Source organism: Symphodus melops (assembly GCF_947650265.1).
Source record: "Symphodus melops genome assembly, chromosome: 15".
NCBI classification, from domain to species: Eukaryota; Metazoa; Chordata; class Actinopteri; order Labriformes; family Labridae; genus Symphodus; species Symphodus melops.
Window position 1 is genome coordinate 13,884,281 of NC_136705.1, and position 122,994 is coordinate 14,007,274.

General features: G+C 39.6%; 2 protein-coding genes across 3 annotated transcripts; one reads left to right on the forward strand and one right to left on the reverse strand.

Annotated features, from left to right (window-relative positions):
• Positions 1-8,173: 8,173 nt before the first annotated feature.
• Positions 8,174-103,752, forward strand: mrps5 (mitochondrial ribosomal protein S5). Its single transcript, XM_079362376.1, has 14 exons — positions 8,174-8,202; positions 10,907-11,031; positions 85,064-85,163; positions 85,770-85,922; positions 86,091-86,216; positions 86,832-86,945; positions 87,622-87,741; positions 89,115-89,149; positions 97,445-97,535; positions 97,868-97,914; positions 98,451-98,508; positions 102,019-102,081; positions 102,799-102,935; positions 103,120-103,752. The coding sequence occupies exons 3-14, from the start codon at positions 85,115-85,117 to the stop codon at positions 103,342-103,344; spliced, it is 1,218 nt and encodes a 405-aa protein (XP_079218502.1). The 5' UTR covers positions 8,174-8,202; positions 10,907-11,031; positions 85,064-85,114; the 3' UTR covers positions 103,345-103,752.
• A 2,310-nt stretch (positions 103,753-106,062) lies between these two features.
• LOC306836298 (myelin and lymphocyte protein-like) lies at positions 106,063-117,532 on the reverse strand (the record flags this gene model as incomplete). 2 transcript variants are annotated; one of them, XM_079363298.1, is made up of 5 exons in its annotated part: positions 106,063-106,597; positions 107,395-107,520; positions 107,621-107,788; positions 113,383-113,547; positions 117,446-117,532. In XM_079363298.1, 5 exons carry the CDS (start codon positions 117,530-117,532, stop codon positions 106,523-106,525), a joined length of 621 nt encoding a protein of 206 aa, XP_079219424.1. In that variant the 3' UTR covers positions 106,063-106,522. The 2 variants fall into 2 exon arrangements, with proteins under 2 accessions (XP_079219424.1, XP_079219423.1); XM_079363297.1 differs by lacking the exons at positions 106,063-106,597; positions 107,395-107,520; positions 107,621-107,788 and adding exons at positions 111,309-111,760; positions 111,890-112,051.
• Between the last annotated feature and the right edge of the window lie 5,462 nt (positions 117,533-122,994).

A 122,994-nucleotide genomic window follows, 5' to 3' on the forward strand; every position in this document is an offset into this window, starting at 1 on the left:
AAGTTAAATGTAGCAGCATCAGGACATGAAGGCTCTGATAATGAGGGAGAAACACACATTTACGAGGCTTCAGATGAAAAAGTGCCGTATGAAAGCAAACTGAACCAAAATGCTAAAATGTTACAACGTAATCGCTGAACTGCACCAAATCCACAAAACTTGTGTATGTAAAAGCAACAATTCTTTTACTTTTTTCTTGTAGTTTCTGTTCTTGTCATTGTTTTTTTTTTATGTCTGATCTTCCAATTCTATATGATTATTTTAACCTGGTCTCTTTTGAGAAGTCATACAGAAGAAACGTTTGACCTTATGAAAGAAACATTATTGTGATTAGACATTATTGAGATGCAAGGAGTAGCAGGAGTACATCTAATACCACAGAGTTCAGCATGTTATAATTGATGCTATTGCTCTCGTGATTGAGTGTCATGTTCTGTCCAAGGACAAGACCACACAACACGGGAGATGTTGGACTGTTTTTATATGGGAAGGTTTAAGAATAGATATGGAAGGCATGACTACCCAAACATTACAAAAACATCCCTTGCGACCTTGACTACACACAAATATTGTACACACACAAACCCAAAGATAGTAGCAGCCGGTAAAGAAATTTGCCCATGAGTCCAACAAACCATGCATTCAGTTGGGAAACTGTATTGTAGTTTGCTTTTTGCCCAACTGTCTTGTTGCTGTGAGGACACACCCAAATCTTCATGTTGTGTGCTGAGCGTGATGAGTTCATGCAAATGAGCAACACTGAGGCCAGATGGTTATTTGAACCACAGTCTATTTGTTAAAGAGCTTCTGCTGACTTAAACTAAGCAAAAGCTTACTGTTTCCAGGCAACTAGGACAGATTATCTATGTGCAGAATCGAGTAAGTGCCTTGGATGAAACAGTCAGTTCAACACACCGGGGGACATGAAATGTAGTAGACTGTTAAAATATGTGTTGAATTTTTGCCGTGAGTCACTACCCTGAAGAGGTACAAATGGGGAAAAAATGAGTGAAAGTACACTTTATACCTTTGTTTGTGGCAGGGAAATCTCTGAAAAAGTTCATATCAAAAATGCTTTCTATAAGATTGATGCCAATGCTTACCCATCTGGCAGAAGGATACCTTGCAGCTCCTACCTGATCACTATACAGCAGGAGACAATTAGCGGCCAGTTATCCTGCAACAATTCAAACATATCAACATACTAGTTTTCTAAGTTTCTGTGGTGTTATTGAAATGGTAATTTATAGTCTTAGGCGTAATAGTTTTACCAACTTAAGTCTGAAGCACTTCCAGTTAATAATAACACTTAAGTTTAAACATTAAGTGTCACAGTCAAAGTCAGACTTCACCTTAGGTTGACATATTAAAACAGACATAACTCAAGAACCCAGACCGAAACACAAGCTTCAAGTTTTACTTGGCCAAGGGAAGAGCAGCTTAGGAGATCTTTCTTTGCTCTCGGTCAGACTCTCTCCAACGAACTTCCTCTTGAGCACAGCTTTTATTGTAGAGTGTTTTACAACAGAGAAATAGGCGTGTACATCATCAGCAAATGATTGAGTATATCTATGCGTGAGAACATCTGTGTGTGTGTGTGTGCGTGTGTCGAATCACTTGTGGCGTCTCTTAGTTCTTACAAGACAAGTCTTCCATGGGACATGATGTACCGATGTGCGATAAGGTGAAATTACACAGCAAGATAATGAGGACATGCTCACAGTGGAAAATTACTGAGACCTGTATATGAGTGAATGCTTGTAAGTGAAGAATACATGAAATTACGATTATATACATAATAGCTCCAACATTAAGGATGTGCATTTTCTTTTGGCTTCCTTAAAGGATCTAGCTTTTTTTTTTTTAATTTGTGATTGAAGGTCAGCCAATCATGTAACCAATCACCAACAACAGTATATATAGAAACTGTGGAAGAAAAACGGTATCGCACTGACAACTGCACAATGTACCCAAAAATTGATTTTTCAAAGCTTTATTTACATGGCACGGTTATTGATTAAAGGATTAGCTGGCCTGTTGCTTACTCTGCATATCCTGCTGGTAGAGTTTCTTACAGTTTTAATATTGGCCTAATTAGTTGAATTTAATAAACTGCTGGCTTGTGTTGTGTTGAGTATGTTACTGACTCAATCTCATTGGCAAACTAAACCTTTTTGTTCTTTGGTTTTAGTTCAATAGCTAAATCTCTCAATTTTCCAGTATTCAAATGCGCAAATGGAAATGCTGAAGATGCAGGAGAAGATGGGCAGTCTTGATATTGAGGCATGAACCTTGAAAGAAGAAAGGGTCCATGATGCAAATCAGGAAAGAACACATGCATCTTCTTGTATATTCTGAAACAATTCTTCTGCTAGTAAGAGTATTTTATGACCTCACATCATTTCATATCAAAGTAAGCATCTATAAAGCTGTGTTGACACATGATTCCTGCTACTTTTAAAGCTCCTTTGGGATAAAGGAGATTTGATGGCAGGTTCAAAGGAGATGTATTTATAGGGAAGGCAGGTGTGTTCTTGTTTTAGAATATAATGTTGCAGAAAGAACCAAGACATACAGTAGAGCAAGACCTAGAGCAGTAGCGCAAGACAGTAGAGCAAACAATAGAGGTACCACCTTCTAATATGTATTCCCCCTACTAATAATTATTCCCCCTACGAATTATATATATATATATATATATATATATATATATATACATATATATACATATACATATATATATATCATCATCATCATTATCATTATTATATATCTATCAGTGAGAACTATACTTTGTCCTCCCTGTGTTGCAATATATATATATATATATATATATATATATATATATATATATATATATATATATATATACCAACATATATGTATGTATGTATGTATGTATGTATGTGTGTGTATATATATATATTGCAAGGAAATAGCGACAGATATTGCAACACAGGGAGGACAAAGTATAGTTCTCAATGATAGACATTATGTATTATGTCCAGCTCATAACAGGAGCTGCCTGTTAAGATTATGGGTGGGCTCACAATTGCTGCCCTGTCGTCATAATACACCATCAATACTATGACCTGACACCCACACTGCCCTTTCTAAATTGTATTGCCTATTTAATGATGAGATGGAATGTGCAAGCCAGTACTATCATCCTCTTAAGCTCTTTTAGAGAGAGTTTATTTTTGCTCAGGACTTTTTGGAAGTACATATAAAAACATGCTTAGATTGTTTTGAGTAAATAGATTTTCTATATTAGTCTACAGTCTAAAATATCTTAATCAGTAGAAACCGAAGAATCCATTCATTTTTTTATTTAAAGCGATGTTTTAAAAACTCTATCCTTCTTCAGACATTTAAGTTCGACAATTTCAAATACAAATGGATCAATTTTATAATTATTCCAAATAATAAGTAAAGGTAACAATTACAGGTTACAATCTAAAGCATACATCTACCGTTTTTTTCTTGAGATTGACATCAAAGTCATGGGAGAAAGGCTTTTAATTCAAAGACTCATTTTTAATATCTGCCTGGCACTTTTATTGTAGAGCTTTGCTACACTAGAAAGGCTGCAAACTGTGGATATAATCTCTTTTGCCTTGTGGAGTATGACACTGTGTTATTGATCCATACATCTGAATGCTCATGTTTCAAAATTTCTCAACTTCACATGAAGAAGTAGCCTTAAAATATCAACTTCTCCCTGGCCATCTCTCATTTTATTCATGTGAGGTGTTTGCATTTACATTCAAAGAAATGTGTGCTTTAGTAGCTTATTTTCTTTGTATTATAATATCAACCCCCTTTCAAGTATGTTCATGTGTGTCCACCTTTCGATATATGTGTAATGGTAGGATGCCATTCCTCTAAATAGGACATAAAACGGTAAACTGTTACTGTATGTCTTCACTGTAAAACTAAAAAACCTTTGTTATCCTGAAAACAACACCAACCAAAATGTGTTAAACCACCCAGTTAAATCACAATTACTACATGTCTAAGAGCTTTGAGTATTTTCTTTATCGACCTAATGTCTAACATTCTGGATTTTATAAAGTAACACAATTGATCAATATCTGTGAAATTATTCATACAACCTATCCTGTATTCTGTCCACAACAGCACAGTGTAGAGGGGGTACATGATACCATTATGCATCTTATTAGCATTCCCTTTCAAATCAAGAATCTGCTGCATCATCAAATCCTGCTATCGTAGGGTTGGGTGAGCAAATTCCATTCGTGAACATAGGAAAACATAATGATATTATCCATTCTAATCCATTCTATTTTACCTGGCAGTAGCTCAGTCCATAGGGACCTGGGTTTGGAAACAGAGGGTCGTCGGTTCAAGTCCTAATATGGATGAAATGGCAACGCTCAGAATCCCCCACAAAAATAAGAAAAGCAAAAGGGGTCCTCACGTGTTTCAATCCCCCACATGTTTGATCTGATTGGTCGGCCTATCTGCTCTCTCGTAATCAGTCAGGTCAGTCATTCGGCTTTGTTCTTGTACATGTCCAACCCTTCTTACTATATTGGGAATGCTACAGTCAGTCTGAGGGAGGCTTGTGTGCGCTTGGATCAGTGACATCTTTGTCTTGTGATTTCACCGAGCGTTTGCCACTGCTAACAGGAGGGGGTAGGAGAAGCCGCGTTTCAGGAGACTTTGAATTTTTTCAAATAGATGCCTAAACATGCATAAGACACCTCGAAAACACGCTAAAGAGCATGTAAAAGCAGAAAAAAGAAGAATATGGGACCTTTAAAAAAAATTAAATCTCATGTTTTAAAGTTTTATTCTTTAATGTGGGTAAAAGGGCGGTTTTATGTGGTTTTTCTGTCCCATGTGCAGAGAGCAGGTGCTATCAGCTGTAGAGAAAGAAGTATGCAAGTAAGAAGTAGGAAGTATGAAAGTCATGTTATTATTTGTCTATCCGATCTGTCTATTGTCCATTTCTTGAGGCACACAATGTATGTCAGTTTAATTTGAAAAAACTCTAAATGCTGAACAAACAAAGTTCAAGAGGGTTAAACTCTGTAAGTGGGTCACAACGAAAACCTTCAGACAATGAAGAATGCGAGACAAGAAGAACAAAAGAGAGGCTAACATATTGGAAGAGATCCAGATTGAAACATCTGGAATGTGGCACTGGCAAGGAGGGAAAAGTCTGAAGACAGATAAGTCTGGGTGAAAACAGGGGACAAGGAGAGAAAAAACTTGGGAGAGACTAAGGAGAAAAGGGAGGAGAGAGACAAAGTTTGAGCCACAGAGAGAGGCTTACCATTTATGTACTTGATGTACAAAGAAATTTCTATAGACCCATTAATTTACAGTTATCGAAGTGTACAGTATTATGCCCAGTAGGATAAACCTGGACAATAAGTACTGGGCTTAAAAGATTAATTGAGACTGACACTGACCTGGCAAAGGGATGATGGTCTAAATAACAAATTTGTCACAGTCCTGATAAAAGTCCCTAAACCCTTCTAGCCTATAGTAATCTGCAACCTAAATCCCAAAGTGCTAACATTTTGGCTAAGCTTTTGGCATTTTTGACTACTTCATGCTTACATTGCATGGATCTAATCTTACTAACTAAATAAACGAGACACTATCGGCTCACAGCAAACCCCTGGCCGTAAATGTCACTTCATACATTAAACTGACCTTAATAATAGCAGCTTTCCTCAAATGAGAGGTACATCTGTTCCACTGGTATACATTTTCTGGCACCCTGTAAACTGTTGCAACATTTATGTTGTTGAGTAGCACTTTTATTACCTTAAATTTAGTGATAATTTCTTTTTGACCACCATGCTATGCATGTCCTGTCACTTAATGCCAGCCTTAAAACCTGAGACCAAAGCAGTGTTTGATAGTGTTCTGACTTCTATGGGATGGCTGTTTTTTTCAGTGGTAGAGTCTGTCGTCATTCAACCGGAAGGCCGGGGATTCAATAGATTTGTTGATGTTCCCTTAGGCAAGACGCTTAACTGCTGTTATGGGACAGCTGGGGTTCAGTGGTAGAGTCAGTTGTGTTTCAACTGGAAGGTCAGGGTTGGGTCATTTTGTTGATGTGCCCTGAGGTATGATGCTTAACTGCTGCTTGTACCAAAATTGTGTGAATACAGTATATTTGAATAAGTTAAGTAATACTGATGGACACTTCACAAAGTTGCCTGTGTCATCAGTGTGTGAACTGGTACCTGTGGTGTTTTCCCTGGGTGTTTGCCCCTTTTCCCATTTCTGTTTTTTTTTAAATATTGGGTCAATGCGAATCTGATGAGTCACTATGATCACCTGATCTCAGGGCACTGCTTAAGTCCATGTCATGAAATCAAAGAGAGTGAGGCTTTTGAAATGGGGACTGCTGTGTGTTCAGCATTGCAGCTAGAAATCAATGTTCTATGCTCATATTAAACATTTAGGAGTACTTTGGCCCAGCACTGACTTTGAATTTTTGCATTTTCCAGTTTGTGCCATTAACATCCTTTCATGACTTTGCAATTTTGCTTTTGAAGTCAACAAAGACACATTTAATCTCAAAAGAGCTGCTCAAAAAGATAGAGTGAAATAAATAACAAACAAAAATAAAGACATGGACCTATATTTTGAGTTTTGTAATTAAATGAGACAGTTAGACACAGCAGGAAAAACAAAGATGGTTCAAACCAATGAAACAGAAAAAAATGTTAAAATAATCTGACTATGGTCATTTACTTGTTCTCATTGTCTTCTGTAAGAATACAACAACTCCATTTAGACTTACCTTCTTTGGTTCGTCAAGTAGCTTTCCAAATGCTGTGTCCAAACACATCCAACGTCCTATTACGATGTAGATGGTGCATTCAATTGCGGAGTGCCTTTATGTGTGTGATTGAATGACACCTTGCAGTGTGTGTGAGGGTTTGTGAGCAGTGTCACCAACCAGGGGACCAAGGCATAACCTCCACCACCTTGCAAAAGACATTACATGAAAAGATGCCCACAATATATAGAGTGTATAATTTATTGAATGTGCCTATAGTACCAATGAGCCATGAGTTTGTCGCAGCTCTTTCATCAAGGGGCATTCCAACTGAGCTGCTTTGTGAATTAAAAGATTCATGTGCAGCTCCTCTGGAAATATACAATATTAAGAGGTAGTTCTAAGAGTCGAATATGAGCTCACGAAAAGGTTTAATGCCTCTTTGGATAATTTGTAACAACAAAATCATAAAATCCTCTCTTCACTGGAACTTGTTCTTCAGCTTTTTATGGAAATGTTATGTATTGTGAAGCCAATTAATTGATTTCATCCAGGACTCATGGGAAAGCATGGCTAATGGATGCTTGGGATATTCTTGCCGAGTCTCCCACACCCATTTGGATGCCTTGGGGGCTTAAAAGCCCAAGGTGGAGAATCCCCTCAACTGTGAAGGTACAGGATTGGACCTTGTAATATGGCTCTATAAAGCATGCTCCAAACGAGCACACCAACAATACGTCTCTGTAGCCCAAATAATCCCAGGAGGTATGTGTTGCTAACAAGTGCATGGTCCCTGACTACTTATTCTCTTTACAACGCACAATTACTAACTTCTTAAAGCAGCACTCAATAAGCCACTGTCCAAATAGATCATGCCATTTAAAAAGACAGTAAGACCTGAGTGTCATGGTTTGATTTTATATTTTTACTTAAAAGTTTTGAGTTCTGTCTTATTCCCTATCGTTGCCTGTTTTCTGTTTTCTTAGTTTAGTCTTTTGTATTTCCTGTTTTATTTTGTAAAGTCTTCTCCCTGTTTCTCTCTGTGCTTCTTCAGTGTTCCATGTTTTACTTTGTAGTTCACAGTGTCGTCTGATTTCCTGCCTCTCTTTGTTTCCCTCCTGTCTTGATCACCCTGATTAGTCTCACCTGTCTCATTAGTCTCACCTGTGTCTGATTACCCCATGTCTATTAAGTCTCTGTTTCGTACCCTCTCTGTCAGTTCATTGTGTGTCTTTTGTAGCCTGTTGGTGTAGTTTTTTTTTTAGTATATATATGTATGTTGCTGTGTTTCCAGTGATTCCTCCTGGCTTCCTGTTTTTCTTCTTTTTGATTTGTTGGATAAAGTTCGAGTAAGTTTTTGTTAAAATAAACCTTTTTTTTTTTCTGCACTTGGGTCCTCCTCTGTGTTTGTCAACACCCAAGCGTAATACTGCGTAAGTATCAAGGGGACTACATTTGGTTGGTTTTGTTCCTTTTTTAAACAGAACCTTTGTGGTAACCAGAGGTAACCGCTAATCCTTTACCGTTTTATGTTACTTGTGGTAATCCGTTATTTTCTCTCTTGGTACCATTATTTAAGGTCATAGTCTTACTTCCTATAGGTAGGCAAAGGACACAGTTAGTTTTGATGTTTTTCATTCACTTATCTAACTACTGCAACCCCTTTCTTTTCGGAATCACTCATGAATCTATCTCCCTCATTCAACTGGAATTATCAAAACTCAGTCATATTTTGCCTCTAATTACCACTGCAAATCCAAAAAGGACTCAATGTGTACAACAAGTCATTTGAATTTTCCAGACGTACAGTATATTCACCCACAAAGTGATGCAGAAATGTACAGAGGTAAAGGCTAATGGTAATCAAATTGCATTATCTACCATATTGCACCCTTGCAGATTTATTGACTGTGAACATATTCAAAAACAATTTAAGTTTAAATCGGCTCAGCTACAAGACTGCAGGATGAATATTGATTCAATCGTTGGTAGACGGCAGCACAGGAAACTGACAGTGAGGGACAAACTGTATTGCAGATCAGTGTTTTAACTCTCTTCCTCTCTTGTGGACACATAACATGAAAATAATTATGTGCTGTGTTGATATGGGATAAATGCAAATAAACTATGCAGTCACAACAATTGCATAATACATTTCATTATTCTTGATGACATTAAATTGTTGAATGAATTTTTCAATATCTGCACTAAAACTCCCTAATTGATACCTTTTGGCAGTGTGAGCACAAACGTTGTTTTTTTTTTTCTACCATTTGAAGGCTTTCTGTTGATGAAGCATTAACAGTGGGAAACATTTTAGATAATGAGGTATGAGAAATACTATTAGCAGTAAGGCACGTTTTAAAATAGAACAAAAACAACAAAATAAGATCTAGCCTGAAGTGATAATTAAAGCTTAAAAAGATGACTACTGGAAAAAATGCCATCCTATAAGATAACTTTTGGCCTAAAGAGAAACTCCATTTATTAGTTCAAAATATGCTGTCGACTTGAATATTATATAAAAAGACAATGACACTATTGTATTATCAAATCTTCAACTGATGTAGATACAAGCAGCATAAGCAGGACATTTAGGATCAGCATATATAACGGCATCTCACTGGTGCTTACCGTTGTTTGAATAGTGTCAAGAAAACAAAAAAAGTATGAAATCCTGTACTTCGATAAGCATCCGTTTTAGACCTGGATATTGTATCTCTAAAAATCGTTAGATTCATTTCTCCTTCCCTGTTGTTGTTGACTACACTGATATCAGAGGTCCTGCAGCTTCTTGATTTTGAGTGGGCACTGAAGGAGCAGTGTTCCAAAATATTAACTATTTTCGACTGAAAGCGCACTGACAACAAACAGGCGAGCTATGCCGAAACCTAGAAAACATGGAAATTCAACTGGGACTTTCCTGCAAAAAACAGTGTAAGTGGACATGTCCATAATTAGACGGGGGGGGGGGGGGGGGGAATTACTAAAAGGTACAGAAAATGTGTTAGACAGATGTCATTAGCTCAGAATGTATTTGGTCTTGAAACACATGATTTTGAATCATTTTTAGGTCTTTATCAAAGACGGTGTGAAAACTATGTTTGTACTAGATAATAACTTCTAAAGTTATGTCTAGAAAACAAACATCCATCCTTCCATATCCATACCGTAGAGCCGGGCTCCACAGTTAAGGGGAGGTTAAACATGTTAAAAGGGTTAAAGGTGATTATTCTCTTGATATGTAGGTCTCTAGAAAGCAACACTTACTGCTTCAAAATGAGGGTCACATTATGATGTGAAACCTTTCATCTTTTACCCTCCATTAACCATCTCCCATGGATGTATTGATTCTTGCCTGTGGCCATGATGATAATTATCATGATGATTAATGAATTACATGAAAAATACTGAGACAGCAACATGCAGCCGTGTCAAGTCATAACCGTTGTTCACGGGGCTTAAAGAGGCATACAACCTGATTTTGAAATGTCTCTTTGCATTTATCTATTGTTCTATAAGGTCCACCCAGCCTCTCCATAAACCTGTTTCACCAAAAAAATGGGCACAATACTGTGGAAGTATCATTGGTATTCCTTCAATTAACGTAACCATTTTTTTTTCTCATTTTATATCCTACTGCTCTCTCCATTACTCCTGTTCAAATCGCCCTCTTTTCAATCCCTTCTTAATCAATTCAATAAGTTTAAAATGATCAGCTCATGCAAAGGGAAGTCATGACCAGCAGTCTTACTCACTAACTGATGTCTACAAAAAAAAAGCAGATGAAAGTCGCCTGTGGCTCCCAGAGGCCAAATCATTGATCATTATGATCAGAACACTATGATACCTTGTAGTTGATAGTTGAGGATGAAGCAGGTCTTCCAAAAAGTGTCATTTACTTGTGAATATATTACTCTTGAAGACCCAATCGTTTAATACCTTGTTCTGAATCATCCAGCTGATATGACAGGTTAAAAGCTGATCACATTTAGTTCTGCAGGGGTTCTGTGTGCTTAAGATGCTATCTGCAATGCAGTGAGGAGAGGACTATCTTATCAACAGTCATTTGTGTTTTTTAACAAGAGCATGATACTTTCTGCTTCCCAAATGATTCCTTCTTCACTTCCCCTACAGTCTATCTTTCATCGCCTATCTCTCCATCAGCATGCTTAACCCTCAGGGGACGTGGTTTGCAAAAAGAGTGGAGCTGACTGGAGAGAAGACAGAGGGCAGGAGGGAGGAAAGAGAAGACTAAAGAGGTGAGAGTTCTTAACAACCCTCCAGGAACCATTGTTTTCCTTTATGAAGGTGAGTGTGTGCCTGTGTTGCTGGCAGTATAGGGTTTCCTATAGCAATAGTGTCCCACACAAAGGGTTAAGTCAAAGAATTAAATCTCTCAGGAAAGCATAACAAGAACACATTCTGTTTATTTGATGGATAGCCCCTTGAGATGATCCATCTCGTTTTCAAGGGGGTCCAATACTAGAAAACAAGGTTAAAGTAAAGGGAGTTTATTGTTCTATTTTTATATTATATTGTTATATGTTATATTTATAGGTAGATTGTTCCAGTCCAAAGGAGCTTTATACTTAAATGCCCATCTGCCGATTTCTTTGTTGGTTTTGGGTAAAAGAAAAAAAGGCTGCAGGGTATGTCTTAAAGAGTATAAGGAATTGCATGGTCTTAAATATTGTTTTGAATAAAAGGGAACATTGAAGTGGAAACATCTGAAGATAAATTGGAGCCAATGGCAATGTCTCCTTGAATTCAGGGGTAACTAGTTCAAGGTTTCGTAGATGGAGCAGTGATGAGTTGGATAGAGGCAACTTAAAATAAATCTGCGGAGGCTATTGTCACTAACATTGAGAGGTTGAAGATTTGTTTCAAATGTATTCTGATGTTGCCATAATCCAGTATTGGTAATAACATCTGCATAACAATTATTTTCCTCATCTGTAAGGTAAAGCAATTTATAGATTAATAGAATATGTAAGTTCTGACTTAATTTGTTTGTTATGAATTCAATGAGTTGGTAAAAAGAGAGTTGAATCAATCCAAAAGCCAATGTATTTAAAAGAGGAGACATGTTCAAGGGACGATCCATCATTAAAAGAAATAGTCACATCTGGAGTTTCTCTTTGGCCTGGTATGGTACAGAGCAACATATACCGTGATTTATTTTTGTTTAGCAATAGTTTGTTGTTATAAAGCCAGTTCTGAACAAGGTCAAACTCATTTTGTAGTGATCTTTCAATTAAGAATTTTTCAGTATTGGATGTATAGATTAATGTCGTCAGCATATAAATTAACTTGACTGTCCGAACTAATTTTAGGAAGGTCATTAATACAGATGGAGAAAGGGAGTGGTCCCAGGGATGAGCCTTGAGGCACACTCTTCTCAACAGTCAGTAATTAGATAAGTGTCCATTAAAGCTGACACGCTGGTGAATAGAATTTATTATTGGTATTGGGCGATAGTTGTTAATGTCATCTGGGTATTTTTATTTGATTTTTTTCCAAAAATGTTTTGGATTGTGCATGTTTTCTGCAAGATGTTTTTGGTAAAAGTCTGATTTTAGAATTACGTGTTTGTGTTTTAAATAAGTTCCTTAAAGATCTGTAGTTGTCCCAGTCTGCAGGGTCCTTGTTTTGTCTGTATGTCTTCAAAGTTTTTTCCCGTTGTTTGATGAGAGGGAGAGTAATCGAGAGGCTTGTACAGTAATTGAAGTCTAAACTATTCCACAGAGTAGCACATGTGTAGCTGTTACTATAGGACATCAGAGAATAATTTCAGAATGCAGTGCTTGATTTACCCTATTTGTGTTTTTGTAATCATTGCTCCTGTCGAGGGTAACTTTGCATCAGTAACAAAATCTGGTTTGCTGTTCAGCTTAGTATCTTTTATCACATGATTTAAATGAGTCAAAGACTAACTTGGCTACAGTAGAGACAATAATTCAAGGTTTCCACTCACATTGGCAGGATTTCCATTTGGTAGTGAGATGCCAGTTGCTACTACACATAAAACATATTTTGACTTTTTTCCCCAAGTGATTGTAAAAATTCCATTCTATAGAAAAAAAGCTAGAAGAGAAAAGGAGCCTATATGAAAGCACTGCAGGCATCACGCATAGTCCCTCAAAGGCATTAGGACTTAAGTATAAAAGGAGCAGTAGAAAAGGTGTGTGTATATGTGTGTGTGTTCTTAAACATCCAATTTCATTAAGTGCTATTAGCTGGACACTGCTTTCTCATCTGAAGTACAGGAAGGAGAAGAACATAGATTATTGGCCGAAGAGCCCCTGCAGACAGTCATACACTTTATATAACTGGTAGTTAATAGGTGGGTGCTTATTATGATTCAGGGATGGGAGTATGGTTACACTGTTATGGGGAAACCCATGAGGCAAACAGAAGCAGTTGGTGACACGTGCCTTGACAATTGTCTAGAGCAATTAAGAAAAAAGTAAAAACACAAGGTAGCATTGGCTGAATTTTTTTATTTTTAAAATATATTGATAAAACGGTTCAGCATCATTTATATAAATATTTAGATTTTTGAGTCTTGAGTATTCTCACCTGACATGGCACGATCAATTTCAAATGCGCACTGGTCTCAAACCATTCAATTCATTTTTCATTTACAAAGAGCAATATCCACAAGTTTAGTCCAGAATGACTCAACCTACAAAACATGAGACATACCTGTAACAGTACGCTGATAAGTCAACAACAGAATTATATCTGGATGAATTATAAACGCCTATAAATATTGCATCTGCTCACAGATTTGCCTGGTTCCCAGGATTCCAGCATTGTTTCTTTAAAACAAGGAAAGGAAAGAAACATCACATCAGTCACTTTCATGTGTGGACTCATGTTCAAAATAGTTATTAGAAAAACAAGACCTTTGTTGTTGCTCATTTAACTGACTTAGTCTCATTATGATGCTATTCGTTCCTCCTTGTTAAAACTATCATATCCATCAGTTGAGCATCTGCTGACTCCTAATCACCACTTAGAGAAAATATGCTGGCAATCCTCTTTTTTCTACACAAGAACTCTGATGTAGGCCATAATAGCATATGTCATTTTAAAATTGCATTAATAAGGAGTAGAATTCAATCTTTGACCTAGTATGCAGGAAATTCTAAATGTTTCCTAACTATTTTAATTATTAATTAATTAATTTCTAATTTATTTAAGCGTTCTGGTCTTTTATTTTGCATCTGTCTGGTACACACACATCCTGGATACTTGGTAACTGTGTTAACAGCCGAGTTAAATATATACTCCAGTCTTGGGAGTTTCCAGGGGGCAATTTGTACACAATAATTACGTTTATTGGAAACGACCATCAATCTGTGTTTACAGATCTCTCTCCACCTCTGTCCTTGATAATTAAGTTGATATCACAGTTTTAGCTGCTTTCATGGTATCTCCGTTAGTGAGAAAAGTCCATGGCAGCCATGAGCACTATCTGAAGTGGCACTCATGGAGGGCTGGTTAGTTAGTTGGGACCAGTTTGGGAGGGGCAATGGAGTTTGAGTTCTAATTGTTAGTAAGAAAAGAACTAACATAAACTTTTCAGAGAATATGGGACCAGTAGAAGAAAGAGAAAGCATGCAGGTTTAACTGAGTTATAATTTGTCCCTACTGGAGCAAGATTTGTTGACGGATCGGGTCAATGGACATATTGATGGAAAGTACATGATGTGTGATGTGATCCACATTTTTGTTTCAAACTATTTAGCAGACGTAGCCCTTTGAGAGAAATCTACCTGATTTTTAATAATAAATGTGGCCCAACACAATTAAATTATATAAACATAATCAACCACGTTTGTTGTGTGATGACACTGCAAAGCCCTTAGAGTTACAAAAGTGTTGTAACTGTTGTAGAATTCTCTTCTCAGTAGAAATGCAGCGTTCAATGTGTTCAATAATGAATTTCCCTAGTTCTGAAGTTACAAGAAGATGCGCAGTGCTTGTCACTTTCATGCTGAATAATAAAGTAAAGTGAAATGCCACGTCAGGATCATTGCCAATCAGAATGACATCAACACTGACATTTTAAAATGCCACAAATGTGTCCCACTTTGACACATTAGCTGTGTAATTATTGTCAAACTTCTGGTTTGAACACCCATTTCCAAATGTGCCTGCGTAGAATGCCGCTCCCTTTGTGTTTCCATTTCAGTGTCGGTGCCTTTTTTTAAGTCTCAATCCTTCCCTCTGAATGTTGCCTAATTGCAACCTCAGCTCATTACACCATCTTTTTCTTTTTTTACTCTTTGTTTTCCTCATCAAAATTAACGACATGAAGGAAAATGGAAAGACCTTAAAAGGAATTGCTGCATTTTTTATTTATTTTTTGCTTTGCAGTGTCAGCTGTTTACTTTTCCTATCAACACACACAGGCACACACACACACTCAAATTGTCATCCAATTATGTATTACAACTGCTATTCTAATTATGCAATAGTTCTTTGTGATTTAAAAAAAAAAGCTTCTAATAAATTACACTGAGCTTTGACATTTTTTGGTCTTATTGAAAATCTGCTGGAGACTAGCTCAGAGAAAGAAGTCCCCAATTTTGATTAAGATCTATCAGGCAACTCACAATTATTTTAGCATGGAAAGATTTGAAAAAGGTTTTTCTGACAATGTGCTGCTACTCTCCTTGTTTGGCATCTGCCTTGCAGAAGAAGTGGCAGGCATATAAAAGAACTATACTTCAATAATCAATCTTCTTTATAATGTTCTTGTTAGCTTTGATGTTCTCGTTCTCCCCAAGAGACATCAGTATTAATTTCAGTCAGTTTATAACTAGCTTCTCAGCCTAGCTTTAATTCATTTGTCAAAGTTGACGTTTGGTTCAACAGGAAATGAAAAGCAGTCATCAATGTAATGTAATCCCATTTACTTTCTCTCCTAGCCCGGCCCATCTCATTATCTGAAGGTACCCAACATTTTCTGACATGCTGGCTTTTATAAATAAAGTTTTAAGTTGTTCGAAGCTCCAAGTCGAACAGCACAAAGATGAGGAAAAAATATAGATTAAAACACAGAAAAACAAACCATTTTTACAAACTGTCGGCTCGTCTCCTGGGATGTTTGACATTTTAAAGTGCAATCCATAAGTGTGAGTGTAGCCTATCTGTTACTTAGTTATGGATGCTTCTGTTACTCTGCCTGTATTGTTGCACCTGCTCCCAAGTGTATCTGCCCACCGGCTAGCTTTATGACCCTCTGCCCGACACGTCTTCTGCCTTACCCCATTGGATTTGTTTGCTAATACGGACAGCTCCCCAGTGCAGAAAGGCTTCAAATCTCCTGCGTTCTACTCTGTGGTTCACCTGAACAAAGTGAAAGAAACTGCCAGTGAATCACAGAGCTGGAAACTGCAGCTGATCTTTGCGTTACACGCTTTCTAAACGTGGTTTACAAAAGACAAATGCTACCATATCAGTTTTCAGTGGGCTTGTCATGAAGTAACGTTCACAAGTTTATGTTCACTGCAATATGAACTTTATTGACTTTGTTTCCAAACATTTCCTATATATCATTGGTATGTCAGGCTTTGAGTCTGTGCTTTATATGATCATTGTGGTGGTCATACCTTCTTTGCTTTTAGGTCTTGCAGGTTCATTTGGAGTTTACACTTGGCAGGTAGCACCGGGCTCCAATACTCTCTTTCATTATGACACCAACTGCCTTATTCCAGTTCAAGGGGTTCTGCTTTTTCTGCCTTTACTGAACACCCCACATGCTCATACACTTATACGACGGAATTTAGGGACATCCACACCTCATCTCATTTGCTATTTAGAGCACCCTTTGTCACTTGCTGCAGTACAACCATAAAGCGTGCTCCCTTCATAATGGGTTAAACCTTTTTAAATACATTTTCTTTAAATGCAAAGCATGTAAAACCCTCCGCCAGGGGTCTCTCACTCAAAATAATAACAAAAGATGACATTGAGGCTGGCATGGAGTCATTGAAGTGATTCTCTCTGCTACTTCTGCTAATCTCGGTGTCTCTAGTAAGGCTGCAGACTGTCTTGAAAACTGATGTGGACTCTCGAAAAGAAAAACATCATTCTCAATAGAAAATTGCATTTGCTCTAACGGTATCAGGGTGACAGACGACTCAAACACTGCCTATATCCAACTGGGAACACAAGGAGTAGATGGAGAAAAGGAGAAAGGCAGAGTTCATTACAATGAAGTACATGTATTCACAAGTTGCTTGTTATTCAAAGAGATTACATGTGTTCTTTGTATTTCTAGTTCTATCAAGCATGTATTGATGTCAATTTATTTTTCCACATTTGGATTTACTGTATGTAAGACATTTATCAGAGGTATTACTTTGAGTGCAGATCAGGGGCAAAAGTAATCTATTCGCAATTTCAAATATCTACTATACAAATGTAGCCTCCAAATGATTTGACCTACAGGGTATGTCAGTATTTCTTGTACACTTTCAGAATGTTCATAAAGTTTTTGTAAAACAAGCGTCACGAAAAAAGAAATGTTGAGGAGAGGTGTACTGATCGAACTTTTAAAGTCCCAATCTGCAGATACCAAGTAGTACCAACCAATGCAAGTATTAAATAAGTAAAGTGTTTTCCTCACTGTGGTGATGAGACTAATTGCAAAGTACTGTATGGCATACAACTCGAGCAACAAGAGGAAAATGTCAACTCTTTATTTTGTTGAACCTCGTCATTTTCCATGGCATTCTTCGTGAGATGCTTGATTACATTGTTACATTTTGCAATACTAGCACCATCCATTGATCCATTACATGTGCTATTATAAGCAAAACGTTGGAGAAATTTATGTTGAATTCACGAAGGGTGATATACCTCAAGCTTCTGTTGTTAGCTTACTCCATGCTATGATGGCTCGTCCTGGCAAAATGCAAAGTCCTGCTGGTGCAATGATTACACATGATGTAGCTTACACATGTGATAAGAGAGTAGTCTAGAACTGACTTTTATATGGATTGGCTCTTTAGCAAAGAAACCTGCTCTAGCTACTTAAGTCAGCATCAGACTGATATAAACTCCAGTGTAAGACAAGTACAGTGTGGACAATCTTTAGCTCTTATTTTAGGCACCAATAGCCTTTATTGTATTTTACATACAAATTGTTCTACAACTGAGAACAAATCACTCTGATTAGTGGCTGCTGTGTTCAATATGACAAAAGCAGAATTCAATACATGAATTTCCCACAGCAAAACGAAAAATTAAATCTTAAATTGTTGTCTCAAAAGAAAAGAACCATAACACAATAAATAATTGAATATTCTATTATTCTGTTGGCCCTATACATCTTCATGAACTGTTGACGTTCTGTATTGGTCAGCATCTGCAAATAATGTATTCGGAAAGCTAGCAGAGTTAATTAAACAAAAAGACATCCAATTACATGGACCATCAACTTTAGTGAATCAGGAATGTACTCTTATTTATTTATTTTTAGTGTGTGTGTGCGTGTGTTCATGTCAAAGACAAACAGTTAATGTACTTGTGTTTTGGCCTATGTCCATGTCTGCTAACAGTAGTGAACATAATGAACACAGTGAGGACTAGAAAAAGGATCGAGAGTCGAGTGTGTGTGGCCCATTATCTTTCAATTGAATTCTGTTTTAATTTCAGATTTTATAATTACCATTACTCCGTTTACTGGAGATTCCTTCCTAGTTATTCCTTGAATGTGTTATTTTCATCAAGTCACTTTGCTTGATTTTCTGCCAGCATGGATAAAACACAAGATATTAATTAAAAATGTGTGGAGGTATTCTTCCTTGTGTGTGTGTGTGCGTCTTCTCGTGTGCATGTGTGTGATAACAGTAGTGTTTATATTAGTGTTCTAGATTTCCAATGTCTGATGATGATTGAAATATGTCATGTTGTTTAAAGGTGTGATATTAAATTGTAAATTATCGAACAATATACAGTTTCACGACAAGTGTTACATTTTTCTGAGAAAATACCTTGCACAATTAATTGTGCAATATGCGAAAACATAAAAGCATTCCATTCTACACTCCACAAAAATATATACGCAACACTTTTGTTTTTGCTCCCATTTGTCATGAGATGGACTCAAAGATCTAAAATTCATTCCAGATACACAATATTACCATTTCTCTCAAACATTGTTCATAAATCTGTCTAAATGTGTGATAGTGAGCACTTTTGCTTTGCTGAGACAATCCATCCCACCTCACAGGTGTGCCACATCAAGATGCTCATCAGACACCATGATTAGTGCATAGGTGTACCTTAGACTGTCCACAATAAAAGGCCACCCTGAAATGTGCAGTTTTTGCTTTATTGAGGGTCTGGGGACTCAGAACCAGTCAGTATCTGGTGTGACCACCATTTGCCTCATGCAGTGCAACACATCTTCTTCGCATAGAGTTTATCAGATTGTCAATTGTGGCCTGTGGAATGTTGGTCCACTCCTCTTCAATGGCTGTGCGAAGTTGCTGGATATTAGTGGGAACTGGTACGCGCTGTCGTATACGCCGGTCAAGCACATCCCAAACATGCTCAATGGGTGACATGTCCGGTGAGTATGCTGGCCATGCAAGAACTGGGACATTTTCAGCTTCCAAGAATTGTGTACAGATCCTTGCAACATGGGGCCGTGCATTATCTTGCTGAAACATGAGGTGATGTTCATGGATGTATGGCACAACAATGGGCCTCAGGATCTCATCACGGTATCTCTGTGCATTCAAAATGCCATCAATAAAATGCACCTGTGTTCTTCGTCCATAACAGATGCCTGCCCATACCATAACCCCACCACCACCATGGGCCACTCGATCCACAACATTGACATCAGCAAAGCGCTCACCCACACGACGCCACACACGCTGTCTGCCATCTGCCCTGAACAATGTAAACCGAGATTCATCCGTGAAGAGAACACCTCTCCAACGTGCCAGACGCCATCGAATGTGAGCATTTGCCCACTCAAGTCTGTTACGGCGACGATCTGGAGTCAGGTTAAGACCCCGATGAGGACGACGAGCATGCAGTTGAGCTTCCCTGAGACGGTTTCTGACAGTTTGTGCAGAAATTCTTTGGTTATGCAAACCAATTGTTTCAGCAGCTGTCTGAGTAGCTGGTCTCAGACGATCTTGGAGGTGAACCTGCTGGATGTGGAGGTCCTGGGCTGGTGTGGTTACACGTGGTCTGCGGTTGTGAGGCCGGTTGGATGTACTGCCATATTCTCTGAAACGCCTTTGGAGACGGCTTATGGTGGAGAAATGAACATTCAATGCCCGAGCAACAGATCTGGTTGACATTCCTGCTGTCAGCATGCCAATTGCACGCTCCCTCAATGCTTGCGCCATCTGTGGCATTTTGCTGTGAGACAAAACTGCACATTTCAGAGTGGCCTTTTATTGTGGGCAGTATAAGGTACACCTGTGCACTAATCATGGTGTCTGATGAGCATCTTGATGTGGCACACCTGTGAGGTGGGATGGATTATCTCAGCAAAGCAAAAGTGCTCACTATCACACATTTAGACAGATTTGTGAACAATGTTTGAGAGAAATGGTAATATTGTGTATCTGGAATGAATTTTAGATCTTTGAGTCCATCTCATGACAAATGGGAGCAAAAACAAAAGTGTTGCGTTTATATTTTTGTTGAGTGTATATTGTTTTTGATATCTTCCCAATATTGGAAATAGTACTTGCAACATAAAATGTTATTGTTTAAAAGCCCATAAAAAATCCTTTTAAAGACCCATGAAAAAAATGAGTAGTTAAAAAAGCTAACTGACAACAGTACCCTCTTGAGGAGTATATGCAGCCTGCTAAATGCACATTTGTGATTGTTTCATTCATCCTTCCATTGATTCTTCTCAAGCAATCTCTCTCTCTCTCTCTCTCTCTCTCTCTCTCTCTCTCTCTGTCACTCTGATTCGTTGCCCTGTTACCTCTCCCTCCCTTGTCTTTCAACAAACCAACAACCCCCCCCCCCCAATCCCTCGTCCTCCCTACCCTTTCCTCCTCTCCCTCTCTCTCATTCATCATGGTAAGCTCCAGTGACAGGGGAGCACTGCTCGTTGGCAGTCCGCTTAGTAGAGCCTGACGCATACAGCCTTGAAGACAGCCTTGCAAAATATAAGTGAGAGAGGATGGGAAAGAGGTATTGGACATTATGTAAATGAGGGAGGTGAAACAAAAGAGAATGAGAGCAGAAAGAAAGACAAAGAGGTCACATGTTCTCCCAGAGGAGCTGTCATTGGCCAATACATATCAGCGTGTATGTACAATACGTGTGTGTTTCCAGGGTGACCTTGGGAACTATGGCTTTCTGTCTTGGTGTGTGGTTTTGTAAAGCTGGATATGTCAGCAACTGTAGAGCAAGGAAACCTAGAGATTGTATTGTAGTTTATAGAGCAGGTCACCTTATGTCACATGTATATTTCTGCTGACATTAGAGTTGTACTTTTCATGCATGCTCAGTTTGCCCACTTTGAGAGACAACCTATGAGCATCTCATGATTTGCTTCTTTCCAACTCATGATAAATCATCAAAAAAACAACGTATCTCCTGACGTTTATTCGGTATGACTGTGATGTCCTTTCTGTTCCAGTGTACTTCACGTTTTGTGTTTTGGAAACTTAAATTTGAACTTTTATAGATTTTTTTATATAATGGATGATGCTGTGAGGATTTTTTTTTATTTTCGTGACGTGAAAGCTGAATATTGTATTGGATTCTTAAAGAAACTTAGAAAATGTTTACGCGCCTTCTTTTTCATTGTGAGTGGCAGGTCATACTGTTCATCGAATTAGAACGACAACAACACAAAGCTTTTAGCTTTAATCCTTGAAAAGAAAAACCGTTCAAGTTACTGAGAGTTAATATTCCTCATAATGTATATATGTATCCTGAATTTCTTCATGAGTGGTTTTCCTACACACATACTCCACAAGTTCAAAGCTCTTTCATGCATCTCTAAAATATGATTACTCTTGGGAAATTTAATAATCATCCTTTTTTGGAATTACATTTATGTAATCCTCCTCTGTTTAATGAATTACTTTCAGATCATGTACAGTAGTTGCATTCAGTGGGAAATTGATGTCAGTGTATACAAAAAAAGGCTAGTTATCTCTTCATTTGCCAGCTTTGGTAGTAAAATCAAGAAGGAATATTAATCATTTTCAGCTAGCAAACAGAGAGCGAGAAAACAGAAAACACGTGTGTCAGCCTTGTGTCGTACTGCTGTGACACTGTACATACACATGCAAGAAAAACACCCTGAACCTCTTTTTTTCCAAATAGTTTTAAATATGGCTTGTGATTCTTGAAGAAGTCATCGTGTCATTTTTTGAATGTTCATAGTAAGAAACAGGCCTTCTGTGATTATTGTTGTTGTTATTTGCAATTATTCAAATGTCATCAGTGGACCAAGTAACAGTAACGTGAACACAGTCTTTTTTTTTTTAGAAGTACGATGTGGTGTTGAGCAAGATTAGCTGTCAATGATCACAGAGAGAGGGAGAGTAGCGGGAGAGAGGTAGAAAAAGATGAATGGAAATAAGGGATACTAGCAAGATAAAAGTGGAGAAAGGAGGATCGAAAAAGAGGACAGAGCAAATGATGAAGAGAACAGGGATCATTTGTCATGGAAGAAAGGAACGGGTGGAGACTATAACGACCAAAGGCTTGGTGGAGAGGGAATTGGGGATTCTTGCAAGCGAAGGATTGATTGACAAAAAGCATGAGTGCGGGTGACAGAATTAGAAGGAAGGAAGGAGCAGAGATCATGTAAGATGTATAAAAAAACCACACTAATCAAAAGTGAGGGATGGAAGTAAAAAAAAAATGAATTCACGCTAGGCTGCAGAGGGGGATGGGCAGATGTTGCGAGATAGCCCCAAGCAAAATGAAATTGCAGTTTCTGTTTGTGAAGGTAGAGAATATTGGAAAGGTGTGGGCTGAAGAGTAATAAAAGGTCGAGAAAGACAGATGAAGTGTTGGAGAAGTTGGTGAAATTCTGATCAACTATTCAAATCCAGAAAAAACAAACGTAAAAAAATTTGCACACATACAGTATAAATAAAAATATCAATGTTGTTTTATATGCATTCTTGATCAATGCAAATATTAATCTCTATTGGCCCCCTTCCCTTCATAGGGATGATTGAATTATTGACATTTTGGATTTGTGTGTATGTAGGTGAGTGAGTTACATTTAACCAACTTTGCAGAGACCATTGACATGCAGATATTGAAAAATTAAGCGAACACAGAAGTCCAAAGTCATGCAGTTCATCAAGTATCTACTTGAGGCTGGCTGTAGAGCGCTGGAAGACAGCAGAAATTAAAGGTTTACAGCCTGGTAGAAAAAAAAAAAAACATAAATTGATCTGATTAGTTCATGTCTTGATTGACACACACTTTACAGGGTGTGGATGGGGGTGAGTTTTTTGAATAACTCATCTGTTTTGATTTTACAAAGGATAAGGGTTATTCACAAAAAGGCGCATATCTGCCCTGATTGACAGGAAACACAAACTAATGGTTTGTCAGTTGAAACATAATTTCCAGCGTGGTGAACCCCATCAATGGGACTCCAAAGCCCCAGTAACGAGGCTTTGTCCGTTAATATGAGGACCAGCCTTTCTTCAAAAGTATTGCGCATATCCCTATTATGTAAGTCGTGACACATATTTGGTGAAGACTTGAATTGAGGTGAAGGTAGGTCTTCAGGAAATGAATACAACAGAATGTCCTTTTAATGGGAAAAAGATGGAACTTTTGCTTGCTTCTTCTTCCTTGCTTTGTGGGAGTTTAGGATCAATAATCCATCTTCCCATCCACTGGCCTACAACCTGAACAACACACGCGTACACACACAACACTTTGATCTGAAGAGTTGCTGAGACCGTTGACAAAAGAACTGTGTCAATGGTTCACTGAATCCATCTGTCCCCCTCTCCTCTCAATTCCCCCACATTTTCATTTTCTATAATTTGTAGCTCAGTAGAGCAAAATAACAAATGACCAACTACAAATGCAGCCAGGGGTAGTGCTTCCAAGCCCATACTTTGCAGGCAACATATCTGCAGGGAAGTAAAGTCTTCTAAAGTCTTCGCCTCTAGTTTTCTTGCTATACAGCCAATTCTTCAGGAGTCCCATGCAGAGAACAGCTTATGTGTACATACAGTAGAGAGCCAAACAGGCCACGTAATTGCTTTTAGACAACATGGTAGGTAAATAAATACGTCAAGTGAGATCGCATCTTTGGAAAAAGTGTTGTTGATGTAACTGTGATACTTTGTTAGACTACTGTAGACTGTAAGCAAGCAAACGTGCAACATTCATTACACATATTCAAGGCATGTTAAAATGCTAACACACTTTTCCAAATTGTGGTAGAATAGCTCTAATACAGTATATCAGAAAAGGCAGTTCATCAGAAAAAAATGAATCTGATGGTTTGAATGATGAGCCTCATTCTCTGATTTGAAGGAGTGTTTGTCAGGAAAGATTACTATGACCTGAAGTACCACCTCTTTTTTTTTTTTCTCGACACTGTGGTCAAAATCAAATTATTTGCATATTATCTGCAAATTGAAATTGAATGTCAGTTCCTTAAATAACAAAAACAACAAAAAGCAGCTGAGTAAGGATCTATACAAGTGGCTGCTACAAAAACAGCCTCACCTTATTTGTTGCTAATGCAAAACACAACACAAGAATATTGTTATGCACAGTTCACATACTTTGCAACTCAAACACAGTACATATAGCACATATTACCATACACAAATAAGATTTTGATTCACGAAGAAGATAAAAAAGACATCAAAGCCTAAAGAGTTACAAGATGTTTAATATTTATTAATAAAATTTAAAAGAGCAGTTCTACATCCAGTAGCGCAGTTCAGTATAAAATCATTACTTCACTATAAAGTCTTCTAACTGCTATCAAGACATGCCTGGCTTTTTATGGGGGGGAAATGCTATTTGACTAACTAGGAATGCTGATTTTATTAACTCAGTAGTGTGTTTTTGTTTTGTTATAGCTTGCTGTCTGTGTTTATATCTAATTATCCTGTTGTTTCCTCTTAAAAGTACTGTGCTCTGCACTTTTTTGTCTTTTTTTCCCACCAAATTAACAACATTAAACAACAATTATCCTTGACTGAATTATCTCAGAGAGAAATGCTAACATGAAGCAGCAATTGTTCTGTATCCAGACAAATATATCTTCGTGATTTTTGTGCAGAAAGGGATTGTAAAGGGAACAGAAGCTTCCAAACTCTGCCTCAAAAAAGCAGTTGATGTTAATAGAACACACTTCAGTGCACAACATTACAGCATTGACCACACAAGCAATAAACACACACACAAACCACCTGTCTTAGTATATTTGCACACATGCAAGAAAAACAAACAAATATACCTTTTAGGCCCAGTGCACTCCTACCTGTAAAATTGTAAAGTTTATATGACAACAGACCACACATACACACACAAACTTCTGGTTTATATGGTGACTTGATAAACTCAAGTCACAGAAGAGGAATTGCCTTGTTGCACCTGTCCAGTGCATTTTCACTTCACGCACACTGACCCATTTACACACTAAACATCCTACTTTAACCCACACATTACAACTATTTAACATAAATGTACATACCGACAAGCACATAACAAATTTCCAACATATGAGATCTCAGCCACATTATTCTAAACACACCATGTGGCAGCCAATTTCTCCGTCAGCTGACGTGTGCTGTTGTGTACCGAATAACAATGACTGGACAAATGAACAGATTTATAATAAGAGAGAGATGAAAGGGTGTAGAGTGTTAAAACATTTAAACAGCTGAGGCTAGATAGAAAATAAAATGACAAAAAATCTCGCAACATGGTCAAAGTGCCCTCTGAAGACTGAATCCAAGATCAGAAAGAAGGGAAATGGAAAGAACCCAGGATGTGACATGGATTTTTATTTAATTTTTACGCAGACCCTCTTTCTATTTCATGCACCTGTTTTATTAATTGATAAAATCACACTTTATTTTCCGTTTGCACTCACAATATGGTTTTTATCAGGAGCCCAAAAATCCTCACATCACAATGAAATCACATCTCACGTAAAAGACAGATCATAAAAAACGCATAAGTGAGATTTTTTTAAGAAAATGAGAACACATCTCTGTGTTCTAGCAACTTGCACGTCTTTATTAATGTGTCCACAATTTAGTAATTTACACATATTTTGCCCACCCATTTTATAAATGGAACACATCTTGAGTTTAATTTTTTTTAAGACGTATATTAAAATATTGGACGCTTCAATAACAATAACATTTTTGAATACTGTACCATCATAATTGATGGCTTGGAGTATTATACTCCTAAACAAAGTGTCTGCAGAGCAGCTGAAGGAGACATCATCAGGAGACAGAGATGTTTACCGGCGCAAATTAATTTGAATTTCCCCCCGGGGACAAAAAGTTTTTTTTAATTTGAATTGAAGTAATCCTCTCCCCAAGTTGACTAATGGGAAAAGCTTTTTAATCAAGTTTAAAAACCAAGATGTAAAACAACCAATCATAATTCCACAATGGATTTAGCAAATCAATTATATTTAACTTCATATGTGAATGCAAATCTGTAAATCTACGCATAATTAAACAAGGCAGTATTGTCTTCTGGCATATTGCAACACCAGCCCTTTAATACTCAAGGGAAGAAAAAGGACACATTGCTGTTCAGCTGTTTGATGTAGGTTGTAGATGTGGCAAAGCCTCAAGACATATCATCTAATAATTCATCCATGAATAAAGCAGAAGTGGCCAAGGCAGGTGGAGAGAAATAAAATATAAATGCCAAAGAAAAAGGATGACATAAAAGGCTTGAGTGTTCTGAAACACCTGAAATACTACAAGGTCTATTTTAAAAAAAAATATTATACATATCTAACTGAAACTTTTCTTTGCGCTTTAAGGCCTTCCAATCTGGAGACTTGTTTTTTTTTTTTTCATCCAATTGAAAAATGTGTTTTCTTTCTATAGTCCTTTATGAACAGAGCTATGTTTATCTTTAGGTCTCATCTTTGCCTTATATCTCTCAGGTCTGTCGGTTTCGGATTACCAGTTCAAATTAGCTCTCAAATCATGGATGAACGGAGGACAATAAATGTAGAGAATAGCCTTTTATTTCTATTTTTAATGTTAAATGGTGTTGTGTACTTATCTACAGTCAAGTTAATGATGTCTCTGTGTTTGTTAATGTCTAAGTTATAAAGAATGCATGATTTTTAGTCAGAAAACTTAACAAGAGCAGACGTGTTGCTCAGTCCCCGATGTAAATGACTGGTCATTGACATGATGAATTATTCAACTCTTTGCCGCCTTTTCATCAGAGTCTCCCCAGACACCAGTCAAACTAACAGGCACATACCTCATCATGCAGTATTCATAAGCATGAAGATTAGTGACATCTCATAATTCACAGTGACACAAAACTGTTTTGAGTAAGATGTGAATTTTCTACGATATCAACCAGGAAATTGATTATTTGTAAGAAGAGAATATTGAGAAAAATACAGGAGGAAACAGAACATTTTTGGGAAATGTATACCATATTTCAATAAACAGCAGAGGGGTAATTGGTTTCTGGTCTGCAGTGGCAGTGCTGAGGTTTCTTGTGTAGTTTCTTAAGTTCTCCTCCTTAGACGATGATGTGTAGATGATGAAGAAATATCCGCTGACACTGACTTGCTTGTAATGTAAGACATTTATTTACAAAGTCAAGAAACAGAATCAGTCCAGGTTAGTCATGTTACCTGGGAGAGTCACCAGCCAAATGTGATCCCCTCGAACAATGAGAAGACCTTCTTATTTATACAGTTTTGGTCGACAACATCAGTACATTTACGACTTCATTTAAGCTTTGATCATTCAGGCTCCTACAGTCCTGCACCCCCTGTGGTTCCTCAGGACATATGGCCTCAAAGGTTACCATAGGTCACCATAAGGTGACTTCTTATCTCCCCCAATGTAGCCTAAGAGTCTGTTCTCACTTCTAAATTGTTTATCTTCTTCAGTCTTAAGGAATACCCTCATAAATAAACCCCTACATTGTCTTTGATGTTAAACCAACCTCTAACTTTAAGAACACCATTTGTCCCCCAAAAGGCTCACATGCTTCAGCAGCACATTTACACTTACATTTACTTATTTATATTACATTGTCGCATGTAAAATACACTTCACTTGCAGAGGCAGTATATTCATCTGAGAAGTTTATTTCTGATGGTAACACTGAGCAAGATACAGCAAGAGTGAAAAACCAGTAGACGAGGAGGGGTTATATGGTCATGATGAGGTGGTGCCTGCCCTGGTGGCTTTGGGTCTACTAGTTAGGAAGTTAATTGATCATCTGGTAGTGCTGAGTTTTGTTAAGAATTAAAGTAATGATAAAAACCAACGTTGCCAGGCAAGAGACAACAGCATTATCTGCTCCTTTTTTTTTTAGCTTTAGATAAAGTCTGCTGTGGGTCAGTGTGTGGGCTGACAAAAATGATGTTAGTCTCCTTCTTATGAAAGAATAGAGCTGCCCGTCTGTAATGGTTTGGCTTAGAAGAGCTAGGTTTTTGGGGGGCAGCTATTATGTTGGATGTTTGCCATGCAGAGTATTTGGTTTTCATGTTTTCTTGACGCTGTTTATCATGCTTCTCTTAGATTTATTATTCTGTTCTCGAGTGGGATGGCCTTCTTTGTCCACCAGGAGGCTGGGACACTGGTGCACTTTTATTTACAAGGCCATCTACATCTGAAATCTAATCACATGGAGAAGTTTTGATTCATAGTCTGCGTTCAAATGATCAGTTGTTGCTTTCTGTTCCTTTTGCTCGCACAGAACTGTGAAAAAGGGTCTTCGCCCACTCGGCATCTTTCACATAGAACCCGCAGCAAAAAGACTTCAAAAATAACTGAGCTGATTTCTGAATGCCTTTAAATCCAGGCTGAGAACACATGAGACGACCTCCTCTACTTGTAACTTTTTTTTTATAACTTTTATTGCTTTTAACCCCTTGACACCTGTTGTGGCGAATTTGCATCAAACAAGGTTAAATAAAGAAAATAAATAAGTCCTTATATCTAAATTCAACTTTCCTATTGTCATATTTCACAGAGCAGTGTTTGGCTTTTAAGGTATCAATGTTTCAACAGATGGAGTCCTGTTTTCCGAATGTAATATGTGATTAATATGGAGAATGATCCCTAGTTTTAAATTGGGAAAGCTTTCTTCACTGATGGTAGTTGCTAATACTTGAAGTATTGTTTGATGCTGTAAACCCTGCCATTGAGACAGCCCTCTTAAATTGTTCACTCAGTAAATGCAGACCCATGAAACTGTGCACCTTGAACTTCCTTTTTATTAAGTTTATTTTCATTTTGTTTTCATCTTACTCTTATTTTTCTCTGTTGAGAGCTTTGAGCCTGTAAAAGCGCTATATGAATGTAAAGTATTATTATTATTATTAGTCTATTAATAATAATCTGCCGACATGTTTTTCAACCAAAAGCTGTCGAGAGCAAAAGAGAAAGAGCACAGCAGCGATCCAATGACAGAGAGTAAGAGAGGAGAACATTCACCGCCAAAGCAGAGAAACAAAGAAATTAGATATCTAGACTTTATAGAGCTTATAAACTGATCCATAGCTCTGCAAACATGTCCAGGAAGCAGCTGGACATTGTGCCTATTGTGGCAACAATATAGGCTTACTTGTTAGAGATTGAGTTTGTAATGCATAAACATGTTAGTTCTATCCTCCATATCTTTGTATTATCATAAATGTTCGATACAACTACCGATATCTATACTTAAAGCTGATATGGCTGTTAACAAGTTGGCTGCAAATGTTTTAAATCACGTACCAAGTTAATAAGTGAAAATGTTATCATTTAAGTTTTGGTGTGTTTTAAAAGTTTTGATTGAATATTAAGTATTTATTTTGTCACCGGTTTATAACTATCTTTCTTTGGTAAGATTTGGTTTCAATGTTGCTGTATATGTGTGTGTAATAGTGTGAGGTGTGTGTGTATGAGTGTTATCTGTACCTGTGGAAGTGCTTTACAGGGTGCTTATGTGTCTGTGAAGGCCTGGTGATGCGTGTTATTTTGACAGCCGACAGATGGCAGGTTTCCTGCTGATAATTGGCCAGATGTGTAAGAAAACACAGAGATAAGGCAGTGTGTGTGTTTACTTTCTCCCACTCCATTTTCTCAATATCAAACAATGGAGACCCCTCACTGAGAGACAGCATGGCTCAAAAACACACCATACACACCGATACATAAAACACACAATCACACCCCAGAGATAAATTAAAGTAAGCATGCAGACATGAATGTTCTGTACTCACAGCGGGATACATTCAAAGACATCAACATGCACACACGCACACACACACACACACACACACACACACACACACACACACACACACATGCCAATCACAAACAGCAGAGGAGGAATTCTCCCTGCTGTGTTCACACTTGACATATCAAGCCTGTGATTTTTCCCTAGAAGAACATACAATTAAAAACATCCTCCTTGTCTTTAAATCATCTCTCCTGCCTTCGATACTACATTTAAATGTCACAAAGCTGGAGAGGCTCTTATTTGTTTTCAACTCACATGGAATTTAAATGCATAATAGATTGATCAAAATAATACATATGATGATTTTTCTGTTTAACATCCTGGCCTTCTTGTCTGCACAACAGCCTGCCTCTTATCTCTGAAGTGCACATCAGCATGTTCACTAGCTGTCAGCTTCCTTCCAGCCTGCTAGCCATATACCTGTAATTAATCAAATAAGACTCAAGTTTAAGTGCCCAAAAGTCTCTGTTTTTTCTCTACTGTCTAGTGTTAAGCTCTGTTAGTCCAACCTGTCTTGAGCTATCCAACAAGCTTAATCCGCTGACCTATTTGAGCCTTCTCTGGACAGCAATTATCTTGAGACGGTAATCCCAGTATTGGTATGGCTCATGACCTTGTCAGCAAAGTCACACAAAAGTCATCTGCCTAACGTTTCAGAGACTGCTGCCCAATGGGGCTCTTGCTCAGAGTTATTGTTGGATGTTCATTCTAACCTCCTGCTAAACAGCCAACGTTTCCTGTTGTGCTTGAGGGTCCTTGATGCCTTTGCTGTCAACTGTCCACAAGCTAGTCTGCTGGCGTCTCAGCCACTTTTCCTCTGGCTTACCCTCCTGCTGGAGGCCGCCAACCAGTCCCTCCAGGAAGTCGCGATGTTGCGATCGCAACAATTCACGCAAATTCAACCAATCCCTGCGATTTCTGGGCGACCTTGCAATTTTGTCCAATCACTGCAACTTTTCTGCAAATTTGAACAATCAAAATAATTTTGCCCGCAACTTTCACCAATCAGAGTAGCCCCCCGCGAAAACGGCGAGCTATACGTCACCAAAGTTTAGTGACCACGGACCAAACTCACTTCCTTGTTTTTATGAGAGTGTGCATGAAGCGTTTGTGCGCTGTAAAGAAAAGCTCTGTATGTCCGTCCTGTCTCCATGACAACCGTTTGTTGACAAAGCGCTGCTGTGTAGCTGACACTGCTCCGTCACTTTTTACTGCATGTTTAATATTAGACATTGTTTTTAAACCCAGCAGACACGGAGCGCGTATGTGAGAGGGAGACGTCACTGAGTGAGGCAGATAAATATGCTTTACAAACTAAATCGCTCTGCTCAGGTTAAAATATCACTCAATCACATTGAAGTGTGTGCAAGAAAGTAGGCTAATTGACGTGAAAAAAGAATCGCAACTATTTTTGCAATTTTTGCTTCCTGCTGCAATTTAATTGCAAAAAATCTGCTAAAAATCTGGCATTTTAGGCTGCAACAACCCCCCAAAAAGTCTGCGAAATCCTGGAGGGACTGCTCAACAGTGGTCTCCTGCTCAACCCATCTGACATAAAACATTGTCCTGTTGCCAGATTTCCATTTGAGATGTCTCCCATCTTTAAAAACAAAAATACAGATTTTCAAAGGCTTTGGAACTGTAGTGTACGGAAAAAAAAAAAGGGTCAAAAAGTGAGTTCTTTTGGGACATTGAATAATTATGGAGGCAGGTGATGGAGTCATAGTAATAATGTAAGCTGTAATGCAGCGATGTGTCAATGCTCAGTGAAGTGTCTTGGTGAGTGTGCCAGACTTACGGCTGGTTCACACGGCATTAGGCCGATTTTGGCCCTGATTCTCCCCTTCCGATAATCTTAAGGACGCCCGATCATTGTAAAATAATCGTACAAAATAATTCTGCCATGTGTGGTGTGTTAAGACTGCTCTCGTCTGCTCGGAAGGACGTCGGGACCGCTCCGATCTCAGAGAGGTTTTGCATGATTTCCCGTCTGATCGGGGGATGTTTGCGTGAAATCTGTTCGTCTGTGGTGTGTTGGCGTGTGGCTGCACACCACACACTATACGACCAAATCTGTGAAAGCTCTGATTATTTATTGCCGTGTGTGGTCTCTAAGGTTTGGGACATCAGCTGACAATTCTAAAGTCCTGCTGTGTTAACCAGCCTTGACCTGATGATGCTTTTACACATTGGCTTCTTGGAGATTTATTTTTGAAAGGGATCTTGCAGGAAAAATTCCACATAAAGTCGGGTGAACATATTCTGCTGTTTACATCGACACTGGACTATATTGGCAAAGGGTTGTGCATGTGTGAAACAGTTAAATCCCCATACCTGACCCACATCACAATGGCAAACAAAGATAAACCCTTCATACGCTCTGAAAAAACACAAACATTGTACAACTGCACTACATCATGCAAAGATCTATTCTGACTGCCAAATCTATATATCTCCACTAAAATGCTTATTTTATTAAAATATAGAAATGTATTATCAATTTTGGTACCACCACTTCCACATATTAACCCTAACTAGGGGTGAGAAAACAAATGCCAAATACTAGACTGTAGAAGGACAAGGTTTCAAACCGATGAGGGTCTTTGGCAATCATTCTACGTCTGCATGTTGTTTGCTTCAGGATCTTTCATAATCTTTTGGAAGACGCCACAGCAGACCAGCAGCTGATGTTTTCAATCACTGCAGTGAGCTAAACTTATTGCGGGAGTAAAAGACCGAAGAGGGTTTAACAGTCACCAAACCAATTTTTCTCATACGATTCCTCTTATCACAGTAATGTACATTGGAGCCAGCGCTACACCACTCTAAATGCAATTATAGGTTAAAAAAAAAAAAAAAAAGAAGAACCGCTGCTTCAGCCTGGTGGGAACGGCAACACTAAATTACCCATAATCCCTCTGAAGAATCCAATTATACTGTAGGTGTTACAATAAACAATTTAACTGGATTCTTAGAAAAGTTCTATGTAAAAAGAGTGAATACATGTATATAGATAAAAAACATGACAAACAGAAAACAGCTCCAAGGACTTTAGTGGAGCGCCCACATCATGTACATTATGTCTGATGCCAAGAAAGTTCACTGATAAAGGGCACTTTCAGGTTGAAAAAAAACATTTGTGCATGCATGTTTTATACATTTTAGTGGTAAAGAGATGTCCTTCGTCAAATTTAGCAAAGCAACATTCTTTGCACTGGATAGCAACTCCCCAAGATCGACAATCCTCATCTCACGGCGTCTTAATAACCCATACACCATCACATACGCATTATGTTCTGTTAATGCCAGATCCAGTATTTTTGTAGCATACAGTGTAGCAGCTGCCATGTGAACACTCAATGAAAAGGGACAAGCTGGGACACAGCATAACAGACAGATTATTAGGTGTAGAAATTTGCAATCTTTCTTCCACACATTGAGGCTCTCTCTCTCTCTCTGTAGAGCTGACACTGATAAGTATGAAGCTATATGTCCAGTCCCTATAGGTTTCCATAATGGAAATGCAAATTCAACATCAATTTAATTGAACCAGGAAAATCTGCATTGCATATTTAGAGCAGTTGTGAGTTGTTAGATGGAATTTAAGATAATGTAGTTTGTATCTGTTTGTACGCGTTTACTTTCGCGTAATGTTTTTTTTTTTGCTTTGACCAAACCACATGCAGGAGTTACTTCAGTCATAGTTTGTTACAATTTCACAAATTTAAACTAGAAACAAATCTTGGCAAATACTTTAAGCAGCTTTTAAATGTTTTGACATCTCTAATTTCAAATTAACATTAATAACATATTTAATATTTACAATCCCATAATAACATGAGATGTTTGGGGAAAAAGAATAAAAGCAAGCAGACATGTTTAGTGTTTTTCATAGGGACAGTCTCTTTCGGCAGGAAAGGAATCTGTTGATCAAGCAGAGTCATTAATTGTAGCAAGCATATCTAAAGGGGAGGTGAAATTTCAACGTTAACACAATGAAATATCAACTCCCCATACCATATTAAGAACTTGTTTTCACCTTCACCTACAAGCCCACACATACAATCACAGAGCAGACCTGGCTCAATCATCAACACTTAAGTGCCCATCCACAGGAGGCCTACATCACACAAACACACTGATGAGCCACTGTTTGACCTTGACTGCAGCCACACTGCTGACAGTGTAAATCTGTTGGTTCGCTGATGAAACTGTGATGAGAATTGAGACTCACAAAGCCGGTTTGAACCAGTTTCTAAACCACCTGCATGACAAGAAATCTGAGCTTTTCAACTGCAAATGTTTTCTTATAAAGGATCTTTCTTGAGCAATCACACAAGATATACAATGGCCCTATGAATAAATCCTTAACGTAATAAATTGTTTTTATTTATTTTATTGACTTTTGTGGTAATGAAAAATTTCATTAAATTGTATAGAAAATACATCAATTTGGCTGCAGAGATATACAGTGAACAAGATCAAATGTGTTTTTGTTTTTCCAATAAAAGATTCAACTGTAGGACAGCAGTGCTGCATTATGACCAGAAAGCGAACAGCAAAACAGTTGAAGAATGGCCCTTGCAGTTTGAGCGGCAGTCTGACAGTATTTTGATCTATAAAATGGAGATAAGTTTCATGTCGACTGTGTCAGGTTAAACTGGCATATTTTGCAATTATCTATCCTGGTGTTCTCTTAAAAGTCTCCTAAATCTGCTGCAGAACAATAAGAATTTCAAAATAAAAACTGTCTTTTATTCAGTGTCATTCTCCAGGGCTGCTGGTGCTTAGGGACAAAAGAGTCAGTTATGAAGAGGTGGAAGTTTGCCTTCATGTTTTACTATTTCATTTTGAAAATGAAAGATTTCAACAATACCCCCCCCCCAAAAAAAAAAAAAAACAAACACAACAAAAACAACAACAAACAAACAAAAACAAAAAAAACATTGAAATACAGAATGGTTATTTGATAAAAAATTCCTTCCTTCCTTCCTTCCTCCCACCTGAGGTCAGGTTTCAGCTGGACACAAACACTCTGCCTGATGCCCACACTGACCCTCTGCTCCTCTTATTGGAAAATTTGCAAACCTTATTTGCATGATTACTCTTTTGCAACAGAGTAGGAGAGTGCTGTGTGCGTGCGTGTGTGTACTGACACAGGGAATTAAACAAAAAGAGCCATGGTTACAGTATGTTTACTCATAGTAGTTGCGCTCTCATTCCTAATGTGTGTGCGTGCCTGTGTGCAGTGTCCACATTGTTACTGTTTGTCCAGCTTTAGATTTCATTTACAGTAATTGCCATCTTTTACTTAGCTGCTTAAAGTTCCACCATATCGTTTGAATTGGTGATTAATCAGGGAAGATTGACCGCAAAGAATGCCACTGCTGTATCCTTCCTGGCCCACAAATGCATTTGTCTGCTGCATTTAAAGGAGCCTTCAAAATTTGGATAGCATGAAATGCATCACTGCAGCACGATCAGCCTTGAAATGCAGCCTTCAAAGGATGCAACCCCTGAATTGGAAAACACAGCTATAGATAAGTTACATCATCTATTATACATGCATTGATTTTCTCTTAATACATTACTGTTGGTGGAAAATAGGCTTATGCATGTATTTTACCTTCCAATATGCTTGTGGTGTACAAATCAATCATACATATGCAAATCTTAATCTACAAACAATGTATTTTTAGGCTGACATTGACTTTTATGCATCCAGCCTGGTCCGTAGCATTTACTTCAATTTAATCTCCAATTTATGAATAATCCCCTGAGACTTTTTAACATCTGTAAGATATGGACAAAAATGTCCTCCCATAGTTTTGTGATGTGTCCAAAAGTCCCAATGGTTTCCATGTATCTGTTGAAGTCTGGGAAAAGTGAAATCAGATTCGTTCAGCTGCAGATGACGAGCTCTTGTCCCTTCATTGGCTGGAGTCCATAACAATGTGCTGACCTTTTCTCTGACATTTGTCACTGTGCACATAAGCATAGTGTGTCACGATAGCACATTAGGCTGACACATGAATTATAGGGGATAGAAAGAGTTGTAACACACACAGGATTTGACACTGAAATTTGACAAGGAGAATTAGTCATTTATGTGTCCCGATTTGTGATCAGTGAAAATGTTGCACTTTTCAACCACATGGAGACTTGTATTGTACAGTATATAATTGATATAATTTGATATCTCTAAATTTGTTTCACACCTTTTTTCTGACTTCATATCCATGTTTCCATACACTTAGCACTTGCATTTATTAAACAAGATACAGCATGTCTGTATAGAAATGTAAGAAACAATCCCAATCACTCGAATCAAAACCACTAACATTTGCTGAAAACAAACATCAGACTTTGTGTTTACCTGAGACACATGTATACATCATTATTAATACAGGTACAGGTGCAGAAAAATGAGAAAAAATTGAGATAGATTTAGAAGGCTATATGGAAGAAAGAAGGCCAAAACAACCAAATACATAAAAGCTGCTTCAATAAGACAACGCAGCCTGTCCTCCACCAAAAAACGACTCCACTGGTCGTGTGTGCAAGTGTCAAATTATGACCCATATTTACGTTTTAGAGTCAAGCGACCTCTCGCAGACGTATAAATAACTCGATCCGGTGAATGTGTGTTCGTCATCGAATGACGTTTGAACCCTAACACCGCACCGGAACAATCAGCTCACTAACTTTGTCCCAAAAGAATACTTAATTACCACTTACCTTGGTAAGTGCATCAAGCAGTGTGACTGTGCAGGGTGACAATTTACTGGCATTTCTCTGTTCGCCGGCAGGGGCGCTAATTTAGGAAATGCTTCTATGGGTCGTATTACGTGACAGACGACCTCTACGGTCTTAAAGGTTGGAGAACTTGTTGGGACAACGATAGTTCACATCTAACTCCCTTCCCCATTCAATAGAAAAGGAAAACATACAATTATCATCAAAAGCTTCAAGAATCAAGTATACTTTACTGAAGGTAGAAGTCAATGAAGGATGACCCATGCTAGATATTGCTCATTGTGGTGCTCTCAATGATGATTAGTAAGTGCTGTAAATGTGTAGAACCTCCTTTTTAAATATAAATAAATAAATAAATCGCTCTATGGCTGGACAAATGTACAGCATGGTTTTACAAATAACTGAGTACAGTCTGATGACAGAGATTGTGGCAACAAGAACAGCACACCACTTACAGTATATATTAGATTTTGGACTTGCGTGACTTGAACACCAGTGAAAGCCCCCGGTGGACCCGGGTGAATCCCCCTCTAATTTCATTCACTCTGTTATTGTCTCTTAAACTCAGCAAGAAAGTAAGTAAGAAAATAAAGTTGATCTATTTAGTATCTTTGAAGAACAGACATCATAGAGTACTTCACAATAAAGAATTGAACGGAGATAATACAGTCAAATAAAATCAAATACAAGTAACACAATTATTTACTGAAGCTGCTTCACAATAAACACACATAATATGCCAATGTAAGGTTACAGGATTGGAAAGTAATGTGCAGAAATGTAAATTTTTCTCCCGCCATGTGGATGTACCTTTTTATATTCTGTCAACCGGCAATAAAGGTTTTGGCTTTGTCATGTTACAGTAGTCATGAAGGGGTTTAGTTGTACTGGTTTCTTGTGCCACAAAACATTTGTTTTTTGGGGGGTTTTTTTAGAAATCTAGGAGGAACAAGAGACAAACATTTAGCAAATTAAAACTGAAGGACTATATGGAATTTTGTGTACCACTTAAAGTGTGTTGCATCGTTCTAATTTCTGAAAGATAATGGGGTCCTTTGTGGAAAAAAACAACAACCTTCCAAGAGTTTTGACATTAGTATAAAATACATCATGTTATTTTCAGTTGGACGGATTGCAGTTTTTTAATCAGTCTGCTTTTATATACTCAACAAAAATATAAACGCAACACTTTTGTTTTTGCTCCCATTTGTCATGAGATGGACTCAAAGATCTAAAATTCATTCCAGATACACAATATTACCATTTCTCTCAAACATTGTTCATAAATCTGTCTAAATGTGTGATAGTGAGCACTTTTGCTTTGCTGAGACAATCCATCCCACCTCACAGGTGTGCCACATCAAGATGCTCATCAGACACCATGATTAGTGCATAGGTGTACCTTAGACTGTCCACAATAAAAGGCCACCCTGAAATGTGCAGTTTTTGCTTTATTGAGGGTCTGGGGACTCAGAACCAGTCAGTATCTGGTGTGACCACCATTTGCCTCATGCAGTGCAACACATCTTCTTCGCATAGAGTTTATCAGATTGTCAATTGTGGCCTGTGGAATGTTGGTCCACTCCTCTTCAATGGCTGTGCGAAGTTGCTGGATATTAGTGGGAACTGGTACGCGCTGTCGTATACGCCGGTCAAGCACATCCCAAACATGCTCAATGGGTGACATGTCCGGTGAGTATGCTGGCCATGCAAGAACTGGGACATTTTCAGCTTCCAAGAATTGTGTACAGATCCTTGCAACATGGGGCCGTGCATTATCTTGCTGAAACATGAGGTGATGTTCATGGATGTATGGCACAACAATGGGCCTCAGGATCTCATCACGGTATCTCTGTGCATTCAAAATGCCATCAATAAAATGCACCTGTGTTCTTCGTCCATAACAGATGCCTGCCCATACCATAACCCCACCACCACCATGGGCCACTCGATCCACAACATTGACATCAGCAAAGCGCTCACCCACACGACGCCACACACGCTGTCTGCCATCTGCCCTGAACAATGTAAACCGAGATTCATCCGTGAAGAGAACACCTCTCCAACGTGCCAGACGCCATCGAATGTGAGCATTTGCCCACTCAAGTCTGTTACGGCGACGATCTGGAGTCAGGTTAAGACCCCGATGAGGACGACGAGCATGCAGTTGAGCTTCCCTGAGACGGTTTCTGACAGTTTGTGCAGAAATTCTTTGGTTATGCAAACCAATTGTTTCAGCAGCTGTCTGAGTAGCTGGTCTCAGACGATCTTGGAGGTGAACCTGCTGGATGTGGAGGTCCTGGGCTGGTGTGGTTACACGTGGTCTGCGGTTGTGAGGCCGGTTGGATGTACTGCCATATTCTCTGAAACGCCTTTGGAGACGGCTTATGGTGGAGAAATGAACATTCAATGCCCGAGCAACAGATCTGGTTGACATTCCTGCTGTCAGCATGCCAATTGCACGCTCCCTCAATGCTTGCGCCATCTGTGGCATTTTGCTGTGAGACAAAACTGCACATTTCAGAGTGGCCTTTTATTGTGGGCAGTATAAGGTACACCTGTGCACTAATCATGGTGTCTGATGAGCATCTTGATGTGGCACACCTGTGAGGTGGGATGGATTATCTCAGCAAAGCAAAAGTGCTCACTATCACACATTTAGACAGATTTGTGAACAATGTTTGAGAGAAATGGTAATATTGTGTATCTGGAATGAATTTTAGATCTTTGAGTCCATCTCATGACAAATGGGAGCAAAAACAAAAGTGTTGCGTTTATATTTTTGTTGAGTGTATATTTGCCATATACAGTATGCCACGTTGTCCTGTGACGAAGCTCTGCATTTGTCTCACAGTCACTCTTACATGTGTATATTTTCTCAGCCACATAAGCCAGTCACACTGTGAAGCACTGAAATAAAAGCTGCTCTATGAAGTTGTGGTTTTTATGGAGCTAAATCGTATTTGACAGTATTGACGACTGAAGCAGAGAGACACAGAACTGAGGGGAGGTTTGAGGGGAATCCAATTTCTGAGGACACGGGACATTGGCTGTCTATGCGTCTGTGCTTTATACGTTTGGCCTCAGAGACAGCGGCGGTTGGAATGGGGGTCCTTCGAGGTAGCGGCAAAGCAGTTTTTATTTCAGAATTAATAATGTCCCGATGGAGAGATAGCTGGAGAAAGGAAGCCAGTTGTAAAAGTGAGTAATAACACAAAGAGATGTTGTATGCTGGGATGTGACAGGAGCCTATGAGTGTGTTTGTGGAGGAGTGGAATAGCTGAGGCTGAGTGAGGCAAGCCAGCACTCTGTTTATCTACAGCAGCAGCAGCTCTGCTTTGATGGAGTCTTCAGATTTCACACCTCATTTGAGGAAAAAGGCACACACTGTATATAAATGTTTCTTCGCAAGTGGAGCTGCTGACTGCAAGAAGGCAAAACCAGTTACATTTAGATGTTGTTATAGATACTAGTTAGGACTGCCAGTAGTTCTAATGTTGTTTACATCTATTAATGAAGAGCAAAAAGCTCTTTATTAATAAAAGTTTGTTTTTGTCACAATGTAAATCCTTAGGCATACAGACATTTTTGCAGGTTATGAAATAGACTGAAATGAATACATGTTTCTTCACAAACTTCAAAATCAAACAAGAGTACAAAGACAAGACTTTTCTACGTAGTGGTTTTTTTTTTCTTTATCCCTGTCACCACTGCAACCAGGTAGGTGTCAGGTTAAATGAGTAACAGCACATTGCAGTCACTTTTTCCACAGCAAAGACACAATGAGTGATTTACTACGTGAAGGTATTTTTCTTGAGAAAACACTACTCGCACTTTAAATGCACAGGATGAAATTAAGAAGGTAAGGAGGCACTGCGTTATCCACTGCGTGTCTCACAGTTGATGCAAAGTTTTTCACAGCAGATTTAATAAATTGACAAACTCCATTGTATGCAAATAACACTACTACTGTACAACTGTAACCAGAGTGGGGCTGTTTCAGCACAACCTTTAAAAAAATAAAAAAATCAGGTAAAATTGTTATGGTTTGAACACGATTCTGGACACTGCTACTTAAAATTATCTGAATGTTTATTTGACACACAATATAAATGTGCTTGAAAGGGGCTTGAGTCTTCCAGTTACGGTGGGTATACACTGTGCAATGTTTTTGATCATTTGAAACATCTCAGACTCAAACTGCATGAGTAAATCGCGTGTGATTAAAAAAAAAACAAAGCTTGCGATTTATGTGCACTGCATCTCAACAACAGTGCTTCATTTATAAACCCTGAGGTCCCAGACCACAGGAAGACTAGCGAACACACGGACATCAGTGCGCACTTCTTGCACGTTGGAGCTGTTTGGACAGCATCTGTAAACAGAGACTACAGTCTGCAATGTAAAACCCACTATTCTGTGCTGATTTGCGTTAGAAATGAAGTTTCTGCTTCACGTCTCTCCACCTCTGTGAGTATGGCACACTCACTCTTATCTGTCAACTAACGTGCCAAAACCTAGGATAACATGTAGTTGCTGCTCTGTCTGACAGGATGATAAAACGTCTTTTGTTTCTTTGATTATGTTGAAAACTTCTCTGTGACACGATTTGCGCAATGACATAATAAGCTCTGACCAGCTGGGAGTTGTAAGCATATAACTCCACAGAAATGATTAATTAGTGAGTTTACATGTTTTAATAACACAATGTTTTAAAATGTGCCTGATTTGGGGGGGTGCTGCCTATTTCCAGTGTCCCTGCACAAACAGACACAGCAGTACAGCAGAGAATAACATTATAAACCTTCCCTGTTTATTTGGACAAAGGAATCAAAACAGTCATTTATCCTTTGACATTGGCAGTATGTACATTGAGGGAAACATCCACTGATCTCAGGTGAATGGGCTCGTAGCTCTGCTGCTGACATAGAGCCTGATTTACTAAATGTTTGTTTGTCTTAAAATGTGCTATCTGATTTACGAACAGCGTGCAGTGAGGACTGCGTATTTCATTTGAGCAAAACGATACGCATTGTCCATTTTGTACGTTAGCCTTGATGAATATGCAGTTCTGCCCCATATTGCAAAATACTGGGAGGAGAAAATGAAAAGAAGTTACGTTAGTACAAGCATTGCGGTGATTGTGACGTCTGAATTTAACACCTTTGAATGGAACATGCTAATCAAGGAGCCCAGTGTTTGGAGGAGACATAGGCAAAATAAAAGAAGGCGTAAAGATCGCTTTTGTTCCCCCCCCAGTTTCCAATTACTTATTTTTGAATGTGCTTCAATAATCGTGAAACAAGAGAAATACCATGATTAAATTAATATCACTGAACATTCACAGTCTCTGCATTCTAAAGAATTTCAACATCGACATTTGTGTCTGATCAGACCGTGCTGACCAGCTGTCTGATGAGCGCTGTGCCACAGCTCGCAACTCCTGTGTGATGTATGACAATTCATTTAAAAAAATAAGGGAAAAAAAGAGAGGCCCTTGTTAATGTCTTAATTTTCTGATAAGCCAAATGTTATTTTTGTTATATTCGGATTTATCTGCTATAACTCGAAAATACAGAGCGTTCACTCTCCTCTCTCATTAAAACCTATTTTGCGCTTGCAGCTGTCCTGCATGCCGTCCAAACTCTCCGTGATGTAAACCAGTAGAACAAAAGCCTGACTTAAATACTACCGCCTACACAAGGTTTGCACCTGTTGTCAAATATTCTTAGTAGATCACCCGCAAAAAGCCCACAAACCAAACGTGCAATCTTTTGGAGTGAACACGCGATTTAGTACTCTTTAGTTGGGAACTTAGTAAATCACGCCCATAATGTTTAAAAATAATAATGAAATATCAAACAGGTTTGATCTTCAGGAGACCAGCTGATTGCCGGTCGGAAGGGGTTTATCAGTCCTCATGCTCCCTGTATACCACACGACTCATGATTAAAGGCAGAGTCGGTAATTTTCAAAAACTAGCATGATTCTGAAAGTAGCATCCTCTCCGTTCTCCGTATTCACCAGCCCCCCTCCTCTCTGTGCTCCCTCAAAAGCCACGCCCCTCACGTACATGCAGTAGTGCCATTGGTCCAGAAGCAGATTTCAGCTCATGCTTTGACTGTGGGTTCAATGGCACAGAGAAGCACCAACCGGTCGACCACAAGAGCAGCGACCAGGACACACCCCTGACACAGCAAGGGGAGCGATTTGTTTTAAAAAACAAACCATCATCCAACATTGGTCGAAGTTTTTACAGGCTTACAGCTGCTACAGTAGATGGATTTTCTTCTATCTTTTTTCAGAGCATATAAGATCTTAATTACTGTCCGGACATAAAGACAATTTCAACCACAATCTTAAAAAGTCTATCTGGAGAAAATTACCTACTCTACCTTTGAGCTTTAAGGGAAGAGGGCAGCATTACTCATTGGCCCCCCTGAACTAACTCGCCTCCCTGGACACAAGAGTTAGGGAGTGAAACATATCACTTCTATCACTTTGCTCAGTTGTTGGAAATACAGCCAACTTCCATGAAAAGAAATGTGCCACAACCTCTAACAACTTAGGAAAACCTGCACTTCATATCTATAGGCAAAAAGAAACGCACTGCTGCATCAACAGTGAAACTTTTTAGTGCAGCTCTGAATTAAAGCAGTTGTCATACTTTGATTATCTCATTTTCAAATGTTCATATCTAAGAAATAACAGTCAGACATGAGTAATAGGCACTGCAAAGCTAAAGGAAATCAGGATATGGTGTAATATTCAGATGGGTGAAGCCCTGGCTGGCTTTGCTGTTGTGAGGTGGTTACTAATGCAGGCTGGAGACCAATGTGGATGTGACAAATTGAGCCTGCTTTGAATTCCCCTTAACCATCAGCATCTCCGGGTCGGAGGAAATAGGCCTGTCACACACGCTTGATAGATTAAAATAGTCTATACATATATGTATTTACTGAGATACACTTGCCGTCTATTTGATATCTGTCAGACAGCTGTGTGTATATACAAATTTGTTTCAATTTGTGAGTGTGTGGTTTGAACATGTGCATGCGTGTCACCATGTATCCATACGGTTGTCCACATTCTATGAATGGAGCCACCTGTGTCTGCGTATCAAAGAAACATCCTCGCCATGCTGCAGCTTGAAACACAAAACTTGAATTTACTCCTCACACAAACATACACACTCAAACCTGATGGGAACGCTCATGAATTTATGTAAGAATGGTTTAGGTGAAGCTCACTGGCCTGAAGGCAACGTTATTGCGTGGAGATGGAACGTGTTGCAGTGCAGGTGCAATGTTGTATTAACGACAAGAGGAGAGGTATCGACGGTAAAGAACAACGGAATCAGAAAGAAAGCAAAAACAGAGACATCAACTGATGCAGAAGAAGAACGCGCTTGTGGTGGAGTGGATAAGGGGGTGCAGAGAAAATCAGAAAGATTGAGGGGATGAAAAAGAGATTGAGAAAGATTAGGAAGAGACCGATTGCAGCCTGCTCATCATGAACACTTGATGTAGAAGGAATCAGAGGTTCATCTCCTGTTTTTGTCCATGTAGGACTGCGTGTCGGCAGGTTCTTTCCTTCCAGCTGAGCCAGGTCGGTGTCATTAAGTTAACTAAACATAGTATAGTCAATCTGGTCTTTCAAGCAGATAATATTTAACACATTTTACTGATTTGCAGCAAGAGATCAGCCATTTCCTGTTTGCAGAAAAAATGCCACCCCAGGGATAACAAGCATAACGATTTTGTCATGAGAGACTGAGTTTCGGCCCACCTGGAATGTACTATACATCAAATATGTCTTCATGGCAAAGAAAGATTTTAGTGGTGTCAATATAACAGCAGCCTCTATTGCTGTCCCAAATCTGTGTATCATGCTCAGTTAATATCAGAGAATGTGCAAATGAAGGAGTTCACAATATAACAAAGAATAAAGTCTTTTATCTGCTCTTTTGTAAAGTCTAAACACGTTAGGAATTGGTGCTATACAATTAAAGATTGATTGATTGATTGACATGGAAGCTGAAGAAAGGAGGACGAGAGGGAAAACCCATGAATGAAAAAGAAAGCCAACGGGGGGATATATCAGGAAAGCAACAAAGAGAAGAAATTCAATATCTCATTTTGCAGGCAAACATCTTCACAAACAGCGCTGCCGCTGAGCCTCGACAGGTGATTGGTTGAGTTGCTTCATGCGGCAGAATGTTATAATTTTGGCCGCTGCTCTTCTCGTACCTTCTCAGTGATGAAAATCAATTAATGGATTTATTTGAATGACGCCTCTGAGTGTTCAGCTTTCGCCTCCGCTGGTACTTGATTAAATCTGATACTGTTAAGTGGCAATCAAAGAAAACCAGCCGTTAGGAATAATGAATCTAATCATTGTTTCATAATCAGTCTGTATGTAGGTACAACTCACTGCTTCTCATAGTTGGTCATTTTGTGAAAGAAGGGCTGGACAAGAAATGATTGTGGTTTCACTGTCTGGCTCCCTGTATGATGGATTAATAAAGATTACATTTAATAAATGTAATAAAGCCAAATGATTATAAGGAAACTTTTCCCAGGATGAACTGCAGCCAGAGAAATGAATTATGGCAACAGTTGACCACTTTCTGATTTCATGGTTTTGTCTACCCACCCCTATATTTATTTAACATATGTCTGCTATTTTAATGTTTAAAATATTGCATATTTTGCTTTTTCTGTACATTGTCGTGAGGTGCTGGTGTAAGAAAAAGGGCATTTTGTTGATTTCAAGTTCATTTACAAATTACAAATTTATTTTGGTAATTCAGCAATACGTTCAATTTTCATTCTCCTTTTTCACCATATGTTGGTCTAGACTAACAACTAAAGATAACATTTATGCTCCACATAGTAGTTCACTAGCTCGTGGCAAACTGATTCTCTTTTACATTTGATGCTGTTCAGTTCGTGGCTCTGGGTTTATCAGCGCTGTTAAAGTAAAGACAGTGTACTGCTGCTGCGGCTGGAAGCCATGATGAGGAGATTCTTACAAGTGAAACAAAAACTGCTCCACAAAACCAAAACAATGAGTTGAGATGATAAACCTCCTCATATGGGGGCTGAGGGAACATGCAGAGCCACTAAAGGTTTCTCACACGGAGTGATCCCTTTACAGTAAAAAACTGCTATTGCTAAAATGAAAGTATTAATAAGGCTACTTTTAAGTTTAGAAAAAATCTTTGACTATGTGTTAGCATCCAGAAATGGCAGCGTTGCTGCTATATATCTGAAGGATCATTTTAAAAGGCATTTTTGTGAAGTCTTGGTGGTGAAGTCTATCCTGCTGCTGCCTTTCAAATCCCCGCTTATCAGTTTGCATTGAATGACTTAAATGTTAATGCTAAATCGATCTCCCCTCTCTGGAAGGTGTAAAATTAAAGGCCAAGAGAAAGAGAGAGAAAAAAAAAAAACACGTGTGGTTCTCAGTCAAATATTAATCAGTGTTTGGCATATATGAGGTCATATTATCAGCCTCAGTGGCTTTTGTTGAACCGAAAGAGAAAAATGTGTGTAACAATGTTTTCATGCACTGTCAACTTTTATGTATTCTATAAGATTTTGTGAAGATTGAATGATTGTGCATCTACATATGTATAAATATCAGTGTTTTTCAGTCCCCGTCAGGTTAAACCAACATATAGGAGGATATTGTGCACACAACACACAAACACATTCACAGTCTATCAGGGCACTTAGCTGTGAAATGAGTTGATTTCAGTGTGACTGAAGCAAGTACTCACGGCAGAGAGCAGCCTCGGATCACTGATTCTCCTTTTCATTTCCTCTTTTACCAGTCCCATGTTAAACCCCTGCTCCATCAGCTGCAGCTCACTGCCTGTGTGTGTGTGTCTGTGTGTGCATGCACGAAGAACAGTTTGGATGGGGGTCAGACTTTGAGTTGGATTGTTTGTTGTGAGGCTTTTTTTGTGTATATGGTGCACAGCTGTCTTCTGCCCTCTGCTGATTAGAAAACACATCTCTAGTCAAATCTAAAGAACGTGGTGACTGACAGCATAGTCCAGTCTGTACAGTAAGAGGAGAAAGTGAACAAACACAACAAAACAAACAAAAAAAAGTGAATGAATTGAAGAAATTATTGACTTGAGTAGCATTTCAATAATTTGAGTTCAACAGTATTTTCACTCTGGCTCACTTCAGGAGTATGTTAAAAAAAACTAATTTGTGATTTACTTGCATCAGATCGATCATTTCTAATGCATTCGGTAGTCAAGTATTCTAATTGCTGATTGGCTTTGTGACACTGAGTCGAAAGCTCAAGCCTACAGAATTAATTCAAGAAAAGATTGTTTTCTTTAGATATATATTGAATAAGACAAATAAATCGTTAGAAAACATCCCTGGGAGCTGATTGGTTACTGCAATCTTCCGACTGCTCAAACTGCTTCAACTTGACCTCAAACTGATTCTACCGGACCAAAAAAGCCACTGTATTTAAAAAAAAAAAAAAAAGCTCCATGGCCAAAACATGGTAAAACTAGGATAAATATTGAAGAGGCTTTTAAAAAATGGAGAGAGGTTAGAATGCAGAAAAGACTGATGCAGAGCTGGCTTGCAATCTGCATGCACATCTACTCTGGGGGGGGGGGGGATACGGCTCTGTTCAATTACATGCATTACTGCAGTACCCATTTTAAACACCAGATGTAAGAGTTACATATTGCTCCTTTAACATTCATAGTCCAACAATGTTCGAAAACTTAAATGACAAAATCTCAAAAGCAGTTGGAAGGTACCTCTAATGTGTTTGTAATGTTGGTTCCCTGTGTTGTAACTACTTGCTTTTTGTGGATTTTGGATTTTATCATTCAGTACTATAAATAATAATACAATAACAAACAGATTAGGTTAACACTGTGTGTAATGAATGTTTGCAGTAACTTGAATGGTATTATTTCTGAATGTGAATTAAAAATACTTTTAGATGCGAACTATAACGGACAGAAGACTCCAAGTTCACTGTTGATGGCAATTGTAGATGTGACTGCAACCAAAAAGACTGCCACATAACACACCAAATGTTTTTTTGTTTTGATTAGCCAAAGCTTCTGACCCTCATCTTTGTTACTTATAAAATTAATAAGTTTGTCTACTATTTTAGCCAAAACATTTTCAGCAATGCATTTTGCTTTGGGGGTTTTTAAATCACACCAAGACCCTGCATCCTGGTTTTAAGACTTAACAGATCTATTGGATTACAATCAATGTTTCTCTGGGTCAAATACCACGTTTATTACATTCTCAAACTACATATCTACCACTGCTGCAGTTAAATATTGTGTATTATTTAACTAAACATTTAAACATTGTTGTATGATGATGGTTACGCATTTTAAAAACTTACTGGAGGACCAACAAAGATCATAATATCCCTTAATTAAATGGTGAATTTTAATGGCAGTTTTGTGAAAGGATATAAACAGCAAGAGAAAAAAACTGTTTGTTGGTTGATGCTGGCAGCATGACAGTTTGAAGAATAAATCCACCAACTGTGATCAAACGCAATCGTAGGATTTATATTCTCAAATCTGGGAAGAAGATTCAGCCAAAACAACCAAACATCATACACCATAATGTGTCTGACTCCAACCAGGAAAAAGAGAAAACAAATCTTATATCTATCTGCTGCCTTTTCCTTTAGTCTTTTTTGGGTGCCTATTCGCCACAGACTGGAGGTGAGAAAAGATTGGCAGCCATTGAATAACTACCTGCATATTTCAGTCACTAATTCACACTATTATGATTTACAAGTTCTATTCTTTTGCATACCTCACTTCTGCTTCATGTATTTTTGTGTTGTCCAAGCTGTCAATTTTGCATAAATTTAACAGCAGGCACTTAAAGCCATTGTTTCCTGCCTTGTAGATTAGACATAGACGTGATGTAATTAAGCAAATAGCGGGTCTGTTTTTAAGGTGTGTGGCTGAGCTGTAACGACTGTAGACAAATAACTGGGAAAGAGCAGAGTGAAAAATATATCGTAAGTTCATTTCTTGGCAACATTTTTGCAGGTCAAAAACAAAGATCTGAGGACGCTGTAACACAACAAAGAGGTGAAAATGTTGAGATGAGCACTTTTTTTTCGCTTTTATGCTAATAAAGAGTGATAAATGAAAAAAATCTATCATGGAGGAAATTTTATTGTGGGACTGCCCCAAAATGACTGTACAAAATATGAACATAATAATAATAAAATAAAATAAACCCATTATACATAAAACCATGATCTATATGATGGGATATAAAGTGAGAGTTTACTCGCAAGTAGTTTAAAGTAAGTATGATGAGCTTAGCAAAGTAAGTTATGTTGACAGAAGTAATCACAGTTATAGTGAGCGGTAGTTAAAATATAGATAACAATGTAGGCTATTAACCAAAAGATACATTTGAAAAAAAAAAAAAGAAAGGCTTTATTCCTTTTTCTGCATCTCTGTTTTTCCCATTTTTTAAACCCAGCACAGTTTCCAGCAGATGGTTGGATGCTTTTTTTCTTGCCACTGTAACTTTGCTACATGTTGGTATTTGCTGCATGTGGTGCATTAATGTTGGGTCTTTGCAGATACTGTTGCGTAAGGTCTTTTTGAAAAGTTTCTATAAATAAATTTGTTATGAATTGGTGGTATACTAATAAAGATTGACTGATTAATTGATTGACTCTACCAAGATATTTGTTCGTAGAGATGGATAAAAGCTTTGGCCTCCGGTCATGCAGTCTCTTATGATCTAAACATAGACAGAGTTTTTTGTATGCTCAAAGACTGCACAAACATATTGGTCAAAACCAATGGGACAATATACAGATATGGATATCTGTTTATAGAGATTACTACTGGATTGAAAGTACAACAATACACACACACTCACACACACATACACAAAGCGCAGTGTCTCCAGTGAATTATTCTTACTGTGCAGGGATATTGAGCCCTGTGGGCAATGTTCCGGTCTAATCATAGACACAAGATTTGTTATGCTCCCAGTGTGAGTCACACCATACATTTACACAAAAAATTTCAGTGTGATGATGGAAAAATACGTACCAACCAGGGGCTCAATCTGCAATCAAAAAAGAAATAACAGGAAGGATAGTGGGTTTTTTGAGTTACAGCAGGCAGTAGCAGGATTTAATGTTAGGGGGCATATACATAATTTGACAGACTATACTAAGGAAACATAGCAGTACAGCAAAGATCTGTTAGAACTACCAATTTACAGAGAGCCAACACACAACTCATGGCTCAACAGTAAATTAAAGCAAAGTCAAAACTTTGCAGGTGTTTGAGTCAACAACAGTTGACAACACAATTCTTATATTATTGCCATTGACATTTTAATTATAATTATTTTAACTACTACCTTAACATTGATGTCACTATAATCATTAATTTTAAGAACACACCATCAACAAACACCTACTGTTTCAACATTACTATTATGCCCAATTACCCATCCCCCTTTCTTGTTTATTAATTATTTTTGTATTAATTTATTATTTGTTTATTTATTTCTCTTTTCCAAACACCTCCTACCTGTCCTTTATATTATGATTCCTGGCCCTTCCTGGTGAAAAAATGAATAGGAATATATTAACTATGCATGATTCGAATTATTGATTCTAGCATTTTCTGTTATTTGTAACCTTTTCCGAGGCACTCAATCACCTCTTGTAATTTATCTGAATTTCACCAAGAAAAACTGTGAACACAAAACACCTGACTTGCAATAAGAGACTAGTTGTCAAAACGTGTTAATGAGTGATTATACCTATACAATAATAATAAAACATACTAAAAGTTGCATACAGCCTGGTTATATTATGTACAGTAAATCTCTGTCAACTTTCATCCAATTAAGATGTAAAGCCATCATGTTTTATCAAGATTAGACTTAAGATCCAGGAGGGCCATAGAACTTTAGTTAAGAATAAAAATAGTGAGCAAGAAAGAGGGGAAAAAAACAAATAAATTGATGTATGAGAATGTATAAATCTGCTTCACAATTATTTACATGCCAATAGTAAAGTAATTTCAATGTTTTAAAAGGCACAACTTCATTGCCTAAATAAAGAAAAAGTTTAAAAAAACACACTTCAGGTATGAACTACGCCCACATCTCATTTTTTAATGGAATACAGATAGATTTATTTTAAGTTGGACAGAAATTGATACAGATAATGAGTTCTCTGCGCACCCATACTTTCTTACAATCTCAGTTCTACTAAGTCGAGTCAGGTTTTTCTTAATGTGACACAGTAGAAGAGATACTCTTACATGGATTGTACCAGTAGTGTTAGCCTTGCTATCACTGTTCCCATTTCACTTCTGTCACTGCTTTGTTTTGAACTTGTATTTCTCTTTGACCTGGTTGCTGGCAGATGGAATTGATGGGACCTTGAAGCAATGTTGCTGCTCTATCACCTTGTTCATTGCAGCATGATAATGACAAGATGTCCCCTGTTCTTAGAGAACTAAAAAGGTTAATAAAGACGTACAGACATTCACATTATACAGCAGAAAAATGACACAATTAAGCAGACACTGTTGTTAAGAGAATGTAGCGTTTTTAAATTCAGTGTTTTAGCCATGGGGCCTCAGGTTTCCATGAACATTTAGTCAACTTACTGTCTGAGGATTCAAGGATTCATCATAAAAGAAATTAAACATTTCCTCCTCCAGTCAATGATATGTTTGTGAAGTAAAGTTCTTCCAATAAAAATAAGTATTAAATTACATTAGATGATTTTTTCAAATTTGTGTGCATAATAAATGAAATGTGTAGCTTACTATGCAGAATATATCATCATAATTACTTAGACCAGGTATACATAGAGAACAACTGCAAAATACAACAACAAAAACGCCAAAAAGGATCTGAACCATTCTGTAATGTTTCAGACTTCAATAAATCCTGTCTCTGACTTTTACCGGAAGTTAACATCCATAAACTTGAAACCCCAAAGTCATCAGATGAGATTAAAGTGAGGGGCAGGGCTGTACTGTCAAAATTAGAAATCACTGAAAGTAATCCATGCACAAAGTGTTCCTATTATGTAAATGATGTATGTCTTGTTCTTAGTGTCTCAGCTGGAAAACATTTGACTTTGTTGTTTCTGGCACTTCTTCATCAGGCAATGCTCCTTGTTTTTTCGCAAGGGAAATGTGACAGTGCACAAAGGAAACTAACAGCTTGTAAAAGAGGTCACAAGAAGTCAATCAGTCCCCACAGAAAAAAAAAAAAATGTAGTATGCTAATTAAGTGTATGCTAATCTAAACTAGTTTAACCTAGACCATAAGTCATCTGAGGGTACGTGAATGTGTGTTGCTCCTTCTGGTTTCTCAGCTGTGCGACTGTGTGCAGTGTGGGTTAATGCAAGTGTAAAGCTACTCTATAAGAACTGTTCTGGAGCCAGTCACCCTGCATTAAACCTGTGTTTGCCCGGTAAATCCGCAGCCCATTCGCTGTGCTAATCCTAATCCTCGAATCTTTTTTTGAACAGAGGGTGTGTTTTTTTGTGTGTATGAGCCTGTGTGTTAGACAAAAAACAGAGAGAGAGAGAGATTGAGGGAAAAGAGAACAAAGACTAACATTGTGCTCACTATGCAAGTATTTAAAAAACATAAATAAAAAGAAAAAGCTTTCTCTAAACCTTCAGCATCAGAGATGACATCAAATGATACTGAACCCAAACCTGTTTAGTAGAACTGGGCTTTATACTTTGATACATGCAGACATGTTCCACAGAAAAGAGACCTCACCTGAAGGTGTTAGGACCTGTGTTACCTTACAGACTCTGTTGTGCTATAGCAACATCTATCTATACAAAGCCAATACAGTGCTCCCGGTGTCCCTTGTCTCTTGGGGCCAGATGTCTAGTATGGTGGAGGACATACTAATTCATTACTTAGATTTGTTCCCAGCTACAATGATCAGGATAGAAAGCTAGGACACAATTCCTTTCCATTGTCCTCATGTTTTCTTTTAACTCCTAATTGAATTACATTTTAAGCATTCAATATCAATTAAGAACAGGCTGGAGAGTAACGATCAAGGGAAGTGGAAGTTCCTGCAAGACAACGTTTGGTGCAGTAGCAAGCGCCAGAGACAGAGATACTTCTGAAATTGAGGCGTCAACGGACACAGGCCCTGACTTTGTATCCATTTTATTATATTGTTGCATCAAGCCTCAAAAGTCCAGAAGAAGTCAACACACTAACACACACAAATCTGTCTGAGCCCTTTACACACTTCACATGCTGATTCAGGGATCTACTTTATGGTTTATATTAATAGATGCTGTTATCAGTTGAGGAAATGGTTTATCATAAACTACAGCCCAGCGTCCTTTCAGTTTATGACTCTAAGAAACCGACATAAGGCTTGTAAAGTTGAAATGCTGTGAAATAATAAATGGCTTCACCTGGCACATCTTAAACCTTTGACTTGGAGTTGAGATGGCTCTCTCTCTCCTCTCTCTCTCTCTCTCTCTTCTCTCTCTCTCTCTCTTCTCTCTCTCTCTCTCTCTCTCTCTCTCTCTCTCTCTCTCTCTCTCTCTCTCTCATCTCTCTCTCTCTTCTCTCTCTCTCTCTCTCTCTCTCTCTCTCTCTCTCTCTCTCTCTCTCTCTCTCTCTCTCTCTCTCTCTCTCTCTCTCTCTCTCTCTCTCTCTCTCTCTCATATGCAATATGTTGAGAATACACTTTTGTCACTGCACCATTATAGCTATGTTTGCGGATCTGAGACAGCAGGAACAAAGCTCACAGGGAGTAACATTGGATCATAAACCAATATGTCAAACAATTTCTGACCTGATGATGAGGCTGAGAAGAAAGTCATTTTCTCCCCGGAGCAACAACTATTCTTATATCCAGGTCATCAAATAGCCTACTTTATATCTCATTCAGCCTTAAAAAGCTGTGCAATTTTAAACAAACCCCCATGTTAATCCGCTTGAAGGGATAAAAGACAGTCAGGTGACATCGTATGATAAAGTTAGGGATTGGTGGACGCATACCTCAAGCATCCAACTTTTACAAAGTTGACTGGTTTATGTGGACTGTATTACCTAAAGTCAGCATGTATTATTTTTTAAGTCCAATCTTTGAACCAATCCAATTAGCTGGCGTCGATATACCTCTTATACTAAAATGTAACTTTCCTGGGGCCTTCAATGCAACTACTGCTCAGGAATCAAGGACTTCACGTCGATGCACTTGTTAAGATCCTTCATTGTAATATTCAAAATCCATATAGAGTTGGAGTTGAGAAAAATATTCTAAGCTCAGACTTTGGCATGCTTTTGCATGCAGATGTCTGTTCATAGAGATAGACTGGAGCTAAATTGTCATCAGATGATAGCAAACGGGATCCAAAATTGCAATATGGCCAATACATTCTGCCACATTATTCTCCACACGAACTTCCCCCTATCATTAATGCTAAATGATGATTCTATTTTGGCTAAAAAGGAAAAGCAGATACCCAAACCTTTTTATTTGCCGTTTTATCAATTTTTCAAAGGCTGTTTTTGGGGCTATTTTCATAGGACAGATGAAGAGAGACAGATATTATGGGGATGAGAAAGTGGACTCGGCATGAATCAAAGGGCTGAGGCTTGGAGTTGAACCAGCTACTGCTGTGTAAAGGACTGTGGCCCCTGTGCCCACTCTATTGCCTGAGCTATACCATCTCCCAAAGGTTCAGCATTTCTATACAGAACCCCTAATAGATGATTTTAGGTCAAACAATCACTCAGGGTTTTTTCATGTTTTAGTATAATTTAAGAAAGCTTGTCCAATTTTAACTCCTGTCAGTCCTCTTGTTTAGTCACTTTATAATTTTCTCTGTCAGCTTCCTCTTCAGTCGTTTAAACTCTGACATGACATCTGATACTAAGCTAAGACTTTTAGCTCGAGGGGTTTGCCAGCAGCCTTTTTCTGTCAGAAGAGTTTAAACTTGCTAAACGCAACTAACACGGTGCAAGAACAGGCATTCAGGGCATGGATTAAAAAAAGGCAGAGGTATCATTCCTCTTTTTTCAAGTTAATGAGCCATCATGTTGACCTAAAGCTTGAATTGAATTGAAGTCATTCGATTATTGCTTCAACCATTAAGTGCCTTTACCTGACTAATTTGCAACTGTTCCACTAAGTCTTTGTGGTGGGAATGCTTTTAAGGCAGTATGAGATGCTGATGGCCATCATGAGCACCTGTATTCAACCTTTTCAGATTAAAATCATGAATATTAGAATTTTTTTTTAATGAAATCTCTGAACCCAGTGAAATCTGGTTTAAGGTTTTAATAGATTCAGCTAAAGTTTAGCCAACCCAACACCCCTGCAAATATAGCTGCAAAGAACCCTCCTGTCAGTTAAATCAGCCAACTCCCCTTATTATGTCCGAGTATCCATTACCCTTATTTATATTACCCTTATATAGGAAATGCTCATGAACAGACAGGGCCCATCTCATGGTTAAACTGCTTACATGGCACAGCATGGGATGGCCCCTTCCTATATCGCTGAGCTTTTAACCCCTTATGAACCAGGATGCAGTCTGAGATCCTCTGGCTGTTGCAAGAGCCATGCTGAAAACTAAAGGGGACAGGGCTTTTTCTTTGAGAACCACCATAGTTTGCATCAGTCTTCCAAAGGAGATCAGACTTGCAGTCATTAGCCATTATTATTGATATAAATCAATAATAAATGTTCTGAAGTCTTTACACTGGTTGCCAGTCTGTCAGAGACTATATTTTAAAATCCTGCTGATGGTTTATAAAGCACTTCATGGTTTAGGGCCAAAATACATTAGTGACGGGGTCGCCGGTGCCGGTGCGCGCGACCCCACGTATTGAGGCTCAGTCCTCGCACGCGGGCGGCCCGGGTTCGCGTCCGGCCTGTGGCCCATTTCCCGCATGTCTCTCCCCACTCTCTCCCCCCTTTCCGACTCTATCCACCTTCCTCCCTCTATCATTAAAGGCAACAAGGCCCAAAACAAATCTTTAAAAAAAAAAAAAAAAAAAAAAAAATACATTAGTGACATCCTGATTAATTATGGGAGTGTCCAGTCCGCTTAGGTCATCTGGTCAAGGTCTGACCTCTGTCCCCAGAGTCGGAACCAAACGCAGCCTTCAGTTACTATGCTCCTTATATCTGGAACAAACTCCCAGAAAACTGCAGGTCTGCTGCCACTCTCAGCTCTTTTAAATCCAGGTTAAAGACACACCTGTTTACTGCTGCCTTTAATTAAACTATCGTAATAAAGATTTTAATCCTTCACTCTGCACACTAACTGTTAAGTCTTTGTATATTCTTACTTCAATTAATTTTATTAGATTTTTTTTGTTTTAAGTCTCAATAATTGCAATGATTTCTAAATTTTTCAATTTTAATGTATCTTTTGTCTGTCATGATGCTTTTGATATCTTGTGTGAAGCACTTTGAATTGCCTTGTTGTTGAAATGTGCTATATAAATAAACTTGCCTTGCCTAAATCAAGTGATTTCCTAAAACACTCTGATGTTTACTGTCCCTATAACCCTCCACCTATAGCTACTGTATATGTAACTGCCATTGACAATGCCTTTCAGATGTTTTTAACATGCTCGACTCAATTGATTATCATCCTTCATCATCTATGCCAACCATCAGTGGAGCCGTTGAGTGATTCGGATTTCATGTATAATTATTCTGAACATTTGTTTTCTCTGTTCAGACGAGAATACAATCATTAGAAATAGTGAACTTGCACTAATCCCCAACATGAGCACACACAGCTTGTATATGCAGACGCAAAAAAAATGCTGGCACATAGCTACGGAACAGGACTTCACAGCAGCATAATTACAGCATTTCTTTCTGAGCTGTCACACTTAATAACCACTCAAAATTTCCTGGTCATACCCAATAAGACAATGACATAGGAATGTTGAAAAGGCTTTTTATATGGTCAATTCGTCACACTGCGTATAGACTAACTTTTTTTTTTTTTTCAAACTCAAAAGAAAGAATCTTTAATCACAAAGTAAAATAAATGTTCAGAAGTTGACATATTATTATTTCACTTTTCTGATATACTAAATGTCATATTTTTATGCAAATTAAGGAATATTCCTACTCTGAAGTCGAAGTTGCTCATCAAAATTCAATTCTCTTGGAAGCAGCACGTTTTCCATCAACAAGGATTGTACTATTAAGTTAGAAAGAAAAAAAGATTTTAAGTGAAACTCTTGAAAAGTATTGTATTTTCTAAAAAGCAAAAGACAATTATATCCGTATTAAAAGAGGCTTATTGCTTGTACAGATCAAGTCACTGAGTTTAAACAAAAGCAGATTTACTCTTGTGTATTATAAAATAATTTCATGTATGGAGGCTTGTGTTGGCTGTATTTTCATAGAAAGAAATTGGTAACTGTTTTGATATACGCAGTATAAAAAGATCATTCTGAGCTCCAATAAAGATCAGACTTTAATAATACAATGCTCAAAAGCCTGATGTTCTCTCTCCCCTCTAATAGTTCTGTCTAAATGCCACATATACTGTGCAGGGCTGCCCACAATAGCTCCACTTATCATCGAGGTGACAGGCACATAATAATGCGGCTCTATGGCTAATGGCTCCCACACACTCAAGGCTTAAAATGTATTTTTCTCTGACTACATAACTCCTGCCCTTCTCCTTCTCAAACATGATGGGATAATACATCTAACAAAGGCAATGCTTCATGGGTAATGAGTAACATTAATGTAGATGGACTTGTTCTTAGCCCAAAGCTAAAACCTTTTCATATTAGTTTGCTTCATCTTTTTGTTAACTTTTCAGTTAGATCTTGTAACCGTTGCAATGTTGTCATGAGACTTAATGAGATTTCACTTTTTTTTTCTTTTACGTTGTCTGTTAGAGGCGTGAGTTAATGTGTAATATGACTTTAATGATGCATATATGTTAACAAGCCCATACATTTTAACAATGTCACTTTAAACAATTTATCTATTGTTTATTTAATTAATCACAAAGAATACTTGTAAAATGTGTTTGACTGCGTCAGCTCTGTGATAGTTGTTTTAAATTGTACGTTAGGTGGAAGACATGACAGACATTAACAAACAAATTTTGTTGAAATAGACATCATACAGTATTCTTCAGAAATAATTTTTAAAAAATCTAATATTGCTTATTTGTGCATTTGTGGTTTTAATTGATTGATTGCTCATGCTATAAAAAGGAGTCGTGCTACGAATGACAGAGTTATTGACTTCTTCAAAGTGTGTGCCCCAGATTAGCTGAGTGGAGGATGGACAAATATTAACACTGAATCAAAAGTCATGGATCTAAAAACGACAAGTCTCTGCTTCAAACTGACAACAATCAGTTGCGTCCCCTGAGGGACTTAACAGTTTTATACTGGATGTCATTTGAATGTGAGTGCTCAACATGTCAGCAACTCTCCCAGTTCACTTTTTCTTTGCAGTGTAACATTCTCATCGTCGCGTAAGATTTCTGTTGCATTATTTGCACTTTAAGCAGAAGCAGGATCTGGAGCCAGAACAATGTCTCATTATTACTGTTAACTGTGATTTTACCTTACCAAGCTTATAGAGATGTTATCTTAAACGTAATCTTTGTTCTAATATCTGCAAACCAATGGTTCACCTCACACAGGCTGGAGCTCTGACAATATGAACCACAGGCAAAGTTTGAACAGAGAGAGGAACCGACCAACATCTAGCTGCCACCTCACAACCTCACTTCAGGGGAGACATGTCAAGACCTATTTGCACTGAACACTCAAAGTGATCTGTTGCTTGGTATGCCACTCGTTTCCAGTTCTGCCAACTAGTTAATTGCCTTCACCTGTGGCCCCAGATGGAAATTACCTTGTTATTACACTTAATGGCACAGTGCTTCTCTACATTGCATTTCATGCCAGAATCTCGCTTTGAGTTCAGGTATTGCCAAAGAAAACAATTTGGGTTTGGTGATCATAAGGGAATTGTTTACAGTGTCATCATAGGCAGCACTGCAGCCATCACCCCTAACTGGAAAAAATAAAGTGCTGAATTGTGTGTTTAATGTATTTACATTCATGATTGTTTATGGCACCGGAAAGAAAGAGTAAGAGCTTGACAAAATGACAAGGAGAACAGTTGATCAATCAGTCAATATCACCTGAGCTGGGCCACAACCTATTCATTTAAAAAGCTTATTGGGCTCGGAACCCGTACAATCATATTAGAAGACACCAAACTGCTAGAATAAAAGAACAAACAGGCACAATGGGTGATTATCTAATCCTTAATTGATGTCCTTTAAGTAATTTGTGTTTGTAACATGCAGCAACGTCTCCTGTTTTTTTTTTCTCATAGTCATTGTTTTTCATGATCTTCTCCAGCTGAGCATTTCTGCAGAGCGCATGTGTTTTTCTTTCTTATCTCATGCGATTCATTACCCTCCCTTCACCTGCTTGATCTGTCCCCGGAGGAAATTGGTGGCAGCAGTGTGATTATGTGTCTTACAACCTGATCGCTCCTGTGTTAGCGTACTGTATATGCATAAGTAGGGCTTGTGTGCGTGCATGTGTCTTAATACAAGCTAGTGAAAGACCTTCTACAGTAAATCACTCCTAGTAGATGATTGATCACTGAGGTGTGCTGCTTAGAGCCCTTAAGGCAATGCAATCAGGAAAAAAGACCATATATGCCATCAAGTGAACCAGGTATCACAATCTGAAATGAAGCATGCAATGTGAGTATACGTTGTGCGTTTGTATGTGACTGTATAGTGCCTTTTTATTCATCAAAATGTATTTCATTTAAGTTGGCAGGTTATGTACATGTGAACTAAAAAATGTAATTGTGACAGTTTGACTCTAATAATGGACATCTTGCCATTATCATGCTGCACTGAACTGTGGCGGAGCTAAAAATGGCTGAAAGGTCAAATTTGTTCCATCTGAAAAGAAGACACAAGGCTGTGTGTGTGTGTGTGTGTGTGTGTGTGTGTGTGTGTGTGTGTGTGTGTGTGTGTGTGTGTGTGTGTGTGTGTGTGTGTGTGTGTGTGTGTGTGTGTGTGTGTGTGTGTGTGTGTGTGTGTGTGTGTGTGTGTGTGTGTGTGTGTGTGTGTGTGTGTGTGTGTGTGTGTGTGTGTGTGTGTGTGTGTGTGGTTATTACCTTAATGTTAGTTATGACTTATGGCGATAGTTGCAGATCGTTCTGTTTTTGTGTTTACACGTGTGTGTGTTCGTGTGTCAAGCAACAAATAGGCTAACTATATACTCTATAACACTTCAAAGAACAGATTGTCTATGTGAGTTGTTGTAGTGTGTTTTAATTCAGTGAAGTGACTGTTCCAGCATCATGACATCATTAGCCCTGAGCCAAGTTATGAACATCTAAAGCTGTTTCAAATTTAAAAAAAGATTTGGGTTTTTTTGCATTTTGTTTGTCTTAGTTATGTACTTGTGTTTGTCCACAGTGCATTGTAGTGCAGTATGAAATGTGGGCTCTCACACCTGGGTATTTCTCACATAAACAAACAAAAATGCATACTATGAATCATGAATGCACATATTGCACTGTGACTATACATTCAATTTGATAATAATTTGTTGGAATAGCACAAAAATATGCTGTTTCAGACAGTTAAAATGTTGGCTTCTCAATGATCCGAAGGGCTTGTCTGAACCACAAAGCTGCTCGTAATGTTTCCTTAACTGTGGAAGTTGCAATTGTTTTCTTCCTTTTTTCAAGAGCAGAGGGAAACTGCTTAAAAAATAATAAATGCAGAAAAACATAGATTCCAGAAGTGAGGTGACCTGACAGTTTAGTTTACAGGCAGACTTCATAATGATGGCATTGGAATAATGGGGAATGTTTCACCCTCAGTTTGACTTCAGTCTGAGGGACACTGAAATGATCTGAATTGAAAAGAGCGATTATAACGTCTGTTACATCATACAGAAAAGACGAAGTTTCTTCTTTTAATTCTTCTTTTTTAGTCTAACATCTTATTTCCCCCCAAAAAATAACACATTTTCAATTAAAACAGGAATATAGCAATGAAGCTTCATTTTCCTACTTTAAGTCAGAGGTATTCCTTTCATTTTTGTGTGTCGTAAGAAAAGAATTAAAGCTGAGAACAATTGTGATCCTTGGTAGATGTTCATATGATCCAAATGTCCTATTCCACTTCTATTCCCAGTCCACCACAAGCTCAGTTCCTGCCCTTAGATTGTTTCCTTTTTGCTCCTGCATCATCCCCCAAAACCCAGGACAATTTTGTTGTCTCATACCGGCTTATTCACTGTGTTGCTGTCTTGCTTTATGTTATCTTTTTTGAGTTTTTGTATCTGAATCCATCACCTCCCTGCCTGCCTTCCGAAATTCCTGTCATTTATCTTCTACTGTTTCCATAATATTTTTATTTCCTTTAAGCCTTCAAATAGATTTTTTGCCCAATATAAGCTGGTAACAGAATTCAACACAGCATGTAAGCCCCTCCAGTAACTGCTGACTTGAAAGGTTGAGAGGGTTGCGATAAGATGATTATGTTTAAGACCTCACTCTAATGAACATGAACAGACATGATCACTCAACCAGCGCTGGCCCAAAATGTAATTTTATTATAAAAATATCACAACGAGTCAAAATCAAAATGACAATGTCAGGAGATGCATGACATCTACCCTCACCAGCTTTGTCCCTGTCCCAGAGTCTGTTTTAATAATAGGCTGTGAAGCATTAGGCGCTGAGGGAGTGTCAACGTCTTTCCAGCTGTCAGAGCTCAGCTGTAAAAGTGTAGATAGAGACAGAATATGACTGTAATTACAACACTTGCCATTTATTGTAGCAAAGACCAGGACCCTAGAATGAGAGGAGGGCAGACACGGACAGAAGAAAGGGGGGGGGGGGATTTTTCTTGTACAGCTGAAGCTCAAATACGCCTGATGGATCCTGCCATTTTATTTTGGATGAATGTTTACTACAGTTCTTTCACTGACTTCACTGGTTTAACTCTGGCAAAGTTGCAGAGATAAATCACAACCAGCTGTAGGTATTTTTATAAAGACACTGGCTAAACTTTTGGGAACTCCCCCCCCCCATGTGAGTTGAAGACAAACTTGACTGCCCAGTAATGATGCTTCTAGCAGTGCTAGTAAAATGGTCGAGCCACGATTCATATCAACGACAGCCTCAGTTGCTATCCTGGGTGTTTTTACAAGGCTGTATTATCTGACAACTTAGAAGAAAAATAAAGAATTCTCTGTCTCTAACAAAGTCAGAGAGCTGCAAAAACCTAGAGTAGGCTGTTTAACAGAGATAGATCTGTCCATTCTTTATCTATACTGCTTTTCTTGTTAGAGGTATGGGGCTAAATCCCATTCCAGCTGTCATTTGTAAAGGTAGAGCAGATTGATATCACCACTAGGAAATGAAATAATAATGATACATTTCAGTTATGAAGTGATTTTCAGGTACTCAAAGTTGGAACCTCCAGATAACATCAATAGTAGATGTTCATATCCAACTCCATTCTTGTTTCTCAAGTCAGATTGCTTACGATCTACAGCGAATGTGAAAAAAAAAAGAGGGAACAGGCTCAGTCAGCTTCTATATGTAAAATAAATGCTTTATAGGGAAAAGGACACTTGCTGGGCTTCTCGGTAAGGAAATCGAGGAATTAGGTTTTTGTCATGATTTTCATTGTTTTGTTCTTGATCAACAATTGGCTGAGATTTTGTCCAGTCACTCTGGTTTGTAAAACAACGATACTGATACCCATTGTCTGAAAAATGTTGCTGATGATCCAATGACCTTTCACTGTATCTGACTTTGAGTGGGGAAAACCAGAGCTTCCAGTCAGGCCAAAAGACAGGCAAACAGACAGAGTGAGAGAGTGAGAGAGTGAGAGAGAGAGAGAGAGAGAGAGAGAGAGAGGACAGCAGGATTATTTTATGGTAGTTGTGGTTCACTGATCTTAATTGTATTGTACATGGTGTGGCTCACAGCTACATCTCTCCATGTCAAAGAGAATTAAAGTTACAGGAGTTCAAAGTAACTTTAATGTTGGGCTATGATGCCCTCAGCTCTGCATGGTTCCACTTTTATCGGCCGGCTGACTCTCCACAGTCTGGTTTCCTCTGCAGGCCAGGGATTACTCATTACACTGTTTACTAAGAGCGGGGCAAAGATGTTTTCTAATACACAGGTGCCCCAAAGCAAGGCTCTGAACTCCCACCTGTTTTACTGAGGATGTTCAATGGATGAATAAATGCCTAAATAAATATCAAACAAAGATCAAAAGTTGAGAAAAACAGGTGTCTAATGTGGAGGGAATATGTACCTTCAGTTTCTTGTGCTTCAAGCCTTTTTATCCAATTATACTCTGGTGACTGTCTCTAGTTATGAAAAGGAAGTATTCCTACACTTGTTTCCATCCATACAAGAAGACGTGACATTTACAATCACTGAAATGGATTTTGAACACGCGAGGAGAACCATAAAGGCAGAGTGTTGTAGAATTCCTCAAGGGTTAAATGCAGTCCAGCTGAAGAGAAGGGAAATTATGGAGGCAGTGTGAAGGAGTTTATGTAACCAGGCATCACAAGTAGAGTTTGAAAAGTTATTCCCAATGGCTAATGCTAGAGGTTTGTGTATGTGCGAATCTGTGATATCCTCGATGACATTGCAGGCTATTGAGGATCACACTGCTGATAAGGATAAAGATGAATTTGTCAGATAAGGCCTTAGTAAATACTTCATCATTTAAAATCTGATGGTTTAAATAAAGAGGATACAGAGGGAAACATATTTGATTAGTGTTCAGCTCTGTTTTCACCATTACTGTTACTGCCACTGTTTAGCCCAAGACATGAAACAATTTTTAGTTAAAATGACCAATCATTGCCTTGTGAGGTAAAAAAAAATTAAAGGTCTAAAACAATGCTAACAGCTCTGAGGTTTTGGTTATTAACTGCAGTGCTATTAACTAAATGCTAACAAGCTCATAGGTTAATTTTTGGTAGTTACAATGCCTATAAGTCACTATTAGTATAAAGAAAAGGTCAAGCATAGGATTATTGTGGTGTCTTTGTTTGGCATTTTGGACATAATTAATAAAATATTGATGTTCATGGACTATGGAATGAACAATTTCATAATTTATTGTCATGGCTGCTTCTGACTGAACTTTGTCTAAGTTTCAGTAACTAAGATGTTAAAGTCGGATACGTTGTTGTCCCCTGAACATTCTTTATGGGGCACTAACTACTTTAGGGTTGTCAAAGATAAATTTTGCTACTATGGGCAAGCAGCTAATACCACAGTTTTTTTCTTGGAAACAATCTCCATGCAACCTTAAGACACATTGATCAACATTTTGGCATACTATACTGCTTGATGAGTCATTCTAATGCACTCACATCTCAGGGTGTCTCACAATTTGTCCCGGCCCTTTTCTGTCTCATATAAACAAGGTACTTTTTTCCCCTTTTGTTATCTTTGCATCCAAAAGTTCAGGAAAACCATCAACTCTATTTTTAGGATGAACGCCCTATCTCCTTGGTGAAAGCCATGTCCAATGAGTTCCATTTCTACTACCTCCCCTGACTTAAAAGCTAATGCAATGTATGGCAATGGCCTGAATGTTTTGCCTTGTATAGTTTAACTTTGGAATTACTTTTAATGTAAGTGCATATTAGGTACAGTGTGCACCTTTATAAAAACCAAAGGGCCAATGAAAAAGTTTTAGTAGTTGACAAAGATATATGAATATTCAAATTTCATAGCAATCATTTAGTTGAGATATTTCAGTCTGAAGCAAAACCGTGGTCCACCAGCAAAATTACCTCCATGTTTGAATAAAAAATAAATAGTTTTTACTTCTAATGCTCACTCATTGAAGATCCAATCTCCTTGCTGTCAGAAGAAACAGTGGCTATAATGGAATCCATAAAGACAGACTTTAAATGCATTTTCTTAACATCAGAAAAGGAGAACACCGTATACACCAACTGATCTGCAGCAGTGATGAATTCAGGGAATTTCATTATTCTTCCGAGATAGGAAAGGGTTGGTAGGAAATGTTTGGATTAAATGTCACTCCAACATAACATTGGTTTATCTTGAATAGGATTTACACGTTTTTTTTAAATTTCTCTAGAGAGTATCAGGTTGGTATGAAAAGGCTAGTGATTGTTTACGTTTTTCTGGTTATATTTATACATGAAGGGACACTTACAACTGATATTTGATGGTTTGATTTTACAACCACAATCCCAAACAGGTGTAACAGTAATATTACAACTTTAAACTGGATCAAAAGGACTGCCATTATTCGAGAAACTGTACACCATCTAAAAAGACCATACTTAGTTTGTGGTTTGTCTTCTGAGGATTAAACGCTTCTCTTTGACATGGCAAGTGTTTCTGCTTACTGGAAATGATGATGGCTGTAAAACACTCTCCTTTAGCTCAGCAGACATTAACTGTTGGACTTGAGCCATGCATCACAAATAGGATGTTCAAGATGACGGCTGGTTTATGCTGAGTGAGTCACTCCAGATGGACTGAGAAAAGTACTGTGTCCTCTTTGCAAATCAGTATTGATCTGATTTGGACATGACTAGATTAAAAAATATTGCCTGCATGGATGCTGTGCTGGTATGGTTGTTTGTGGAGTAATTCATAGAAGAGTGTATTTGTGTATATTTCTGCCTGCCTGCTTGCATTATACTGTAAGGAATTACCACTGAGCCTGTTTTCTGAAGCTGAACTAATTTCTCCTGCCATCTTGGTTGAATATTTCTGGAATTCCTCATTGTATTTTCTGTTACATCGCTCAGATTACAGATAACAAGCTATCAGACAGATTCATTTTTGGTGAATATGACGCATTGACACTGACTCAAACTGATTTTCTTTTACATTAATTGCATCCTGTGTTTGTAGTAACCTGTATGATACCAAACAAAAATGAAGAGTCTGCAGGCAGGGATTTGGATTAAACTATAATATTATGGGTTCTATTTAAAGTACTATGGAAGCTGTAAAAACAGTACTTATGGAAGGCAAAAAAGACAAGAGCAATCACAAACTCTATTGTGTGTTGATTTAAAAAGAGAAATCTACCAGACAAATCTACAAGCAGCCAAAGCCAATCAGCATTTAGATTTTCTTGACTTCCTTGAATAAATCAGAAATGATAAATTCGACCTCAACTCAACAAATACTCATTTCAAAATAAAAACTGTAGACATGCTCGACGAAGCTTGCATTTTTGCTATATAAAATAGATATGATTTTTTTTTTGAAAACTTAAGCGCCTTAAGACCCTTTATTGCAAGAAATTCACAAGAAAATCAGTTTCTTGTCTAAGCTCACACAGCTTAACCCTCGGTATAGCTTACTTTTTATGAATAAACTGAATCCAACCAAAAACAGATGAACAGGTACTCCGTAATGAGCCGAGAAATGATGGCGATTATTTTGCAGAAACATCTGGAGGGAAAATTGCTGCTCTGCTTTTCATCTGAACACAGGTGCTTCTCAAGCCACTAATTGGACTGTAAACAGTCAGCACACAGAAGTTTTTACTGCCACCTGCACTGTAATGCCCGGAAAGTTTTCCATTGTTCTCTGAGGCATACGGTCAGACCTTAGCCTCCAGGGCTCTGAAACTGGTTTATTTTTTTCTGAGGAAGGACATTTTGAGAAACGCCTTAATGAATTATAAAATGTTTCAAGTACCTCGACATTGGACTATATGAATTAAAGGCAAAGGGGTTTTTGACCATTGGAAAGTTACCACAATACTTGATTTTGTTTTGATCGTGTTAAATCTGCTGCTTTGATTTCACTTTGGGTTTTTTTACAGTATGGCTGCTTATATATTTTTTTTTATCACAGCATTTAACATGATAGTTACCCAAGTAAGGAAGCAGAAGATATTGAGCTACAGGAAAGAATCATTTGAGTTGTCATTTGTTTTCTTTTTCTATTCTTTGAAGGAGAATTTTGTGATTTCCTTAAGCTTGTGACTTTTATTTGAAAAAGGCTTGAAGCCATCACTAGACCTGAATACATCTGAATAAGGTTTGTCTTTTGTCTGGTCAGAAAATCTATTTTTGTGAAGTCTAAAAGCATAGCATTTTCTGTTAAACATTCATTAACCTGTATTGCTCTTGCACTCCCTTTCATATTATATACAAAAGCAAACTGTAATCACAGTCTGATTATATTTTCATACATTTCAAACAAAGGTCTCAGTCGTGTGCACACTCTGCTCACAATGTCTGTTACTCAGCTAATTGTGAGCCCACAGTTGAAAGTGGAGCCATTTTTATCTCATTGTAAATAACTTATCAGCTTAAATTATTCAACAAGTGTAATAAGTGCCGAATGCTGGTTAAATGAATAATGAAATGGCGGTCATTTAGAAAACACATTTTACGCCCAGTCTGACTGGTAACAGCTTTCTACATGACTGCAGGCTATGCCATGCCGTGCTGATACTGTGTAAGCGTACGGCCTAACTGAATAATGTGATTCTGCACAGATGACACGTACCATAACATGTGATGTGGAAGCAAACCTAAATATGATTTTTGTTTCAGGTGCGTAAAATAGCTTTCTTCTTTTGCATGAAACAATTTCAGATACTATTAGTGCCCAACTGAAAAAAAAAATATATATATATATATATATATATATATATACACTCAACAAAAATATAAACGCAACACTTTTGTTTTTGCTCCCATTTGTCATGAGATGGACTCAAAGATCTAAAATTCATTCCAGATACACAATATTACCATTTCTCTCAAACATTGTTCATAAATCTGTCTAAATGTGTGATAGTGAGCACTTTTGCTTTGCTGAGACAATCCATCCCACCTCACAGGTGTGCCACATCAAGATGCTCATCAGACACCATGATTAGTGCACAGGTGTACCTTATACTGCCCACAATAAAAGGCCACTCTGAAATGTGCAGTTTTGTCTCACAGCAAAATGCCACAGATGGCGCAAGCATTGAGGGAGCGTGCAATTGGCATGCTGACAGCAGGAATGTCAACCAGATCTGTTGCTCGGGCATTGAATGTTCATTTCTCCACCATAAGCCGTCTCCAAAGGCGTTTCAGAGAATATGGCAGTACATCCAACCGGCCTCACAACCGCAGACCACGTGTAACCACACCAGCCCAGGACCTCCACATCCAGCAGGTTCACCTCCAAGATCGTCTGAGACCAGCTACTCAGACAGCTGCTGAAACAATTGGTTTGCATAACCAAAGAATTTCTGCACAAACTGTCAGAAACCGTCTCAGGGAAGCTCAACTGCATGCTCGTCGTCCTCATCGGGGTCTTAACCTGACTCCAGATCGTCGCCGTAACAGACTTGAGTGGGCAAATGCTCACATTCGATGGCGTCTGGCACGTTGGAGAGGTGTTCTCTTCACGGATGAATCTCGGTTTACATTGTTCAGGGCAGATGGCAGACAGCGTGTGTGGCGTCGTGTGGGTGAGCGCTTTGCTGATGTCAATGTTGTGGATCGAGTGGCCCATGGTGGTGGTGGGGTTATGGTATGGGCAGGCATCTGTTATGGACGAAGAACACAGGTGCATTTTATTGATGGCATTTTGAATGCACAGAGATACCGTGATGAGATCCTGAGGCCCATTGTTGTGCCATACATCCATGAACATCACCTCATGTTTCAGCAAGATAATGCACGGCCCCATGTTGCAAGGATCTGTACACAATTCTTGGAAGCTGAAAATGTCCCAGTTCTTGCATGGCCAGCATACTCACCGGACATGTCACCCATTGAGCATGTTTGGGATGTGCTTGACCGGCGTATACGACAGCGCGTACCAGTTCCCACTAATATCCAGCAACTTCGCACAGCCATTGAAGAGGAGTGGACCAACATTCCACAGGCCACAATTGACAATCTGATAAACTCTATGCGAAGAAGATGTGTTGCACTGCATGAGGCAAATGGTGGTCACACCAGATACTGACTGGTTCTGAGTCCCCAGACCCTCAATAAAGCAAAAACTGCACATTTCAGGGTGGCCTTTTATTGTGGACAGTCTAAGGTACACCTGTGCACTAATCATGGTGTCTGATGAGCATCTTGATGTGGCACACCTGTGAGGTGGGATGGATTGTCTCAGCAAAGCAAAAGTGCTCACTATCACACATTTAGACAGATTTATGAACAATGTTTGAGAGAAATGGTAATATTGTGTATCTGGAATGAATTTTAGATCTTTGAGTCCATCTCATGACAAATGGGAGCAAAAACAAAAGTGTTGCGTTTATATTTTTGTTGAGTATATATATATATATATATATATGTATGCAAACAGACTGAACCGTTTGCATTATGGGTTTTTTAGGTTTACCGTTAGTACATCGGTATGCCTGTCTCTTTCTTCTGAATGAAATATGCAGGAAAAAGTTCAGACTGTTTACATAATCGCCACTGTGATGTCAACCATTAGTTTGTAACCTCCTTCTTGAAGGCTTGAGTTTCTGCATTTTTGCCAGCACCGTGTTTTTCTGGAGTCAAAAGAAGCCAGCAGAAGAACAAAATGTTCAAGAAACATCAAGTTACTAAACAAGACCGTCTACTCCTGTTTCATTGGCTGGTGAATAAGCTTGTAAATCTTCATCTTTACAAAGGAAATGAGATCCTGTTTAAATCATTTCTCATTGGAGTTCTTGCAAGTTTAAGTTGAGTGACTGAATGAACTCAGATAACACCTAGCTGAAAGCTTTGGGAGCCGTATGTTACTCTTGCTATGCATAACTGTTTGTCTTTCTACAACTTATAAAGCAATCTGAGTATTAGGGCTGTCACGTTATATTCTAAATTCAAACATTCATTCAAACTTTGTGACGTTCAAGCTTCAATGAGCCATTTAAACTCAAAATATACAATCCAGCAGCACATCAGGCTGTCTGAAGTATTTTGCTGTTTGATTACTGTAAAGGTTGGTTAAGTCTGTTGTACTCCTCCCCCAAGCTAAAACCACCCTCTTCCTTCTTCTTGTCTACAGCCGTCACTTTACCAATGATACTGACCAGATATATGTAAGCAAGAGAAAATGAGCTCTAACGTTGCCATAGAGCCACTCAAATCCTACTACTTTTCTGAGTCTGTGTGTGTCACAGTGATTTGTCAGTCTGTGTTGATGTGTGACCCAGCCTCCTGAAGACACAATGAGTGGCAGCTGAGAACATGCCAGGAGGGTGCTGTTTTAATGAGCACTGGCTCGAAGACAAAAAAAAAAATACAAAACATGAAAAAATCAAGGACCAACTCCTGCAAAATCTGCTCAAACGAGTGCAGCAGAGTCTGTGGATGCAAGTCACACAGGAAAGGTCAACGGAAAGTCAGAAAAGTAACAGTACAGATTTTTCAGTAGGATTCAGTAGGTTTATGCTAATTTCTGGCTTACTAGTTTGCAGGATATAAAGGATTGTGTGTTTGTTCCATTCTGGGGGGTTTTCTACAATGGTAGTTAAGGCAGAGGATGCATGTCGTTAAGGCAGCAGCCTTACCTATGAAGTGCGAGCGAAACACTGGTATTTGATTTTAAACAACTGGACAATACTGAAAAAGCTTGAAAATGCACCTTGAAAGTCATTTATAAAATACTGTAACGGTTCATGTTGTTAAGTTAGTGTGTGTGTAAAGTGTTCATAATTACGATTATGTGAGAGTCAGTAAATGCACCTCGGAGAACGTGCTGTGTGGCTGTAGGAGAGAGAGTTGTGTTGTTACGGCAAGTGGTGTTATTCGCTGCTAATAACGGCGTGGTCACGGCCGACAGTGACCGGGTTCATTAAAAAGCTGTTGATTGAACACTCTCGTCATCCTTTAACGTCCGTACGGACGCTACATTGGTGTCAGAAGTGAAACTACGGAGTTAGTTAGCCGCTAGCGTTAGCCGCAGCTATGCATCGTGCCAACATCATGGCTTCCCAGCGAGAGTTTACCAGCACGCGTCCTGAAATGAAGGAGGAGGCGACGGACAGCGACTACGGCGATATGTGGAGCCGTGATGCGGACCACAGGGAGCGCCTGAGACAATCAGCCAGGAGGCTAGCTGCTGATGCCGGATTCGGCTCTTCAGGTGGGGAGAAGCACGCTGGCGCCAAAACGTGTGACTCTGCGCGGGCTACGAGCCAGCTCCAGGTGAAAACGCCAAAGTACACCGGTAAGGCGGACTGGGTTGCCTTCCATGCCCAGTTTGAGCTGCTAGCACGTGCCATGGACTGGTCTGAAGCAGATAAGGCACTCCAGCTTGCCCTTTGCCTCACTGATGACGCGCTAGCATGCTTGTTGCTGCTTAGTCCAGCCGAGAGGGATGACTACGGGGCTTTAGTGGGTGCCCTTCAGCGGCGTTTTGGACAGTGCGGCCAGCCTGGGGTTCTGCGCTCTGAGCTGTCTAACCGACAGAGGCGGCCGGGGGAGCCGCTTCGTTTGCTGGCTAATGACATAGAGACGCTGGCGAGAAAGGCATATGCCCACATGCCTGCTGATGTGCAGAGTGAGCTAGCCCGGGACCAGTTTGTTCGTGCCATAACACCCAGGGAGCTGCGTGTTCAGACCCAGCTGGCCCACCCCCGCACCCTGCAGGAGGCGCTGGAGTTGGCGTTGGAGAGGGAGATTATTGGAGGGCCCACAGGATGTGACCACAATGACGGTGGACCTGCTGTGAGATCTGCGGTTCAAGTGGATCCAGGCCAAGAGAAGCCAGCTTGGGCCACTGAGTTGACTGAACTGGTCCGGGCCGTGTCGCTGCAACCACTACGCAACGATACCCGCCCTCGTCGCAGTCCCCCTGTCTGTTGGGTGTGTGGTCAGGTTGGCCACATCAGCGTAAGGTGCCCTAGGCGGGCTGGTGATCCGGGAAACGGCCCGGGGTCTGCATAGACGGGACGGTGCAGACCCTTGTCCCTGTGTCCCACGCTGCCCCATTGGTAGGTGGTGGAGCCCAGCAGCACAGACGGGGAAACCTGGCTCCACTTCCCCCAGAAGCAGACGACAGCATTGAGTCTGCAAGGGTGGTGGGCTGGACTCACTCGGGCGACTTCTGCCATGTCCCCGTTACCCTGGCGGAGACCCAGCGCATAGCCCTTGTTGACACGGGTTCCACTGCGACGCTGATGAGACCGGATGTGATTCCAGCGGGGACACGGTTGGAGCCTACAGTGGTAAAGCTGCGTACGGTGACTGGTGAACTGACCCCGATGCTGGGGAGAGGGAGGGTGGCTATCCGGATAGGGGGGCTTGTAATGGACTTTGAGGTGTGGGTTGCAGCAGTCCAGGATCCATGCATCATAGGACTTGACTTCCTGCGGGCCGCTCGCTGTGTGCTAGACCTGGGGAGGAACACACTGGCTTTCCCGGAGGGCCCCATTGTGGGACTGGTGCGCCCCACACCGGCCCTGGGGTCACAGCTGGAAACTTCAAGAGCTGGCGAGATTCATTATCAGCCAGGAGTGGCACCCCAAGCTCCCGCTCTCACCCCTGAACCCCCCTCCTCCCCTGCCCCGGTCAGATTGACTGCAGTGAGGGAGATATGGAAGCGCAGCTGTGACGGCTTGGAACCTGAGCAGCAGGAAGAGCTGTGGCAGGTTTTGCTCGAGTTTCAGGACATGTTTGCGCTTACGGAGGAAGAGGTGGGCCTGACACACCTGGTACAGCACGAAATTGACACTGGTGATGCCCGACCCATCAAGACACGCCCTCGTCGTCTCCCTATGGCACACCAAGCAGCGGCAGAGGTGGCAATCGATGAGATGCTAAAGGCCGGCATAATTGAGCCCTCTGACAGCCCCTGGGCCTCGGGGGTGGTGATGGTTAACAAGAAGAAGAGTTCAAAGATGAGGTTCTGTGTTGATTATAGACCACTGAACAGCGTGACCAAGAAGGACTCATATCCATTGCCCCGCATTGATGAGTCGCTGGACTTGGTGTCAGGTTCGTCCTGGTTTTCCTCACTAGACCTGCGCAGTGGATACTGGCAGGTGCCCCTCAGCCCCTCAGCCAGGCCGAAAACTGCCTTTTGTACCGGCAGAGGATTGTGGCAGTTTCGGGTCCTCAGTTTTGGCCTGTGCAACGCCCCCGCCACGTTTGAACGCCTAATGGAGAAGGTGCTGGCTGACGTCCCCAGGCAGGAGTGCCTTGTCTACTTGGATGACATCTTGGTCCACAGTAGTGCCTTCAAGGCGGCCTTGGGAGCCCTGCGGCGGGTTCTGCAGAAGATATCAGCTGCAGGACTAAAGCTTCACCCTGATAAGTGCTGTTTCATGAGAAAGGAGTTGGAGTTTCTGGGACACAGGATTGGAGGAGAGGGCATCAGCACGCTGGAGGACAAGGTGCGTGCAGTGAATGAATGGCCGGCCCCCACCAACCTGAGGGAGCTCAAGAGCTTTGTTGGACTGGCATCCTATTACAGGCGGTTTGTTCGCAGCTTTTCTTGCATAGCTGCACCCCTCTTCCGCCTGCAACAAAAAGACACTGATTTTGTATGGACAGCAGACTGTGAGCAGGCCTTCAGCTCTTTAAAGAAGGCGTTGACAGAGTCCCCCGTACTCACCCCCCCCGATCCTGGCCAGCCGTTCGTCCTAGACACAGACGCCAGTGATGTCGGGATGGGTGCTGTGCTGAGCCAAAAAGGGCCAGAAGGTGAGAAAGTGGTGGCGTACTTCAGCAAGACCTTCAACAAAGCTGAACGACGCTACTGTGTGACACGCAGGGAGCTCCTAGCAATCGTGAGAGCAATAAGCCACTTCAAGTATTACCTCTGCGGCCTGCCCTTCACTGTCAGGTCAGACCATGCAGCACTCCAGTGGCTGATGTCGTTCAAGGAACCAGAGGGGCAGATTGCACGCTGGTTGGAGGAGCTGGCGCCATACACCTTCCAGGTGGAGTACAGGGCTGGAGTTCGCCATGCTAACGCTGATGCTATGTCCCGCCGGCCCTGTGCTTCTGATGGCTGTCGGTACTGCGAAAAGAGGGAGGCTCGGGAGGTGGAGCTCTGCACGGAGGAGGGGCACAACCCTGTGCTCGACGAGGATGGACTAGTCTGCAGAGCAGTGCAGATTGTTGGGTCATCAGAATGGAGAGTGCATCAAGAGCAAGATGCCGATCTCCGACCAGTGCTGCTGTGGGTGGAGTCCGGAAGGAGGCCCTATCGGAATGAGGTCGCCGGGTGCTCCCCTGCCACGAAGGGACTCTACGAGAAGTTTTCAGCTCTTCGACTTAAGGACGGGGTACTTCAGAGAGCCTGGAAAGTGCCAGCTACAGGAGGGGAAAGGTGGCAGGTGGTGGTCCCCAGAGCTCTAAGAGAAGATGTGCTAAAAGCCTGTCATGGCACGGCTGGAGCGGGGCATTTTGGAGTCTCAAAGACCCTTCGCCGGGTGCAGCAGAGTTTTTACTGGGGCCAGCTCAGACGGGACGTGGAGGACTTTTGCCGCCGCTGTGACCTCTGCACATCGCATAAAGGCCCCCCCGACCGATCCCGCGCCCTGCTTCAACAGCTGGCAGTGGGAGCCCCGATGGAGAGAGTAGCCGTGGACATAATGGGCCCTTTCCCACGCACAGACAGGGGGAACCGTTATGTCCTGGTTGCCATGGATTATTTTACGAAATGGCCAGAGGCGTACGCCATACCGAACCAGGAGGCAGAAACTGTTGCAGATGTGCTGATGGAGGGCATGTTCGCCAGATTCGGGGCAGCTGAGACTATCCACAGCGACCAAGGAAGGAACTTTGAGTCAGCAGTTTTCTCTGCCATGTGTGAGCGCCTGGGAATGGAGAAGACTCGGACCACACCTCTGCACCCACAGAGTGATGGACTCGTCGAGCGGTTCAATAGGACTCTGGCGAAGCAGCTGGCCATACTCACCGCGGAACACCAGCGCGACTGGGACATGCACCTACCCCTTGTCTTGCTGGCCTACAGGTCTGCTGTGCAGGATTCCACCTCTTGCACACCTGCTCTGCTCATGTTGGGTCGGGAGCTGCGGACCCCAGCAGAGATGTTTCTTGGAAACCCTCCGGACACACCGGTAGCTCCGCCAGGGCCGGAATATGCCAGGAGGCTCCAGGATAGGATGGAGTCGGCTCATGCTTTTGCCCGTGACCAGCTTGGAAAGGCAGGGGTAAGGCAAAAACGAAACTACGACCTGAGGTCCAGGGGCAGGGACTTCGGGGCTGGTGACTTGGTGTGGGTGTACACCCCGAAAAGAAAGAAAGGACGGTGTCCAAAGTTAGACTGTCATTGGGTGGGGCCCTGTGAGGTGTTAGAGAGGTTGGGGGAGGTTGTGTATAGGGTCCAGCTGCCCCCTAGAGGGAGACGAGTGGCTCTTCACAGAGACAGGTTGGCCCCATATCGAGGGGATGCGCGCCCACTTCAACACCCCAGGACCCCGACATCCCCTCGGAGAGGTGAGACTTCACCACCCCTTGACTCACCTCCTGCACAGCAGCCGGATGCTGCAGGGTTGACCACACGGCCCCAGAGACGAAAAAAGACTCCGGGTCACCTCAGGGACTTTGTTTGCGATCCCTCGGGGCGAGGGATTTAGTAAGGGGGGGACAGTGTAACGGTTCATGTTGTTAAGTTAGTGTGTGTGTAAAGTGTTCATAATTACGATTATGTGAGAGTCAGTAAATGCACCTCGGAGAACGTGCTGTGTGGCTGTAGGAGAGAGAGTTGTGTTGTTACGGCAAGTGGTGTTATTCGCTGCTAATAACGGCGTGGTCACGGCCGACAGTGACCGGGTTCATTAAAAAGCTGTTGATTGAACACTCTCGTCATCCTTTAACGTCCGTACGGACGCTACAATACTTTAAGTAAACAATAGCACAGTGCCATGAAGATTGCATTTTGAAGTACTGTATTTTGCCAACATAATTGAAATATTTGATTCAAGTTTCACACCGTTTGATGATGAAAATACAAACAAAACCTGGATTACCCAGAACACACTGTATTGGGCTTTGTAATGACAAATAATAAGTTCCTTTTTTCTGAGCACACGGCAGACTGGAGTAAATTGTTAAATAAGCCCTCTCTTGTAACAAATATGTAATAGTAAATAATATTGTGAAGCAAATATCGGTTTTACATTGAAATCTAAATTGTGAAATATTGAAAGATTCACCACTATTTGATTTTTTTAGTTTCTTTTGATATGACCACCTATCTCATGGGTTGCTCTGAGGGGATTTTCTCTTTCCTCAACTATTTCTCTGTGAACAGTGTACATGGCATTACAGCTATTTGAATGCCTGTTGTGAGAACAATAAACTGTATATGTAAAAGTTTGAGACGTAAAGCATCAGTTTAATACTTCTTTTAAATGAGAACCAGCTTGTCTCTCCGTAGACTTTTGACCTGGGGAAGTTGTGTCCTGGATAGTTCGAAAGGATCAGTTCCACATTGGCGATAGGAATTCAACTAAACTGGGATGGCCCTCATGTTGTTTATTTGCAAGTCAACAAAAGTTATCCGGGTCATGATGTAACTGATAAGACTTTTATGTGAGCCCAACAGTCTCATTGGGTCATCTCGGTGTCAGACAGAGTTAGTAATGATGAATAATCCTCTACATGGCTGGCTCATCATCACTGCAGGTGAAAAATGATGATGCTGTTTTTTTAGTTTTGGCTGCTTGTCCTCTCTCCCTCTCCCAGTGAAAGATGACACAGTGAATGTGACATTCAGAGAAGTTGGCAGAAAAAGACAAACAGTAGATTATAAACAGAGGGAAGCTGGATGGGGGTCAGCTGGGCTTAATGATTGAATGTCAAGCATTTGTAATATTAACTCTTTCATAGTTGGACTAAAGTCAGCAGAGCCTAGGAGGATAACATGTAGTCAGAATCTCTCGCTCCCTCTTCTGTTGACCTTTTTTTACGAGGTCTCATTCTCCTCCCTTCTCTACACTTCATTGTAATAAAGTTTGCTTTAGTATCAAGATTAACATCTCAAAGGCAATATACCACAATAGGTTGAATGTCAAACCTCTATCTGTTCTATATAGAGAAAAATGAGCCCTATTCTGGTTTTATAAGGGGGGAAAGAGGGCAGGTGCATACGAGGACCTCACTGAGCACACAGAATTTTAAAAATGTGTCTGAGCCCTCGGCGGCTCTGTGCAACATGATACAACTTCCGTTCAATGAAGAAGAAAAATTCCCTCTAATAAGAATTGCTCTTTTTGCTTCATCTTGATGATATGTTATAGTGATTCTTTGTGTTTCTATCATCCTTTTATTCTCTGTGGGTGTCCATATGTTTTTCCTCTCATGTTTTGCACCCTCAAACAATCCTCCTCTATCTCTCTCTTCATGTCTCATTAACTCTCTCTCGCTCTCTCTCTCTCGCTCTCTTGGCACCTCCACACGTACTTCCTTTTTCTGCTTCTGTGTATTTGTTTTCATTGCGCTGTCATTTATCCATCTCTTCTGTTGACTTTTCACCTTTCAATATCCATTTAACTGACATTTAATCTCTCTCTCTGTTTCTATTTAGGTGGTCAGGTCATGCCTGTCTGAGGAGCTCTCTCTGCCACAAGAAATATGCTTCAGTAGTTACAATTCCTCTCTCTTTAATGCCCTTTTTCCCCTTTTATCATCATTTTCTTCCATTCTTTATCTCTTTCCACTTAATTTGCTCACTCCTTTATTCCCTCTTTTATTTTGCCTTCCTTTTGCAAATCCATTGCACACCTCATTCCTTCTTTCCATTTTTTGACGATCCATCCCCTTCTTTTCCTCCCCTTTCATTTTGTTTTCTTCCCTTGCTCCATGTGTTCCTCCGAAGTGCTTATTCCCCTCTCTTTCACTTCTTCACAATCTCTTTCTCTCTCTCTTCTTTTTTTTTACCGTCTTTACCTTATGTCCCCCTTAGTCCTTTCTGTCCTCCTCCCCCTGCTTTCCACTTTCCTTTGCTCACCTCACCTAACACATTTCCATTTCAAACTCATTTCATCCCCAGCTTTACTTCCATTTCCCCCCCCCCCCCCCCCCCCCCCCCCCCCCCTTGTTCATGTCAAGTAAAGACACATGCAGGCTTGTGTGCAATCTCCTCTCTCCCTCACAAACATCACAGCTCTCAGAGTACTTTCTTGTAGCTTCCACAACTTTTACTTTTTAATTTCTGCTCTTTGGTTCTGTCTTTGTCTTTATCTCTATCCAAATTTCTTCCTCTTTGAGTCTCCCTGACTTACTGTATTTTTTTCTCCATATTCTCACCGGGCTCCCTCTATGACACCAAATGTCTCAGTATAACACAATTTCATCACCTTCCCCTGATCTTCGTTTCTTTTTTCCCCTCATCCCTCTTATCTAAAAGCTAGCCTGCATCAATAATGTTTTTGTAGTCCCTTGCCTCTGCACAATCTCTTTGAAACAAGAGCTTTACCAAGTTACATGTCAAGGTGATGGTCCCAAATAGAAACACCTGGGCGCCACAATAAATCATACTTTCATTGTTTAGTCAGTATGAGCAGTGAAAATACACATTGCAAAAGTCTGAAGTTATCACAATTAATGAAAAGAAATTAATGTCAACATTTTTCTAAGAGAATGCATACTTTTTTATCAGATACATGCCTGATTATAATGATCAGGCTTTAACACTAATATGATGCAGTCAGATAAAGCTCCTATAGCTGGTCATCAGCAATACCACAGACTAACTGCTAATTTACAGCTGCTACAGCAAAAACTGCTGCACAACGTGCAACACACATCACACGAATCCTTCCCCCTTCAGATCGAAATCAAAGTCTCCCTGTTTTTCATCAGTGCATCCATGGAAAAGCCTGATGGATTTTTTTTTTTTTTAATTTAAAGTTAATGACATTCTGAACAGGTGGATATGCTGCTAAAATCAATAACTCACACAGGATTTCTACAGCCAAACAGATTGTGATCAGTACCTACCTTATTTCAACAGTACTGTGGTAAACATGTTTTAAACATTTCAATACATTCTGAAACTACAGGTTGTTGTAGATTTCAAAGGAGACCTTATTTTTGTTCTTGTAGTCCAAACAGTTCAAGATCAGCATTCAGTTTCCTCAGCTTATAGCTGTATAGGCTGTATAGAATAATATTATCCAGCTTGCTTCTCAATACTGTCGGAGAAAGGCATCACATATGGAAAAAAAAAGAAGAAAGTCAATCCCAAAGTCCTGCATGCAGACAACTCAATATGGACCTGGACATAGCTCACTATGGATGTTTGTCTGCTCAGGGCTTCCATAACATACACTTTTGTTTCTGTAAATATCAAGGAGATGAGTCAGAAACCCCAATTGAAGTCCTGGATTGGATCAGCATGACACAATGATGTTAAATCTTCCATTGACTGGAACCTGGGGATTTGTCAATGCAGAACATAGATTAGTGGTGATCACTGCGAAACTGACGACCACCAACAGAGGTGTTTATGTATGTGTGTGCCCAGCCTGCCCCCTTTTTCATCTAAATAGTGCAAAAGCTAAAAGGTTTTGTACTGCAGAGAAAATGCCCAAAAATTCTTACTGTTGGGTTGTTACCTTCTTCAAGGTGATGGTACTCCAACAGCGAGCTGACTCTCTAACAAGAGGTTATATAATCATATATCAAGTGGAAAATGATATTTCACACGCTGGGTCATGCAGCCAGGGGCAAAATGTGTTATATTAAGGTCACTCGTTAATTTTTTCGTGTTCTTCTGTGCACTGAACATCTGTCATGTGATGATGCAGACACCAGGAAACCAGCAGCTTTGTGTCTGCTCGAACGAGGAGATTAAAAACAAAGCCAGGAAGGATTTGGTGACAATTATAGGCTAGCACAGTTACAGCCAGGTATGCTGTCACCTCCTGTCCTTATCTGTGTTAGGAGAGAAGAGAAGAGGAGAGGGAGAGGAAGTGTCAGAGAGAGGACATCAGGGAGTAAGAGTATCGATCCACGTCAGGTTAAGATGACCCAAAGACAAGTCCGCCAGGAGAAGCCTTCAACTCACAGCCTAACTATATTCCTGTCTCCTTGTGTTTCCTGCTGCTCTCAGCTGTTGTTCACTCAGGATGTATCTTTGTCAGATTTCAGTCCACTTCGAAGTTTGGTATTATTGAAAGTACTTAAAGGATCCATATCAGATTGACTTTTTGAATAGAGAGTATACTGTATATACGCTTTATACTGTGTATATTAGTTTTACCACAGTTTTACACTTCAGATGCTCCTGTTTATTAAGAAATCTTTTTCAGTATTAGAGACTATAGATCTCTTCAATTCTAACCGTCCCACACGAGAAACCATGTGTTTTCGATTTGTGCTCTGCTTGACCATGAATGTTTTTCGAACATGTTTCTGTTTGTAAACTGGTACGTGGAGGACTTCAAATGTTAAAATGATATCTTTAAATAAGGTCCTGAATTCATCAACTTATAAAGTCATGGCTTAAATATTGCTATCAGTTCTTCCTTACACATCAAGCCCGATTGATGTTTGCATTTATCTGGAGTAATGTTTTAAGCCATCTGAAGAATCAAAGTCCAACTCTCCTTTTAACTCTGTTTTGGTCTCAGAAAGCGACCGAAAATGTGCCAGTACATCCAACTGGCCTGGCAAGTGAAAATGCTTCAATTTGTCCCCAGTGTTGCTCAACTTTGCAGTGGGATATTGGGCATGAAGCATGTCGTGGGTTTCACTCAGCTTTTTCTTAGATACTAGGATTGCCTAAGTCTGCCCTAAGAAGTCATTACCAGACCAAGGAGAAGAGACAAATTGCATGTTATCTTTTCATGTCTTAAATTGTCTACAAGAGTCCAGACAATGTTTATGATCAGAAATATGATGATCTGAAAATCAAATCTTTTGTTCTAGGTTTTTTTTTTTTAACAACAGGATTCCAAAGTGTCTTATAACTAAAATATGAAAGCGTTATGTATTTAAACATGATCTCCATAACTTCAGTCATAAGTATTCACTCTGACATGTGCAGCCTCCTTGGAGTACAACATTACAAACAATGAAGGAATTTTAGATTTAGAGTTGTAGTTCAAAAGGCAGAAGATCAAGCCCAAAAAGCATGAATGATGTTGTAAAAAGTAGTTATAACTAGGAAAAGCAATATGGAGTGGAGAGGTGGAGGTGATGTTTAAACGCCATAGCGTTGTAAAGAAAAAAATGGAGAAAGATCATGACTAATTGCTAAAAGTAATGGAGTCTTACTTCAAGTCAGAAGAGATGTCAGAATTTGATGGAAAATATAGGGTTCAAGTGTACAAACTGACAAAGTGAGGAACAAGATCAAGACAACATCAGTCATTTTGGGTGTTAATAAATAAGTGTATCGAGCACTTCAAACAAGAATAAGGTTTTATTTAAAAGGGTTCAGACAATCATGAGTAATTTGTCCTTAATGTCTTCATTTAAAACACCTGCACATCTATTGTTTACCTATAAAGGTGTTTTCACTTATTAGCCTGGTTAGACCTCTCTTGCACCTTTGAGGAAAAAACAAAGAAACAATAGAAGTTTCATGAGTAAATAAACTTGTATCTATTGATTTTATGGTGTGGCCATAGAATAAGTAATTATTTCATCCCAATAACTGTAAAATCAAATGTTTAAAGTCATTAACAACAACTCTGAACAAGAATAGACCCTTTTTTTTGTTTCCATTGTTTGAGATCTAAGAAATTGTCTATTTACCAAAAGGCTTGTTTCTCAAATTCAGTTCATAAATTTGTTTAGATCTATTATGGTCCACTGGATAACACTTAATTGTCAGTTTGCAAAATCGTCACATCACTATCGCATCAGATGCTGATTTGACAAAATGACTATAGCACAGATAAGTTGGTCACCATGAAAGTCAAATCATAAAGGTTCAGTTTTATCATACAACACAATGCCAAGGATGTTTTGAGAGAGTATGCAATTGGCCTGCTGACTGCAGGAATGAACGATGATTTTTCTACCTTAAGCCGTGTCGAAAATGTGCCAGTACATCCAACTGGCCTGGCAATCACAGACCAATTGCAACCGTGCCAGGACCTCCACATCTGGCATCTTCACATGCAAAATCATTTCGGACCATCCACCCGGGAAGCTAACCTAAATGGACTTGAGCTTGTATTGCGCTTTTCTAGTCTTGTGACGACTCAGATGGCAGTGGTTGCTAGCGAGACCATCAGAAGTAACTAATCCCATTTACTTGCATTCATACACTGCCAACAAAGCGGCGGGATCAATAAGTTTCTCAGGTGTTAAGTGTCTTTACCACTGGGGACTAATTGGACATGTTGCTGCAGGAGCTGGGGATTGAACCCTCAACCTTCTAGTTGAGAGACGAGGACTACCATCTGAGCTACAAAATCCCCGATAAAGCAATTGGTTTTCATAACCTCGAGCTGGGCGATATAACCTCCTGTGAACCACTAGTTGGGCTGTAACCACAATCACCCGCTTCAATATACTACCTAATCAAGGGAATTTGCCGTTTTGTAGTTGTCTAAATTATGAAAGAGAATAATTATGTCACTTGTGGTTCATGTTTATTCAGGCCTTGGAAGTATTCCAGCTGCAGGTTAATTCACTGCAAATAGCTTACTTAAACATCCAGATAGAGCTGCATTAATCGAGTACTTCAGTCATTGAGTATTCTGATAATTAAACAGATAGATTAATAAAGTAATCTAATAAGACATACTGCATGCTCTGCCATTGTTCTATTGCTTTAATCAGGAGTAATATTATTGTACAAAAAAGGAAAATAGGAAAGGTCTTTTGAATGAAAAACATTTTTTTTTTCCATTTTGGAGATGTGTTTTTCTAGCTTTTATTCTAAAATATTTTTTAAATGTTTTTTTTAATCGAGGATTAAGAGTTTTTGCTGTATTTTGCCTTTACAGCTTTAACTATGTACATTTTCCTGTTGTGGGACCAAGACATTGTCTTATCTTGTCTTGTCTTATTACAAGACCTAAATAAATACTTTAATTTAATTAAAGTCACAAAAGCTGAGGCATGTGCGTGCATGCGTTAAGCTTTAATAACTTGACTGCAGCGTTTTATTTTCTGGGGGTGATGATTTGCTTTAACAAAACAGTGCTATTGACGGGGCCAATAGCCACAACAGTGATTTACATTCTTAACCTGCTATTTATTATTGCTATAATTACCTTGGTCTCTTTTCTAGCCTAATCTCAGAAATCACATTAATGTATGTTAAATAGGCCTTCTACTGCTAATGTATTGTTAACATTACCATTTTGTGTCTGGTCCACCCTGCAGCGCTGATGCATAGTTTGGATGTATTCAATTTTAACTTTACAGCATTCAAATCCAAAGGAACTATGGTGAGCTAAAAAAAAATCAACATATTTTTCAACTCTCCCCTCCTCTGCTTACAGCTGTGCAAAACCAAGAAAAGTGACTCAGTCTTTTACATAAAACCCTGAATGAGGCCATCATTATGGGCCGATTATTTCAGAAAAAAAGTAACTGTATGGATTCTTTCAACGGAGACTCCCACTCCCAGCTATCACGCAGCTGGTGGGCTGTTTTTATTCTTTAGAAAGTTTTTGATTGCAGCTCTACAGTGTTTGTGGGAAAAGTGTTTTAATATTGTGGAAATTGCCCTGAATGCTTTGAGATTGAGACACAAACATGGATAATCACCAGTCACTCTGCTCTGTGAAAAAGCTTGTCCAGGGGTGAGAGGTTCTGATTGGTTGACTGCTGCACAGGCTAACAATCACAGCGAGCTGCTCATGTTGAGATTGTGTGGACAATGATTAAAAGAGAGCTTTTAAATCCAAAAACATGTTATCACCATTAAACAAATTCACTGCACCAAAATGGGGCAGATTAGAAGGTGAGTGTAGGTCCTTGAATATATAACAAATATACATAGATAGATAGATAGATAGATAGATACTTTATTGATCCCATTCAGGGCCCGGGAGAATTACTTATTTACATTAATAAATGTTGATGTTCACTACAGTATAGAATTAGATGCCAGTTTGATGTTTGAGTTTTTGGCATGATAATAGTAGAACTCTGAATAAAACAGACTCTTCATGAGTTTCACTTTATAAATAAATTGACAAAGGAATGCACTTTATTTGTCTACACTGTCTGTATTGTTTTGTTTGAGAAGTCAAATGAAACTGCTAAAAGGAATACTGAATTAAGCTGTTTCATGTCAATACATTTGTCTCTGAGAGTCAAGTTTTCAGCTCCACTTTTCTACATTATAATTTATCCAACTTGTCTGTCCTGGTCTTTCACAAAGTCGCTATACACACGCACACACACACACACACACACACACACACACACACACACACACACATACATACATACATATGCAGATATATATATATATATTTATTTATTTTTTTCTCCTTTCTTCCCACTTTTTTTTCTGTAGACTGTTAAGAAAGCTGCATGTCAGGTACAAATAGTGTCAACAGGTGAGTTCACATCCTGCATCATAGTTCACATACAGTGGTGTTAAAATGAAGACATGATATACGTTTCTGAATATGCTGTGCGTCTTTCTAAACATTTGACGTTTCATCAGTTGACGCGAGCATTTGATCCCTACATGTCACCATAGATAATGATAAAAAAAATCTTTTTATTAAATAAAAAGTTTGGAGCTTTGTTTAAATACCAATATTTCGGGCATTGGAGTTTTTCAGGAACTTCTATTTATTCCATGTTTAAAGTTCTTGAAGCCCAGTTTTTATGGTCAATGCAGACTGGGATGTTAATTAGATTTTTAATGGGGCAGAGTATAGGCTTTACAAGAAACAGTGCTTATTCTACAAGGATTATACTTATTATTTTTAGGCTAAATTTATGCCACGATTCCGCTAAACCAAAAGGTTTTTTTTCTTTTGTTCTTCCATAGACGTAAGAAAAAAAAGGAAAAAGGATTTTATTTTATTTTTCTATTTTCCGACAGGCACAGCTTAGACTCCTTGTTGTCCACTCAAGGACCCTTTATGATCCAAATATGGCGGCGTCCATACGGGTGTGCTGTGTCCTCCGCATCACTCTCGGAGGTAAAATATATCACCTTCTTTTCATCCACGGCTTCGTTGAAACAATTAATTTTAAGTTAGAGCATGTTTACTGTATCAATATTTGTGTTGTGTCGCTGTAACTGTGTGTTCATGCTCAGTTCTGTTTAGTGACCGCTGCAGGCATGTCATGATCATCCAATCCCAACGACGAACTGAAGATGAAATATAACAGACAGCTATTCATTTTTTTCAGAAGTTTTACAAAGCAACAATCTCTTTAAGTTCCTGCTGTGGTTGTGCATATTAATCTTGAATTAAAACCATTTAATATTGCCTTATTTTAGACATTACATCCTGAAACATGGAAGTGTTGGTTGCATTAACACTAATAGAAATTACCCTCATCACTTCATTTCTCCTGAACCACACTTAGTTACATTTTGATCTGATTTAAAGTGTCCTTGCTTAGCAGGAAATTTAGAAATCTGTTACTCGACTGTTTTTATTCAAACAGATGTTAATGTTTATTTCGACATACTATCATATAATTAAATCAAACTTCACCTTTATTATTATTTGCTTCTGTGGTAGGGTGGTGAAGGGAACATTTTGACCAGTAACTGATGAGATGTTTCTCTGTATCAGGTGCTGCACCCCTTCGAATCTTTGGAGGAGCCCTTCAGGTTTCCAATGCTGCAACTCGAGCCTCAGCGGGCTCTCTTCAAAGAAACCCTGCACTTCCACTGGTTCCCCAAACAGCATGGCAGCAAACCAGACATGGCAGCTTCTTCAACAAGTGTAAGTATATGAAAAAGTTATACTCAAAAATACTCTGGCTGTCTTCTGCAGTTGTTGCCAACAGTCATCAGAGTTCAAGCTTTTGTTGGAAATAATAAATGTGCAGGATTACTCACCTCAGAGCCACCATGTTCACGTGTGTTGGTTTGTTTTTGTGTCTGTTTGCAGTGACAGCTGAGGAGTTATGGAGAGGCGTGTTGGCAGAGATGGGTGCCGGAGCCAGGAAGGGCCGAGGAAAGAGAACCAAACGCAAACTGAAGAGAGACCTGAACAGGGGACAGAGCTTAGGAGAAGGTAAGATATCATCTGTCTTTGTTTGGAGTCTCATCGGATGTTCTGACTGAACTTCACCTGGTTGTGACGTAGAGAAAAGCAGCTCTCAATATTTACATCTCTAATAGCCTGCAAACGTGACATCAGATAGTTGACAGGATTTTCTCCGTGAAGAATAAAGTTTCTCCTTTTCGCTGTGAAGAAGTGTGCAGCTGTTTTTACGGACACCATCCACTGACTGAATCATAAGTTATCGCTTTCGATTTAAGTCTTTCTGTCACCGTCGTGTAAGTCTGTTTTTCATCTGTGTGCAGAGATGGTCTCTTAAACCTTCTTATTTTAAATGAACAAGTAATTGATGAGATGCAGCTTGTTTCTGTCATGCAAACCACTGCTAATGTTTGGTTATTGGATTGTCTTCCATGTGCAGTTTTACCACTGATATCAAATCCTCTTTTTTTGGGACAAAAGTTCATAAACATAGAAAACATTTTTTTTAACTCTAACCTGATGACAACCATGACATTTTGTAAGTAGTACTACTATACATTTCTGTTCTTGCTTTGAATAGGTACTCCACTCATATGTGAATATATTTGTCTTTTTTTTTTTTTTTCTTTTGGCTTTCACCCACAGGCCGCGGAGGTTACCTGTGGCCTGGTCTTAACGCTCCAGTGCTCAAAGACGGGATTCTCCAGGGTGTGAGTCGAAGAGGGGAGAGTGAGCAGCAGGAGTTGCACGCTGAGCTCGGTACGGGTCCATGAACACACACCCTAGAAAAAAAAATCCCCCAGAAAAGGGGTCACAAATAAATAAATGAATGAGTGTCCATGAGGTTTGACAAGCAAACTGATGACTTTTCCTCGTAATATATTTGTTAAAAAAAATCTACTGTTTAAAGCATTTCAAAAGCAGCGTTATTTAAATCCAGGTGAAGGTACTGTTCTTCCTCCCTTTTTGTGTTGGCAGCGAGCCGCATGTCTCCACTCACTTATAGAAAATCAGCTTTTTAGCACTAATAGAGGTCAATAACTCCACAGGAAACCTTTTAAATGTGGCTACAGAGGCAGCAGAAGCACCCAGGTGTGACCAAAAAAAAAATCCGCCCATTTGCCTCCGTTGTGATTTCATTCATTACGAGCAATAACACGCGCGACAAAGGGTGTCTTTCATTTGCATCATGTTGTGCTCTTGAAGTTAATTTCCTCTGCTAAATGTGGATGTGTGTGTGTGTGTGTGTGTGTGTGTGTGTGTGTGTGTGTGTGTGTGTGTGTGTGTGTGTGTGTGTGTGTGTGTGTGTGTGTGTGTGTGTGTGTGTGTGTGTGTGTGTGTGTGTGTGTGTGTGTGTGTGTGTGTGTGTGTGTGTGTGTGTGTGTGTGTGTGTGTGTGTGTGTGTGTGTGTGTGTGTGTGTGTGTGTTTCTGCAGTGCGTCAGAGGGACGAGTGGGAGAAGAGGCGCAGGATGAGGGTAAAGAGGGAAAGAGGATGGACAGGACACTCCTGGGGGGGAATCAGCCTGGGACCCCCGGACCCCGGACCCAACGGAGGTAAACGGCGCACAGTCATGTCAACGATGATGTCAAAGGTCTCATCTCATTAAAAGAAACAATGGGTGAAGGAATAGAGGAAAAATAAGGGTAGAAGCTTCCCTGTGTGAAGGAGAGGGAGTGGGAGAAGTGGCCGGCTTGATGGCGTCCCATTAGGACTGATGAAGATGATTATGTGACCAAAACTGTCAAGTAGGACGATTTCCTCATTTAGAGAAACATCTCTCCCTCTCTCCTCTTTTTCTGTCCGACCCTTTTTTTTTTTTTCTGTCCTCTTCTTTTCTCGAGTCCTCTTCATTCTGTCTCACACATTGTTATTCTCTCTCTCTTTCTGTTTCCCCCCCCCTCCTTCTCTTCATTTGAGTCTCCTTCATGAACAACAACAACAACCCACCCTTTCTATTTTTGCATCATCAACATGTCTTTATGTCAGGCCGTCGGCTTCTTTCCATCTTCAGCCACATTCAGACGAGCAACAGGACTTTGTGTTGAGGAGCTGGAGCTAATGCGGTCGTTTAGAAATGTTCTCTAAAGTCTGACGGTACGTCTCCGGTCTAATCAACTCTTCATTATCAACCCCCGAGCAACATCTCGGGTTAATGCCTCCTGATTCACTGATGCAGCTCCTGTTCCCAGACCCGTTTAAACTTTGCTCCCTGCTGACCGGCTGAGTTCAGAACATCATTCAGCTCAAACTGCTGACGGACGAGGGACATGTCACTGTGGTTTACTGTCTTCTTCTTTGTCTTCAGAAACTCGCTGTCTGTGTGTCATCGTTTCCTTCTTTTCCTCCTTTTCCTCCTTTTTAATCTGGATATTCCCTGCTAACAAGCCCTCACACCGAGTCATACACTCGAGCTCTATGTGCTTTATAGGAGAACTTTTTCTAGTCACACAAACACTTTGTCTGTCATTGACACACACACACACACACACACACACGTAATACACTCTGGGCCTTGTGGGTGTGATGTGCAGAGATCTGTAACTAGGTTGGTTGTCTCTGATCGGCTTTAGTTCCTCACAGATGGTGGGCTAATGTCCCAGCTGAGTGTTGTGTTGTGTGTGTGTGCGTGTTCATGTTTGTGTGTGTCTGTGTTTTCTCCTCGGAGCCTGAGACTCAGCTCTCCTTTGTTCATTGTTAATTGGTTAGAAGTGAACATGCTGCTGCCGGGAGACAAACATCCTTTAGAAGTCACTAACAATGAAAAGTGTCAACCTGTTACACGACTGCAAGGACTTCTGGGTATTTTTTTAATTTTTTTTTAACACTCACAGGAACCTGGTTTAATCAGTTTAAAGAGTTTCGGCCAAACTGTGTTTGTGTGTAAAACCCTTTTTTTTATTTTTTTTATCTCTTTCTTTCTCCACAGAGACTTATGAGGACTTTGATTCCCGCATCATTGAGGTGAGTGATCCTCTGCCTGACACAACTTTGAATAGTCCAGCACTGATTTTCTCGTCTTTCTGTGAGTTTAATTTGGATCTCTGAGAAACAGGGCTACAACTACACACCCGTCCATAGCAAAGCAGCCCAAGTGTGACTCCACCCTACGCACTTTGATTTTTTATTTTTTTTTTAATGGATGGGCAACGCTGTATTTCCTCGCAGCGGGTGTTCAGCCGAAGAAAAGCAGCCCAGTGAGGCTGTAATATATGCAGACACCGTGATTGTGGCTCCGTGTACTTACGAACAAAAGGATTCCTGAATGCACAAAGGAGTTGGACTATAATTGAGAGAACTAAAAAAAAAAAAAAAAAACCTGACTCAAATAAAACCATCTTCATCCTTTTTGACACAAAACAAATTACTTTCAGTCCAAAAAAAAACAAAACAGCTCACTTAATCCACCACGTTGGGCAGCAGGTTTTTATGCATTGACTCGCCAGACAGATATAGTGACTGAGAGATCCGGCCCTGTCAGAAAACATCTTCACTACAATGTGGCGCGGATCAATAGCGGTCCATGACCCTGTCAGTGAGAATCACTGCACTAACTTAAAAAAAAAAAAAAAACCAGATTGCAAAGGAGAATGCAGAACGCCTGAGAGGGGAAAAACAGTTTTCTGGAAAATCAAAATGGCGGAAAACCCAGTGTTGCGTGTGCACACGGACGGTCTTGGAGGCAAATATGAGGAGCGAGTATAGCTGCGGTTGAGCGTTGAATGTCAGGTCGTTCTCGCTGCTGCAGTGTGAAGAGATCAGAGGGACGCTAAGATGTTTTGTTTTTCACCTGTATTTGTCGACATCCAGTAACAAAACAGCAGCAGCATTTCTTCACAAACAAAACACTAAAGACATTTCTTTATTTTAAAAGAGCAGTTACATGCAAGGACACGTCAAAGAATAGGATACTGACCTTATATTCTGTTTAGACTTACAAAACAAATGTGATTGGGACAATAAGGAAGCTGTACCGGCCTGTTTTGACCTGAAGAGAGAAAAAAATGGCCTTAAAATTCACATCCAGACATATGGTGACAAAAGTTCATGCTTTTCTCGACGCGTATGGACTCCAAGCACGAATCTCTTTTTTGAAAGCCGACGATCTGAAGTTTCAGAATGTTTCAATTCTTCCAAAAATCCTTCAAACTTGTGAGCTGCAGCTGATATGACGCAGGGTTTCATCACTTGACTGGCTTCAAAAACCTTTACTGACTGAAGCTGCATATTATCCAGAATCTCAGCAGCTAAAATCACCGTCAGTAATTGGCCGACACCTCTTTTCAACCCACGCTCTCATTGGCTGTTGTAGGCTGCGAACAGTGAATGGAATGTCTGTAATTGGCCGAAAGAGGTTCAATTTAAGAGCTGAGAGTGCGCTCACCCTGTTGCTGTCTCCGACGCGGAGACGAATGAAGTGATCAGTTAACAGTAGTTCAAACAGGAACCACGGCTTTTAAAGACGTACGTCATGACTTCTACATGCTCACCGCTGTTGTTTACACAGTCGTGCGTGTTAAGAACAGTCCTCGCGCACGGCATGGGTCCCGCGTATCGGTCGACCAGATCTCTTGCAGAATGATCATATACGCAGCTACAAAAGATGAGTATAATGATGAGTTGAACAGCTAACGTGTGCGTTTGATAAGATAGCAGTATGGACAGACTCTGGTCGTTTAGATTCTCTCTCCGTTTTTTTCTTCAGTTTTTAAACTTAATTCAATTAGCACTGATGGAGCATACTGAACTAATGGGGGGGGGACGTAGCAAGGTCACACACACACACACACACACACACACTTGTGTCACATTGATAGTCTTCCCCAGCCCTCTCCACGGCATTAAAAAAAAAAAAGTGGTGTCACAGACATTAGGCTTCCCCCTGGAAACCAGACGCTTTTACTGTGCCATCTCCCTCTATAAATAGTGTGTGTGTGTGTGTGTGTGTGTGTGTGTGTGTGTGTGTGTGTGTGTGTGTGTGTGTGTGTGTGTGTGTGTGTGTGTGTGTGTGTGTGTGTGTGTGTGTGTGTGTGTGTGTGTGTGTGTGTGTGTGTGTGTGTGTGTGTTGCACTATAAATTCAGAACTAATGAAATGAAAAAGGCTTACTGGAATAAAAGGCTTGTCTCCAAGGACGATGACGCCGGCATGCCATTAGTGAACACGTCCAACAGGAGGAGGGGGGGAGTGAGGGAGGGTAAATGTGAGAGACTCGGACACAGAGTGGAGAAAAGAGCGAGAGAGACGGAGGAAAAGTTTAGAGAATATGTTAATGTTTCAGTCAGGAGTTTAGAGAGAGAGAGAGAGAGAGAGAGAGAGAGAGCAAGGTGAGCAGTAGGAGCAAACGGATAAAAGGTTGAATGTAACTGAGGTGAAGTAAACACTTTAAAATGAATCACAGAAGTGCATAATAAAATACATTGTCCCCTTAACACTGTTCAGGATGTATTTCAAAGAGAGTTCTCTTGCTATGATTTACACTTGTGTGTTTTTCAAAATAAACTATGATATAGTTTTTTATTTGTAAGAGTAAAGCTTTGATCACATAACAGTATTCAAATCTTGTCCTTTGGACACATCAGTCTGATGTGTCAGGGTCTGAAGACTTAAAGATTAAAGTTTGACACTTTGCTTAAGTCATCCACAACAACTACAGAGAGCCTTTTGTTTTTATAACAGGACATGATTGTGTGCTAAACCCCAATTAATAAACTTAATAATTCAGATCAGTAATTACATTGTGATAAAACCTGAAGAGGGAAAGCAAACAAAGTACCAGGAAGTGCTCGGAGGCTTTTCACTGCATCGGTTTGAAGTAACTGTACTAACACTATGAAAGTTATTGTATAAATATGTGCATGGATCCCGCAGAGAAAATGCAGCCTAATCATTTATTAAACACGTACGCCGTGGTGTTGGTGACCGGATGCGTAAATAACGTTTTTTCTAACAGGTAAGACACCATCATGTTTGACATAAAGGCTGGTCTATGTTTTAATGTTTTCCTTCACGTGTTAAAAAATGTCCGCGGGTTTAGATGTGCTGCGTGAGCTTTTGAGTGAAATACAGAGAAAGATCAGAAGAGAAACACGCACCGTAAGGAATAATTACAGTACTAACGACAGCCGTCAGAAATGTTATGAGCTTCAGTCAGCATGTCTCCGGCCTTGTCTCAGACCGAAGTGCAATCAGTCCAACTCTAAGAGGTAAAAGAGGAGGGCGAGGGACGACAGAGAGCGACAGAATAGGAGGAGAGTTAGAGCGTCAGACAGGAAAGTTATGTCCATGGCCTCTCTCCAGCTTACAGCAGCGACTTGGACCGGATTCAGGGATTTCATTAACAGAGATGGACCGCTGTCTGTGTCAGAACAGGGTTTTTTTTTTCTTGTTTTTTTTTTTTTTCTCTATCACTGAAAGCAACAACCTTGAAAAGTTTTGCTCTAAGTAAACAGACATGAGAACACTGATTTGGGGAGAACTTTCAATTGGATTAAATGTTTGAGCAGCCGAGCGGGGCTCACCGGGGCGAGAACAAAAAAACCATTTAATATCTAAAGTGAAAGGTACTAATACAGCGAGAACAATTTGTTGAAAGCATTATTTATGGTTGTTTTGATAGTAGCTTGTAGACGCTTCACATATCAAATTTAATTGCGCAGCAGAACACCTTTTAAGTTTAACACCATTACAGCTTCCCACCCTGAGGTTGTGATCCCCAGAAAAAGCACAATAATACCAGTACAGGTTGTGAGCACATGTTGGGTGCAGGTCGAACTGATGACGTGTGTATTAAATAGTGTGCAGTTGTGCGTCAGTAGGTGGAGTTTTGTGCCTTCTGCTTCCATGTGCTAAGAACTCCTCCTCCCCTGCACTGCAGCATATAGACCGATACAGATCGAGAGATGTGCAGCAACAGATTGAGAAAATAAGAGATGAAACAGAAGTGAGAGCGTCCTCCCACCACCATGCTGTCGCTCATCCGGTGCAGACCAACTCAGCCCATCTGCTCTGCTGCTAATGCTGCTCTGCCAAAAACTGCTGCATCTTTAGCTAAAATCATGGACATAAAGCCAAAAGCTCAACGTCACTGCAGACATTCACACACACACACACAAACCTCTAATAGAAACTGACGGACAGTAGCTACAAGCTGCATTAAAACATGAGAAATAATGCAGTGTGAGAGATTACAGCTGGTCAGGATCTTTGCAGGCGCGATGAGTTCGTCTTCTTGCACAAACAACATTTTAACACTTGACTGAAAGGCAAGATTTGTTATACCGAATGAGAGAACGGAGGGCGTGCTCAATATCAGAATGGATGTGATTATGGCGTAAACAATATTGTAAAAACGATATTGACCCCTTCACGCCTATTGTCGCGAATTTGCATCAAGCCGCTTCCGCTCCAAATGCAGCCAAAATAGCGTCCGTATTCCTCCACTGCCGGGTGATGCACTTTCAATACATACCTAGGAACCTTTTTGCAAGTATTATTTTGTCATAGGACCAGTCGGAGGAACAACATCCGTTTGATGTGCTATTTTTATGTAATATCTATTTTATGTGATATTTTCTAAGTCAATTTTCAACTTAATTTAGCATCTACTTGGATGCGGAAACACATATAAAAAAAATGTTTTAGTACAAAGGTTAAGGTTCAAATCGGTTCTCTGAAAAAAAAAATCGCAGTAAACATCGTGAGCATCAGCAGCTGTCGAGCAGAGGAGGTCGGTTGTAATAAGCAGGCGCTCCCAAGACAGAAAATGAAAGACAAAAACTGTGTGCAAATATTACAACAAGACAGAGAACTTCACAAACGGCAAAACCAACATGATGCAGCATTTAATCAACAGCACAGTTAGAAGCTCCAGTCACCTCCTGATTCTATTAAGAGAAATCGTGAATCGTATCTTGAGTTGAGTGAATCGTTACAGCCCTAGTTATTACAGTAAACCCAGTTGGCCTAGCGGTCGGTTCGCTAACCACAAGGCCACACTGAAGGCTGTTGTGAAGTGGAGCAGCTCCTTTCCTGCATGTGATTCACCTCTTTCTCTCCCTGTCTTTGACTCTGTCTGCTGTCCTATCTGAATCAAGGCATAAAGTCCTTTCTTCCTCACGAGGTCATACTCTTGCATTTACAGAAAACCAAATTAAAGTTACAGAGTGAGGAGGCCGAGAGCTCGACTACCGTACTGTTGCTAGTTGGAGTGCAAACTCCCGAAAGTGAAAACGGACAAAAAGTAAAGAGCTGCACAAAAAGTGCACATTGTTGATGTTACTAAACAAAATAGAAATCGTCGCGCAGCTTTTTTGAGAACTTCAAAACACGGTGCATCTTATATACCTGATTTTATGGTACCGTATTTTCCGCACTATAAGGCGCACCGTATTATAGGGCGCACCTTCAATGAATGACATATTTTAAAACGTTTTCCATATATAAGGCGCACCGCATTATAAGGCGCTACAGTAGAGGCTTGGGTATGCATCCATTGGACGGTGCTAGGCTAAAGCTAGCGCTAGCTCATCCTCTTGCTTCCTCCACTTCCGCACCATTGATTCGTTAATGTTAAACTCTCTCGCTGCTGCTCTATTCCCGTGTTCTACTGCGTGACTGATCGCCTTGAGTTTAAACTCTGCGTTGTAAGCGTGTCTCTTAATAGGAGCCATTTCAGGGTCTTTACACAAACACAAATGGAAATGAAACGCCGTTTTATATATCCCAGCATGCATCGCGCACTACTTCTTCTACGGGGAAAATTGAGTCGGCGGCTGCTTACCGTAGTTGCGAGACCTGTTGCGGCTCAATATTGTAGCGATTGTAGAGCCAATCGTGGGGTTTTGATGCCGCAAAGCATTATGGGTGTTCAGGACTTTGGTGTAAACCATGAGTGTTTTGGGTATTGCTGTTCATCACTTTCTGCTGTTGGCGATGATTGTGATTTTGTTTCATGTTCCGTCTAAATAAGTGTACCTGTCTTGGGCAGTGAGTGTTGACTGAGACTAAAAGCTCGTCTCTGAGTCTTTCTTCCACACAGCTCGCCACAATATTTTACCATATATAAGGCGCATCGGATTACAAGGCGCATGGCCAGCTTCTGAAAAAACTGAAGCCTTTTAGGTGCGTCTTATAGTGCTGAAAATACGGTATGTGTTGTCTGTTCTCAGTCAAAACTGCAATAACAAAAGATGACGTCGAGGCTAGCGGGGAATCATGGGAGTTCTCTCTGCAACCCCCCCGGCCCAATATACAGTACACACGCACTGTTTCAGATTTAGAAACGTTCAGGTCTCAGTGCTGTTGTGCTCTGTATCTGCACTCATAGATGACCTATGTCCAATCACGTCACAGACAGTAACTATATACTACAGTAACAGCATTGTGTGTGTGCACGCAGCAGAGTGAGCTAAGAAAATGTGTCGGGTATGTTGAATTTGTGTAAAGATTGTGTGACCCAGCAGAGGCACTTTGCCACACGTGAATGTGTGTCCTGGCTGCAGGGTTTTCTTCTTCAGTGGTTTTTTTGGTGTTTGCTGCTTTCCTGACCTGAATCGTCCTGCCGTGGCCCTCCAGTTAAATTAAAACTCCTGTACTGAGGTGTGTCTTACATAACGCAGCGAGGCTGGAGGCACATCTTCACTTTGAAGTTGCCTCAGCTGAAATTCAACACTGCTCTGTCACTCGGGCTCTCAGGCGTGGATAACAGTGTTAAGGTGAACTGTGCGGTCTTTCCGGCCCGAGACGTGTCCCCAAAAGACTGCTGATGGGTCCCTGCACCATCAGCCTATAGAAACCATGAGGCACCGACACGTGGCACACCTGGATCTGAGCGAAAAGTTTAGACATGCCGGCATTAAACCAACCTCTGATGTCTAAAAGTTTTCAAATAAAAAATCATGTTAACCTCTTTCATTCATAACACACAATGTGATGAAATGTATAGGGAACTTAAATATTTCAAAAAGTTTTCTAATTATCTTAATTAACTCTGTTTAATTAAGTCATCGATACAACTGGCTACTTTATTTGCCAAAGTGTCTTTCAGCAGCTCCACTCACTCTGGGTTTTGGATCTGTGGTGAATTAGTAACTTAGCAACAGTAATCTTGCGTGTGTGACTGTGTGTATATTTGTGTGTGTGTGTGTGTGTGTGTGTGTGTGTGTGTGTGTGTGTGTGTGTGTGTGTGTGTGTGTGTGTGTGTGTGTGTGTGTGTGTGTGTGTGTGTGTGTGTGTGTGTGTGTGTGTGTGTGTGTGTGTGTGTGTGTGTGTGTGTGTGTGTGTGTGTGTGTGTGTGTGTGTGTTGTTGTTGTTTTTGACATCAGCAGTGTCTTCATCTCTTCTCTACACAACACACACTAATGGTACACAGTCTTTTCACCGTCTCTCTCTCACATTCAGACTGCACATGTTTTGGACATGCTCTAACTGACACATGCACGTTGCCTGTAACACAGTCTGCTGTGTTGTCCTCTTTTTATTTTTCCTTTTTCTGTCAAATCTGTTTCATCTTCTTTCTTTCTTTCTTTCTTTCGGCTTTTTAACTTTTCTTCTTTGCTATTTCTCGTCTTTCCTCTCCTGTCCTCTTTTTTACTCCATCTTGCCTCCTTGAATCATTCCCTCACATAAGTATTTCACTGCTTGTCCTGAAAGCAAAAAAAAAAAAAAGAAGGTTTCTTTCACATCTATAACCCTTGGCCTCGTTTGCCTCCTCGCTATTTCTTCTTCCTCTTATTTTCTGTTGTACTTCAATATCTTTTTTCCTCATAGCATCCCTTCATATTCTCTCTCTCTCTCTCTCTCTCTTACTCTGTGTTTCTTTCTCTCTCATTATTTAGTGAACAGCTCATCGTTTGTTCCTTCTCTCCTCAAATCTGCCCTTTTCATTATTTTGACCCATGTGTCTTCCTCTCGTTTTCCCCTCCGGTAAACTCTTTACTCCTTTTTTTTTTTTTTTTTTTTTTTTTTTCACTCTCCGTGGTGTGTCAATGTTGCCCCCTGGTGCTTGCAGAGGGATATTGCGACTAAATGATCAGTCCACATTCTTGCATCTGTGTGATGGATGACAGTGTGCTCTGTCTGCTCACAGATCGATAAAAAAAAAGTCACTTAAACCTGAACCAGGATTCATGTGTGGATCGACAGCACACACCCCGATACTCACACCGCCTCAACAAGTCGCTTCAAAAAACGTCAACAGAACACTTGATTGTCTTCTGCATTTTCTCACGTGACATCCCTGGACTCTTGTGATTTTGCAGGTGAAGAGTGTGTTCAACATGACGGCCAAGGAGGGCAGGAAGAGGTCAGTCAGCTGCCTGGTGGCTGTGGGAAACGGGAATGGAGCTGCAGGTATGACACTCTGTTAATACATGGACAAGACTCAGGGATTCAAATCATTAAAGATATAGAAGTTGGAAAAAACTGTGCCTGGATCTGAAACGTTTGTCCGTGTTTTTGCAGCATTGAAAATCTACCATGGACGTCTTTCAGTCCGTGTAGATGAGGAAAAGTTTATGACGGTGTTAAAGCTCCTTGTCTTGTTAAACCTCTCATTGCAGTTTGTTAGTGCTGCTTCATTTGTGACGGCATCATGTTTCAGCTGTCATACAGGCTCCGTACATGTAGCAGTCATTGAACAGTGTTTGACGAAGAACACACGTTACTTTGTCTCCCTCCTCCAGGTTTCGCGTTGGGTAAAGCAGCAGACAGAATGACAGCTTTGAGGAAGGTAAGACTTTAAACCAACAAGCTTAATGCTTCTTACAAAGTAAACTATCAAAGTGTGACATGTTTTAGATTTGAATGTTCCAGCACTTGTATTGCATTTAGTCAATCATTGGACACTTTGTCTCCTCGGAAGTTTACTCTGAAAAACTTTCTCTGCTATATTAGATCATTTCCAATAGACCGACATTTGTTCCCATTCTGGTGTCTGTAGTGGAAAGAAAACTCTCCAGATTTAAATTGCGAGAATTTAAAGACTCTGCCTGATTATTATCACAAGATTTAAGCAGAAACTTTTCACCCTTTTTTTGTTGTGTGATCACAAAAATGTAACCAAAGATGATTTATAACACAGCTCTAGATAGTTTGTCTATGTATTGGGTGATTTATTCCTGCCGTACTTTATCACAGAGTTCTTCTGCTAGTAATGACATCGGACCTTAAAAGATTACTACTGTTTTAATTTGTATTAAACTCTTGTATTCTAATTGTAATGAAATATGCCACTGTCTGTCTATGTGTCATGTGACTCATCTACAGGCCAAGAACCGAGCGATCCACTACCTGTTCTACATCGAGCGATACAACAACAGAACCAGTAAGTGTTTGTCTCTGCTGGACGTCTCTCAGTGTTTCTCATCAAACGTGGTCGTTCACATTCTGGTGCAAAAACAGAAAAACCCTGCGACTACAGTGTTTGAGATTTAAGCTGCGTCAGACGAACTGTCTTTTTGTTTGTCTGTGTTTTATCAGACTGATCTAATGTCTACAGTCTCGTGAGTCTCGGCTGCTGATGCTCTGGAGAAGAATCCAGTCAAATCAAAGCAGCAGTGAATTCAATCACTTCTTGATTTCTGTTGTGCCTAACCATCACATTATCGTTCAAATTCCTCAAGAATCGGTGCCTTGCTTAACAGTGCTCCGGGGGTTAAATGGCCCCTAGATAGCTTTAAGGACCGATAAGGACCAATTCTGGAAATTGGACTTGTAGCTAGCTACAAGTCCAATTTCCAGAATCGGAATGGATCAAATTGGACTTGTAGCTAGCTTGTAGCTAGCTAGATAGCTAGCTACAAGTCCAATTTCCAGAATTGGTCCTTATTGGGACTTGAAAAAGTGACTTTGGTTCTCAACTCAAGTCCTTAGAGACTGAGCTGCTGCCGCTCTTTAAAAGTCATCTTAAAGGAGGTTTTCAGACCAAACCAGACGATTGTTTCTCGCCCTGCATGTCCTTCTGCTTTTCTCTAGATACAGAGGTATTTTTAGCTTGATCACATGCTGATAGCGAAACCTCTTTTCTTTTTTTTAAGGCCGTCTTCTTTCTGTTCGCTCCGCTTATACAATAACAAGAGTCTCATATAGATCTGAGCCGCCAAAGTGCTCCAACTGTGAGTCAAACAACCTCCTCCATGAAGATAAATACGGGACTTAACTTCCAGAATCAGAAGCTTCTCCTTCTTCACATCTCTAATAATTCACTGCTCTGGTTTCCCCCCCTTTCTGCCTCCCTCCAGTCATCATCATCGTCTCTCCTCTCCTCCAGCTCCGTGTCCCCTGGTTTCGCCTGCAAACACTCGAACAAGCAGGATGATGTATAATAAATGTGTTTTTGCATAAAGCTACAAGAGTTAATAAGCACTTATGTGCTTTCCCATCGTAAAGCCTTGTTTGGCTTCCTCTGCTGCTGGAGAGCAAAGCCAGAGACGTTAACGTGTGTGAGTCATCAGCCTCGACTGCGCCCAACAGATGAGAAAGTTAGCTTCCTTTTATGGCCTGACACCAGTTGAGGTGTGTGTGTGTGTGTGTGTGTGTGTGTGTGTGTGTGTGTGTGTGTGTGTGTGTGTGTGTGTGTGTGTGTGTGTGTGTGTGTGTGTGTGTGTGTGTGTGTGTGTGTGTGTGTGTGTGTGTGTGTGTGTGTGTGTGTGTGTGTGTGTGTGTGTGTGTGTGTGTGTGTGTGTGTGTGTGTGTGTGTGTGTGTGTGTGTGTGTGTGTGTGTGTGTGTGTGTGTGTGTGTGTGTTGGGCTGTCTGTCCTCCCAGTTTTGGTATATTACATTTTTGCAGGTTCACGTCCTTTTACAGCTCTCACTACGGGACCATCTGCAGCAATATGATTGGATGTTTTACTCCTAACAAGGGTTATATCCCCCCCCCCCCCCCCCCACACACACACACACCTCAAAAGCAACGTGTTTGGGGTCTCTGGAAGAAAAAAAAATCACCTCCAATTGACTTAATACTCTGCAGTGGACCAGAGAGAGAGCGATGTCCGCTGTTTGGTCTTTGAAAACAAAGCACACAACTACAAACAATGTATTTTCCCGTCGTGTGCAGCTGCTTGCTGCTTGCTGCGCTCTCTTGTGTTTCCTGAAATCTCCTCACATGGAACTTTTTAAAACGGGAGTTCTGTTGCCTTGAACGAAGCCGCCGTGGGCCCTCGCTGCGTTCACTGCGGTCGTCCAAACCATTGGAGATGAATTCTTTGCAGCGTGCCGTATCAGCGCTCGGTGCGCGTGCAGCCAAGCAGCCACGCTCGAGTGTGTCTGTCATTACAATGATCCCGACCGGAAAACATCACACCTCTCCAGTCCACACGTTTACAGAAGTATTAAAATGAATGCATTATTGTGTGAACGTGTATCTGACTAACACTTGGAACATTAATACAAAGATTGGCTCATAACTGTTTTTCAGAAAAGGAACAAATTGCGACTTTTCCACCCATGCGTCACGCTCACAGTCGGGGAGATTTCACAAAGGGAAGCCTAGACGCACATTTTCAGTTTGTTTTTTTTCTGCAGGCCACTAACATTCGTGGTTCTGATTGGAGTCCAGATCTGGGAGCCCTTCCACTGAATGATTAAGAGTTTGTCTTCAACAACTGTTTGATGTGTTGGTCCGGACGTCAGACATCTGGTGGTCTTGGCCACTACACGTGTCATGGTGATGGAGAAACACATCTGCTAAATACTGGGGGGGGGACAATAGGGGAGGCTGCAGGTTTGTACGTTTGAGAATCGCTCATGTCTGGCAGCTGTTTGAGCTCAGCTTAGCTTCCAGTTGTTGTTGGCTGCTGAATATAAAGGAAGCTTCAGGGATGAAAAGTCGATCTAATATGAAGATAAAATGAATGCAGCCTCATCTTTGGACCTTTTTATTTGACAGAAAAAAAACACCAAACAAATCTGTTTCAGTTTTTTTATTATTTCTTTTTTTCAACGTGCTTTGACTTTGACGCTGTTTGGATCTCTGAGTCACTCATCACACAAAGGATGAACACACTCTTCCAAATGAACCTGGACCTCCTGCAGACACAGCAAATGTTCAGCTCCCCCTGCAGTGTGTGCGTGTGCGTGTGCGTGTGCGTGTGTGTGCGTGTGCGTGTGCGTGTGTGTGTGTGTGTGTGTGTGTGTGTGTGTGTGTGTGTGTGTGTGTGTGTGTGTGTGTGTGTGTGTGTGTGTGTGTGTGTGTGTGTGTGTGTGTGTGTGTGTGTGTGTGTGTGTGTGTGTGTGTGTGTGTGTGTGTGTGTGTGTGTGTATTACGCATTTTAGACGAATTTGCTTTGCACAAAAAGTAATATTTCATTTCATGCTTTTCTTCACTCATCCACCCCCTTTTCTTAAACGCTCTCTTTTCTAGCACCTTCCTTTGTGGTTGGCGCTGCATTCAGACACAAAACTTCATTCATGAAGACTTTCACATTCTAACTGGATGTCTAGAAGATGCAGGAAAAGCAGCCAGCAAGATGATTAAAGGAACATCACATTTTAGCCCCAAAGCCAAAGACTTTTCTCATTCCTCATTCAGCGGCCGGCAGCTCCCACTCAGGGTTTGTGTGTCTGAATAACTGATGATCCACAGCTGCTACTGCTGCAGAGAGAGAGGGGGGGGGGGCTGTGCCATGTGGAGGGACATCTGGTGGGCAGGTAGAGAAACACAAAACCTGAGGGAGAAGAGATGCACAACAAAACACAAGCGCCTCCACACTGAAACAAACGATAATGAACATTGAGCGTATTCTGTCCGTTTATTTTGTCTCCGTTCGGCTGTTTGTTCCTGCTTTACATCCAGCGAGGGTGCATTAGTCACTGCTGTTTTTCTCTCCTTCAGTTTATCACGACATCGAATCCAAGTTTAAGAGGACGACGCTCCGCATGAGGAAACAAAACGAAGGTGCGTCCTGATTCCTTTAAGCGTGTGATCTGTGGACGCTGGTTAGAACATTCGAGTTGATGGACCATAAATACTTAGAGACAAAAGGAAGGAAGGAAGCTCGATGTTTCACAGCTTTGTTTTCAAATCATTTCAAAGAAACTTAGACACTTTCTATATGTTGGGAAAAGGTGAAAAAAAATGTTCACCTCTTAACCTGCTGAGCATCAATAATGATTAATTAATTGAACTAAATGAAGGCCTTCTTCAAACTGAAAAGTTTGACAGACTGAAATATGGAAATACTCTCTGAATTCTTAACAATACACATATGTTTATAAACTTTAAATTCGTTTAAGGTTTTGCTTGAAATTTTTTCGCAAAAATAATTTTATTGTGAAAGCTCCTTGATTAAGAGCTGATCTTTCAATACACAAATTGATCTCTTTTGAGACCTTTTAATTGCAAATTACACCGTGTTTCCCCCCCAGAAAAACCTAGAATTAAAAAAATACATACTCATAAATGAATTTTCTTTAGAATTTTGTCGTCTTTCATTTTTCTTTAGACTTAATCAAATTTTATCCTCCTATTTCTCATGATATCTTGAAAACACTCCAGTATATTTAAAGAGTCATTTTAAACTCCATTTAAATTGTCTTCTCTTTACATTGCCCTTGCAGGGCTCAGACTTGGTGATTTCCTCATGTGAAGTTATGTGTTGATTTGTCCCTGCAGGTTACGGTCTGCGCTGTCACCGGGCCGTCATCACGCTGTGCAAGCTGATCGGTATTCAGGACATGTACTGCAAAGTGGACGGATCAGTCAATCTGCTCAACGTCACCAGGGCACTCTTCACTGGATTAGCCACCCAGGTGAGGAAATGAAGTCGCAGTAGGAGGGATCTTAAGTGGTACATTGTGCAGAAATGACTTTGATTCGCCACAACTGTTCCTAGGTTTCTGAATTCAGGAACAGGACAATCGGAATCACATTCATGGCTTTCTACAAACGCATTTAAGATTTAACAACTTTTTCCTCAATCCCGTCTTCCTCCAGGAAACTCACCAGGCTCTGGCCGAGAATAAGAAACTTCACGTGGTCGAGTTCCAGCCGCAGCGAGGCCTGCTGCCCGTGGTTGTTGCTAGTCCGAAAGACGGAGCGCAAGCCGACCATGAGCCTCAAGACGAGATCCCCAACACGAAGCTGAACTGGGACGATGTACGAGCGGCACAGGGGACCAAACGCTCGATTTGGGCAGGTGTCAAACACACCGTCTGGTAGTATAAGAGTGGACAGATTACCTGATCGCACCACAGGATGGATGAATAGACTTACAGAGGCCACAAGAATCAGAGGGTCTCCCTTTTGGCGTTGTTTAAAATAAAATGGAAAAAAATGACCAGTTTATCCTCAAGCAGACGACTACATTTATTAAAAATGTTATCATGTGGACAATTCTAAGTGTGTATTCAGCTGAGGAATAACGTTTATTCCTCAAACTGCAGAAATGTCCACTGATAACATTATACTCCAGATACACCAAATAAAGATGAATATTGACATGTAGTAAAATGTACCGGACATCTGGAGCTTCTTACTTCAGAATAAAGAGTGTTCTACTTCACCTCCGCAAAGACTCGTTTCCAAATACAGTATCTACTAAAGAACAATAAAAATAACAATGTGATATGTACCGCTCTGTCTCTAAATTATTTATAATAATTCATGACTGTTAAACTGAAAACAAAATGTTTTTTTTTAATTTATTTTTTGTTTTTTTTCCTCTTCTCTTCAACATAGCAGAACTTATCACTTCTTATACCTGACAGTTAAACAAAGTAACATTAGAAAAACAATACCCCTATTTTCTTTACTGCCAGAAGCAGTGTACATGACCTGTTGGAAGAGGTTGTGAAATATTAAGACTATATGCTGCAGGTAACGCTCAAACTCACAACCTCGGCTTTGCTCTACACTGTACTGTCTTGTAAGTACCGCGTGGCCAACTGATTGCACCACTGGAGCTGTGTATGCTTTCATAGTATAACATCAATGAGCTTAATTCTTCTTCACGTTTTGTGTGATTTTTGAAGGCTGAAACCGGATCTATAGTCATATTAGGTAAGATGTGAATGATTGTGCTACATTCATATTGCACTGTGCTACAGTTACAGTGACTTAAAGAAATGTGCTCACGTGGCAGGATTGCTTTATGTGTTGAACTTAAAATGTAGTGTTGTGTAAGTCAATAGTGCAGTTATGAGTTCAAGCTTTACCTGGAGCAGAATGATAGTCTGACAACAGGTGTGGACTTTACCTTTAATCAGGGTCATTTTATAACATGCAAGGTTGTGATTTAATGTTTATCAGGGAGGAGACCCAGGTGTTCTCTGTTGGCCCAAAAATATCTTGTAAAAGCTTCTGAATCTTCTGATCTTCTTTGAGCATTTTACTCCAATACGAGTCAACAAGATTTAATGCATCTTTCCATTGCTATTGTAAAACAACATTTTCTTTTCACTTTACAGTTTTTCTGCCTCCTCCTGCATCCTCGATATTGTCCCACCTTCCTTTGTAACAACAACTAGTGTTCAAAAATGAAGCTTTGCATGATACTGTAGTTATTGTATTCGTGACAGGACTCTTATCCTTCTTATCCACTTTAAATATTGAACTGAAAATGTAAATATTTGCACACACCGTTCCATGCATGACTGCACTTACCGGTATGCAAGAGCAACAATGCTGTTGCTTTGTACTGTTCCTTTCATAACCTGGAATAAATTCTATTCAATGATAAAAAGTTTCTTTGTCCTCGGGGCAATTCAACAGCACACAGAGCAGCAAATGGACAGTGCAAGTATACTAAAATTAAACCAAAGTAAATTCATTTCAGTTTTTAATTGTAGCATGTTGCGTCACTGGTTAAGCGAGTAAACGCTAAAGAAAATGTAATGTTACATTTTATCTTGTTTTAATCTTGAGAAAAAATACCAAATGTCTAACAGAGCTCTAGTCCAGGGCACGTATTCACACAGATTCTGAAAATGCACTCAGAGGGCTCCTAACTTAGCTTAAATAAAAAAATAAAAAAAAGAATTTATCTAAGCTTTGGAGTGATTTAGGAACATTCTCAGAGAGAGGAAGAGACAGAAAAGCTCTGATTGGTTGATCCAAAAAATAGAGCAAGAAAAGCGCTCCCTTAGTGTAATGGTCATAGAAGGATGGTGAAGTGAATTTGGCCCAATGAATCTCGTCAGTGTGTTATAATGAACATGAAATCAACATCTCTGTTGAATAAATTATGTTCTTTCCTCCACAGTGTTTAGCCCTCTTGCCACAGTAGTCTCCCCGTGCTGACAGTTACATCAGCATATGAAGGGCCTTTAATGCGTGTTTAGATGCACATGTGGAATAAACCACCACGCATAGCTCACAATGTACTGAAATAGTCCAAGACGGATTGAAATGTCTGAATAATTATTTTTGTCTGTTCAGCCCAGCTCTGAATCAATAAGAATTATTCTTCATTCAGTGATTGGAAAACGTGTCTCCATTGTCTCCTGAGCTTGAGAAACTCTGAAGCCTGTTTAAAGCCTGTTTAATCAATCTTAGCATGAAGGCCGTAGCAGAGAACTGCCAGCAAACGAGATACAGCTCATCAATAGATATTTCTGTATTGTGTTTAATCAGTGAGAGTTGCTCGACAGTGGGTGAGACTTCCATGATGTCTGACAGTGTATCTCTTAAACAAACAATATATAACCGGTTAATTCAAGAGCTTCACACTTGTTAGCAGTGAGGCCAACTTTAACAAGTTAGTCCACATCCACCTGAACCTTCACCTTTACGTCATCATCATCCCATTTCCATCATCTCCATTCAAACTCTGTCTAATCTCTCTTTTCCTCCAAACATATTCCTCATCACACCAACATGAATCTGCTCACATCAGTAACTCAGCTCACCATTTAGATGTATTGTTGTTGTTGTTCTCATTTATTTGTTTTATGAAATAAATGCATTAAGTTGCAACAAAATAAAAAATAAAAAATGCTCAACAATCAAAAAAATCCAGTGAGGCTTAACATTAATGATAATTAAGTAACATAATGACATGTAATGTAAATCATGTAAAGTAATACATGATAAATTTTGATATACAAGTTTATAAAAAAAGATGACAAATCAATTTATTAAAATGCGCCCCTCACTCTACCATTAATATTGATTGCATGTAACTTGGTTTTAACAAAAGATATATGACAGTCACAGTTTTTATTGTTTTCATTTAAATGTTTTAACATGGCTTATATAGCATTTCACATCTTTGATGAATCTGACTAGAATTCTTAATGACTCGCACACAGTCATTTACATTCATATTCACACTGACGTAGCAGGGCACACAGGATAAAAAGTACTTCTTGGCTGAACAGGTCTGTGTTAAAACGATGCTTCAGAAGTGTTTCCATCGAAGGGAGGAGAGGATGGCATGGATGAAGTAGAGGAGAAAGGTCAAGTAAGCGAATACCTGCGAAACACACACAAACACAAAGCACAGGATTGAAGAGAAATCCACCTTTTTGAAGTATCAGCTGCGGTGTTTCACATTTCCCATTTGTCATTTCATTAGGCCCTATGGTGTTCAATTTTGCCCTCGACTTTCACCAACCATCTAACTTTTGGACAAAATAGCATATTTCCGTTCCTGTTAATAATCACACTTTAAATTCAATTCAATTCTCCATATGAAGAGTAGGAAGAACATCAGTAAACAAGGTAATAGCTCGCCTAATTCCTTGTCAACACACCGCTTAAACACACTTAACTGAAGTTGTTTGTGGCTACCTTCTAATCTTGCTAGCTTGTCTACTACAGTCTGCTTTTTTCTTGGCCATGCACAATTCTTCAGTAAGTCAATAAAACAAGAAATATGGCGTTAAGTGAGCTTCAAAGGTGCTATAAGATGGTTTAGCAACAGAGCCAGTCTAGCTGTTTCTTTCACTTTCCTATCTTTGTACGTTAAGCTAAACACGTTTTGCTGCTCGATGTAGCTCTAAAGTGTTTGTCACAAATGGGTGTGGCTTTTGGTTTAGAAAAGTTGAGCAAATGCGAGTGCCTTAAACCTGTATTCTTTATAATGGCCAACAGGGAGGCAAGTTTAGACACAAACAGTTTTCCCACCCCAGAAATACAAAGACCATCCTATAAAAGGTAGCCCATTATATTTCTTTATTGTGAGAGAGTTGTAAGAGTTTGTATGTTTTTTCAGTACTTAGGCAGATGAACATTTTCGTGTTTAAATTACATCCTTGAATCTGTTCTCACCACAGCAGCGATGTCGATCTTGTAGATTTTTAAATTGCCTTCTTTTTTCTTTTGAAAGGTTATGGTAGACAAAGCCACACTTGCGCTGAGGTAGAATATCACTGCCAAGAAGTGGTAAGCAAAGTCCTGGACACACACACACACACACACAAACAAATATACCAAAAATTAAAACAAAGACTTAGCCCATCACTACCATCATATGTTTTGCTCTCTCAGGTCTTACAGCAGCAGCCCAGCCAGAGCTGTTTTTATGGCATCCAGCAGCAAAGATGATCAGCCAGAGGAAGGTCATGACGAAGCAAAAGACGGAGACAAACATCACCCAGCCCAGAGGGTTCATTGGGTCCACATGGGTCACCGCAACCAGAATCCAAACCAAACCACCAAATACCTGTAGGAATGAAGATGAAGGATTAAGGGTAAAAATAACCTTTTTCATATTAGTCTGTTTTGTCCATTTCTTCTCATAATGTTTTATCTGTGACATAAAAATGTTTTTTGTGGGGAGTTTTCCTATACAATGTGATATCGTACCCCCACCATAAGTGTTATGACACTTTCTGATCTTTAGACAGTCTCAAGCACCAAGATAATCTATGAAACTGACATGTTTCTTTTTCTTACTGCCTATTTGATCTTGGCTGCAGTCCCTTCGGGATTTAACCGTCAGTTTTGACATGGCTCAAAAGAAGTACAAAGGCAGATATACAATTGAGGAAGTTACTACTCGTCAACTGTACAACTTTATTAAAACTATATACAATGAGCTGTATGGTGTTGTGATGAAACGCTTGACAGTGTATCCGTGATAAAAGTGACCAGAATAGATCAGAGAGTCAGCTTTTTTTTGCTGTTTTGGCTTTCTTCACTACCATTATTTTTACTGCAACTTGGGATAGTGCTCAACACGTCATCTGTGTTGTTGTAACAACATCACCTGCAGGCAGGCTGATTAACACTGCCATACATGGATCAAAAACCAATGGCAAAAGAAGAATTGAATTTATGTTTCATATGAATCTATTTTTCAATTACTTTAAGGTATTTACAAGCTACAACATTTGAGATAATCTTACAAAAACAAAACAAGCATTCCCTGAAAAAAGAAAAGATCAAAAGTTTAAAGTAAAATATTTAATTACAGCCACATCTCTAAAATCTCTCTATATGTTTCCTTTTCACGCACTTCTAAGCAGAGTCTGGTTGATCGTTTGTCAGATTACATGGGAATAAATGTTCAGCACATATGTAAGGTTTGAATTTGCTGATGCTGGAGCTCGTATTATGGAACACCAAAGTGTGAACTCTCAGCTATAAAAATGATACCACAACATCATTTTCAAACATCTTAAACTCATTAGCCACTTTCAGTGATCTTACATTGCACTGTGGCGCACATGGAAGGGGTACACTGAACATTTGTGAAGGCATCATCAATGCTGACCCATAAATATTGGCAGCAACATTTGCTGCCAAATAAACAGCTTCTTCTTCAGTGAGGGACTTGCTTATTTTAGCAAGACAATATCAAATCACATTCTGGACATATACTATGAAAGCATGGAGTAAAAAGGGTGTAGGGTGGTAAAGTTGGTGCTCTCCAGTCCTCATACAACATCCATTCAAAATGTGAGGAGCATTATGAAGGTTGAAACAAGCAAAGGAGGCGCTGAACTGTTTAACAGCTGAAATCCTACATGAAGCAAGAATGGTAAAAACGTACTACTTTTGAAAAAACAAAACAGAATTTGGTCTCCTTGGTGTACTAAATGCTTACAAAGTGTTGTTAAAAAGAAAAGGTTACACGACAGAGTGGTTAACATGACCCTGTCCCAACATTACGTGTTGGTGGGACTATCAAAAAAAAAAGGAGATAAAGTTGTAAATGCTGGGCAAAGTCTCAATGCCAGTGTACTGACACAAAACTTCACACATTTAAATGTAATCCAGTTTTCATTTTTTAAAAACCCTCCATCCGCTGTCTGTGTAAAAACAAGACATCAGTGAACAAATGAATGTGGAACATGCAAGGCAACCTTTCCCTTGAGAAAAAAAAATAAGTATTCATAAACGACAAAAACATACCTTTCTCAGGGTAGTTATTCTTCCAGTGGTCATTGAAGCAGTTTCTATCTTTTGTCATCATTCAGAAGAGAAGAAGAGTTGGCCGCATTTTTTCTTAGATTAGTGCCAGGGACACAATGTGACTGAAATGTGAGATGTGAAGAGACATAGCTGCTCCCTCCAGGTAAGGAATATGCGTCTTCCTCTGTTTTACCACAATATGCACACTTTTGCATGGCACTCATTATTCAAAGTTTCTAATCCATCTTAAATGTTGTATTTACTCTGAGTTTTAAAGGACAATATACAAAACTTGTTCTGTTTATTAGAGACCGGCATGTTATATAGAATGACGTTGTGTAATTTACATTTTATGTCCGAGTTAAAAAATTACTTAAATAACCAAAGAAAGCCCTGAAACAATATTGGTACTGTGTTGACCAATTACCTTTTCTCTCTTACAATGGCTATAATTTATTAATTTAAATTATTGTGTGACGTACAGCAGTTTGAAGAAAGGGTAACCTGATCAACTTTTGAAATATACATCACACAAGGTTCTTTGTTACCATGAAAGCACGTTTTGTAGCCTTTAAAAATCCGTCTTATCAGTTTTATCAAAGTTAGAAGAATAACAAAGTCAGAGCAGTTCTGAAAATAGAGCAAAAAATGAAAAGTATCCTTGTAAGAGACTTCAATGTCTACTGTTTTGTCTTGGTCCACTCACCAGTTCAGGTATATAGAATAGATCTGGGGCTGTGGTGCAGATCTCCTTCCCGCTGGGAAGACTCCCCATCGGCTGAGCTGTGGTCGCAGCCATCTCTGCCTGTTCCCTCTCCAGGTGCCGAGTATGAAGCCACCTGTCCTCTCCTGTGAACTAACGGAGCAGCAGCAGCAGCAGGTGTTTCTGCCTCTTATAGCTCAGCTTAGGTAGCAGACAAACCCGTTCTGCTATCCCTACCCACAACAGCTCCTTGAACCAGACACACCCTCCATCCTTCAGTGCCCGAGGCTGTACCTGTGTGAGCTGGTGACCTGTAAAGAGATTTTGAAACCACCAGAAGAGGAATTTCTCTTCCCTGTGGCTACAGCCCACTGACTTTTAGATTGTGCTATCTTGATGACCCCTTCGTTGTGTTAGCTGAGTGCCTGCAGCCTCAATTTATACTCCACGCAAGGGTTATAATGGGAGCTTCAGTTCAACATAAAGATTGGCTTCAGGGGTTAAAATGTTTTATTTCAACCTCTTCCACCTTTCTGACACTTAAGCAGAGCCATACAACTTCATTTATTATTTCTTCAGTATCACTATTTTAGTGGAACTTTATATTTTTTTTTCTATGATGTAAATGCAATCTGTAAAACATAGATGTAGCCTCAGTGACGTTACTTAATGTTTTCTGAAGACTTTTGAAGCCCAGCGAAGGCGGCCTCCATACTGTAAATGCCGTCAACGGGGAAGTAGTCCGTATCAGTAAAGTATCCAGGGAGAAAAGGCAGAGGCCAGGACGAACCCAGACGGAGGGCAGGAAAGATAGACGCAGTCCAGACACATTCAGGAGTGGGTCTACAACACGCAGAGTCACCGAACCACAGTTCACTGTACATATACTCTCACACTGACACATACTGCAAGCATTCAAATAACAGGCTCCAACTGTCACACAATCTTCCATGGGGACAAAAAAAAGTTATTGTGAAACTGTGATCCAATTAAAATTGTATAGAAATGTGTTGGTAATCACTTTCACTTTTCTTATCCGTCTCCTTCTTGATCAAAAAGGACTGAAATAAACAGAAAAGCCACAATGTATAAAGGTACTATGAATTTATTGTATATCATAGATTTTAAATAAATATACTGTAAGTAAGTAAATTGAAATCATTTAATATTTACATTCTTGGATTTTTATTTTTGTACATCCAAACAGTAAATCATATGCAACAGCCTTTCATATCACCCAGAGCCTTTAATCGAAAGAAAGCAAAATATCTAGCTATTGAATTAAATTCAAATAAAAAGACGTATAAAGTGTTATAATTTTCGACAAATTATTCTTTATTCTAAGCACAGTTGTCCCCTCGTTTATTCATTGTACGAGACACAAGCCAGTTATTCTTAAGTGAATACAAAAAGACATTTAGAAAGGGTTATTCGGTGTTTAGTCCGATAAAAGATCAGCTGGTTATTTAGGATCCTCTCTGCTTCCTGTTCTTTATTGTGTTAAGACCTCTTCCATCGGATGGCGGAGAAAATGGCATGGAGGAAGTAGAGAAGAGTGGCCAAAGAGCACATCACCTAAAACACAAACACACACACACACGAAACGACGGTCAAGGTGGGGTAGTAAGAGGAAGGTGCTACAAAACAAAAGGTGTTTGTGTGTGTGTCTGTTTGTGCATTCATATAATGGTCTGTTTAACATACCACTGCTGCAATATCCAGTCGGTAGTTCTTGAGAAATTCAGCCAAAATAGTACTTGTTGAAGACCCACTATTTAGGGAAACCCCTTTCAGATAGGTGATATAGGCCAAATCCACCAACGCACTGAGGTAGAAAACTGCCGCCACAAAATGGAAACCAACATCCTGCAGAGAGACAAAAAGACAAAGAATAAAGATGAAAGGAAATAGGGAGGAAGAAGATGAGAAACAGGGGAGGAGAGTTAGACAAACATGATTTACTAGAGTGCAAAAGTGGGGAGCCAAAAGTAGAATATGAAATACAAAATAGTGGCAGCAACTTAACATTGCACATACATTAAGGACCAATGCTTACAGGTGCCTGATTCATTGCCTGGGGTATCAGAAGCTTAAAACCAGAGTCAATAGCAACAACAGAATAAGCTGTTCAGCATTAACAGAAAGGGTTTGGCAAGTTTTTCATGGATGCAACCCACATACTCACAAGCTCTGCTGCTCATCCAACAAATGCATGTTCCTTACAAATATGGTACAACTTAAAGGAATATAAACAGGCTTTCCAACGGTATAGGATTTATTGCCAAGTAGCATTGCTACAACAAAGAAATAACCTTTCTAAGATCTGAGAGAGCTGTAAAGGAAAAGGAAAGGTGTTTTTCCAGAGTCTTCTTGCCAGTTGTAAACTAGTTACTGTGGTTACAAATATCAACCAAAACGCTGTGTTTCGATTCTCCAAATAATGGTTTATTGTCAATTATATCAGACTTGGTAAAATATCCACATTTTACTTACAATTTAAATCAAAACATTACTGAAGTGCACTATATAGTTTGTACTGCAAAGACAGAGTTTTTAAAGTATATGCTTCAGATGACACTTTAAACTTTAAACTAGTCATATTTATCACTTTAAAACTCTCAACTTGAAACTGATGGATGCCTGATAAGAGACAGAGAAAAGTAATCTTCTTTCTAAAAGGCTCTTATTGATTTGAATCATTACACCAGCAGTTGTAGTTTTTCTTTTTTTTTCTTTTTTGTTTTATTAGTTTAATATTTATACATATTAAACTAATAGTTTAGTAAACTCCTTGCCACGACGAGGAGCTTAACAATCTTTTATCTGAGACACAGTTAGCTTAGCTTTCCAGATCCCTTAAAACAGGGCAGCACATATAGACCGGCTTGTGACAGTAACAAAACTGTCGACCAGCAACTCTGAAGTTCAATAATTTACGTTAAGTTTCATTCATTCATTTCATTTGAACAAGTACTGCAATTCACAAATAGTTTAATTGTAAGTTAAGGGGCCAGTTCTTTTGATATCAACCAACTTTTTTATTTATGAATTTAGAGACGTTTTTATACAAATATTGGAACTGTCAGATAAAGACAGCCTAACTGCTTTACCCGGATTAAAGTCTTTAGTCGTTGTAAGTCGACACAGTTGTCTGTAAACGTGTGTTCGCCTAATGGCAGCTGGAGGGAATGTCTCACCAGGGAGGGCCAGATGCTGCTCTGATTGGCACCACAGAGGAAAATGAAGAACCAGAGTGTCGTCAGTACGAAGCAGAAGACGGACACGAACATCACCCATCCCAAAGGGTTTTCTGGAACTATACGAGTCGATGCCACCAGGATCCACACCAAACCTCCGAAAACCTGTCGGGTCACACAGGAGAGGCAGAAGGTGAGTAACAACAACATGTGTATTGTCTCCTAAAGTCATCCTAAAGTTTTCAGAAGCATTTTTGGTTGTGTTTTTACATTTCTGAAGCATCAGAAAAGATTTTAACCACCCACATTTGCTCAATTACAGCTCTGCGTCTTTAAACCAACATAACAGATTTTTGTCTAACATATTCTGAGAAGCAAAATGAGAACTCAGCACATTTTTTAGTGCATTATAACTAGAAAAGATTAGCTATGTGCTTTTAGAGATTTTTCTTAGAGACTGTATTCCAGGGATTGATATTGACATTTCAATTAATCTAGGTACATTATGCCAGTTGACCTGCTGTGGTCACCAAACACATTCGTATTTGTTAGGCTACGAAGAAAAACATCAAAGAAAAAAAGTTTCTTCGAGTACTTCTTTAGAAAATTAGTCATGTATGCCTTTCAAGTAGAGGTTGGTCCTAAGGACTACCCAATGAAAACATTCACTCATGCATGCAATATTGTACACCTAGGGTGTATGTTATTTCACTGTCCTCCTTTGACAAACACTCTCTGGTATTTAACAAGACAATGATAAGAGGCTAAAGAACTGTGATAGGAAAACTCATTAAGTCTCTTTTACCTTTCATTGTGCAATAACACTTTCTTATTGTTGAAGTACATGTTAAGCTTTGATCTAAATACTAAATTTAAAGTTGATTAAATGTGTTTTTTCTGCTTTGACCGATGACTATATAAAACTGTCATGGCATACTGAGACGCTTCAATTAATTACATTTCAGATGCTTTTATCACCTGTGCTCTTTTACTACTCTAACAGGTGAACACATCTGCTGCAGATTATAAAGGTGCTCAATCAATTACTAAGTAGCCATTGAGTGTCAGGAGTGTATCAGGGGTGCAGGGAAAAGGATTGGAGTGAACGCATTCAGATGAAACAAGCATCTCACTGCTGGAGAAGACATCTCATAGAACTGCAGCAGCAAACACACCCCTCTAGGTAAAGGGTTAGCATGAAGAGACTATAACTTACCTCACAGCTGGAAGAAAAAAAAACTAAAAACCTTTGCCATTGAGGAAATAATACATAGTAAAAACAAAAAAATAGTACTTTTAAGTGTTTGTTAAAGAGTTATTCGACCCACTTCTAATTTCTGTAAATTGTGTCACAAATGAGTGAGTGAGGAGGAGTGAAGCAGGTTTCGCTCAGCTGTGCAAACACAGGAAGGACTGACTATTAAAGACAGCCACTGTGCTTTTTTATTCCAGAAACCAACATTAACTCTGACCACATAAGAAGTCCACCCCACCCTGAATGAAACAATACACCTGCAGGTACTTCAAATATTTCTTGATGATTAATTATTTTATGTAACCGTTTCAAGAAGCTGTCTATGGCAGCAGGACATTTTATGTATCAGTTGATGCAGACTTTAAAGCTCTTCACACGCAAGATGTCAGGATGTCCATGCACTTTTTTCCCTGCATTAAGATAAAATGTCTAGAAGCTTTAAGATGCGTGGGTTTCCAATAAAAATGTCTACATTATACTAAGAGTTAAATGACACAAAGCAAGATATTTCTTTTATGCAATCAGTGTTCTCATGTGCCTCTTTTTAAAATGGTCCTTCAGTTACCTGATACTAGATTTAAAAAAAGACGTTTTCGTCTATTTTATTTTTATTTTGTAAGGCACTTTGTAACACTGCTTTGAAAATTCTATATAAATAAAGTTTCTTATTTTGATAAACTTTACACTTCAATCAATTAAAGGATAACAGACCTGTCGTTGCAGGTAGCACATAGGCCTTGAAAATGTTTACTCCAGGAAACTACCGGTAAGTCATATTTAAGTCAAACATGTTTTAATACCGCCCCATACTCAAAGAAAAAAAATATACTTACAATACTATACTTTGTATTGCTCTTAAACCGAGAAAAATGGTCGTCTATATCAAATTATTTGCTTCAGAGTTGAAATGTAATTCCTTCGTACTTTTAGTCTTTACTTTTATGTGGTTTATGTATTTCAAGTTCCCTCGTGTGAATTACTTTCTCTTAAATTGACCTTTGTGAAAAAAACACATTATCATTCAAATCCCTAACTCTACTGAAACAAACAAAAAACTCAGACATTTGGATGCCAAGATTCGAAAAGCATATGAAGCAACAGTTACCTTAGAAACACTGAATCACTTACTCCAAACATAATTGTACATGTAGCAAATATTGAGAAAGCCTTATCTCCGCTACTCAACAACCCAGATTTATTTATTTGCATATCTTAAACATCCCTTTATAACCTTTCCATTCTGCTTGAATTTACGACAGTTACACTCAATTAATCCTTCTGAGTGTGAGTGATAGCAAAACATGTCACAATGTTCAGAATCCTCTAAAACCAATCCTAAGGCATGATACATTTTTACTGATTCATACAGTGCAACTGACCTTTACGAGGTAAATGGATTGACAATGAGCACTGATGTAGTAATGAGGAGTATTGTTTGAAACTACAAAAAAACAACAACATGAAAACGGGGGTCTTTTTGTTGCTCTTATCTTCACAGCTGCCTTTCCTCCCCCCAAAAAAACACTGATGGCGGTAACTTAAGGCAAACCAGTACATTTCCACACCTGACCAGAGGCTTGTTTTGTGAAAAGGTTTACTGGCGAGCTGCCAGAAAAAAATACCCAAGGCAGCAAGTAAATGGCGCGAGATGATGGTTGGTTTAGATTTACACCTCAATCTGCAACCTAAGCTTTTTTTCTGCCTGTGTCACACCGATTTAATCTTAAATTCCCTGCACAGAAACTAGTTTTGGAATGCTTCACTTAACAGGAGGGCAAATCCTATATGACCTAAACTATGGAAAGTTGTCAGTTTTTTACCTTTACCAAATGTTGTAACCTCAGATAACCCAGATATATATTTAAAAGGAAAAAACATCCATGTGTTCAGCAGACTTGAGTGATGCTCACAGTAGCGCCATTTAGCCAAGATCAGCTTCTCTTAGCTCTTGACAAGAAACGTTTTTTATAGTTACATTACAGCTTTTTCTCTTTACGGTCTCAAGCTGTTTGTCAGCAGCTTAGAGTAATTATGCACACACATCATGTATGCAATGTTTTAAAACCTCAACCTTTTTCTTTTAAAAAAAAAGCTTCCTTTTTTTTCGCTGTACAATTTTGTGACGTGTTCAAGTTTTCCTGATGCTATGGCAACTTCTGTGTTGACCCTAAACAAGGTGCCCCATTGGAACAACTGTCAATTTATATTAATCTGGTTGCCAAACACCTTGTGATCCTGAGTCAGCCGCTAGTAAGAGTAGCCTGTGGAGAGCTAGCGTTGTATGCCCTTTATTAGGATGATGTGACTCAATATCGTAGGTCGAGTTTAGTTGCAGCAGTTGAATCAGTAGAAGATAAAATGCCCATAAGGATGTATATATGCAGAACCAAGTTTATAAAATAGAGCTGCAGATATTATAAAACAATTATCTATTCTGGTATGTTTTTAGACCAGACCAAACCTTTCTTCTTCTATCATCATTGAAGTTGGTTTGATGGATACTTTTTCTCCGTTTGATACACATACCTAACAAATTACACAACACAACTAGTCGGAGGTTCATCGAAAACAGAAACTCCTTTCAATTGAGAAAATGAGGAGGTAGGGTCAAGGAAACAAGGTAACAATCTGCATGATGCTGACTTAAAGAAGTGCTCGAGAAGGTTACAGTTAAAGAAAGCTCATATTTTAGGCCACAACATACATGGGCAAGTAGATTAAAGATGCATAGCTCAAAACCAGGACTTAAAGGAGTAGTGCTTTAAGCGTAAAAGAGTGGGAGATGTTTAAAAAAAAAAAGAAACTCACAAACTCTGGGATGTAGAAAATATCAGGAATAGAGACGAAGATCCTGCCGCCTGAAGGCAGGACGTCAACCCCAGTGGTGGAAGCCATAGTCCGAAACACAGTGTGTGTGTGTGAGTGTATGCGTGAATGATTTCAATTAAATGTGATGTGTATCCTGTTTTAACCTGCTTTTTAAAGGCAGTCTTTCTGTCCTTTCCTCCCTCCTCCTGCACCTCCCTTTAAGTCTCCATCTACTCCACCTACCCATCTATTCCTCTGCTCGAAACTATACCAGTTTGACAGGTGCCTTTCAGCTTTGTTTGTGCAGCAGGAGGATGTCTCTGATCTCTGTTCTCTCTCTCTCTCTCTCTCTCTGTGTGTGTGTGTGTGTGTGTGTGTGTGTGTGTGTGTGTGTGTGTGTGTGTGTGTGTGTGTGTGTGTGTGTGTGTGTGTGTGTGTGTGTGTGTGTGTGTGTGTGTGTGTGTGTGTGTGTGTGTGTGTGTGTGTGTGTGTGTGTGTGTGTGTGTGTGCAGTTTGAATGTGTTTGAGTCTGCCCTCATGTTTTTAGTGTTTGTGTGTGTCCCTTCCAAACTCGTTTACATACACACATGCAAACACACACACACACACACACACACACACACACACACAAAAAGTGATTGTGAGGCAACTAATTTAGAAGGACTTGCAGGTTAACATCATTAACTCTGACTTTGTTAGCCAAAAAAGTAGATTGTGTGACTTGGAAAAACAAAGAGTTTGATAAGTACATCCAACCAGCTCGTTCAGTGGATCATGTTTTGTATAGTTTTCTGTGGGTACCATTCAGATATCTGAACACTATAAAACACTACTGTAACCATGTCAACTTAAATCAAAAGACTTCTGAGGCTTATGCACCTGCAACCTTTTTGACTTTCTGATTTGACGCAAAATTAAGAGTGTTGCCTCGACGTTTTAAAAGTCCGTATCAGCTAAATATGAGTCCGAGTTTAAGAGTTCTTTTAATTCTGTGTCCAAATTTGTTTGTATAGAAACCCATTGGACTGCATTCCTGCAAAGTTAACTTTAAGGCCAAAGTAAATGGATGGAGAGAGGGTCGGTTAGGTGTTGCTAATGTAGAGTGCACTTGCGGTTGAGCAACAAAGACGAATGGATCAGGACAGCTCAGGAGAATTGGGAATGTCACACAGAGACACTCGTATAGATGAATGGGTTTTGAATGAAACAAGAGAACAAGCAAAGAGCAAACAGTGAAAGAGAGAGACTTGGAGAGACGAAAATAAAATGCATTACTTTTTTTTTTCCCCAGAAGGTAATTAAACCAGCAGAGACAGTGGAAATAACAGATTATTGGCTGTTTGGTGTGAATTACTTGGGATGGATTTGCCATCAAATTCCATCAAAGGAAACGCCCACAGGTGCCTCCCTTAAACTCCTTAAAAGCATGAACTGAGTAGCTAATATCAACAAAGGGTTGTCAACCACCACAACAAAGCATGAAAAATTGTTTTGTGTCAGTTTACACAATACAATGTGTTGACTTGTTGCTAACACAATCCATGATCACAAATGATTAGTGTTGATAAAAGGAAACATCAAATGTCATGGCTGATGGAGTAAAGTCATAGAGATGAACTTGATGATGGTCAACCATGTTTGATCAGTGGGGTGGCAGTAGCTCAGCCTGTGCTGGACTTGGGGTTGGGAACTGGAGGGTCCTGGTTTGGACCAAAACTTTGAGGTTAATTTGGTTGCTGTAGAAGTGCCAGTTCACTACCAAAGCACTGCCCAGGTGCCCTTGAGCAAGGCGCTGAACCCCCAACAGCTCAGGGATACCCTCTGTGTGCACCTCCCTCTGACATCTCCCCATTAATGTATGTCCATAAGTCCTGTTTGTATTCTGGGCCTATGTGTGTGGCTCACAAAAAAAAAGTTCCTACACACATATCCTCATGGGGATTAATGAAATTTATACGATAGAAAAAAGAAATGTCATCTCACTTTTCTGGCAGTTACCCAAGATGCTTCATGCGCCTATGACGCATGAAAAACAATAGGATTACGTCCGTTGACTAAAGAAACTAAAGAACATCAGACGCTTTTAAAAATGTGTTATCACGATATACTGGTTTCCAGGCTAAAAGATTAAAACTCAGCACATAAACAAAACCTATTGTTTAGGATGACCAAACCAAGTATGTGCCGAAGTTACTGTGACGTCATCTTCTTAAGAATATTCTATCTTCTGATGCAGTTTTAGTATCTGGTATGTGATTTCAAGCTGTATACTGCATTAGTCTAATTTGATGTTCATAAAAGAACCGTCATGGTTTCGATTTGCGCTCATCCAGCCAAAGTTACTGGTTACTCATGAAATGTATTTTATTATTTGTGCTAGCAATGCACTTAGCTTTTCAAAAAACAACACGGACTTTTAATTTTGTCCAGTGAGTCATCTGGTTAAGAGTAGCTTTCATGCGCTACATGGGATGGGATAGGTTGGACACAGTTTTTTATGGAGATGCAGTCACACCCTGAGTCAATGTGTTCATCCAAATGGTCGCTCTTAAGGGCAGTGAAGCATGTTTGGTGACCCAACTGTCTTACTACAAAGTTAAAGGACGGTAACACCAGTGAATCTATCTGGAGTCAACCTGATATGATTACTGAAGGGTTTTCCAGAACCTTCTCATGAAAGCAAACATTTTCTCTCAAACACTCAGAATCAAGAGAAGGAAAGAGATGATGCTGTTTCCATAATCTGCCGTTCATTAAGTATCCGCTTGAACCTGGGTGCAGAAGTCCCAGATGTCACATACACACCCATTCAAAAATACTAGATTTCCCAGAATAAATAAACATGTATACTGTCTGGTTAAAATAATTCAATTGGTATGATTAGTTCTCTTTACTTGCACAAAATGGGGAAGAATATTCAATCCATTATGAATTCATGGCTGACCTGAATGACAGTGTGGGTGCGTTGTAGCTGTTTGCCAGGAGGCTCAAGACTGGCCTCAGCTCCAGCTCTTTGCCTGTTGTCAGGTTGACTGAAAGTTAGGATGAGAACATTTTCAGCATGGCAACCGCCATCGTCAGGCTTCCAAATCCCTCTTCAGTAACCAATGAGTGGCGTAACTGAGGATTCTTACAAAACAGTAAACATGGGAGCCACAGAAAGAACACAATGAGCTACTATGAGTATGATTATTCTACTATAATTATTCTGGGTTTGTGACTTGGAACAGCCCTTACACAAAACACATGTTGATGATCCATCATTAATAAAGAAATATAAACAAGTGAAGCTATAATTCAAATAACTTCTGATCTCTATCGGAGTATAGCATGGAATGTACATTTTTTTCCACCCCTTCATAAGATAGTGCTTTAAACTGAAACCTGTTCAACCCCAATGCGCCCCAACTCCTTACATTTTAAATCAATGCTTATCACACTGTATGTAAAAGAGTTGTTTCTTCCAGATCATAGTATGAGTTATAATGAAGTTAATTCATAGATTTATTGAAAAAAACTACAAACTCTCACTGCTCATGTTATCTTCTCATTTGAAGAAATGTTGATCTGTCTTGACACAACCACCAGACTCCCACATAGAAACAGGGTTACACTCGGCAGGAAGATAAGATGTGTTTGGCTAACGCGAAGAGAGACACGCCTTGGACTAGCTCCTCTACTATGGCTCTAGTTACAAACTATGAACCTCTACACACACAAACACACACATACACACCCACACATACACACCCATACACAAATCTTTCCATGGGAACCCTGACCAACTCTGTCAAATTACAATGGCTACTTGTAGGCGTCAGGTGTAGTAACACAGTGTACAAACAATGATGAAACAAGGATGCACCATGTTTTGTGTCCTGAATGACAAGAACATGCATTCCTTTTACAAAGTATGTTAAGTGTTTTTTTTGTTGTATTGGTAAAATTAATATTCAAAGACTTAAAATCACCAAGTGCACTCAACCTGCACGACACCTTTTATAGAACAAGGATCATTTTTATCTGCCTCAGTCATTTTTGTTGGATTCTAGCAAGCTCCAGCTCCAACCTGTAGGGTCACATTCACAAACTTAATCTTAAAATAAAATGTAATTCCTGATTGTTTTCTTAAGAACGGTGCCATTTCTTTATTTTCTTTGTAAAGAACTTCTCAGATGCTGAAGGGCAGGCTTATATCCCTATACTAATAGACCTATGTATCTGCATGTATGTACTGTTGTGAAATCATTGACTAAAGGACTGAAACGTTATTCCAATACTTTATAATAAGTATGTTTGTCAACATTGTTGCTTTAGAAACAGTTGGGTGTTTTTTAGTGACATTTTTTTTTTGTGCTAGCTTATTTTCAGGAGACATGAGTCTTACACCGAAAACAAAATGTGGCTAAAATTAACAGTATAAGTTAAGACTAGTTTAGTAAAACTGAAAATCCAAATGGATTGTCTAAAATGGGTTTAAATGAATGAATTTAGATGCTTAATGTATCCCTCTAACACTTTTAGGACAAGTGTAGTGTGATCTTAAAGTTAAGTAGAAATTTAGAAAGAAATGTAATAACTTTGCTTTGAATAATTTCTTCTTTAGTTTTAGGAAAAACCATAAGAAAAAAGTTAAGAAGATAAATAAGCACTTTTTTTGTGAATATCAATTCAAGAAACCAGCACATAAGAAGTTCTTTTTTCTTACAAAGGTTTTGTGAATTAGCCCCTGCTCTGTTGCTTAACCTGACCTTCGACCTTTCAGGAGGATGATAAACAGAAAAGCTTTGTTGTTAACTTGTCGAGCATAAGGAGACCATAATTTTAAAATCTCTACCGGCTGTGAATGTTTATACATTTCAAACACCACTTTGAGGAAAAATTCTGAAGGGTTATCCACAGACAGCGTGACATTTTATTTTAGGTTGGTAATGGTGGAGAATCTTTGACAAGGGCATATTGGGTAAATCACATTTCTAATACATGTATATTTTTCATTTTTGCAACAATGTTGAGGGATCACTGAACAGAATGAGCAAAACTATTTGTTTTTCAAAAGCATACTGTGTGTAACAAATATATATAATTACAAATCAGAATGAAATCAGCATCAACTTTCTTTGTCTCCATTACTAAAACATCTCTGTGCAAAATACAATTTTTATTCCAGGTCTTTAATTTATGACTTGTTTTCTTTTCTTATAGAGTTTTTTAATGGATGGACATTTACTTCTTCAAGCAAAGAGAGTTCATCTTTCCACCTTCGTCCGACTGTATGTCTTCTCCCTGGAAACTCCATCCTTCCTGCTCAACTGGTCCTGACCTGCTCTGCTCTCCCTCCCTCTTCTTCTTCCTCAGACACAATGGTCCTCCTCAGGCACAAAGAGAACTGGGTGAGAAAGTCTCAACGTTTCCAGGTGATAATAGCAGTCACACTTACAATGAGCTTTTCTGTCTGTGGCTGAGTATCAATAACGGTCAATATTTACAGTAGATATTTGAAGATGGATTGCCTTTCAGTTTTCTTTGAGTTATGTAGGAATTTCATC

What these genes read in the sequence shown, in the direction of transcription:
- mrps5 (XM_079362376.1), top strand. Translation starts at nt 85,115, where the DNA reads ATGGCGGCGTCCATACGGGTGTGCTGTGTCCTCCGCATCACTCTCGGA. An exon ending in CATGAGGAAACAAAACGAAG is followed by an intron (nt 102,082 to 102,798) that starts GTGCGTCCTGAT and finishes TTGTCCCTGCAG; the next exon opens with GTTACGGTCTGCGCTGTCAC. An exon ending in TCACTGGATTAGCCACCCAG is followed by an intron (nt 102,936 to 103,119) that starts GTGAGGAAATGA and finishes GTCTTCCTCCAG; the next exon opens with GAAACTCACCAGGCTCTGGC.